The 105,413-nt window shown below is 40.6% G+C and overlaps 3 protein-coding genes and 2 pseudogenes across 9 annotated transcripts; 2 read left to right on the top strand and 3 right to left on the bottom strand.

The window, feature by feature from the left end:
- Nucleotides 1-1,055: 1,055 nt before the first annotated feature.
- LOC147798856 (uncharacterized) lies at nucleotides 1,056-5,149 on the bottom strand (annotated as a pseudogene).
- A 15,830-nt stretch (nucleotides 5,150-20,979) lies between these two features.
- Nucleotides 20,980-56,666, top strand: LOC110990830 (ficolin-2-like). The gene is made up of 5 exons (XM_087137538.1): nucleotides 20,980-21,450; nucleotides 24,029-24,142; nucleotides 27,498-27,649; nucleotides 33,581-33,887; nucleotides 53,990-56,666. Exons 1-5 carry the CDS (start codon nucleotides 21,069-21,071, stop codon nucleotides 54,271-54,273), a joined length of 1,239 nt encoding a protein of 412 aa, XP_086993664.1. The 5' UTR covers nucleotides 20,980-21,068; the 3' UTR covers nucleotides 54,274-56,666.
- On the bottom strand, nucleotides 50,162-51,116 carry LOC147798855 (uncharacterized; annotated as a pseudogene).
- A 17,496-nt stretch (nucleotides 56,667-74,162) lies between the features above and the next one.
- LOC147798854 (uncharacterized) lies at nucleotides 74,163-80,127 on the bottom strand. Of its 4 annotated transcripts, none has more exons than XM_087137534.1 (6): nucleotides 79,493-80,127; nucleotides 78,036-78,536; nucleotides 77,338-77,570; nucleotides 76,584-76,725; nucleotides 75,652-75,784; nucleotides 74,163-75,112 (listed from the first exon to the last, which is right to left on the bottom strand). In XM_087137534.1, exons 1-6 carry the CDS (start codon nucleotides 79,635-79,637, stop codon nucleotides 74,956-74,958), a joined length of 1,311 nt encoding a protein of 436 aa, XP_086993660.1. In that variant the 5' UTR covers nucleotides 79,638-80,127; the 3' UTR covers nucleotides 74,163-74,955. The 4 variants fall into 4 exon arrangements, with proteins under 4 accessions (XP_086993660.1, XP_086993662.1, XP_086993661.1 ...); XM_087137536.1 differs by lacking the exon at nucleotides 79,493-80,127 and adding an exon at nucleotides 79,245-79,385; XM_087137535.1 differs by lacking the exon at nucleotides 79,493-80,127 and adding an exon at nucleotides 79,149-79,326.
- Nucleotides 79,394-101,983, top strand: LOC147798853 (uncharacterized). 4 transcript variants are annotated; one of them, XM_087137527.1, is made up of 21 exons: nucleotides 79,394-79,511; nucleotides 80,137-80,634; nucleotides 81,722-81,960; nucleotides 82,697-82,838; nucleotides 83,859-83,997; nucleotides 84,775-84,893; nucleotides 85,175-85,394; nucleotides 85,902-86,110; nucleotides 87,136-87,322; nucleotides 87,591-87,812; nucleotides 88,371-88,508; nucleotides 89,475-89,533; nucleotides 91,238-91,536; nucleotides 91,651-91,755; nucleotides 92,916-93,137; nucleotides 93,623-93,834; nucleotides 94,340-94,480; nucleotides 95,420-95,652; nucleotides 97,312-97,432; nucleotides 97,996-98,099; nucleotides 99,627-101,983. In XM_087137527.1, the coding sequence occupies exons 2-21, from the start codon at nucleotides 80,139-80,141 to the stop codon at nucleotides 99,893-99,895; spliced, it is 3,876 nt and encodes a 1,291-aa protein (XP_086993653.1). In that variant the 5' UTR covers nucleotides 79,394-79,511; nucleotides 80,137-80,138; the 3' UTR covers nucleotides 99,896-101,983. The 4 variants fall into 4 exon arrangements, 3 of the variants coding, with proteins under 3 accessions (XP_086993653.1, XP_086993652.1, XP_086993651.1); XM_087137526.1 differs by having other exon boundaries at nucleotides 79,491-79,618; XR_015425519.1 differs by having other exon boundaries at nucleotides 79,493-79,548; nucleotides 97,312-97,371; nucleotides 99,627-99,765.
- The last annotated feature ends 3,430 nt before the right edge of the window (nucleotides 101,984-105,413 follow it).

Raw genomic sequence — 105,413 nt, 5'->3', positions numbered from 1 at the left:
CTCTTTCCACCCAAAATAAAAAAAAAATGCAGGACAACTTGTGGAGAACTTTTGCGTTTGTCATCTGTGGTAATTTATGTACACGATTCTGCTTAGAAAATCTATTCTCGCAGTTGTTGCAACGAAACAAAAGAATTTACACATGAACACCTACGGCCCACAGCCTAATACAAGCAACTGCGCAAGCATTAAATTAGACGTTGCTTTCAGGTCATACTAAGCACCATCGATGGCATGAATATTCAACTTCCCATACTGCAGTACACAACATTTAAAGGATACAGATTAGCACCGAAAAACTGTGGCGATGATCATGGTACAAAGGTGGCTAATGGTTGAAATGAAAAAGGTGGTGCGTAGCAAGCATTCGTTGCGCTCTGGCTATAAACATACAAGGCATAACTGAAAGCGGAAATTGGCCAAGTGTTAAAGCCTGGGCAGTTCAAGCTCCTTTTGCATCCTTCTTCCATAGTGTGAAACACCCTTTCAGTCCTAAACCGGTTGGCAAAAGAGCAAAGTCAAAGCCCAAGCGTACAAATAATGACTGACATTCTAAACGATATTTTCTACTGCAGGTGGCTTGGAGGGGAGGACGTGGACTTGCTTGAAAGTGAATTCACTAAGAGCCAAATATGAATCGATCCGTCCAGCTCAACTGCACGGACAAAAGTGAATTCTGAGCCCCTTGACACTGTCCTTTCTTCACTCTTACGTCAGAAAATTCATTTCTTTTCTATTTCTACCTCCTAATAAACAACCAAAAGAGAACGAATACTGCTACAAAATTGCACTTTGGTTCATCCATGTTCCTTTAATCATTCAATCCTTAAACCGTCTCAATCTTTAACCCCCTTAAACAAACTCTGTGTAAGCAACGCTGACAACTAGTAATCAGTTTAATGTCGTGCCATGAAACGCAAATCCAATGTGGAATTGCAGGCAGGATAAATTTGAATAATTTGTACTGATCTGGACGCCAACAAGATGTTAGGAACAGAATGAGCAAGCCGTGCTCTTACTGCAAGATTAAATTGCGCGATTAAGGAGGATTTATGTCAAATTCCTAATGATTTCGACGCTAGTAGGGCCGAAGTGGAATTTAACTTAAGGTAACCATTTCTAGCGCTTTCCGACTTCCACCTGCCATGCTTGGAATGGTGAAATGTGAGCGTTGAAGGCGGCAGAAGCACCGCCTGATCGAAAACTATGAAGGCCATATTTTGATGCATCTGGGACAATAGGACACCAAGCCTCTCATACGATTTCTCTGGTGCGAGTATATCTAATGGGACGAGTAGAGGGTTTGAGACCTTTTTAGAGCTGACAAGTCTCCTTATGATTGGCAAAGGTGAATCAGGAGGATCGCCCATTGCAGGAGAAGTAACGCCCGGCAAGAGCGACCGGGCATGTAGGTAAACCTGTTCTGGCAATGAAAATGTCAGCACCCTGCCGGAACTGGTCCGTCTTAGAGGATGCGAGGTGGAAAGTAAGGCGGTCTGACGTAATTGAACAGTTTTCCCTCATGATGTGGATGAGGTCGTCGAAACGCAAGAATCCTGCGTACAAGATGACACATGTAAACAGTACTCGTGGCTCGGCCAAGGAGGCTTGCGGATGACCAAGCTGGGTGAACAGCTGAAACAATTCGTCCACTGTGATGGGTTCTTTTCGAGTAGTCGGGGAGTAGTTAAGACGCTTGAATCCTTGTAGCGCAGTCTTAACCATGGGATTGTCTGTCGGGGATGTCATACCAGCCAGGCTGTGTATCCATTTGACGGACGCTGCGGCAGATTTCGCGACGGATTTGGCACAGATATAGCGAGCTCCGCTAGGTAGAGCGAGAAATGAAATGGCTGAAGGGGAAACGTACAGTGCCACAGGGTTTGGAAGATGCCCACTGCTCCCACCTCTTCCTGCTGGCTAGGTATTTCTTGGTTGTTGCCGGGGCCTTGGCTGACAGGAGGAGATCTGGTAGGCTAGCGGTGGCCAGAGAGATCAGCCTGGGGTCTTATAGGGAGGCGGATAGTTCATTCCATGCCACTGTTGAGAAAGAAACCAGTAAAATAACCGCAAAGCAGTCGGGTTCGGCATGCCCGATATCAGGTCTTCATTGGCACAAGTCGAAAATTCCAAATTGTGGGCTTAAATAAGGAAATCAAAGTATGCAGTTAAGAAATTTTAATAATTAAATCAGTGCTCGATCAGCGATTCATACGATTTTACACACAGCCCAGACCTGCTGCGTAACCGCAGCCTGTAACGTGATAAAAACAAAAATAAAATGAATTCCGTCAATTTCGGATAGCCAAAAAGGAACAGACAATATAAACGACTTTGGACGAAACAAAGACCGGAGAATAATTCGTTGCTGAACGTCAGTCCAACATCTGGGCGTTGGCACTCTGTGGCCACGAACCCCACCCCCGGGGGGGGGGGACGTGGGCGCATCCAGGGCGATCAGCGGGGTTGCGCTACCCTTGGTATCGAATTGAGTTTGGGAATTTTTTTTATTATGGGAGGGAGGGATGTTTGAATGGTACGGTTGGTGCTGGACCGAGAGTGAATTGCGAGCCTATCGAACAGTTATATATACACGCTCTATTACATACTAGCGTGATCGCGACCCCATGTCCACATGTGCTGCCCAGTAGCAATAAATCATTTGATACCGCATATAGGCTTCAGATTATTTAAACAGTGTGTATAGTATGAGCATGGAGGAACCTCCTTCCTTCATGGTATGAGCAAACCTTCAACCACGACTTCATTTTAAACATTAACCTTTCCTTTCAGAATTCAAATGTTTGTGCCCATATACAATCAAACTCAAACCACTATTCTAGAAACGAATTACGGAATCAAAACGTTTAAATTCAATGGAATATTTCCAAGGTGCCACTCTACAAATCACAGATACACAGTGTAAGGTTAAAGGTGTAGTTTAAGTGTTCAGGTTTTTAAATTTTATTTTCCCTTTTCGAATGATTTTGATATGATCTAATGAATAAGTTTGCTTTTTGCATTTGCATGTCTTCACACAATAGCTCTTAAAACTGGTCTTAAATATTGCAATGATACCACGCTCCAGTTCAGGAAGTTTTGATCGAAATGCTTCAGATATTCATATTAGTGACGTAGTCGCCGATCGTTATATTTACTTAAGGCTAAAAAAAGTCTCTTTTCTCTGGTCAGCGCGCGCATCGATTTGAAACGTGTACGTCAATTTTTTCCCACTGCAGTGCAGTGCAGTAACAGCGCCCTCCTTTGCCGCACTGCCACAACATTTTGCAGCCAGCTCGATCTTTTACTCAGGACGATAGATCTCAAGGAGATAATTGTTAAGCAATGATAGCAGACTATGGACAGTTGTTTGTTGTCAGCTTATTATCATAAAAAAGCTGGTCTAGTCCCATGACTCGACAACGTGTGCCTGCAATTGCCTGTACAATCCCACCCTGAAGGGGTCGCCGAGGAGTCAATTCCGGAACATCAGTCTGACCAGGGACAAACATTTTTGTTTTTGTCTTAAATCGAAGTTTAAGAACAGAATTATGCTCCATTCCATGCTGTGCTCTGCCACACTTCAAAGGATCGATACGCTCCAAAGTTTTTTTTGTGTGTATGAAAATGGAATGCCTCAATACTGAACTTTTCCAAGTGCCACTCGACAGTGTTGGGAACACGTCGGAACTCTGAGACTGTCCTTGAAATTGCAGGATTCACACTAGTTGGTGACGAAGCCATTCTTCCAAGAGATTATTGTCTCCAGAAACAGAAAAGTATATTTTAGGTTAGGTTGGGACCTCCCGTTGCCGCACCATGCTGAGACTTGGGGATCCAGTGGATTCAAAAGAAAGACGAAAAAGACAAAAAGACCTCGTAGACCCTATAGCTGCGGTTTAATCATATGTTATAAAACAAAATTCTACCGTTTACCTAAGGAATTACAAGTGGAAGTCGGGGGGGGGGGGGAAACGATCGCCATTAAAAATGTAACAGGCCTCTGTTGAACTCAAATTGTACACAATTCGTTCAATTAACTTCAGTCATTTTTTTTCTGCTCAAAAATTTGGGGAATCGAGATTCGATTAAAAAAGTGCGCGTGCAGTTTTTTAAATTCCACTCAAACTTCCGTCTTAAAAATGTCAGTTATAGAAGACTGTTTCGGGGGACCAATTATGTCTCCGAATTAATGGATCTCTAATGTGCTCCTCTGTTGTCCGACTTTGCTTTCTGTCTCTGTCTTGGCTGTGTTTTCATCATTTCCTTTCAGACGATCGTAGAACTTATGGTGGGCTAGTTTTTGTGGTCCCTCGATGGCTGCATGAATACAAAAACGATGCAAACTGCTTCCTTGCTACTTTGGCCTGAGATACAAATCGAAAAAAGTAGAGGGCCTGTGTCACCGTTCTAGATAACTTTGCAAGTTTAACCTTTACTTTAAAAAACGGCAACCCCGGATCCGGACCACAACACAGAAAACGATATAAAAACAAAACAGATTCAAGTGCTTCGTAATACTATATTATGTCAATTCAACTTCCAGTTATTCTCTACTTTACTTTATGTACAATTCTTTATCAATACTGACTCTTTCCTTCAAAAAACAGCTGAAATCTGGTTTATTTTATCTCAAAGTCCGATTACTTTCTTAATTCCAATTTGTAAGAACAGTTTTTAAAGCGGCTAAACTCCGCTACATAAAGTCTTTATACCGGTATATTTAAACAAAATAATTGCAACAAACGATGAGGCAGTGTCACAGTCAAATGATGTCTCCAAGGTTTGTCTAGCTGTGAGCACCTCATGGGTCAAGTAACTCAGATGCGGTAGCAGTAAACCCAGTTCTCTGGTTTTGTCAAACTGCTCGATCTCAGGTTCTGCATCTCCAGTCGGTCCAGAGATCCGACTTCATAACTATGGAAGGCCACGGTAATCAAGCTTAGCCGATACTTGTGAGATGGGCTGTTGCTAGCGGGTGTCAAGACGACCAGGGCGACAATTTTATGGTCTGGGTCTGGTCATTCGGCCTGGTTTGCCGAATTCTGGTACTGGGACAAAGTAGCCTACACAGTATTTAGAACTGACCGAAGACCTGATCTTCTGAATCAATATTTCTGTCTTTACAGTTGAAGCCGGTCTCAAACATGCTCAGAGAATTTCTCCCGATCTTCACTCTGCCAAATCCAAAATGTCTCCTCTCTCTCTTTCTCTCTATCTCACCAACCTACCTTCTCATTCTTATAATACACCACAATGAAAAACCGCAGGCGCAAACATACACTAAAGCTTAACAAGCAGGCAACTGCTACCACCCCCACAACCAAAGGCATCACAACTCGTAGCTTTTCTCTTGTAGGGTGTGCAATGTTTAGTATGTTGGAGAGGCCAAGAACACTCTCATGACTCTATTGCCATAGATCCACAGTCAACATCAAGCTACTAGATACCTCTTTCAGCCATTACTTCAACCTTCCTGTGAACATTCCATTTCTGATATGATCATACAGAGCATAGAATCACCAGCACACCGCAAGGATGCCGTTCCCTTCAGTAGGGCAAGGCTTTGGATCAAACGCCTCCAGACCATGCAACCTCACGGGCCTGAACATCGAAGAAGGGAACTGCTAATTAACACTCCTTTCCCTCCTTAGTGTTTTTGCAGATAATGCACCCCTTTTAGGGTCCAGCGCTTTCCAATGTATTCGTTCTTTGATCATTTCCTATCTTGCATCCCTTGTACGCAGTCCTTGCCCCTTTATCCAGCCAACACCTTTCTCACCCTTTCCTTTGTCCTTCTACATAATATTCATGCCTGTTTGATTCCTTGCTCGTTGTCTCTGTCCAAGTGGTCGTTTTAACTTTGAAAAAAGATTCTGCTGGGATAGAAACGTGATGCCATTTAAATTTTTTGTCCTGATTTAAATTCCAAAGGGTAAAAATTAACTCCATTCGAGTGAAAATTCATTCCCTCAGATTGCATACAAGGACAGGATAAATTTGAGAGAAATTTCTTCCCTCAGCTCCAATAGATCGAGATTTCACTCCAGATTCCTCTGGAAAGTGTTCATTTTCAAACCAGTTTTGTTTAAATTCAGAATCATTTTCTTTCTAAAATGTGTGGTCCTCACCTGCCAGTCCCTTAAACACACACGCACAACCAAAGATTCCGAACACTGTTAAAATAATTTTTCATTAACTAGAATCACAAAAACGTATTTGTACACTGCTCGCCGCTAGCCTTCCAATTTGAATTAGGAGCAGGACGCTCTAATTCAAAAATTGAAATTTACCGATGTCTAAATACCTTCATACAGTGTGTGGTTTAGAGATGGGTAGGGATTGTTCGGTTTGCTGGAATAGATGAAAAGGGGTTAGATTAGTTTCAGGCTGAATGGGATCATCACTCAGTGGTACTAGTACACATTTTTGAAGTCAGTGATTGGTAAATGTATTCATCAATGCAATCCAGCGAGAGCAATTACGCGTCGGTTCGTTAACAGTAAAATGAGGAACTGTAAGAATCATTTCCAACTACAAAATGATAACGATGGCTCAATGTCAATTGAGGTTAGTTCGTGGTCACAGCCTCGCTGTTGTTTCGATGCATATACAGATGACGCAAAAACAAGTAGCGAGAACTAATTAACTTCATGGCCTATTGTAGAAGTGTGACTCTCAAAATACATGGGACAGAGACTGTCAGTTTTATACTCCACTCTCTCTTAAATTAATTTATTTCTTAATTATTTACACAGGCATAAAAAACAAACAACTTGTCAAATTATTGCTTGCGTAATTAATTCTCAACTCCTTTTACTTGATGTACCATGTTGTTGCTCCAACGGAACAAAAAACAAAACCAAAGGAAAGAAATCAGTTACTATCCTCACTTGGATGTATAATTACTCACTTCAAAATTTATAAAGAACCAATTAGGCTTCACAAATGAAAATAATCTTCAGGCTTCTTTAAAAAGACTGGTAAATCACAAATTTAAAAAGTCTTATTATATTTCCACTACATCATGGATACATCCCTTCAACGAATCAACGGTGTAACTCCGGCTCCCAAAATACTCTGACTGCAGCCACAACCTCGGATTTCCCAGTTCTGTATTCAGGAATCAGCGGGGTTTCCGTCATCTGGAATCGTGACTTTTAAGCAGGGGTAGCACGGGTAGCAAGGGTAGTACGAGGGAATCAATCCCTGACCAATGACCATGAGTTTCTTCAGTGGAAGATACTTGTAACTCTCAGTTGAGTTCTGCTCCTTTGCTGGCCCTGACAACAACCCTCAACAGACAAGGTATCCTCAGTCCAGTTTTGACCAAGGCTGAATTGCTGAACAGACACCTGATGTTGTGTCTGATAGGCAAAAGCTGCCTCAAGATTCTAGGATCAACTCTAGGATCAACGAAATCTTGTGCTATCACAGCGGAATCATTTGGCAATCTGATTCACACACTGACTCTTACTTTCCACCTCACTTTTACTACATACTTCATTCTAGCATTCTCAGACTAACTTTGAATAATAAAGGTACGGCTTTCTACCAGAGCTACATCAACTCATCTAACTAAAAGAAACAGACCAAGAAACAGGTTATCTTCCATTCTGGTTTATTGTTCCCAGTCCAAGAAAACACAATTAGTTAATAACGAGGGGTGAGAAAAGCTCTCTCCCCAGAGTCTACTACTGACTATACACAATACCTGCCTAATTATGAAAGGAGCCAAGATAACTACACAAAAGAGTCTACACGATGGGACTCCAACTGGAGGGATGAATTCAGTGGGGAAAGTTAAACAAGAAAACTCATGGCCTAGTCAACATAACTTGGGGGGGGGAGGAATAGTAAAGACAGGCTATTTGTCTACAAGGGGGATGTAAAAAGACTTTAAAAAATATAATAAAACACAAATCATCTGACACCTATACATACACGATAAAGTTAGCGGGAATATTCAAGTTAGTTCAAGTTGCAATTAGCTTTAATGCTGATAATTCCCTGTTCTCATTTCTGTTTACGTGATATGAGAAATGGAAAAAGTGTGTTATTCCACCATCTGAGCCTGACATACCAAAGATTGGAGCTTCACAGAACTGCTTATGCCTGAAACCACTCTCTACAGGTATACATATACATTAGCACAAGCAACTGAGACAATTTGTTGTCAAAAACATAAGCTAACGCGCTGAAATTCTTTCTGAATGAAAATGATGTCTTGAAACTCTGTGTGAATTTTTTTTCGTAGAGGAGACACAAATTTCATTCCTAATCAAATCGAGCTTTCAGCAGGACTGCAGGAGTGGGTAAACAGTAGTTGTAGATATTTACAAGGAATATCCCATCCACAAGTTTACAATTACTGCAAGTCATGTTGTTTTCTCCAAATTTGTTTCTCGTATGTTTGCTCTGCTTTTCTACCTGATGTTATTAACAATTCACAACGTCATCTTCTCCTAGTTTCTGTTCCTTACAGAGGCTTATTAAAGGGTCAATGCAATGCTTTGTTCTTGGACAAACTTTAACAGCTTTTCACCCCTTGGGCAATTCGTTATGTATACTTTTTACATGTGTTTGGAAGACGCGACAATAAATATATCCATTAACATAAAAGTACCAAGGCGTCAAACAATAAAAACAAAATCAAAATAATATAACTACTTGCAACTGAGGTACATGCTCAAAGGTTGTAGTAAACATTTTATTGTAAAGATCCTGAAGCAGCCGAATGAAGATATCATTGTGAACGTGTGGTTGTATGTACGCTTATCCAGTTTGTATATGATGTGTTCTTGTTGGTACATCCAGGTGACTCTCTCACGGCCATGCACAATAACCAAGACTTCTCAACCTATGACCGAGACAACGACGACGATGCTGGCAACAACTGCGCTGAGAAGCACCACGGAGGCTGGTGGTTCAATAAGTGTCAACCTACCACTGGTTTTAATTTTAATCCAGACGTGACAAGTAACCTCAATGGCGAATATTCCACAGTTATGGGTGGGTCTGACAATCCTGCTTTTCTCAGATGGGCGGGCGTTGGGCCGGGTGACATAATACACACAAGTGAAATGAAAATGCGAAAAGGGTAAATGCCTGTTCGATTTCATTCATTTTGTGCAAAAGAATACTCTTGATATTGAAGCAATTATTACAGGGACTTGGCTACGCATTGAAATCTTCTTGGAATGGGAGTAGTAAGAGTTACCACATCTTATAAAGCAACGTGCTCCCCAATCAATCACTGAAGAACAAGGCAAATTAACTCGACAGTTTGTGGAGTGCCTAAGATTCCCACTGGTAGTCAGTCACCCTGATCCGTCAGGAAACAATATGGGGATGACAACAATACCTTTTCACTTAATGAACCTATTTGTGTGCACCTAAAAAAGTGGGAGAGGCGGAAATGTAGAGTTTTGAGGAAATTAGAGCGAATGAAAACGAATTCGACGTTCACGCTGTCTGCTATATGCTTTGGCGACCCTATTATTTTATACTTTAATTTATAAAGCTCTGTAACTTTAAATACAAGAAATACAAAATAGGAATTTTGCTCAACGATATCACTTTTCTGTAAATACACACAGATAAATTAGCAGGTGTACAATTACCTGGCAAGCAGTAGCCTATTACGTCACTGGGCGGAACAGGAAGAAATACGGGAGTCTATGATACTCCAAATCAATTCAGATCGAGTTGTGTAAAGTGTAGTGTAAAAAAATCCAGAAATCAAGCTTATAAAAGATGAAACATTAGTGTGAAGATGATAAGAAACACTTTATGGAGTAATGTACATTATTTTTGTAGTAAGATGACCAACGTGCGGTGTGATCCACAATACACTCTGCCACCAAGCGTTGCTTCAGAGTTGTTTTTACTTTTCAACTTGAGTTTCCTCAAAATACTGGTGGAAAAGTAAATGACGTAATAGTGGGTCAACTGGCAGTACTTATAGGGCCTACTTACAATGGTTTCAGGGGATTTAATACCTGAATTGAAGATTTCTTTTTAATTTTACCGGACTTGCTTTTGGCAAATCAGAGTTACCCCTGTAAACGCATTGAAGCACTAAAAGATCACTTCATGCTGCTATTAAGAAAAGGTTACTCCATAAAATATTCCGCTGTCAAAATTTCCTTTGAATTCTTACTGTGAAACTCGTATACCGTCCCTTCAGGTGCAGGTCATTCAAAGCTGAAATTTTAACTTTTAGCCTGTCGGACCAATGGTTTTCATGCTATGGACCAGAATTTTGGCCAGGTTCGCCGAAATGGGGTCGAACACCATTTTCAAATGACCCTTATATTTCCCTAATAAAATAGTCAAATTTGTTAATATTTGTAGTGTAATAATAGTGTAAGGAATCCACATTTGCCATTAATCCATGTCGATCTATCATAACGGCAGCAGAAAAGGCTGTATTTCTTGTTGTCAGTTGCACTGTTGGTTAAGGTTCTGACATTGCATTATTACTGTCTTAAATTGGCACTGTATCCGGAGTGATTACTTGGTCATTCAACTTGTACAAATGTAATGCAGATATTGGAGACAGGAACAAACGTACGATACTGCAGTGTCCCTTTCACAATCTTTGCCCTCACTTACATCTTAAGGTGTCACATTAAAAAGGGTGGATGCTAGAGATATTATTCTTGTAGAAATCAATGATAGCATCCCCCCGTCAGAATGTGGTCATTATAGGCGCTGCAGACTAGCTCTCGTGACCAGTCTCTACATCGGATTCTCCTCCTATCCCATCACGGGTACTTTTTTGTAGGCAACGCAGAATCCTCTTCATGTTGACAGGGGCTGATAAAGTATTCTTCATTCTTGTTTTGTATTGCTATAGCACAGCCAAGCGTTAAGTAGTGAATTTTTTTTACAGATGGAAACTCGCTAATTGTAGTGTGATCTGTTCAGTCAGTGATGGCAGATGCTTTACCATTTACTTGTACATTTAATATAAATTTCATTGCAATATCACATTTGTGCTTCAAGTATGCAAACTCTGAGAGGACCTGGAAAAGAAAAAAATATGACACCTCAATTTTTAAATATTTTGAGGAAACATATGGGTTATATTTTTATCCAAATTAAACTCAAGCTCGTGTGATATACAAAGTTTAATTCCAGGACAATGTTATTGTAAAAAAATCATCCCCAAAATAACAAATTTGGATTCCCTACACAATTTACTTTTCAATAAGACACCAACATTCAGACAATTTGGCTAAGTGATTAGCGTGATATGGTCACAACCAAAAATTGTGGTCTGTAGCTCAGAAAATGTTAGTCCAACAGGGCTAAAACTTGAAATTTTAGTTACACCAAAATGAACCAATTTTGAGAGGGTAAAGTTTTCCATTCTAAGGATTGATTTGACATGGAAATGACCCATTTATCTAGTGATCAGATTAGAAATAAAAGAAAGGTACTGGAAATCAGCAATATCAATGAAAATACCTTAGAATTGACACGGTCTACGTGATGGTTTATCAGTCTGCTGATCACAAATGCTGCGTCACCCTTAGAGCGCAACGCCCTTGCATGCGTCTTCCAGATTTCATTAATGTATGAACTGGTGTACTGATTTCTGTGTTGCATATACAAAGTGCTTAAGAAGAAAATCTTCATCCTAGTGTCACCCCCACAGCAGCCGCTTGAACGGAATTAAACTAAATAAAACATTCCCTATAGGTATACAAAAAATTCAAAATTGCATTTGCAAGATTTGCACCGTTTATTTTCTTGGAAATCTGCATCCAGATGGCACAACGAATGTCAATTCACACTAATAATGGGAGTCCACCGCAGTGTAAAACCCAGTGAAACTGGCAATTATAACTGACTGGGGGAAACCCAACCGATCCGAGTGCGTGTGCTTCGAACTCCAGGTTGATAGCTTTTGCTTGCATAACGGAGTGGTGATGAAAGGGGAAAAGTGTGTCATATTTAAGCAAGAACAGATCATAATTTCTTAATCGGCTCCCTTTGGAGCCAGCACTAATAACAGGCTTTGCCAGGATTTGTAGCAAACTGACAAACCATCGCAGATTCAAGGTCAGTTCTGAGGTATTTTCAACAAAGTAACAATTTTTTTTCCCGTTCCTCCCTTTCTTTCCTTCTTTTTTGATTTTGTTCACCCCTCCATTTTCCATAAAGGATGTCACCCCTAAACGATCCGATTTATAAGAGTGCACACCCACAACTTTGCCCTGCAAATTTGCACCCCACATTGAGGTGTACCTTCAGACGAAAAGTCATTATAAAAGCACTTTGCAGTATATTGTGTTAGTTCTGTATTTGTAATTATCTAATGCTTGATCCAAGAAGTTTAAAAATAAATTAACTCTCCTAAAAGTGTAAAAGAGCTATAAAAAAATAAAATAAAGTAGAAAATGGTATGAGTCGTTAGAGCTAGAGTACGGCAAATGCAATACACGGAATTAAATGTACCATACTCATAGGTCGACCAAAGGGAGGGGAGTGTAGTCAGAACCAGCAAGAGTGCTACGTGTATATTTGCAAATTAGTGGAAATGTGTTGAGCTCAAAATGCAACGTCTAGAATTGGCGATAGTTGCAATGAGGAGACTCCGATGGGAAGCCACAATTTCCCCAACCGTATGACTAAGCTCATCCATACGAATTAGAAATGAAAATTGGCATGCAATAAATATTGTAGTTCACTTGAGTTTTAATGAAGCAATTATGTGGTTTATGTGCTTTGTCATTTTGTCACGGCACTGCAGAGGGAACTCCAGTACGCACGGTAAACGACCAGCACTGGACAAGGCTGTGCTCCTCGACCTTGTGCCATTTTTGGACCTATATGCACCAACCAGAGGGCGCTAAACATGGCTGGCAATCTAATTCATCACGAGGTTTCAGCTCACTTGACATCTGAATATTAGGGGGCCAAAAAACTCCCTTTACTGCTGTGGTGTTTGAAAAAAATAATACAAGTGTCCTTTTGCATCCGTCAGAGCATCCTTATCATTACAATTATGTAAGTTTGATTCAATCAGACATGCAGTTTTATTGTTACGGTCAGTTGAAGTTCATGGCTATATGTGTGCTAGTAGCCTACACGTGCATTGAGCAGCGATGCGTGAAAAAGTATACGTATACATGTTTGGCTGACCCGTCTCGGAGCAATGCGCACTGCCCGAAAATAGTATGTTCGATTTTTGTTTTAAAGAGTTACTTTAAAAACTGCTAAAGGTCCAGCACCTGAAACAAAAAATGCATTGCGGAAATATCGGAGAAAAATGTCGAGGGGAGGGGTTCTTTTAGGGTTAAAATTTTCCTCGCTTATGAACTACTGAGGGCGTTGTTGCTGTGTTGTCCGTCAAGGACAACATATTTCGGTTTTTCTATTTGAACAAGAAAACCAAAACTCTGCGCTTTTATAACGTCCCTGAGCTTTCTTGTTGGCTTATTGCCATGAATTTCTTAGCCAGCAATGAATCAAACAGAAAAGGAAAATTGCGGTTACGATAAAAATCAGGACGTCGAGTTGTTTTTTTGTGTGAAAGTCAACGCGCGATTGAGGTTATCTTCCCGTAGTGATATTACAATATTGCTAATATAAAATTTTAAAAGGCTCCAAATGGAAATCTAGATCTTCTTGAGAACAACTACCGCATGTTGGTCGAAAAGTCGAATTCCCCATAACACGTTCCAAAGTAAAACAACCAATTATTGTTTGGGTTACCGCAATATTATTACATGTACTAGTAGTTACGATGCTCTGAAAGTTGAGATGGCATCAGAATCAGAAAAAAGCAAACTTGCAGCACCGTTTTGTTTTTAAATTTCTGAATTTTTTAATTCCAAAAAACCCTATGCACGTGCAAGTTCATTTGAAGTTGTACAATTCTTTTTTTTTTTCAACAACCATCAATTGCAGGGTACTTGCACTATCACGTCTGGTTGTACCATTACGATCTAAACGAGGGAAAAACATTGTACATGTAATTTAATAGCTGCTTTGTGATTGTACGTCGCTTCATTTGCAGCGCTTTCGCAGATCAGAACTTCAATACATTTCAGGAAACGGACCATATATATATCTCCCGGTCAACGCTGGAGAGGCGTTTTCCTTAAATTTGTGGAAAGCTTGATCAACAATTAATTGGTTTGTGTCACACAGTTGAAATTTACTTCCCAGAGAATTTTCAAACATGACAGCTTGGATGGCAAGCGCACGGCCAACGAGTGCACCAACCGGGCTTGGATGCCAGGAAAATACATAAAACCAACAGAGTGTTTCGCTGACCTTTCACATTTCAAGAAACAACACAATTCCATTGCACATTGCAGCCTGTAATCATGTAGCATCAGCAACAACACAGTCACCTCGGTCACCAACAAGGCAGCACATTATGTGACACATCAGATTTATGTTCATAAAACATTCCATTTAAAAACAGGGGGCGGTACTTATATGCCCACCTTGACAAGGGTCGATTATGACAATTTTCCACAAACTCATTAAATTTTCCAAATCCATTTTGTATGGAGAAAAACATGAGCCGTTTTATAGATATGGTTTCAAGTCACACTAGTGCTTTTGGAGATTAGATGACAGCTCGTAAAAAAAAAAAACAAGGGAATACTCATTATGCCAAGAGGGAAAATAGAATACTACTCATTAATCAAACTCCTATACAGACTGGCGTTAAATGAGAACATTTAAAATGTAGAGCCATAATGTCCTGTAAGAGATGGGGCTGCATATTGTTCCCAACCTCACCAAATTCACCAAACATCAAATAGAACTTAAATGATGCACTGTGCCTACTTCTTGTAGGAGCCATTACAAAATTAATTTATAACCCTCTTTGTTCCGTATGCATTTGTTTTATATGAAAAAGAATCATATGCAACTGCTAGAATCAGTTCTTCTGGTCAAATTAATTTGATGGGGTGGAGACCACAAAACTGTTTCATCAGACATTCGGTTGTTTTTGACAACTGCAAAGAAGATACATCTAACACAACCCTTGGACATACACCACGAAAGACGATTGTTCACACTGTAGATGGCGAGAAACTGTGGATCGTTGTACTAACCCAATGACCAAAATGAGCCCCAACTCAAGCCACTGTTTGACCCCGTTAGCAGTGCCAGGGGAAATGCATCTTCTGACTACGTAAGGAAACATATTGCACCATTATAAATTATTTCTTTTTTATGTGGAGATATCGAGGGAAAATAGAATTTCACTTTTACTGACTTGTGCCACATGAGAAAGTTTTTGATGTGGAGACACGAGGCTGCATTTTTTTTATATTGTCCCCAATTTCTCCAAGTGCACTGAACATTAAGTCGTTGACTTCGTTCATAACCTTTCTGCATACTGTAGGCCTACATATACATGTATAATTCACTAATATACATGTATGTGTTTTCTTTTATATGAAAAAAAATGTACACGTCGCTGCAATCAGGTCTTGGTTAAAATTAACAGTAGATCAATTAGATCTATTAAAATAATGTGTCACCATGGAGACCAAGAACCTGAAAACATCATCAAAAGATTTGGGCGTTCTTAGAAACTGCCCTCGGACACTATGAAAGAATCAGCCACTAAAATAATTATGGACAAGTGGCGTATCCGGCGGGGGGGGTACGGATTTTGTAATCAAATATGAAGAAGGGTATTTCATTTATCACATATTAGCACCAAAACCCTAAGAAAACAACACCACAATAATAAAAGTAAGGATTTCAGGGCCGTAAAGGCTTCAGTTACGTTTTCTTCCCCAACATGCATAATGTTAAATATTAAGCCAGAAGCCGCATTCCCTTTTGAATTTGTCCCCTACACCACGTTATGGGCTGGATACGCCGCTGTTACTTACTTCGTAAGGCAAGAATGCCAGAGAATATAGCACCAAGACAATTACCACAACAAACCCCAAACACAAGCCATTGTTTGGCCCTGTTGGCACTGCTTGGACAATTGCAGCTTGTAACTTCATATAGCGAAACATAATTATACACCAGTAAACATCATGTAGTTTGTAGTGGAATGGATTTGAAGGGCAATTTGATTACTTTTTTCCGGAAGTACCGGGAGATTCCTTTATCTTCCACTATTTTTCCTCTAAAATGGTCTGCCAGAAAAATGCCTATACAAAGATTTAGGCTTTTAATAAAGGGTAGTGTAATCATCGGCAGCTACAAAACCTGATTATCGGCGAAGGTGGAGCAAAGCTGGACTTTCGTGGGAACATGGGAAGACAGCACCCATACAGGTGAAAAGTCTGAAAAAGACGTCGTTCATTCCCATAATCTCACCTCAATGTTCGAAACAATGAATGGTTAGCTCGGGTAAAGTTTATGGTTACTGATACCCACCCCAAAAAAACCAACATTTATTAAGCAGTAGGCCTACCTAGCAAGGAATATGCCACTGGTGCAAAAACCATTTTTTGGCGTTTGGGTTTGGATTACAAGAAGGAGCCCAGCTCCATAGGAGAAGTTTACCTGGTAAACGCTAATCTATTTCCATCTTGTTCCATACTCCACATATGGCATCCTCTCCTGAAAGTGTTGCATTATTGATTTGGGATGAAGATGTTCATAAACTTCAAAGCTGGTAGAAAAGGAAAGTTTTGGAAATCCCTTCCAACCAAACAATGTTTTGTCATGGATTATGCTTCGACATCGAATGTGAATATTAATGCTCCAGTATTGTCCAACCGAAATCATGGCTTGAAGGGCATTCATCCCGCGTTGACCGGTCACATTTAATTTCAGCCTGTACAGTGATTGGTGTCCTAACAAATACAATTAAGGGTTACTTTTTCTTCTTACAAACTTTCAGACAATAGTACCCTCGTTTCTTCGTAGTTATAGACCCGGTCAAAACCTTGCTCCTTACGAGGCCATGATCAAATTCCAGGGGAGACTATCATTCCAGAAGTATATGCCAAGAAAGCAAACACCAAATGAGGCATCAAGTGTTTCGCCATGAACGAATCTGAAACGGAGTACACATGCACCTGAACTGTGTACACAGGGTCACAAGCACAAACATCACGTGACGATTCAGAGACAGACAGTGTAGCTGATCATTCCCCTGCAGTTCCTCCACCCGGTCAAGTTGATTTGAAAGTCAGGGGCACTGCATCTTTGCTGATAATTAGTACACCAGCCCTGCTCTTGTTCATAGGTTAACCCATCTATGCTTTGGCTTTTGTGGAACTGTGCGATATAAACAAGACTCAAGGAATTCCTCAGTTTGCAAAACCCCTAAAAGTTTCCTATGGCTAAAGGAGATAAACCCTGCTTTTATGAAAAGTCAGAACAACTGTTTGTTGTATGATAGGATAAACAGCGTGTGACACTCTTGACAAACTATGATAACTGTAGTGTAACTAATAATCAGGTTCGATGTAAAAACTCTCCTACAGGTTATCATGTCATCAGCAAACCAAATACTGTCATTGAGTACATCAATCATGTGGAAGTGTGTGTACTATGCACATGCTCACATATCGGTGAAGTGGTGGGAACGAGTATTTTGGATCTTCTAGACATATGTGATCTAAATGCAAGAATAGTGTATAATAGTCTTGACACCAATCGTAGCATATAAAATCTTGACTTTCGACTCTATCTGACCCAAGGCCTGCTGTCAATGGGGATACTTTGAGAAATTCCACTCCTGTGATTCGTTAAATCTGTCAACAATTTGCAAGTTTTTTTTTGGTTTTTATCTTATTTGAATAAAAATCCCAATTCAATCCCTCCCGGTTTTAATATTGTGGTAGAATTAAAAGAAACAGTATCAGAAAACGGAGTATTTGACGAGAAATCACAATTCTGCCCCCCTTTTAAAGTTTTGGTAGAAACGAGCAAGCATGGAGCAGAGCTTCTCCCAACATTGAAGGGGGGGGGGTTGGCGTTCTGTCCAATGAAAGCAATAATTATACTTGTACTTTGGAGCTGAACACTTAATTTTTCCGGATAGTGCTAACTAATAAGAATATTCGTTTGGGGAAATTCAGTTCTGAGAACATCAAAGGCAGACTAAGTGATTAGGTTGGTCTCTACAAGTTTGTTGTAACTGTTCCACTGTGTCAATGTTGGTTTATTACTCATCGCATAGAAAGTCAGGTTATGCCCATACAATCTGCAGAGGGCAGTATTGATGCATGTACCATATCAGGTTAGGTATTAAGCCGGTCATTTATCTCTCTGTGGGTTGGCATTCAAGGGGGATGGTACAGAGAGGGGCTGGTGCTGAAAAGGTTAATGACCCCCCCACCTTTTAAATATGGCTGTCTCATTCCTAGTAGGTAAGTTCACGATGGCTCAAGACTTATTTTGTATCATCGGTATAAATGGCTGGACCAATATGCTTTGTCTTGTAACAAAGCACAGGCTTGAGTTTTCTCAAGCATTAAGATTAGGACCAAATGGCAAATTCAAATTGGTCAGCAAAATCTTTTGTCTTGGCAGGCAAAGACCACTTGAATGTTTTCTCTGGACTACTTATTACCAGTCAATCATTCCATGACTGTGTATGTTCGCCATTGTACATGTTTTCGGTAATTGAAAAGGAACTCATATAAACAATTTATGTCAAACTTTTTCCTCTCCCCTCAAAACTTTCGACACCAATATCTAAAAAGAAACGTAGACGGCGTTGAGCTGTTTGACTCCTGACCCCAAAAGTCAATGACACATATTAAAGAGTCAAAATTTAGAGGCAGTATTTGTTGTTGTTGTTGTTGTTGTTTTTTTTACAATGGTCCTTGAAAGTCCTCTGTACATACATGGTATTGATATCAAGGCAAGTGAAGTTTTGGTTCCCAGTGTGAAATAATTTTAATGACGGTTTTAAAATTTAGGGGATTTCAGCAGAGTGAAAAAAAAATCACAGCACAGAGTCGGCACGACTGACATAGCCTGCAGAAACGGTTGATAAATCCTTCCAGGGGCATTTTAGAAGATTTCTAGTGCCACTACCAGGTCAAATGGTATCATTTGTCTCAATATTCCGGACGATCCACTCCACTACCTCAACATTTTTCACAATCTTGATGGAACTATTATTTTATTCTAAGTCCGACTGCTTCAACTAAAACCTTGTCGTGAACATGACCCCTTCAGGTTTGCACATTCGAACGTAGGAGATCTTGGACTTTGTAGAGTCAAATTTCTGTTAATTTAAATGAACTTTATTTTTGTCAGACATAAAATGAATCATAAATGGATGCAGTGAAACGCAGCGAATATGAAGCGCGAAACACTGCCGTTAACTTGTGTGTTTCATCCTCTTCACCAAATGTTAAGGGAGTTTTTAGGAGAGGTAAATTGCACTCTGCTCTTTGTACCACTATTTAATTGTGTTGGCACCATGGTAACCGAGCGAGTGCAGAGCCAGCATAAACTATTTAAACGATTATTAATTAGTTTGGACACCATGTATGACAGCGCATTACTTGGAACATTTTGAGTGGGCGTAATTTCAGCCGCTGTCTGCTACAGCTGCCAAGGGTTTCGTCAAGGTTTCATTTCTTACGGCTTAAAGTTAGACACAACCAGAGATAATGCAAAGTTGTTTGTGCGAAGTAAAACTCTCTAAATTATTTGGTTAAAAAGGCCATTTCTATATATGCATTTCTTGTTCCGCCCGTTGCAAGTTTGAATCTCATTCAAGTCAGTTTCGTAATGATAATCTTAAATTTTTTAAAACTCTCAGTAATTCAGCCTCTAGCTGCTTTTGAGTTTTAAATAATAAACCAAACCAAACCAAACCAAACCAAAGAACACATTGAACAGAAGGGCGTAAATGTAGGAAACTGTATCGATTATCGTTTTCACCAATGGAAGCGAATTGTTCCCAATAATGTTTGCTAATCAACAACTCGGTCCCCTCTAATTCGAGGTTTCAGGTATATAATTATATCAAGCTTTCTGTTCTCCAAAGAGTTGTTGAAAAATACTAGTTTATGCAATTTAGGTAAAAGGAGAAATTTCTCTTGCAATTACGCCAGAGCTATATTTTTTCGAAATTCACGTGTAGGTTTCTTCGTAAAAACGGACCAGAAAATTTATATCAGAGGTAGAATCGTACCAAAACGAAGAATGGAATAATCCGTGTTGTAGTGATCTTGACCTGCTGAAACCTTCATGGCCTTTTCTACATGGTGGGGCTCAATATGGAGGACCTTTTAAGGGCTTTGTAATTTTGCTATTTTGCTACAGTACAAAATTCTGTTTTATTTTGTTAAAACCCTCTTGCGGGGAAGGGGGGGCAGAATCCTCAAGTATTAATGTATAAGAGTACAATAGATACACTTTTTAAGCCAGCACAGCCAAGCAGTGTAATGCATTATTAATGGCTTCGAAGGCAATTCGACAGCGGCCATTATTTGCCAGGCAGCGTTCAATTTTTCACCACCTCCACCGCGCCTTCTGCTCACAATAGCATTAAAAGGCTACAGAGTCCTTGTGTGCCCAACTGCTCATTTTTAACACGCACTGCAGAGACAGGACACATTAAAGGAAAAAAGAATATCAATGTGAACAAAATGTTTTAAACCAATTGAAATGAAATAAATCTCAAAACAGGATGTAAACACATTTACGAAGAATTTGAAATACAAGTATGTTGAGAGGGCAAACAAAATACAAGTATAAATGATTTGAAACATAAACTTAAAAGATGCTACAGATGCAGTGGTTTTTGAAGTAGCCACACACTGTCAATCTAACAGGAAAATATCTTTTAATGGTCCTATTAACACACCGCGTTTTAGTTGTCAAAGGTCATGAAGTACATGGCTTTACTTAACCAGAATTTTAACTGTTGCGAGGAGCTGTAAAAATTCGTGACCACTCCCTAGTCGTGCTTGAGGCTGACGTCATCATGGGCGGAGCTAGACATTGGCATTTCACCATAATCTTCCACATGGCAGTTTGGCAATTGTCTGGAATCGTCAATACCTTGTGTTCTATCAGAAATAACCTCTCTTCTGTTGCTTCAGCCTACATTTTAGAATTGGGAACCGAACATTTGGGGAAATTTCAAAATGGCGAAACAAGAAGCTGGTTTCGTAGTTTTGAGGCTGACACTGTGTCTGGGGACGGTTATTTTAATAGCCTTTGGGTACCAGTGTAATCCACTCCGAAAAACCTTTTACGTCGCGGAAAATCGCTCTCTGCGTGGGTTTACCTATGCACACAGATCTGTTCGCTCTATTGTCATCTGCGGACGAGATTGCAGCTTGGATGAACGATGCAAGTCATTTAACTTCAATGGCTGTGACAAAATGTGCGAGTTGAACCTTGCTACCAGACGAGAGCATCCTGGAAACTTTAGCACAGTCCAAGGAAGTGTGTACTTGGATGACGATGCAGACACGCCTCGATACTCACTGAATGGCACTAGTGACTGCATGGTCTTAGATGACGGTAAGTACTGAACCATTCCATCTACCCCTGTATTCTTCTGCCAAGGAACTCCATATTAAGTGGCGTAAATCCGGAAATGGGGGGGGGGGGGTGAGGAAGCGTGAGGGGGATAACTTGCCCGGCCATGAAAATTTGAAAAGCGGGGAGGGGGATTGACATCATACGACTCTATACGTGTATAAAGGTCAATGTTAATGATATATTGATGTTCATCTATAACATGTTTTTCAATTTGTTTTCCTTTATCAATGACATTGAATGCATTTTTTCCTTGGAAGTCTAAAAATTCTTCCGTTCGGGATGATTCAATAGCCCACCCCCACCTCAAACCGTGGGGGAATATATACCCATCCCTTGGATTTACGCCCATGTCCAGATTCAACATTGAATCTACCACGTTTCCCTTCCTAGCTCAGATTTTAAACCTTTACTCTAATGCAGAAGAAAGCATAGTCCTTGAAAAGGCAACATACAAGCACTGTTATCAAGTAAATACTGATTCAGACTGAGTCGGAGTCCCATGTCATATTGTGAGAGCTTTCACAATTTTTATCAAAAGAGGCCCGTGACAGAGTTGTACAGTATATTTATGATCACCCGGAAAAACCAAAATTCTGAAAATGTATTGAATGTATTGCCCGAGTATATAGCCCCTGTTAACCAGCAGTCATCAGTCAACAGTAATGAATAAAGCCTTTTTGAAGGTGGTGTAAGGAAGCGTATAAGGGCCACTTGCAAAAAACAACTTGAAGTTACTATCTCGCCGCGGCGAGTTATACGATCTTGCTGCAACGTGAAATTTTCATTTATACTTATACAAATAATCCCATTTATACAAACAAAAAGGGGAAAAGAGGAAAAAAGAAAACAGCTAAAGAATAAAAACTAGAAATTAAATAGAACATAATTAGTTGCTTGAAAAAAAAACAAAAGGAAAGAAATCGACCCCCTTCCTGCAGATAAATGTTGTTTTTTTTAACTCGATGGTTTGCGGCATCCGCCCTGCAAAAAAAAAAAATAATAAAAAAATTCTTGCGACGCCAATGCATATTTTTTTCCAATATTTGTTCCTATTTCGGAGCAAACGTCGATGTTGACATCATTAACGTTAAAATCTGCTATGATTTAGGAGATTTCAACAAGCAAAACGAAATGTGAAGTGAAGGTGAATGGAAACTAACACACACTTTTACGTCCACTGGATTGAAATCCCTAGGCTCTCTGACCTCACATCCATGCGTTCACTTGTCACGAACCACTCACACAGCACACAGCGCAGGGCGGCGGGAAGGGCAAAACATTGTTTGTCGAGAACTTATTGGATGTAGTTTATTTTTACATCTGAACACGGGTCGAGACTTCCGATCCCGTGCGCATGACACATGTGCACTTATACTATATTTGGAGATTAGGGCACTATTAAAAGTAACCCTAAATCCTTTGAGCATCCAGAGCTGTTCAGTGTTTCATGCGTTTCGTTTGTAAAAGTGGTTTTGCTCTCCATTTTAAGCACTGTAATTGAATAAATTTTGACCAATGAAGTTCAAATGTAACTTTCAAGTCTGCTTGCGTTGGTTTGGCAAAATGTAGGAAGGAATTAAAGACAGTCTACCCCTCATCTGAATATGGAAATTCACACCACAAAATGAAATTTCTTTTGTTTTCTTTTGTGTTGGAAATCAATCTTTGCGGTTGAAATGTAACATCTCCTTTTGTTCTAATTAGCAATCTAAAACCACATAGCATTGCATTTCACCTTAAAGATACATTTGAAAACGGCGCGCTGAATAGGACTTATGCAACTAATGAACTATTCGCTGCGGCAGGATATCAATTTAACGCTGTGGCAAGATCTTATAATTCGCCGCGGCGAGATACACATTCAACAATTTAACCCGCCGCGGCGAGATAGTAACTCGAAAATAAATTTTGCAAGTGGCCCTTATACGCTTCCGTAGTTATAATGGGTATCGAATAGTAAATACATGTAGGTTGATTTACAGGGGTAGCGGTCGCGCCAGCTTGAAGCCAAAGACCGTTTTCATAGGCGTTATGATGAGTATTAACGCTGGAAGATTCGAATAAAATTGGTAGAATTGTATTGAGTCTAGAAGGACTGCTCCAAACACTGATGAATCGCATTCCTGTTCAATTCAAGTTACTTATTTCGAGCCACATTTACTAAATCTGGGAAAACGGCAGGCGTTTTTAAGTAATTCCGGTATAAAACTACAAGTCCGTAAAAACATAAATAATGCTGCTAAGACCCACTTGATTTGATGGCTTTGGGTCAACTGCAACCCGTGAACAGTGGAAATGCACCGTGAATAGTTTAATGGAAAGAAATGAAAATGCAGCAGCTGTCCATCTAGACCTGATATGGGTTCGTATTAAAAATGTGATTCGATGAAACGCGCGTGCGAGGAAATATCATTGAGCGTATAACACTACAGGAAAAGAAGGGATCGCTTCTTAACGTTGTTGTCATGTTGTATTTAACAGAATCTCACCCTTTCCCGGATTCAAATTGAATAGCTTAATTTTATTGATGTCTACATCGATATGCTTTCTCATCTAGTTACATCATCTGATAAAACTAGAACGACAAGTGAGCAACCGAGTGCGACAAGCAACCAGTCCAGTAATGGAACCGACACACCGGATTCAGCAACCGACATGCTAAGATCGACAGGTGAGTTGAAATTTAAAAGAAAAGAATGTTCTCTGGTATCTAAAACCAGACATTTTGAGGGTTCCACTGTTGGAATAATATTCTTGGAAAACACTGTACAGATTTCAATGGTTTGATTTTGACATCGTGAAACCTTAGATCGCTTATTAGTTTTTTGACAAAGGGTGACTTCTTGTTGTCTTACACATTAATCAATAATTAAATGAAAAAAGGAGGTCAAGCACAACAAAATTTCAAAACTCTCTGTGCTAAATGAACACTGGTATTTAGTGACAATTTTGCTCATAAATATTGAAGTTTCTATTTAAAGAAAATAAGAACGGGGACAAAATAATCTTTGATTTAGCCAAAGGAGAATTGAAAATATGACACGAAAGTTCATTTTAAGGGTTGTTTTTAAAGATCAATGCTCAGGTATAGTTCCAGTTGATCTCGAGAAAGCACCTGCACCAAGATCGGAATAAGCAAACCTGCATGATTTGCAAGACATGTGATAAGCCAATGTGTGTCTTTGGATGCTTTGGGAAGTTTCACTCCTCAGATCTCTGTAATCCGTCAACTATTTGCCAATTTTTGCTAATGTTTCTTCCAGTTGACAAGAAATCCCATCCCCTCCCTTCAATGTTAAGGTAGAAGCAGGCCAGCATGATGCTGATTGTTTCCCAAAATTGAAAGGGGGGGGGGGGGGTGGAGCGCCTCGAAGGGTTTGCAACGCGTTGGCCAACCACAACAGATTTTGCGCATTGTGATTGGCCAAAGCGTTCCAAACTCTAGGAGGTGCACTATTGTGAAACGACCGTATTGCGTCTGTTGTTTTAATATAGACCTCTGATGTGAACATTACTCACGCAGAATAAATGAAGCGCATATTAACTCACATCGACGTTTTAGGAGTGTTTTCACTGGGAATGGTCCATGTGCCCTCTATAAACAAAGAGCCTGGAGAGGGAATATCCGAATGACATATCTACACATCCATTTAGCGCTTTAACAATTTCATGCATCAATATCTGGAAGAAAAAGAGTCTTTACATGGGCATGTGAAACTGTATTACGTTCCATTTTTAGTTTTACATGTATAGGTTTTCCCGGCTTATTTCAGACAAAACAAAAAACACACTAACACACAAAACAAAACAAAACAAAAACAAAAACACGCTAAATTTGTGAACACATGCGAAAGCTACGCTTCGGTTTGGTCTGTTTTTTCCCCCCTTTTCCAATTCAGTTTCCTGGCGGTAATGTTTCTAGCTTTGTCATTCAATTTCGCTGAACCATTTTCGCTATCTGCTGAACTTCGTAATTCCTTGATACTGATGCCCCTCAAAAGACTTTTAAGGTCACTTAAAGAGCACACTTTGTTTCCTAACATGTTGCTTTCCTACTCTCTATTTGGTTGTTTTCAGGCAGGTCGGTCTGGTCATTTCTGCTCATGTCATTGTTTCGCTTCATCCCATTTTGGGTGTTTTTGTAGTCTTCCCTCCTCTCCAATTCTGGTCTTATCTGTCTGTCTGTACGCACGGCTTGGCCCTGGTGTCTGCTTGCGTCGTTTTTCATTGTAATGGATGGGTTTTGGTTTGAGGTCTTGGCCTTCGGTGGTCTGACATCCAATCTTCCCTCATCTTCTCTGTTTCTTTTATTCTTCATCCAGTCATTTTTAACCTTGTATTTTCCCGCTTATTGTTCATTTGTTCGTCTAAGTATGTATAACCTTTTGATATTTGTACCAAACTAAGTTAATTCAATTGTTGTACTCAAGCTCCCTACTCTTGGTGAGACATGTTTTGCGCCAAGTGTCTACAAAGGTTATTGCAGGCGGGTGCAGCTATGCACAGAGGTGGGACACATGAACATAGTTCTCACAGTGTTCATTGAGAACCACTCAGGCAGACTGCATGAGGGTATAAATATCGGTGGCCTTAATTCGGGGTGTGGTCATTCTGCCTCTTATCAACTGGCAGCGGTTGGTGGAGTTCAACTCTTAGCAGTCTTTGGTTGTCTTCGTTGAGCAGATAAGTCTCTGTAATTTTGCTTCTCCCAAAACTAAAGTTGGTTTGTATTTTGTTCTTGTTCAAGCACATTTGTGTTTTTAGCTCCAACCCCTCACACCACTTCGTTAAATCTGTCTGTCCTCCATTAATCTTGTTAATTTTCATCCATAGTCATGTAATTTGTGTAGGGCCACGCCCTAATGCTTCGTGCATAATTATTGTACAATTTCACAACCATCCCCGCCTTTCTTTCTTTGCAAGTCTTAAGTGTTGATTAATTAAACTGTTAGTTGGCTTGAGGGTCCTCTGGAATTCCTGTGTGAATGTATGCTCTTTTTGTTCATGAACACCTAGTTTTTTGCTCTTTGGTAAATTATATTTTTTAATTAAGTTGCTGCCTTTCTGGGGGCACCCCACTTCCATGTGTCCTAACTGCTCAGTCCGTTACAATATTTTAACATATGCTGTTATATGTTTTATCCATATGCAATATTGTCAATTATTTCAATTAATTTCATATTTTATACTTATTCGTTGTTTAGATGACGACAAAAGCTATTTCAAGATCCACTTTTATTTTGCTTGGAAAATCAGATTGTATATAGGATTCAGAAAAGTTTATCACTTGAACGAATTTGAATTCTCAAATGTCAAAGAAATTGCATATTGACTAAATCAAATGCCTGATCAATGTCTTTCTAAGCCCTTTGACGAACATGAGCAAACGAACCTACGTTTGGAATTTGGAGTAACGTATTTTCCGAACAAATACTCAATGACAAATGATTCGATGATTACTGAATGTTCATATCAAGGATCATTCTTTTAACCACAAATTTAAATGGGCCTTGTGCTAAATTGAACGGCTTTTTGCTGAAATTGGTCAGGAAAACTTCTATTCTGTTTCTGCATTTTTCACAAACAGTTGGCTAAGTTCATCTTGTCCTTTGATTTGGTTTATCAACACACCATTTCAACTATCCCAATAAATTGGACCGAAAGATGAAATACACGGGTGTTGCAAAAGCTGACATTAAATTCTGTTTGTTTGGTGTTTTTTTTTCTAAAGCAAGAGTTCCGTTTTCGGCTTTCTGGGTCAAATCTGGTTTTCAGATTACGTAAAAGTACAAAATGGAAAGTCCAAATCGTATAGATTATAAAACAAAACATTTGCCCTCACTCCAATGGCTACCTGGATTGGATTGTCCTTAAAAAATAAAATTGATGAATCTTGGTTTAGGTGCCACACAAGTGGAGCTGTATTGCAAATCGCACATCCTATAAGACTACCCCCCAAAAAACAAAGGTCCCGATTTATTAAACAGTTTAACTAGTACGTTTCTTACCATCTTGTTTCTCTATAGATATTACTAACTGCCAGGAGTGGTTAGATGCAGGGTACAATACCAGCGACGTGTACACCATCTACCCAATGCAGTATCAAAATGGCTTGCAGGTCTACTGTGATATGAAGAAGAGTGCGTCACGTTGGATGGACCTACAGGGAGGTTGGATTGTAAGTATCTTTTTTTAGATTAACTATTTATCCATCGATCACGTCTCAATCTATTCACATTTGCCAGGTCAAATTCGAAAAAAACGCCTTAACTAATGCAGGCAAACTGTCTCCCTGCTTTAGATCATCATGTGCTTAATATGTTAGATTAGAGAAATTCAATTCCCTTCTCAGACGGCACACTTGTATAATTAATCATCATCAGTTGAAGTATAGTGTCCTTTGTTTCTAATGATCTTTCAAATCGACGGTCCGACTGTGAAGTCTAATTTCCATCCGGTTTTGTAGTTACGGTTTTACTTCAGGAAAAATTACATTTTGTTTTGTATTCAATAATGAAAATTATGGCAAGAAATTATGATTTGATTGATTTCTCTGTATTCTGTTCGGGATTTATTCATTTATTTCAAGTTTTACCAATTTTTAAAGTACTTGTAGTTTGACATTTTAATTAAAAGAAAATCCGAAAATAATAATTTGTCAGTCATTTCAAGGGCTAAAGTGTGTTTGCAATATTCTCTGACAACTGAGTAGCGTGCTGTGTTGAGTATGTGTCCAAATTCTGGAAAGATCCCTGTGTCTATCACGCCCTCTTGTTGCTATTTGATCTGCCACTTTGTTTCTACCCAAATCATCTGTAAAGTTGGAGATTGAGAGAAACATTGTTTAAAGGCTGTGATCGATCAAAATAATTTGCACTTTCATATATATGTTCACGGCTTCTAACGTGCCATGCTCTTGAGCTTCAGTCTCAATACAGGCGACTCATAATACAGTGCGCTAGCAAGATTTTGCCGCAAAGGTCACTTTTCAAGTTTGTGGTCGACACGCTACCGCGATTTAGCGCAATTTGTTAACTTGGTGTTATGTGATTGAGTAGTTCCCGACACCACACGAAAACCATCAGTTTGACTACCAGATACCCATTCGCCATAATTTTGAACCAAAAGAAACAGACATTCCGAAAAAATGTAACTCTCCTGCTCACAGCGCAGTTGGCGAATGAGACTTTGTCGATTAAGGCTTATCCATGACAACAGTGGCGCACTGCATTGTGGACCATCCTTATTGGCACAGTACTTTTCATTGTGTTTATAACAGGACTCGGTAAAAATGCAATATTTTCGCAAACGAATTTGTTCAGGGAAAAGCAAAAACTTGTCAAGGAAACAAAATTTTGTAGAGGAAACAGCACTTTTTGGAGGAGGGCGGATAGTTCTGACGAGGGAAAAACACTTCATTTGAGGAAAAAGCGATGGATAGTAAGCGAGTGATTACGCGCTTTATTACAGATGCAGCTGGGTACATCGAGCACGCCCACTTGGTGAAGTCTTCCCTTTCCTTCCATTTTGACTACTGACTAGTCTCTCAGTATTTCCTGCAACTGTGTTATTTCCATGTCTGTTTCATAGAATAAAGTGTCTTTTTCACTCAACAAAATGTTGCTATTCTTGCAACAAAATTTGTATGGCGACAATACTTTCCCCACCTTATTCCTTGAAAACAATTGTATCAGAGAAACGGCAAAATCTCGAAAGACACAGTTGTAAAAAGGTAAGATTAATCACAGAAATATGATGTTCTATAGCCACCCAAACTGCGTCACGTCCTCCCGTCGCCCCGACACGACGCTACGACAGCTCCGTTTCCCGAAGATACCCCCATAGGCCTAATAGTAATAACGAGCTCATTTCTGAATATAGCCGCCCGCCTCTATCCAATATTGGCCCGCAATTTGGGGCTTTTTGTGGATGAAATAACCTGGAACTGGAAACCACAGGTCCCAAATTCGGGATTTATAGAAATATCTCTATGATCCTTCCTGATTATGGCATTTCTTATTGTAAAAGCACCGTGGGATCACAAAATATTAATGATCTAACGATTTGGTGGAGTGCACCCGTAGGGCCTTCAAGATTGGATCATGAAAAATGGTATCTATTGGTATCATCCATCTCTAAGAACGCCCCCTATTCTCACTAGTAATGAGGCGACAGCGAGAGCACGATGCGACGACACGTTGCGACGGCTAAAGGCCACAACGCAACAGGTCAACGGCAAGATGCGACAGGTCGACGGCAGGATACAACGCAACGACACGACGGCAGGACGCAACGTCACGACGCGACGCCATGAGGTAATGCATGATACGCAGCATAAAAGTAATGAGAATGAAGGCGACGGCACGACGCGACAAAGCCGTCATAGCGTCGCGTCGGGGCGAAAGGGCAACGTGACGCAATTTTGGCAGCTTTAAGAACACCATACAAAAGACTACGGCTTACTGAAACTATATTCCTGCGTTCTATAAATGCAGGTGAAAGATGCAGCAAATTTGAAAGTCCTTATGTGTAATGTTAGGTTATTAATAAATTGCACAACCTAATAGTGCAATCACACAATTTTGCGTATAAACTTAAGCATCACATTTATTGATGGAAATCAATCTCAAAGTATAAATTTGAACAAAACCGAGTGAATCGTCACTAGCTAGCAAACACGTTAGATTGTCTGGGCAAACCTACTTGAGAAAAAAATAGAGAACAGCTATAGTAACGTTTTCTAATGCAGGGTAAATGTGAATAACCACAAAATGGAATAAGAGTTTCGAAGAGCAGATTACGCAAAAACATAATCGAAAAAAATCGATAGGTGAGTTAAACAGCTTAGTGAAGAAAGCTCAGCTGGCGTACATTAACTAGTTCCTTCTGGACAAGTCTCGTTAAAATACGACAGATGCTACTTAGTATCACTTAATATGAGCTACATGCATACTCAAAGTGTCCATGTACCCAGCCTAAATCGTTTTTCTTGGTTCTATACATTCTATTGAACTGATCAAACAGTCATGTTTTCAATTTGTTGAAGTAAATGCAGTCGAAACAAAAGCTTTAATTAAAGGTTACACACCGTGACTTTATTCAACAACAAATGATTGAGAAGGTTGCGATAGAATTGCAAGTGAACTGGTATATAGTTTGAGACATTGCTACATTTCTAGACAAAGGAATTTTCTCGATCTGTCCAGAAAACTGTCTTGGTCTGAGAAAACTAACCCAAGGACAGTGGACCTGTTCTTGAAGAGGAGGGTTTTTATTCACAGTAAGAAACAGAATGTGGTTGCGAAAACTTAAGAATAGAAAAATCGTACTAGGTACATTTTTAGTTTGATTGTCAGAAATAATGAGTTTTACTGTTAATGTCATCTAAGAGCAATGGTCCCTTGAATGTTTTCACAAAGAATTCTTCAATGCCAATTGACATTGCAGCTAATTATAATGCAGGTAACCTCCCCATATCGAGTTGCAACCTGGTTGAACATTTCCGAAAGTTTGCAAACTTTCCTGAAAATTGTCCGGGAGTTTTTGGTGGCCTGGAAATGATTTCTGTCGTTTGTGATGTTTCACAACATTTTGTTTTAGGTTTTATCACTCCAAAATGATTGAAACCAATGTTGAACCTTTCTCAGTTACAAATCTGCAGTTCCAATTACGAACGGGACTTGTAACTATTGGCCTATATATTTTAAGTTCTGCATATTGCTGCTCGCTTTGTACGTATTGTGGGGATTTTCATGATGTCACTAATAAAGACAATTAGTAGGATTTCTCCTTGTAACCTCTCATTACTTTTAAGCAACAGTCACAAATTTTATCGTTTTAATATCAAGACATCATAATAAGTTTGAGAGGAATACGAGAGTTGAAAGTGAAATTCAGCATTAATTAATTCGGGAAATTCACAATAGTGCGCCTCCGAGAGTTTGCAACGCATTGACCAATCACAATGCCCAAAATTAGTCAACCCAATGCGCGTTTGAAAAGGGTCAACAAATTTTGCGCATTATGATTGGTCAACGCGTTGCAAACTCTTGGAGGCGCACTCTTGGGAAATGCCCGTACTAGTAAGCCAACCGACTAGAAGTAGAGGAGTCTTTATGAAACAGTGAAGTTTGTTATCAAATTCGCTGAGTCTGTATTGGTCAGCAAATCACTGAAGTCAAAATTGGTAATTTAATGCTTAATCAATGACAGAAAATATACCGCCTTTTTTACTAATGTATATTTTTCTTCTTTTTAAATTCTCAATGTTCCCAAACGTCTCTAAAGGTATAATTAACAATCAACTTTCCCGTATAGCACGTTACCACTCTGATAATTCTCAGGTATTTTGGAATAGTCCCGGTCGTAGAAACACACAAACCACGCAGAGCACATTGCATTGGCTTGTTACAAGTGTACAATGGAGTAGTAATACATCACTAACTGTATGGAAATCAAGGGCTCAGTCTCGGAATAACAGTTTTTGTTCCAGTGATAGCCGTGGAGTGATAATTATTTCAGATATATTATGATGATCAACTTAGAATAAGACACTTGAAGAATTGGACGACGGAGTGCTCGGAGCGCATGCAGAGACTAGTCACCCATCTCATCGAAATCAGGAATAAGTCTCAAATTAACATTTTGAGATATGTACATGGTCAGACAGAGACTTTTATAAGCTTTCAACTGGCACATAACAAGTGTGTTGCTTTGGCTCTGGAGTTATGATCTGGTGAACATGAAAAGTCATAGGAAAGCTTATGAAATTTCTATTTCTGATCATGTACATATCTCAAAAGTCAATTTAAGATTTACTCCTGACTTCGATCCCTGATTTCGATGTGCTGGGTCACATTTTTAAACAACTTGTGCAGTTCACCTATGCGTTGGGTAATGTAATAGAACCAAGTGACTAGTGTCTAATTAGTGATCTTCAGAAATAAATGTACCTGTCTTTGCATTTTAACACTGGCCAATTATTTTCCTTTCACGAGAGTAGAGTGTAAGATGCTAATAAGATTGCCTTTGAAAAAATGCCAATTCATGAACCGTTTGCATGCAGCGTGGCCCAAATTTCCTTCAGCGTGAGTGGATTGATTGACAACAGTATGAAATTGTCGTCGAAAATTGATGATTCGTGTACTGTAAACGTCCGATGTTCCTTCAAGGAGAGTGCCGATACAAATTAAGCTGTCCTCAGAAAGAAGGAATTGTCTATTTACGGTAAATGGTTTTGTGTTAAAAATACGCGTTGGTGTCGGTCCAATTCCTGGCTCTCTCTTTGGGGGAATAAACTGACCGATACCGATTTGGTTGTGCGTGGAAATCGTTTTTCTCTCTGCTTCCGCCCTCTGTAACACGTTTCTCTGGTAGTTTAAACACTAATAATAAACGGAAGTTGCAGCTTTGGGTTTTTTTCTGAGACGATTCCGTCTGCTGTAGGTCGACAATGTTATCCTCATTTACTAAAGCTAGACAAATGTCCTTAGTGACGGTCATTAGCCAGCAAATAGAAGACGGGCATCGTTTGTGCCTGTTAAAACAATTCGGTCCACCAATCAGAGTGCTACAAGCGTTGCAAGATTTACTTCACCTGGAGTTCTCCACATACTCTCGACCAAACGGACGCGTCCAGGTTCATCCTTTTGATGTCATTGGACTTGATCGAGATTCGTGACGTCACACAGATGACGCTTCTTTTTGTCAACAATTGCATACTAATTCTACACAACATGCCTTTCCTTATCCACCGTCGCCACATGACAGACGCGGATCCCGTTGAGAGACAAAAACAAAACAAAAAGTTTAACAAATGGGGATATAATTTTTCAACGTACCGCGTGTAAACTATGTATGTCATGTAATGTTTCATCATCGTTTCCGTTTTCCGCAAAAATGAGATATTCAATATATATTTCTGGACTAGAGAATTTCCTGGATCCGCCCTGAATACGTTTGCACACTCAATGCTCCCCTCCCATCAAAAGAGTCACGCCCACTGCCACTATTTCCCACAACCACCACCATCACTACAATCAGGCGCCACATTCGCCTTGGATACTCTGCACTCATATCAATATAGAACTTCGGTTTTCGTTCCCTGCAGGTGTTTCAGAGGCGCCAGGACGGTTCGGTGAATTTCACCCGTAGCTGGGCAGAATACCGCGACGGATTCGGTAATCTGACAGGGGAGTTCTGGCTGGGTAACGAGTATCTTCGTCAGCTCACCGTGGAGGGCAGATGGGAGCTGCTGGTGGAGCTGCTTGTACGTAAGGCGGACGAGCTATTGGTGAGACGACTGGCGTGGTACCAGACATTCAACATCACTGGTGAACAATACACCCTGCACGTTGGGGATTACACTAACAGCCCATACCTGCCTATATGTGATGTCGCGGCCTGCCGATCAATTGGTACGTAAAATTACAAGCGAATTATCGTCAGTTGTGAATGAAGGTTAACATACTTTTTGACGGGAAGTTTTGATAGATGTTCTAAGTCTGTGCGGATTAATGAAAACTATTCTCTCTCTATACCTACTCGGCCAACACATCCATTGTATTTACATTAACCTTTAACGATTCTTTTTATAAAGTTGGATCCATTTTTTATGTACCGTTACATATCACCCATGATTTTGTAAGTTCCTAACACATTTATGACGTTCCAAAATTTGCAATAATGCCAATCAAACAAATAAAATCACCAGCAGTTTGAAATTAATGGCAATATCCCTAGTTAAAATTAAACAGCTCAGGTTTACAGGGACAGGCAAATGTGTCACGCCTATGACTGAAATTGAATTCAATAACTCTTCTTGATTAGATACAGTTGGGAAGGGTTACCAGGAATAGACCAAGTCTTACAACGTGTAATTCTTGCCACAAACACGGAGCCAGCATGGACGATGCGGACAATGACCCCGATGTTCAGTACGGTTACGTGTGGCCAGTGCAGTTTTATTGCCAGGTCGGAAAACAATCTGCAGTTATTTCTTGTCGTTGAATCCAAAGGTTCGTGCCCCACTAAAAATTTATATGCAACGAAACTGAAACCACCAATCTAGAAACGAATTACAGAATGGGTCTTCGGAAGTGCAGCTCGGACTCAAAAAAAGCGTAGCATATCGCTTATGGCTTTTTTGTCGTGTTAATTCAATATGAAAAGTACCGAAATATCAAAAATAACTAATTATTGTTCAGTGCTTACAAAATAACTATAAATTTCCAAACAGGGTTTGAAGGCAGCAAATTACATTTGCATGTTGCAAAATCGTAACTGACGTACATACTGTCCCGGAGAAATGTTGCGTTAATGGCTTCCAGATTGATCCTGCTTCGATACTTTCAAGTGCTACCCGAGAGTAATGGGAAGCATATCGCAAATCCAAGACTGTCCCTGAAATTGCAAGATAATTGGAGATAAAAATCATTATTCCAAATGATAAATTGTTGTCCAAAACAGGAAGGTATATTATTAGGTTAGGTTGGGACCTCAGTTCGTTGCTGCGCCCTGAGACTTAATGGAGATACCGTGGATTTAAAACAAAAAGACACTCAATAGACTGTACTGCGGTTTAAACATGTTATAAAAGGAAATTCTACGGTTTACTTGTGGAATTACAGGGTTTGTAATTAAGGGTTTGTAAGGAGTTGAAGGCCAAAACGACCAACATCAAGAAACCTTTTTGTAGTACAACTCCGTTGAACCTTAAAATAGAACACAATTTGATAAATTAACTTGGGCCACGTTTTCTATTCAAAACTATTGGGGACCAATCGATAATAATTGTGCCCGTGTAGCATTTTTGGATTCTACTCAAACTTCCCTTTTAAAAATGCGAGTTTGGGGAAACTCGAGGGGAATGATTAAATCTCCGAATTAAATGAATTTGTATGTGCTCCTCTGCTGTCTGACTTTGTTTTCTGTATATATCTGGGCTCTGTTTTCGTCATTTTCTTTCAGACAATCTCCAAACTTATGGTGGGCAAGCTTTTGTGGTCCTCCATGCTTGCATGAATACAAACACTGATACAAACTGCTTGCTTGCTACATTGACCTAAGATATAAATCGAAACAGGTGAAGGCCCAGACGTGTTGAACCATGCAGATAATTCCTCAAAGGCAACTGGACAGAGACAAGAAGCAAGCTACCGATACGACCCACAGAACCAAAGACATCACAATTCGTAGCTCTTCTAATGTCATATATTTTATCTCTTGTAGTGTTTGCAATGTTTAGTATGTTGGAGAGGCCAAGAACACTCTCATGTCTCTATGGCTATAGATCCACAGTCCGCATCAAGCTAATAGATACGTCTTTCAGCCATTACTTCAACCTTTCTATGAACATTCCATTTCTGATATGATCATACAGAGCATAGAATCACCAGCAATTCGCATGGATGCCGTTCTCTTTAACAGGGCAAGGCAGTGGATCAAACGCCTCCAGACCATGCAACCTCACGGGCCTGAACATCGAAGAAGGGAACTTAGTGTTTTTGCAGATAATGCACCCCTTTAGGGCCCAGCGCCTTCCATTGTATTCGTTCTATGATCATTTTCTGTCTTGGATGCCTTTTACGCAGTCAGCTACCAACTTTCTCACCCTTTCCTTTGTCCTACATAGTATTCATGCCTGTTTGATTCCTTGCTCGTTGTCTCTGTCCAAGTGGTCGTTTTAACTTTGAAAAAAAATTCTGCTGGGATAGAAACGTGATGCCATTTAATTTTTTTGTCCTGATTTATATTCCAAAGGGTAAGAATTCTCTTCATTCGAGTGAAAATTCATTCCCTCAGATTGAATACAAGGACAGGATAAATTTGAGTGAAATTTCTTCCCTCCAATAGATTGAGATTTCACTCCAGATTCCTCTGGAAAGACTTCATTTTCAAACCAGTTCAGAATTATTTTCTTTCTAACATGGGTAGTCCCCACCTGCCAGTCCCTTAAACACACAGGCACAACCAAAGATTCCGAACACTGTTGAAATAATTGTTTATTAACTAGAATCGTACAAACGTATTCGTACACTGCCCTCCGCCAGCCTTCTAATTTGAATTAGGAGCAGGGCGCTCTAATTAAAAAATTGAAACTTACGAATGTCTAAATACCTTCATACAGTGTGGGGTTTAGAGATGGGGTAGAGATTGGTCGGTTTGCTGGAATAGATGAAAAGGGTTTAGATTAGTTTCAGGCCGAATGGGATCATCACTCAGTGGTACAAGTACACATTTTTGAAGTCAGTGAGTGGTAAATGTACTCATTAGTGGCAATCCAGCGAGAGCAATTACGCATCGGTTCGTTAACAGTAAACTGAGGAACTGTAAGAATCATTTCCAACTACAAATTGATAACAATGGCTCAATGTCAATTGAGATTAGTTCGTTGTCACAGCCTCGCTGTTGTTTCGATGCATATACAGATGAAGCAAAAACAAGTAGCGAGAACTAATTAACTTCATGACCTTTACATACACGATAAAGTTAGCGGGAATATTCAAGTTAATTCAAGTTGCAATTAGCTTTAATGTTGATAATTACCCGTCCTCATTTCTGTTTTTGTGATATGAGAAATGGAAAAAAGTGTGTCATTCCATCATCTGAGCCTGACATACCAAAGATTGGCGCTTCACAGAACTGCTTATGCCTGAAACAACGCTGCACTGTTATGCATGTATATTGGCAAGAATGGTGCGGAAGTACATGCAAAGACAAACTGGTGGCACGAAAGCTATCGCACTGAAATTTGTTCCAACCGAAAATGATGTCTTGAGCCTCTACGTGATTTTGTTTTTCGTCAAGGAGACACAAATTTCATTGTTATTCAAATGGAACTTTCAGCAGTTGTGGGTAAACAGTAGTTGTAGATATACTCGAGTTTAATCCTCGCAGAGGAATATTCCACCCAAAATTTTACAATTACTGCAATTCATGGTGTTTCCTGCAAATTTGTTTTTCGTGAGTTTGCTCTTCTTTTCTACCTGATGCTATTGACATTTCACAATGTCATCTGCTCCTAGTTTCTGTTCCTTAAGCTTATTAAAGGGTCAATGCAATGCTTTGTTCATTGACAATCTTTTCAACAGCTTTACAACCCTTGGGGAATTTCGTTATGTGTACTTTAATGTCTATTTTGGCCTCGGCGAGTAACGGGGACTCCCTGTCCAGTTAGACAACCAGCACACGGGACATCGAACTCGAAATTATATATTTGATGATACTCTCGCATATGGTAAACTGTAAGTTAGCAGGATAAAACCATGTGCATATAATTAACATCCACAAAACCAATGTGGCACAAAGGACAAATGTGACACTGATAAGCAATGCAAGAAACAAATTGGCTTTGGCAAAATAACATACGAAAGGATCCAGGAAAAGAACAATTCGACTACCGGCGTGTAAAGCAGTGACAGAAATGGACCAGGAATGAATCAATTGAAAAACTGGGAACATGAGCGAGTATACATACAACCAGTGTACATGTAGCGAAGGAGAATACAAAATATGTTAACTCAACATTATCTATATAGAATAAGCAAACAAGATCTCGAAAAGTGGTTAACAGTATGTGAGCTAATCAATTTGAGGCAAAATAAATTGCAGCTTCAAATAATTAATCACCGAGGGACATTGGAGGCCCTTGTCAATTCAGTGGGTCAGTAGTTTTCACTCGCGGTTGCTTTCACGATGATTTAATGCCTCGAACTAGTTACTGGCGTGACCTTAAAATGTTAGTAGCTCTGGAGAGAGTTACTCCCGGTCACTTTTGCTTGAACAGCCGTGGCGTTTGGTTGGAGAATAGAAAAATCTGTTTTGCTCTAAATGAACTAAAATACATGTGTAATATCGTTGGACGGTAAAACTTACAGAATCGTAGCCTCCGAGAGTGCAGTTCGAGCTAAGCTGCCAACAATTGACTTATTAAGTGAAGATCAAAATGTGGTGTAACCTTGGAGGCAATTAAACGATAAACAGACCCAGGTGATTTATATCAGAAGAATCAAGATTTGGAACGAATGCTGTCAAGCAGAAAAACAGAAGATTATTCAGAGAAATTCTGACGTGTTTCGTTTGTAGGATCTTCGTGCTGAAAAACAGCACTCCTGCAGGGCGCTGTAGCGATTTAACAGTCACAAAATGACTCGAGAGTGCAATCTGCGGTCAGCACAATGTCCTTTGTGAGAGACAGAGCAGTTTTATCGCCAGGTTGAACAAAAATCTGAGTTTGTTCTCTGCCGTCGCGTTTCCCGCCCGAACACTATCACAAATTACACATTTAAATCACAACATCAGAGCATGTAATCGTTATGACCCCTCCAATAGTGTAACTACGGGGATGCGTGCCCTCCAGTAGATGCCTGTGCCCCCCGGGTGCCCCCAATTTGAAATCTCCGTTGAGTTTATAATGCTATGCAGCTTCAGCTTATTTTCTTGTTGTGCCCCCTTAAAATGTGTGCAACCTCCGGTGCCGATCCAGAATTTACTCCTAGTAATTCATTGTGCCCCCCCCCCCTGCGGAACCACCGAACAGTACCACAGACTTACAAACCGTAACCACAGCATAGCTTAATTGTTCTAGGTTGTTGTGTCCTCGTGGAAACATGAACAAAAGGCGAAAAAGCGGAACTTCCCTTGATTATATGATGTCACATTGGATAAACCTGCAGATTCCTATTACATTTTGCCACCTCCTAAAAATCCAAGGCCATAAATATCAGAGCAATGATTAAAAGTAGCGGCCATCAAACGTGATACTTCGTTCCCACTGGTATTGGATGCGAAATTAACGAAGAGTAAACAAAAAAGAGATAAAACAGAAGAAACCTTTTAGGATTAATATTTAACTTTTAAGTCTTGGGTCAAAAGAAACCTCGCCTGAGGTCTATAATGCTGGTGTCCAGAGTAAACTTGTTTTAGAATGTTTCGCTCGGACTACATGTTTAAAAAATGCCATTTCAGTCCGAAACCGGTCAGCGAACGGGCGAAGTCAAAGCCCAAGCGTGCAAATAATGAATGGCGTTCTACAAGTAAACGCTATTTCCTGTAGTCTTTCGCTGTAGGTGGCTGGGAGGTCAGGAGGTGGGTCTTTACTGCTGGTGTCCCGAGTAAACTTCCTTTAGAATGTTTCGCTCGGACTGTAGGTGTAAACATGGAGGAAAGACGCAGAAGGGATTACAACTGTGGCACATGAAAGTACTCGATGATCATTACCGCCCGGTCAGACGAACAATAGCAAACATTCCTAAAATGCCTGATTACTGCCTGCAGCATAGCCGGACAAGTGGAGCCAGTAATATCCTAGCAATATTTTTGGAATTTTCTTTGCAATTAACTGCAACCTGTCGCAGTGACCGGAAAAATAGGCCGTCAGCTGAGACTAAGAAACAGGCTGTAAAAATGAGTTCCGTTCCAGCAATGCTGGGAATACTTTTTGAATGCATAAATGTGAGGTTCTGTACATCCCAAAAATTACGTCAAAACGTCTCCAAAACATCCTGCAGTGTTTTAGTAATTCCATCTCAAAGTTTGCTATAGTCTTGTAAGCTATAATGCGTAATACATGTACATGTATACACCTCTAAGGCTTTGTTTGGGCATTTCCAACTTTAAAATTAGAGGACTGCGATCATGTCAAACCTTCAATATTATAAATTTTGATTTATATTATGAGTATATATGACAAATGAAGAAAAGACGGCACATGTTTTTTGTCAGGTCACACCACTGAAAGGTTTTATTATTTTTTTCTTAAAAGATTTTTGATCTGGCAGACACCACCATTGTTATTCTGGTCTCAAATATTTCACAATCTGGCTTATTAGAATAAAATGAATAAAATGCAAAAGGAGAGTTAATTAGTTTTGTACGGCACAGATACCAGGAGGCTGTGATGTCCAAAATGGAGATGAAAATGTATTAACTTGCTGACAGCAGGGGAAATGCAATGTACATGTAAGGAACTTCACTCAACGTACTCCTAATGTAATGATGTTTCCAACCGAGGCCCCCCCTTGTTAGAGCCAATCATTTTGTGCTAAAAATGGCATCCAATCCCAAATCAAATGACTAATTCATATTTTGGTGTTATTATCTGGAACAGGTCATGCGATTATGAAACAAGGCATTTAGAAAAATGTCCCAAAAATGTCAATCTCACCGGTTACATTGATTATCAAAAGAGCACATTTAATTCATATCTAATGCTATTTTTAGGAATAAAATTGCATAATGCAAAGGTAAAGGAAGCAACTCTAATGAACAGGGCAGCTACGAAATCAAGATGCTTTGTGCTTCCTTGAAAAGGCAATACTGAAAGGGCTGCAAATTGGAATCCTGGAGCATTTTTTTCATTACTATCCATCAAAAATCATCACGCACAGAGTTATCCTGTCATGTAACAGCGTACGAAGAGGTGGGAGAATCTTTACCAGTTTCCAAGTCAGACATGTCGGATAATGAATCATGCTCTGAAGTGTCCAAAGATTCTTGATTACAACGTTGAGGAGTTGGCAATCCCACACTTGTTTCCCCAGAAAGGCTTGTTGGAGCAGAGCTCAGGATAATCTCTTTTTAGCCAGCACTTCAAATTGTCACTTTTGTATTAGAAGAAATAGTTAACATTAGATGGGTGAATATTTAGCGGGCATAATATGAAAATCATGACACCTGCTTACATTATTTATTTGTTTACTAGTTTACGCCATTTTATTGTCAGCCAATCAGTGGAGATTAGTGCGTCACTCTTGTATTAGAAGAAATAGTTAACATTAGATGGGTGAATATGTAGCGGGCATAATATGAAAATCATGACACCTGCTTACATTGTTTATTTGTTTACTAGTTTACGCCATTTTATTGTCAGCCAATTAGTGGAGATTAGTGCGTCACTCTTGTATTAGAAGAAATAGTTAACATTAGATGGGTGAATATGTAGCGGGCATAATATGAAAATCATGACACCTGCTTACATTGTTTATTTGTTTACTAGTTTACGCCATTTTATTGTCAGCCAATTAGTGGAGATTAGTGCGTTTCCGGCTACGATAGCGAAAGGTTTTCACACGCTGTACGAAAATACAAATATCGCATCCTCTAGGATTAATTAACTGTGCATACACTGAAGCTGTTACAAATTATTCAAACCCTCCTTTGTCTTGAGTGTCTTACTTCAAATCTAAAGGATACATATATTCAAAAATAACAAGAAAAACCCGGCCAGGGATTCTGTTCACAGAAGATAATTATTAATTAACAACAATAATAAATAAAGGGCCCAGCTTGAAGATGTGTTGAAGTTGGGGATGACTTGTCTTGGCTTCACTTGGCAATAAGCTGGGAGCTTGCAGTTAAAGGATTTGCAGTTCAAGGGGGCTTGAATGAATTCGGAGGATCGTTGGCTACGTGCAGATGGTGTGTAGGGCTCGATTGCACCTTGCCTGGCTTGAGTACATCAGGTGTGGGGAACAGAATTCACCTGACTCCGCTCCAAGTCACTCACTGTCCAGCAGTGTATGCAGCTCAATAGGCTCACTGATTTTACTCTAGTGCTTCGGTACTGCTAGTGGTGTCTTTGCCTAGAGCAGAACAGGGACGAATATGTAATTGTGGCAGGTTCAATGCAAGGAGAGATCACAGAGACAACAGAACAGTCTCTGTTGAGTGGAGTGGAGGGTCACTGGCCACTGAATCTATCTGCTGCTCCTCAAGGACTCTTGTGGTTGGTTGCAAGGTCTGCTACCAACCTGCCCACACGTGCTGCCAAGCAACCCACACATTTCTAAGAAACTGCATGGCCTAACTCTGGGGGAGTTAGCATTTCAAAAAAATGGGTGGCACAAAATTCATCCTATTACACATATTTGTCGAAAACAAGAGCTAATGTGGCATGCCTGGAGCAGACGAAAGAGTGCTATTGGTTGCTAGACATTTTTGGAATGATTGTTTGTACTGTCTCTGTTATCAGTCCAAATAAAGGCTACTGCTTAATGTGGACCCTTAATCAGGGCTCTTCGTGTAATCTGTCAATGCCAGGATCCAGGATGGATGTATAAAAACAGCTTTGATATTTTCAAACGTTTCACCCACTGACATCCGCTACATGTTATGAGCTGAAATTCCATCAGGACGTTCATTACTAATATGCGACCAGCCATTCGCAGGTTGTCATTTCAAGAGAATATGCGGGTGTCGGTGAGTTAAACATTAAAAAGTGTACATGTATCCATTTCCAGGACTCAAGAGAAGGGCCGTGTTTAAAGGTCTACTGCTTCATGATGCCAGCTCTGGTCAGATTGAATCACACTACAGCATGAGGATTTGTATTGTTACGTCTGTAGATTGATGGCAACTTTGCAAACCTGTGATAGTAATGTGTATGCTCCTGCCTTATTTGTAAATTTCATTGGAAAGGTCCACTCGTTGAGTCCAAACAGTGGTGGGCAACCTACATTGTAAATTATTTTGTATTTAATTTTGAAAGCTACTTCAATCAACAAGCCCTTGCCTGACTGCAATGTAATAGTTAGGCAGCTTACCTCGATCATACATTTCTGCCTGTAACAGCTTATCCTTGACATGGACACATTTCCCATGACGAGTGACGAACAACTCAACTTTCCTCCATCATGTCCATGATGCATGCAAGTTAACACACAGCCTTACACTGCAGGCAACACACCAGACTTTGCCAGACTCAGCGTCGTGAGAGTCTTGAGGATCTTCCAGAAGAAAATCTTTATCTAGGCCAGAGCTTTTCAGGGGAAGAAGATGAAGCTTCAGAGGGAAAATCTTCGTGTAACTTTCGTTAGTAGTGCCAACTCCAGTGGCACTACTAGCATGTCTCGTGAAAACGGTTGTAGGTCACTTCGCCCCATTTCCACTTCGCCCGATTACCATTTGCGCCATTTCCACTTCGCCCCATTGATTATCATTCATTCTGTTCTTCAGTAGCAGAGGCATAGGCCTAGGTGCAACAAGTAAAAACATCGACATCAACGTTTGAGTACGCAAATAACGATCGGATAATCCAACTTTCAAAGGCCTAAACAATGGTTCCGATTTCCCGACCGCCGGACCCAAATTTTTTGTGTTTCCTTGTCGCTGTGGTAAAAACAAAAAAAACGTGTAAGAGAATGCGTGATGGAGTGTGGCGACCAGTCTACTCATGCCGCGGCGACCATTCATGTACGTGATCTGTCACCCATCGAAAAAAATTGATGTTTGCAAGATTTCTTCACGTTAACTCTTAGTATCTTGTCTATGTTTGTATTTATTTATTTCATCTGTTTCATTTAGGCTGTTTTGCTCGTACTTGAAGCGAGCATTTTTCCACAAAATTTCCTGCGTGCCGAGCTTCATCCGATCGTCCGGTTACTGTCCAGATGCATCGACGATAACGAGAATGATGTGAATAGAATTGTGTGTGTCGCTTTGAACTAAACTTGAAGAGGATGGGAAATAAACCGGATGCTAGTCCAACCATATGCATTAATTCACCATACCGGACAACTCAGGTGACATTAATTTAATGCCGTAGAGTTTTCTATAATAACTAAATGTCGTTTCATGTCGTCACGGTGGAAAACCTGGGCCTGTTTGAAGAGGCTTGTAACACACTCAAAACGGACGGCAAATTTGAAATGTGGAGAAGTGGGGATGGGGCGAAGTGGGGATGGGACGATGTGGGGATGGGGCGACGTAGGGTGGGGTGACATGGAAATGGGGCGAAGTGACGGTAAACCGTGAAAACTAATGTACATGATGATGTACATGTACATGCTTCGCCACGGAAATGGGTTTAGCGTCTTCGAGTCCAAAGGTCGTATAGCGCCGCGCAGCGGCGCCTTCGGCGCTATAGACGATCTTTGCTCAAGTCAAGTTGTCCCCCAAAATTGAAACCCTGGTCAAGTCGTTACCGGGTCAAGTCGTCCCCAAGTCAAATCGTCCTGGGCCAAGTTGTCCCCCATTAGTTTTTACAAATTTTGTCTGTGTATGTAATTTTCTTTTTAGATGCATCAACCATACGTAGAAGACAAAGAAAAACAAGACAGAGACTCGTATATGTACTCACAATTTTCATTTGTTTTACGCAGCTAGCTGGTTGCTTTTGAAAGCTACGTTGACCAAGACATGCCTCATATATTTATTAAAAGGGCAATTCCTGGTGTGCGTCAAGGTAACAGCACTTTGGCCTACTCTTTGAATTTATAGAGTAATTTGAACATCTTCAAATTTAAAATCTTCCAGTAGTCATAATAAATCGCCCCCACAGTAAATTACCACAGTAAAAACTTGATAAGTAAAAAATAAAACAAATTACCCCCGCAGAAAATACATTGCCGCAGTAAAAACGTGATAAGTAAAAACGGAAATAAAAAATAATGAAGAAAAAAATTATCCGCCCTAAATAAATTTCCGCAGTAAAATCATAATTATATTTTAATTATTTATTTGGGGAACGACTTCACTAGGGGACGAGTTGGCATACACAGCTGGCATAGTCTGCGCTGCGTGCAGGTAGTCCCTCGCACTCGGTTTGTTCGGTGATTTCGCGATCTCTGCCACATTAATCAAGCCACTCTTTGGCACATGAAGTGACCTTTCTCCATCAGGCATTCGTAAGGGCTTTTACCTTTTCAACTTGTCTGATTCTGCACGCATTGAACACTTGAAATTCGTTGATGTTGACGTTGAGGCGCACGCCATCCGGTCCGCATCGTCGGACGTCGCCATGTTTACTGCTTCGTGCCATGACCCACGACCCACGACCTTCGTTCTGGGCTTGGATTGGACAATATGCATCACATGGTCAGATTACATCATTTGCAAATGATTTTTAAACGTGGCGAATTTCGCACATAGAGCTTCCCTGACGGCAAAATAGTTCGCTCTTTCCACCCAAATTATTGAAATAACTGCAGGATAACTCGTGGAGAACTTTTGCGTTTGTTATCTGTGGTAATTTATAATGTACTCGATTCTGTTCAGAAAATCTATTCCCGCAGTTGCTGGAACGAACTTGTAGCGGCAGCGCTTGCGCACCCGCTGGGGGCGGACCCTGACGATCCGGAGGGGGGAGACTGGTCTCCCGGTAAGGGATGGATTGGATCAGCTTGTAACACAGGTCATCAAATAATCACCTCCAATTTATTCGTCAATGGAAAGGAAACCCTATAAATTAATACAAAAGCATGAACCCTAATTAATTACATAAGTGCTTTAGTTGATTCATGGACAATAATTAAACAAAAATGACATCAATTGCAATGGTGTACGCGAAATAGACGTTCTGCAATGGCATGAGTGCGTACTGCTTATATATATCACACATATTATTTAAAAGCGAATATGCTATTTAAGCTAACAGCACAACCCAAATTTCTATTCACGGTGGCTTTGGGGCTTTATGCAAATGCACTGACCACGTGACGGTACAGCGCGAAGACGATGTACATGTCGAACGTTTATAAGTGACCATAAATGGCAACGTATAATGGATGAAATTACAAAATACCGGCGCTAGGATATGCCAAATACCCCCCAAACCCGACTCACCCAGACACCACGGGTTGCGAGACCTACAGTGGTCTGCAGGGCCCAGCAACTCCAAGGGAACAGGCTGAAAACTGTCCGAAATGGTCCCGAAATGTTGCACTGTCTCCACCGAGATGGCCACGGAAAGAAAAAGGACTAGACGTGGTCGAAGGGTCGGTAACGCACACTGGGCAGACCGGCATATCCAAGCGCGGTATAAATAGTAAAAATGTTAACAATGCCCGTATTACAATAAAAATGAATCCAAGCGTTTTTAAACAGATAATGAAGTCGGCGGAAGGTATTCCGGCTAAATCTTATGTTATCACGATAGAAATTAAATGGAGCTAATTCCAATAGAGGCGCAAGGCCACGTCAACGTGAAGGGTGAGGGGACCCTCTCAGTTGCTATGCTACAACGTAAACATTGAAAGGATCTTAAAGGCGTATACCATGTGCATGTAGATTATACATGATAAATATACGGGCAACTCCCCACAGAAACAAAAGAATTTAGGGGTTCCGCTGACGGCCCAAAAAGAAAGAAAATATCCAGCATTAGATTTGGTTTTGCCGTCGTGAATAATTTATTAAAGATTGTGATGCACTTTTCCATTATCCATGCAATGTTTGTAATTTTATTTTGTCACTCCGAAACATCAGTTTTCAAAGCCTTTGTACGAATTTGGCGAAGACTGGCTAACGACATGTTGACCACTACAGGACAGTTAAGTTTACGAAACACAAAATGCGCTGTTTCATCACAAAGAGTGATCATGAAATCCCATTAAATACCCTTTGTGTAAATTCAGTAATAAATATGATTCAAACAAAACACAAGATCTTACAAAAAACTTGGCTATTTATTCCCAAAATAAGTCCAAAAGAAAGCTTTCGATAAGGGCAATAACTGCACATGAACACTTACGGCCCACAGCCTAATACAATCAACTGCGCAAGCATTAAATTAGATGTCAGATTTTACCAAGCACCAACGATTGCATGAATATTCAACTTCCTATACTGCAGTACACAACACTTAAGGATGCAGATTAGCACTGAAAAACTGCGGCAATGATCACTGCGCTCCTGCTATGGACATACCGGGCATAACAGAAAGCGGTAATTGGCCAGATGTTGAAGCCCGTGCAGTTCAAACTCCTTTTGCGTCCTTCTTCCGTGGTGTAAAACACCCTTTCAGTCCTAAACCAGTCGGCAAACGAGCAAAGTCAAAGCCCAAGCGTACAATAATGATTGACATTCTAAACGATATTTCCTACTGCAGGTGGCTGGGAGGGGAGGAGGTGGGCTTGCTTGAAAGTGAATTCACTAAGAGCCAAATATGAATCGACCCGACCAGCTAAGCTGCACGGACAAAAGTGATTTCTCAGCCCCTTGACACTGTCCTTTCTTCACTCTTACGTCAGAAAACTCATATCTTTTCTATTTCTACCTCCTAATAAACAACCAAAAGAGAACGAATACTGCTACAAAATTGCACTTTGGTGAACAAAGGAATGGTTGAGCGAGCTCCTTGTACCATCCATGTTCCTTTAATCATTCAATCCTTAAACCATTTTAATCTTTATCTCGTTGAAACCAACTCTCTATAAGCAAGGCCGACAACTAGGAATCAGTTTAATGTCGTGCCATGAAACGCAAATCCAATGTGGAATCTCTGGTGCGAGTATAACTAATAGGACGAGTAGAGGGTTTGAGACCTTTTTAGAGCTGACAAGTTTCCTTGTGATTGGCAAAGGTGAATCAGGAGGATCGCCCATTGCGGCAAAGTAACGCTCGGCAAGAGCGACCGGGCATGTAGGTAAACCTGTTCTGGCAATGAAAATGTCAGCGCCTTGCCGGAACTGGTCCGTCTTAGAGGATGCGAGGTGGAAAGTAAGGCGGTCTGACGTAATTGCACAGTTTTCCCTCATGATGTGGATGAGGTCGTCGAAACGCAAGAATCCTGCGTACGAGATGACACATATAAACAGTACTCGTAGGTCGGCCAAGGAGGCTTGCGGATGACCAAGCTGGGTGAACAGCTGAAAAAAAATCGTCGGCTGTGATGGGTTCTTTTCGAGTAGTCTGCTACAAAATTGCGCTCTGGTGAACAAAGGAATGGTCAAGCGAGCTGGTTGTTAATAGAGGGCGCCAAATAAGGGTTAATAAACTGCTGGGTGTAATGCCAGAATTATTGGCATCCGAAATAGCAATATCGACTACCAAACGGTCAAATACCTCCATGTGAGGAAAAGAAAATATTAAACGACACAAACCGGTATCAAATAACCACTCGAGGTAAAGAACCTCTGCACTCGTATAAAGTTGCATACAAAATTACAAACATTACTGGCAATATCCAAGATCCGAACAACAAAACCCTGTCTTAAATTCCGGGGTGGGATTATATGATTGATTCTAAGGTCCAGGGACAAAGATTTCGGAGACCGACTGAAAATGGAATTTTGGTCCAAATGTGGGGGAGTAAATGAAATGTGTAACAAGCGCCAATCATGAATTGAGTTACAGAGATGAATGCCATCGAGGCACAAAGAGGGCCAGAAGTTGGCCGTTTTCCACTCTGGAACAATTACAGTGCCGCAACCTACACAGTCGGTAAGGTGTTTCAGAGTGTGTACTATTAGACGTGTTTGGGGGCACAAATAATTAATATCACTGGACAATCGAAACAAAAAGCGTCTACACCTGCGCTGCTACGGCACCAAAGTCGCGAATTAAACCTTGGAATTTTGAAATTATCCGGGGAAGCGAATCGGTCGATCGAATGTAGGCCCCAAAGCGCATCAATCATGGCAAAAGTCGAGTAATCAATTGACCAATCGTCATAATCCAATATCCTGCTGATACTCTCAGCGATGTGATTGATATTACGAGGCACCCATTCTGGCACGATGAAAATACTGTGTTTGATTGTCACTTGAAAATGGATAACGCTAAGTTCTGCAAATTAGGCTTGGGGCTGCCGTGCTCGAGTATACCAGGTACATTGCTATTGCCAGAATACCAGCGTACCTTTTGATGAGACAATTCGTCACAAAGTTCGATGAGAGTTTTATACACGGCCGCCAATGCTCGCCAAGTGGAATTATGCTGCTTTTCTGTGTCAGACCATAAACCATGAATTTTAATAGGAGGGTTATCATCGACATATCCACCATACCCCAAGTCGCTTCAACGGAGTAAATTGAACGAGAGGGGTTATTGATGTTTAATTGAAAAACAATTCAAATCCCGCAAGTTTGAGAGCCAGAAATTGAGTTCGAAAAGCACGGGTTCTGATATAGAGAAAGGAGTGGACCAGGAAAGCCTTGTTTCTATAGGTTGATACATAGCTCTAGTCATATGACGAGTGACTGGGCCGATAGCAAGGGACATGGAAATTGTTTGCCCAGTGACTCGGGCGAGAGATATAGGACAAGAGTATGCTCACCACGAGAATGAACGGAAACGAGGTCGTAGAAGTCTTGGAAAAGCTTGTGCATTTTCGAATCTTGAACTGAAAAGGTTAAGGATGTGGAATCAATAATAAAGCCCAAGAATTTGATCGAAGTTCGAGGTTGCCAGACGCACTTGGAACAAAACCACTTAGTATGAAGGTTTGTTTCACTATGGCCGAGTTACGTACGTTGAGCGGATTGCAGGTTTGGAGATAGGCCTATGATTAAACCGTCATCAATGTACATAAAGGAAGAGACTCCTTGGGAACGCCAATGGTGTATAGGGATCTGGTAAGTTATTGAATAAATAACAAGCGCCAGAGAGCCAAAAAGGCAACACCTGGAGAGCAAAGTATCTGGTTTTGGAATTTTTGAATTGCCAAGCGAAACCAACTTAAAGGTATTTTTGGTAGGGAGGAAAATATCTACGTGGTGGTATCCGGACTCTTGATCGAAAGAAAAATAATACTGATCTTTATCAAGGACCTGAGACACGAATCTAAGATCTTCGTATTTAACTTTAGAATGGATAATTGGTTTGGGTGACGAAGATTGAAAACCAACCAGAGTTTCTTCCCTGTTGCGACTGTAGGAGGATTGCGACAGTAGGATGGTTGATTAAGCTCGTAAATGCATCGATTAATAAGCTAAAAAAATCGCAGTTTCAACGAACTCGGGGTTATCGAGACTGCACTAATTATTCTTAGCCGTAAATAGCGGCGGAGCAAAGACCAATGGAATCTTATAGCCTGAATCAATTACATCTGTAACAAAGTCACCCGGTAACATCCAACACATTTCGCCAATAAGGCAAGCAACAGGTTAGCCTACCTTGAACACCCTCCGGAACTTTTTGGTCGCTCTGGCTGACCTCCCTCTGTCTAAGTCCTGTCGGCTGATCCAGCTGCTTGCCGTCCTGGTTGTCGCTGAAGAGACCGATAGGAGGGGCATGTTGCACGGATGTGACCTTGCAATCCGCAGTGGAAACAGATGCAGTTGTCGATGGACAGTCTGAATGGACGAAAAACAGGTTGGTGCTGAGCAGCAGCAAAGTAAGGAGTCGTAGGTCTGGTAGTATACGTCGACGAGGTGGCTCTGCTGCTGCTGGCGGAAGTCCGCTTGTTGGAGGTAGATTTCTTGGAAGCTGCTGCTTTTTCGGCCTTTTTAATTCTTTTCTCATCTTTGGAGTCTTCTGCCAGTGCGTCTGCGACGTATTCTTTGACTACTCCCCGGCCTGACTCAGATCTGTCGGCGATACGGATGAGCTTCTGCCTTTCTGTTAGCGCCTTCTTTGCCTCGATAAGATTTCACTTGGTGTTGTCAATATCCAACGATTCGATGTTTCGCGCGGCTGATTCGACTAGATTCATAATTTTCTCGCAGTGTTGGAACTGTTGCTAATTTCCCTCGCGCTTGAATGAAGGTACTTCGGACAGGTGCTGTTTCTTGCACGCGGATTCAACGCGTGAATCAAGAGGGTATGAGTGCTTGAATCGCCTGCGAGATCTGGCTGTTGCTGTCGTTTGTTTGCCGGCCAGAGAGCTTGCTGTCCTGCTCGGACATTGTGAAGCGAGGGATAAGTAGATTGAATGGTCCGGTCGGCTGCTGGACCGAGAGTGAATTGCGAGCTTATCTAACAGTTATATATAATAGCGTGATCGCGAGCTGAAAAGTTCGTGTCGTTCAAAAACGAAAAGAAATTCCATTTCCAACGACCTGGCCAAAATTGCCCAGATCGCTAAGCTTAGTCCGGAGAGGCCGGGGGTGGAATTCTCGCTTACGGCCACTTCAGACCCCATGTCCAGACATAGGGGAAGTCGGGGCTACTGGACCACTTAAGCTCTTTCTTGATTCTTACCATATTCAATAATCCAGCAAAAGGATAACACTACTCTTAATCTCCTCCTACCTTGCATCCCTTTGTTGCTCAACCAGGCCTTTGACGCAGTCCCCTTTTCGCCTCACACTTTTATCCTGCCATCAGCTTTCCAACCTGCTTTGCCCTTCTGCATAAAATCCGTGCTTAGTTGGCCTTGCTTGCTTGTTTGTCTCTGTCCGTTTGTTATTTGCCTTTGAGAAAGATTCTGCAATTATTTAAACGTCAGGCCCGCAAATTTTTTTTGTCATGATTTATATTCCGAAATGCTAAAATTCACTCTAGTCGAGTGAAAATTCACCCAATCGGATTGAATATCAGGACCAGATAAATTCGAGTAAACTTTCTCGGCTCCATATCTAAATTTCAATCCAGTTTCCTGTAGAAAGGGTGCTTTTTCAAAGTAAATCATCTACATTTAGAGTGACTTGAATTCTAAAATGTGTAGTCCTAGTTTCAATCTCGATTTAGAGGTTAGAGGCCCTATACACGCACGCGTATAACCCAAGGATTTCGTATTATGTACGTTGCGTGCAGTGTTGAAATTGTTTTTAAACTACAATTTCAAAAACATATTCGTATACTGCCTGCCGCCAGCCTTTATTTTGAACGAGGATCTAATTCAAAAGTCAAAATTGATTATTGCTGCTGTCCCAATGATTTGAGTGGTGGTCTCATAGAATGGCTCATGCAAATGCAATCCATGGAAATTATTAGTTTAATTTGGGAATGTATTTTCAAGGTGCCACATACCGAAACATGTCAATACGTAAGAGAAGCAGCCCCCTTTCTATTTACTGATGTAAAAACACCTTCCTACGAGTTGGGTTACACAGGGTGAGTTTGCATTGGGTAGGGATGGGGTAAGACTGGGTTGGGTTTGGTGGAATGGGTAACAAAATAAAGATTAATCGTGAAACATTCATCGAATTTATGAGACACGAGTCATCATTACCAGTGAAGGCAAAAGCGTTCATTCTCTGCTTTCACCTTGCACCTGTTGAAGAAGATTACGCTACAGCTTTTGCTCAACATGCACAAGCAAAGTGGTTTACAGTCCACTGCTTTTAACCAGTGTTGTAGTTGAGTACTTTCCGAGTACCAACGTTCTCCGCAAAATACTGAACTGGGTAAGAGGGAATAAAGCCAGAGTGCACAGGTATTTGATGGTAAATGTGCAAAGGTAAGATTACAAAATAAATGCTAGACTTCAGACACTCCCAGTTGTGTAAAATTTAAGTTTTAAGGAGAAAAGTACTAGGAAAGTACTCGGCCGAGTACTTTCCGAGTACTTTTGTCCTAAAAAGTTAATTTTAATCAAACAGTGATAGTCTGAAGTCATTATGTTGCTTTGTAATCTTACCTTTATGCATGTATCATCAAATGCCGATGTACTTCAGCTTTGTTCCCTCTTAACTAATTAAATATTTGGTAGAGAACTTGGTTCTCAAAAAGTACTCGACTACATCACTGCTTTTAACTACTTTTAAGCCTGGTGAAATCTTAGGGTGTGGCACTTGCGTTTAGACTGTCCAACAAGAAAGCTGGCCACACTGCGATACGAGGCTTTCGTTTTTCTTCCACCTGCCCCACCCACAAACACTAAGTTTACGCCATTTTGAGAAATGAACCAATAATCAAAAACAATCGCAAACGATAATTGAGATGAGCAAAGCTCTACTACATGTAACCGTTAAATGATGTTTTGTAATTATTCAAACGAAAGAAGAAATGTGTAATGTTTAATTTGACAATTAGGCCCTATGTATTCCAGAAAACATAGTTTAAATTTAATTTATTTAATTACAATTTTTGATTTACAAATAAAATAAAAACTGTGGACTCCTAACTTCAGACTATCAACATTAAAAGAGCAGTTTGGGCTTTTTATCTGTGACTCGGAAACCCATAAGAATGCTTACATTACTTTAAAGATGAATGTAACGTTAGTTGGTACACACTTTTAAAAAATGATAATTAGCAAATTAATTCGTAACTAACAGTCTACCAACAGCAATTACGCATTGGTTAATTAAAACTAAATCTGTGGAACTGTAATGAGAACGAATTCCAACTGCCAAATGACAACAATGGCTAATTGGGGAAGTGATGCAAATTAACATTTTTTAGATTAGTTGGTGATCACAGCTTGGCTATGGTACGATGCATGCATGAATTGACATAAAAAGGTGGCAACAATGATAAAGTCCGAGGCCTTTAGATGTGCCCAGAAATAGGGGATGCGGGATCGTGGAGGAGAACGACTTGACCCACCTTGGAAATTTGAAAAGTGGGGAGAGGTTGCCGACGTACCACATGATACTAGGACTTTGTTTATGATTCAGATGTACGTCTGTAATGAAGATAACGTTTTGTGTCCTTTCTAAGAGTGAGGTTAAAAGTGGGGGCTTTTGGCACGCTTTGGGGAAGGAAGTTCAATGAATGAAGACATTGACATTAAAAACTGTCTTGAAATAACGAACCGAAAATTTAACATAAATTACTTTAATTGACACAGAGGTGAATTATCAATGGCTGTGATATACATTCACTGCCAGACCCTGCATTAGCTGAATGAAGATTGTTAACAAGTAATTTTTATGCGTGCTAATCCAGTCAGTGTTCTTGTTGGTACATTCAGGTGACTCCCTCACGACCAAGCACAACAACCAAGACTTCTCAACCTATGACCGAGACAACGACAACGATGCTGGCAACAACTGCGCTGAGAAGTACAGCGGAGGCTGGTGGTTCAATAAGTGTCAACCTACCACTGGTTTTAATTATAATCCAGACGTGACAAGTAACCTCAATCGCGAATACTCAGGCATGACTGGGCCTGGTGCTACTACTCATCCTGGATGGAGTTGCTTATACAAGGCCATAATAATATGCAAGAGTGAATTGAAAATGCGAAAAGTTTAAAAAACTCTTCGGTTTCATTTATTTAGTGAAAAAGGTTGCACTTGATATTTCACTGACTTTTGGTGGGGCTGCTTAACATTTGAAGATTTTTGCAGTGGAAATAAAATCACACATTAGGAGGTGACTAAGACGTACACCCGTTGTAAAGCTAAGCCTTTAACCCTGACTCACTAAGAACATGATTAAGAGATGACAAAATCAACACTACAAATAATACTCCGTAACTGTGAGATGTTTAATGTTCAAAGAAGAAAATGTTGTTCGACGATATCACTTTTCTATAAATACATGTACACAAAAACAGATTAGCAGGCTTACAATTACGCGGCAATCTGGAGCCTATTTGCGTCAAAATTTATAGTGTGATTTTTTTCAACCTATATTTCCTTTTGGGGAAACCAGAGATTTGCCACTGTAAACACATCGAAGGACTAAAAGATCACTTTATTCTAGAAAGGTTACTCCTTATGATGTTTAGTGCTGTCTGCATCAAACTGTGAAATATTTGTTCTGTCGTTTCAGACACTGGTCATTCCATGTCAAATCACACTATGGGTCAAACCTGACCCAATTTAAACTTATTTCATAGTTCATGAGGAAATTTTTCCTGAAAAAGTTCAACTTTGTTTTTATTTAGCCCTGTTCGACCAACGAATTCCATGCTACAGACTGGCATGTTTCTGTTGTTTTTATCTTTGGAAATGCAATTAACTGTGTTTTTTTATAAGAATCCGAATTTGCTATTATCCTCATAAAGGCGGGAGACGAAGCAGTCTTTCTTGAAATCAAAAATTAACCATTTTTTTTCTGAAATTGCAAATTGACATGATATCTAGCGTGGTTATTCAAGTGAGATTTTCTGGTCAGCTCAAAAGTGGCTCCGAGCATCTTTTTGAAAATTGTTTGGCTCCTAAAATGGTGAGCTTGTGTAAATCGTTGCCAGGAGGAAAAAATGCAACACAGAAAGGACTTAAGACAGCACGACGCAATGGGTCACGACACGACGCACGACGCGACGCGTCGTGTTTGTACAAACGTATTGGCAAGAAGGCTACGGTGCGACCCGATGCCAGCACGACGCAAGGGAGCCATCGTGCCGTCGCGTTGCACCGTCGCCTGGACGGAGGCTAAAGAGAGAGAGGGAAATGTTTGTCGTAAATAGTACACCATAGTTTTGTCATGCACATGAGTGAAGTCTTGCCTTTATCAGAGAAGATGCAATAGAAACGATTGCTTCTTCAAAAATAAAGTCCCTTCCCTTTTTGGGGTACACAGGTTAGGATTTGCAAATTAAAACATCCCTACAAGCATAAAAGATTTTGAATTAAATCTAAAAGACTGCGTTGTTTATTTCCCTGGAAACCTGCATCTAGATGGACTATACGAACGTCAATTCGAGCTATTAATGAGGGCCGGGGAAAAAGGTGTCCTATTAAGCAAGAGCGAATCATACTTTTTAATCAGCTCCCTTTGTACATGTAGCACTATGCCTGCACTACGAGCCTCGCCAGGGTTGTTTTCCGGGGGACAAAGCCCCTGATAGCAAAAACAAACTATTAAAGATGGAAAGTCAGTTCCTAGGAGGCTGTCACTCCTGAACAATCCCGTTTTATGTGAGTTACAGCCGCAACTTTGCGCTGGAAATCGCACCTCAAATTTGTCTGTTGCAGTTGCTTCTAAACGGAGAGAATATACATGTACCGTGCAGTATACTGTATAAGTTTTAATTATTAGATGTTTGATTGAAGGTGTTTCAGAGTAAAGTCACTCCCTGCAGTGTGTGTAAGAACTAGTAGCAAGTGATAAGTCGTTAGAGTGTGCCAGATGCAATACACGAAATGACATGTACAATACTCAGACAGTCGACCAATAAAGTCATAAGAGTCAGAATCGGTAACAATGCTACATGTTTATTTTTCGAAACTGTGGAATGTGTTGAGCTCAAAATGTAACGTCTGGGTTTGGCAATAGTTGCAATGAGGGGACTTTTCTAGGGGAAGTGAAAATTCCTCGAACCGTGGAAATTGGCACATACATCCTAACTACAAGAAATGAAAAAAGCGTATCTAGTAAATTTTTCATTTTACTAAATGTTAAAGCAACGATGTAATTGATTGTTTTGTGACGTTTGTGCAAATTCGCAACTCACATTTATCTTCTATCTCTAAACGGAGACTAAATGTAAATGGACCTTGCAGTATGGTCTAGTTGTTTTGTACTTTTAATTATTAAATGTTTGATTGAAGATATTTAAGTGTAAAGTAACTCTTCAAAATGTGTTCAAGAACTAGTAGCAAGTGATAAGTCATTAGAGTGTGGCAAATGCAATATACGAAATGACATGTATAATACTCAGAAAGTCGACCAATAAAGACAGAAGAGTCCAAATCAGTGATAGTGCTACATGTTTATCTGCCAAATTTGGGAATGTGTTGAGCTCAAAATGTAACGTCTTGAATTGGCAATAGTTGCAATGGGGGGACTTGTAGGGGAGTTCAAATTCCCCGAAGCCTGGGAGTTGGCTCATACATCGCAACTAGACGAAATAAAAATAGGCATGCCTATACGTTTTCAGTTCATGAACTTTTAAAGCAATGATGTGGTTGATTGGTTTGTGCTGTTTTTTCCTGTTACCTTTATCTTACTTTCAGTAAAAGTGTAAGCAGTTTGCAAACGCTAATAATGATTCAACGTTATAATGATATCTGCCAACACTGCGTTCCTTGTTAGGGAACTGATGACGCAATGGATAAAGGGGGCGTGTGTAAAATGGTTTATTTTATCCCATTTCCAACTCGTCCCCTTTCACTTTTGGCAGTATTTTTACCTCCTGAAACATTCTGAATACACTCCTACACGAGCAAGGTCATTATAAAGTTCAAATTTTCTTTTCGTTAATTTCATGACGCAAGTCTGACAAGGTATTTGCAACATTAGGAAAAAGCTGGTGAATTCGAGCGAGTTTATGCCTCGTTTGCAGCGCATGCTTTTATCTATTAAGGATCATATTGTTTGCAACATATTTCACTGGCAACATTGGGGTAATGTTTTCCCTCCATCTTTGGCAGCTTGCCAAACAGTTAATCGATGGTTGCTACGATGTTAACATGCATTTCAAAGGTTGCTGGAGTCGTAAAAGTGCGAGACGCCTGCTTACAGTCCCGGGATGGATGCAGATATCGCCAGGTTCAGACGCCAAACAAACGCCGATCATTGACATTCATACACAGTTTCACATTGTATGCAAGCACCGCTCGCAACAACAAAGTCACCTTGCCAAGATAGCCCACGGCTACTCGAGTGGTAGCTGCGGTCTTGATATTGGTTGGAACCTCTCGCCTCTTTGTTATATTTTGATTCTAATAAATAACGCCTTTCTTTTTCGATGTATCGTATTGTCCCATTATTAGCAACTAATTGAATGATTTATCTTTCCAATAGAAAAGGCAATAAGGAAGTTAAGTTTTCAAGGTGCGATAGCGAATGCGACGGCAATTTTGATTTCACTTAAGCCTTGCAGCAAAAAAAGTAAATTTTTAAAACCAAAGGGTTCAAAGCAGTGTTTTCATATTTCTGTTGAACTTGCAGCGCAACTTCTTTGCTAAGCCAACGCAAGCTCCCATCTAAGTTCACACTCCAGCTAACTGAATCGAGCTTTCAGTTGGGGGACTTATGGGCTTTATTACCGGAATTAGAGTTGCTAATTTACTAGAGCTTAATGGCGGAAACACGCCGAACTATTACTGCTAAAGGGAGACATATACTCTCGTGTTCATGTACCCTAGGGTGTATTCTGCTGATTTTTTTCTTTTGCGTGAAGTTATCAATGTCTGAATCTGTTCCTTTTAAATTCTGTTCATTGCAAAAACCGATAAAAGAACAATTCAATGATTTTTTTCTAAAGCCAATTTTCAAACTCACTACAATGTATAAAAACTACTTGACATCCTTTCAATGACGGGCTCAGAACCAATTTTTTTGCGGGCCGCGTTTTTTTTTTTTTCGTGGGTTGTTTAAACTCTAGCCTTCTAAGGGTTGAGGTTGAATTTCGGGGTTTAATGAATAGCGCCTTAGAGGAAGGAATCACCTTTTCTCCAATTATGGAGCCGAAGAGGGCAGCAAACCAGGCAGCAAAGCTAACTGCGTACACCAAAGAGACACTTCTTGGCGGTTGGTGGGGGGGGGGGCTAGAATCAGGGAAATCTTTGGCACTGGCAAAAGAACCACAGCCTTTCAGATTGGTTTCTCATTTTAACAATTATTACCTTTACCCAAATAGATGATTCCAAAGCAAAACTTTATAGTTGCTAATTGATAACCAAAATGGCAATTAACTCAGTGTGAATTGTGTGCTGCGAGCAACAGTTCTTAGGGTGCTCCACCGAGGCTGAAAAGTCTGAATTCAACCGTGATACAACTGAGCTAATTGGTGACTCCCCTAATGATCATTAACCTGGAGCACTGCAGAAGACACCAGTCTGGTATATGCACGGCAAATAAAACGGCCAGCAATCGAGGCTAAGCTGATCGTTCATGAGTCAGGCGTTGGGCCACCTGACAACTGGACATTAGTCTTTGGGATATACTGAGGAAACTAAAGAGGGCGCCCAAATCACCTCCTTTATCTTTGGAGTGTTTAAAAAAATACCCATGGGTTTATGGTACTCCCGCATCAGCCACACCATTCCTGAGAAGTCGTCTTGAAACTAACACATAAAAAAAATTAAAATCATCCAAGCTTTTCATACAACTAAGGGAGTCTTGTAGTGTCCGTCAGGATTACACCTTTCGGTTTAAGTCATAGGTTTTCTGTTCAAACTAGAGAACCAAACTGTAGATAATATTCCTGAGCTTGCTCGTTGGCTTCTTGCAATTGACACGAACTAACCGAGCAATGAATCAAACAGAAAAGGAAAAGGGGGTATTGTAAATATCAGAAATTCAGGCAGGGTTTTTGTGCACAAATTAGCGCAAGATGATATAACCATTTTCTCATTAAAATAATAAACTAACATAAAAATAAAAAAGGCTGCAAATATCTATTATAATTGCTAAACAGGATCATCTTAAGAACGACTGGGGTATTTTCGTCATATTGTCAAGTTCCCTAATGTCTCTGTAAATAAGTTCAAAAGTAAAACAACCAATTATCGTTCGAGATGTTTCAGTGTGGTATGCACAATACTCAGAACGTTGAATTTGCTTCATTTGCAAATTAGCGGAATTGCTTAGGTTTTATATTTCTTTCATTTTAATTAATAATCTTTCTTTCAAAACATCTATGTGTCCCTGAACATACAATTTCATTCTAATTTTGTAAAATTCTCCTGGCTTCTGTCAAGACCCAGCAATGACAAGGTTCTTGCACTATCTATAGGAAGCAACCGGTTGTACCACTATGATCTAAAACGAGTGAAAACAAGTATAATAGTCAAGCTTTTTCGCGAAGGTTCGCCTCATTGTAGTGCATTCAGGACTTATCAAGAATGACATACATTTTATAAAATGGACCATGTATTTCAAATTTAATACTTGAGCGGCGTTTTCCTAGCATTTTTGGGAATTCAGATCAACAGTTAATTGATTTCTGCATACACAATTGACACTTACTTCGCAAAGGGGTTACAAATATGAAAGTTCGAACGCCAGGTGCACGGCCCAAGAGTGGACCCAAACACTACCGGACGTTGATGCTAAGGAAACAGCTATAGTGAACTGAGTGTTTCGCTGACCTTTCAGGCCTCAGGGCTGACAGGTAGTTTAAAAAAATCAGGAGATATCGAATGAAAATAGAATTACACTTTTACTGACTTGTGCCGCATGAGAGAGTTTGATGTGGAGACACAAGGCTGCATTTTTTATATTGTCCCCAATTTCACCAAGTCCACTGAACATTAAGTCGTTGAGTTCGTTCATAACCTTTCTGCATTCTGTAGGTCTACATATACATGTATAATTCACTAATATACATGTATGTATTTTCTTTTATATGAAAAAAGTACACGTTGCTGCAATCAGGTCTTGGTTAAAATTAACAATAGATCTATTAGATATATTAAAATAATGTGTCACCACAAGAACCTGAAAATTTCATCATGAGATTTGGTCGTTCCTAGAAACTGCCCTCGGACACCATGAAAGAATCTGCTACTAAAATAATTATCGACAAGTGGCGTATCTGGCGGGGGGGGTACGGATTTTGTAATCAAATATGAAGAAGGTTATTTCATTTATCACATATTAGCACCAAAACCCTAAGGAAACAACAACACAATAATAAAAGTAAGGAATTCAGGGCCGTAAAGGCTTCAGTTACGTTTTCTTCCCCAACATGCATAATATTGAATATTAAGCCAGAAGCCGCATTCCCTTTTGAATTTGTCCTCCTCACGACGTTATGGGCTGGATACGCCGCTGTTATCCAAACTTCATAAGGCGAGAATGCCAGAGAATACAGCACCAAGACAATTACCACAACAAACCCCAAACACAAGCCATTGTTTGGCCCTGTTGGCACTGCTTGGACAATTGCAGCTTCTAACTTCATTTTGCGAAACATAATTATACACCAGTAAACATCATGTAGTTTGTAGTGGAATGGATTTGAAGGGCAATTTGATTACTTTTTCCGGAAGTGCCGGGAGATTCCTTTATCTTCCACTATTTTTCCTCCAAAATGGTCTGCTGGAAAAATGCCTATAAAGAGATTTAGGCTTTTAATAAAGGGTAGTGTAATCATCGGCAGCTAAAAAACCTGATTATCGGCGAGGGTGGAGCAAAGCTGGACTTTCGTGGCAGAAACATGGGAAGACAGCACCCATACAGGTGAAAAGTCTGATAAATATGTCGTTCATTCCCATAATCTCACCTCAATGTTCGAAACAATGAATGGTTAGCTTCGGGTAAAGTTTATGGTTACTGATACCCCCCCTCCAAAAAAAACCCCAACATTTATTAAGCAGTAGACCTACCTAGCAAGGAATATGCCACTGGTGCAAAAACCATTTTTTGGCGTTTGGGTTTGGATGACAAGAAGGAGCCCAGCCCCATAGGAGAAGTTTACCTGGTAAACGTTAATCTATTTCTATCTTGTTCCATACTTCACATATGGCATCCTCTCCTGAAACTGTTGCATTATTGATTTGGGATGAAGATGTTCATAAACTTCAAAGCTGGTAGAAAAGGAAAGTTTTGGAAATCCCTTCCAACCAAACAATGTTTTGTCATGGCTTATGCTTTGACATCGTATGTGAATATTAATGCTCCAGTATTGTCCAACCGAAATCATGGCTTGAAGGGAATTCATCCCGCGTTGACCGGTCACTTTTAATTTCAGCCTGTACGGTGATTGGTGTCCTAACAAATACAATTAAGGGTTACTTTTTCTTCTTACAAACATCGCATCTTTCAGACAATAGTACCCTCGTTTCTTCGAAGTTATAGACCCGGTCAAAACCTTGCTCCTTACGAGGCCATGATCAAATTCCAGGGGAGACTATCATTCCAGAAGTATATGCCAAGAAAGCAAACACCAAATGAGGCACCAAGTGTTTCGCCATGAACGAATCTGAAACGGAGTACACATGCACCTGGACTGTGTACACAGGGTCACAAGCACAAACATCACGTGACGATTCGGAGACAGACAGTGTAGCTGATCATTCCTCTGCAGTTCCTCCACCCGGTCAAGTTGATTTGAAAATCAGGGGCACTGCATCTTTGCTGATAATTGGTACACCAGCCCTGCTCTTGTTCATAGGTTAACCCATCTATGCTTTGGCTTTTGTGGAACTGTGCGATATAAACAAGACTCAAGGAATTCCTCAGTTTGCAAAACCCCCAAAAGTTTCCTATGGCTAAAGGAGATAAACCCTGCTTTTATGAAAAGTCAGGACAACTGTGTGTTGTATGGTAGGATAAACAGCGTGTGGCACTCTTGACAAACTATGATAACTGTAGTGTAACTAATAAGCAGGTTCGATGTACAAACCCTCCTACAGATTATCATGACACCAGCAAACCAAATACTGTCATTGGGTACATCAATCATGTGGAAGTGTGTGTACTATGCACATGCTGGCATATCGGTGAAGTGGTGGTATTTTGGATCTTCTAGACATATGTGATCTAAATGCAAAAATAGTGTATAATAATCGTAGCATATAAAATCTTGACTTTCGACTCTATCTGACCCAAGGCCTGCTGTCAATGGGGATACTTTGAGAAATTCAATCAATTCAATCCCTCCCGGTTTTAATATTGTGGTAGAGTTAAAAGAACCATTATGGTGCAGAAAACAGAGAATTTGACTAGAAATCACAATTCTGCCCCCCTTTTAAAGTTTTGGTAGAAACGAGCAAGCATGGAGCAGAGCTTCTCCCAACATTGAAAGGGGGGGGGGTGGCGTTCTGTCCAATGAAAGCAATAATTATACTTGTACTTTGGAGCGGAACACTTAATTTTTCCTGATAGTGCCAACTAATAAGAATATTCGTTTGGGAAAATTCGGTTCTGAGAACATCAAAGGCAGACTAAGTGATTAGGTTGGTCTCTACAAGTTCGTTGTAACTACTCCACTGTGTCAATGTTGGTTTATTACTCATTGCATAGTATAGTCATGTTTTGCCCATACAATCTGCAGAGGGCAGTATGGATGCATGTACCATATCAGGTTAGGTATTAAGCCGGTCATTTATCTCTCTGTGGGTTGGCATTCAAGGGGGACGGTACAGAGAGGGGCTGGTGCTGAAAAGGTTAATGACCCCTCCCCTTTTAAATATGGCTGTCTCATTCCTAGTAGGTAAGTTCACGATGGCTCAAGACTTATTTTGTATCATCGGTATAAATGGCTGGACCAGTATGTTTTGTCTTGTAACAAGGCACAGGCACAGTTTTCTCAAGCATCGTCAACATTAAGATTAGGACCAAATGGCAAATTCAAATTGGTCAGCAAAATCTTTTGTCTTGGCAGGCAGAGACCCCTTGAATGTTTTCTCTGGACTACTTATTACCAGTCAATCATTCCATGACTGTGTATGGTCTCCATTGTACATGTTTTCGGTAATTTAACTCATATTAATCATTTACGTCAAACTTTTTCCTCTCCCCTCAAAGATTTCTACACCAATATCTAAAAAGAAACGTAGACGGCGTTGAGCTGTTTGACTCCTGACCCCAAAAGTCAATGACACATATTAAAGAGTCAAAATTTGGAGGCAGTATTTGTTTTTTGTTTTTTTACAATGGTCCTTGAAAGTCCTCAGTACATACATGGTATTGATATCAAGGCAACTGAAGTTTTGGTTCCCAGTCTGAAATAATTTTAATGATGGTTTTAAAATTTAGGGGATTTCAGCAGAGTGGAAAAAAATCACAGAACCGGGTCGGCATGACTGACATAGCCTGCAGAAACGGTTGATAAATCCTTCCAGGGGTATTTTAGAAGATTTCTAGTGCCACTACCAGGTCAAATGGTATCATTTGTCTCAATATTCTGTTAATTTAAAAGAGCTTTATTTTTGTCACACATAAAATGAATTACAAATGGGTGTAGTGAAACGCAGCGAATATACAGCGCGAAACACTGACGTTAACCGGTTTGTTTCATACTCTTCACCAAATGTTAATTGAGTTTTTAGGAGAGGTAAATTGCACTCTACTCTTTGTACCACTATTTAATTGTGTTGGCACTATGGTAACCGAGCGAGTGCAGAGCCAGCATAAACTATTTAAACGATTATTAATTAGTTTGGACACTATGTATGACAGCACATTACTTGGAACATTTTGAGTGGGCGTAATTTCAGCCGCTGTCTGCTACAGCTACCAAGGGTTTTGTCAAGGTTTCATTTCTTACTGCTTAAGGTTAGACACAACCAGAGATAATGGAAAGTTGTTTGTGCGAAGTAAAACTCTCTAAATTATTTGGTTAAAAAGGCCATTTCTATATCTGCATTTCCTGTTCCGCCCGTTGCAAGTTTGAATCTCATTCAAGTCAGTTTCGTAATCGTAAATTAAAAATTTGTAAAACTCTCAGTAATTCAGCCTGTGGCTGCTATTGAGTTTTAATAATAAACCAAACCAAACCAAACCAAACCAAACCAAACCAAACCCAAGAACACATTGAACAGAAGGGCGTAAATGTAACCATTGATCAATCATTGTTTGCTAATCAACAACTCGGTCCCCTCTAATTTGAGGTTTCAGGTATATAATTATATCAAGCTTTCTGTTCCCCAAAGAGTTGTTGAAAAATACTAGTTTATGCAGTTTAGGTAAAAGGAGAAATTTCTCTTGCGATTACGCCAGAACTATATTTTTTCGAAATTCACGTGTAGGTTTCTTCGTAAAAACGGACCAGAAAGTTTATATCAGAGGTAGAATCGTACCAAAACGAAGAATGAAATAATCCGTGCTGTAGTGATCTCGAGCTGCTGAAACCTTCATGGCCTTTTCGACAGGGTGGGGCTCAATATGGAGGACCTTTTAAGGGCTTTGTAATTTTGTTACAGTACAAAATTCTGTTTTATTTTGTTGAAACCTTCTTGCAGGGAAGGGGTGGGGGCAGGTCCGTCAAGTATTATTGTATAAGAGTACAATAGATACATTTTTAAAGCCAGCACAGCCAAGCAGTGTAATGCATTATTAATGGCTTCGAAGGCAATTCGACAGTGGCCATTATTTGCCAGGCAGCGTTCAATTTTTCACTGCCTCCACCGCGCCTTCTGCTCACAATAGCATTAAAAGGCTACAGAGTCCTTGTGTGCCCAACTGCTCATTTTTAACACTCACTGCAGAGACAGGACAAATTAAAGGAAATTAGAATATCAATGTAAACAAAATGCTTTGAACCAATAGAAAGGATATAAATCTCAAAACAGGATGTAAACACATTCACGAAGAATTTGAAATACAAGTATACTGAGAGGGCAAACAAAATACAAGTATAAATGAAAAAACATCTTTTAATGGTCCTATTAACAAACTGCGTTTTAGTTGTCAATGGTCATGAAGTAGATGCCTTTAGTTTTCCAGAATTTTAATTGTTACGAGGAGCTGAAAAAAGTCCTGACCAGTCCCTTGTCGCGCTTGAGGCTGACGTCATGATGGGCGGAGCTAGACATTGGCATTTCACCATGATCTTCCACATAGCAGTTTGGCAACTGCATGGAATCGTCAACACCTTGTTTTCTATCAGAATAATCCTCTCTTCTGTTGCCCGAACCTACATCTTAGAATACGGAACAGAACATTTCGGGAAATTTAAAAATGGCGAAACCAGACGCTGGTTTCGTAGTTTTGAGGCTGACACTGTGTCTGGGGACGGTTATTTTAATAGCCTTTGGGTACCAGTGTAATCCACTCCGAAAAACCTTTTACGTCGCGGAAAACCACGCACTGCGTGGTTTTACCTATGCACGTAGACCTGTTCGTTCTAGTGTCATTTGCAGACAGATCTGCAGCTTAGATGAACGATGCAAATCAATTAACTTCAATGACTGCAACAAGACGTGCGAGACGAACCTTGCTACCAGACGAGAGCATCCTGGAAACTTTAGCGCAATCTAAGGAAGTGTGTACTTGGATGACGATGCAGACACGCCCCGATACTCACTGAATGGCACTAGTGACTGCATGGTCTTAGATGACGGTAAGTACTGAATCATTCCATCTACCCCTATATTCTTCTGCCAAGGAACTCCACATTAAGTGGCGTAAATCCGGAAATGGGGAGGGGGGTTGAGGAAGGGTGAGAGGGATAACTTGCCCAGCCAAAAAAAAAAAAAAATACATCTTGAAAATAGTTCGAGGTACCCGCTGCTTCATTTGACTCGGACCGGCCTGCCGACCCCGGCAAGCTCGGTGGTCGAGTGGTTAAGACATTTGCACTAGTAGGCAGGAGGTCGTGGGTTCGAGTCCCACCCGAGTAAAGCTTGTGAGGTTTTTTTCGCAAGCTCTTGGACAAGCACTGAGCATACAGTGCTTATTAATATACGTTGGGTAAGGGCAAAAACCTGTTATATATAATTGCCCAGCCATGAAAATTTGAAAAGCGGGGAGGGGGATTGACATCGTACGACTCTATACGTGTATAAAGGTCAATGTTAATGATATATTGATATTCATCTATAACGTGTATTTCAAAATTGTTTTTCCTTTATCAATGACATTGAATGCATTTTTTCCTTGGAAGTCTAAAAAATCTTCAGTTGGGGATGATTTAATAGCCCACCCCCACCTCAAACCGTGGGGGAATATATACCCATCCCTTGGATTTACGCCCATGTCCAGATTCAAGATTGAATCTACCACGTTTCCCTTCCTAGCTCAGATTTCAAAACTATACTCTAATACAGAAGAAAGCAAAGTCCTTGAAAAGGCAACATACAAGCCTTGTTATTAAGTTAATACTGATTCAGACTGAGTCGGAGTCCCATATCATATTGTGAGAGCTTTCACAATTTTTATCAAAAGGGGCCCGTGACAGAGTTGTGCAGTATTTTTATGATCACTCAGAAAAACCAAAATTCTGAAAATGTATTGAATGTATTGCCCGAGCATATAACCCCTGTTTTACCAGCAGTCATCAGCCAATAGTAATGAATTAACCTTTTTGAAGGTGGTGTAAGGAAGCGTATAAGGGCCACTTGCAAAAACAAATTGAAGTTACTATCTCGCCGCGGCGAGTTATACGATCTTGCTGCAACGTGAAATTTTCATTTATACTTATACAAATAATCCCATTTATACAAACAAAAAGGGAAAAAAGGAAAAAAGAAAACAGCTAAAGAACAAAAACTAGAAATGAAATAGAAGAGAATTAGTTGCTTTAAAAAAAAGGGAAAAAAATGACCCCCTTCCTGAAGCTAAATGTTATTGTTTTAACTAGCTGGTTTGCGGCCTCCGCCATGCCAAAAAAAAATTCTCGCGACGCCAATGCATATTTTTGTCCAATATTTGTTACCATTTTGGAGCAAACCTCGAAGTTGATATCATTAACGTTAAAATCTGCTATGATTTAAGAGATTTCAACAAGCAAAACGAAAAGTGAAGTGAAGGTCAATGGAAACTAACACATACTTTTTTGTCCACTGGATTGAAATCCCTTGGCTCTTTGACCTTACATTCATGCGTTCACTTGTCACGAACCACCCACACAGCGCAGGGCGCCGAGAAGGGCAAATACATAACTTATTGTTTGTAGTTTATTTTTACATCTGAACACGGGTCGACATTTCCGACCCCGTGCGCATGACACATGTGCACTTATACTATATTTGGAGATAAGGGCACTAAGTAACCCTAAATCCTTTGAGCATCCAGAGCTGTTCAGTATTTCATGCGTTTAGTTTGTAAAAGTGGTTTTGCTCTCCATTTTAAGCACTATAATTGAATAAATTTTGACCAATGAAGTTCAAATGTAACTCTCAAGTCTGCTTGCGTTGGTTTGGCAAAATGTAGGAAGGAATTAAAAACAGTCTATGCCTCATCTGAATATGGGAATTCACACCACAAAAGGAAATTTCTTTTGTTTTTCTTTGTGTTGGAAATCAATCTTTGCGGTTGAAATGTAACATCTCCTTTTGTTCCAATTAGCAATCTAAAACCACATAGCATTGCATTTCACCCTAAAGATACATTTGAAAACGGCCGCGCTGAATAGGACTTATGCAACTAATGAAATATTCGCTGCGGCGGGAAATCAATTTAATGCCGTGGCAAGATCTTATAATTCGCCGCGGCGAGATACACATTCAACATTTTAACCCGCCGCGGCGAGATAGTAACTCGAAAATAAAATTTTGCAAGTGGCTCTTATACACTTCCGTAGTTATAATAGGTATCGAATAGTAAATACATGTAGGTTGATTTACAGTTGTAGCGGTCGCGCCAGCTTGAAGCCAAAGACCGTTTTCATAGGCGTTATGATGAGTATTACCTCTGGAAAATTCGAATAAAATTATTAGAATTGTAATGAGTCTAGAAAGACTGCTCCAAACACTGATGAATCGCATTCCTGTTCAATTCAAGTTACTTATTTCGAGCCACATTTAATTAAGTTGGGAAAACGGCAGGCGTTTTATAATTTTTAATTAATTCGGGTATAAAACTACAAGTCCCGTAAAAACATAAATACCGCGGCTAAAACCCACTTGATTTGATGGCTTTCGGTCAACTGCAACCCGTGAACAGTGAAAATGCACCGTGAATAGTTTAATGAAAAGAAATGAAAATGCAGCAGCTGTCCATCTAGACCTGAAATGGGTTCATATTAAAAATGTGATTCAATGAAACACGAGTGCGAGGAAATATCATTGAGCGGATAACACTACAGGAAAAGAAGGGATCGTTTCTTAACGTTGTTGTCATGTTGTATTTAACAGAATCTCACCCTTTTCCTGGATTCAAATTGAATAGCTCACTTTTATTGATGTCTACATCGATATGCTTTCTCATCTAGTTACATCATCTGATGAAACTAGAACGGCAAGTGAGCAACCGAGTGCGACAAGCAACCAGTCGAGTCATGGAACCGACACACTGGATTCAGCAACCGACATGCTAAGATCGACAGGTGAGTTGAAATTTAAAAGAAAAGAATGTTTTCTGGTATCTAAAACCAGACATTTTGAAGGTCCCGCTGTTGGAATAATATTCTTGGAAAACACTGTACAGATTTCAATGGTTTGATTTTGACATCGTGAAACCTTAGATCGCTTATTATTTTTTTGACAAAGGGTTACTTCTTGTTGTCTTACACATTAATCAATAACTAAATGAAAAAAGGAGGTCAAGGATAGTAAAATTTCAAAACTCTCTGTGCTCAATGAACACTGGTATTTAGTGACAATTTTGCTCATAAATATTGAAGTATCTATGAAAAATGAAAACGGGGACAAAATAATCTTTGATTTAGCCAAAGAAGAATACAACATATGACACGCAAGTTCATTTTTAGGGTTGTTTTTAAAGATCAATGCTCAGATATAGTTCCAGTTGATCTTGAGAAAGCACCTGCACCAAGATCGGAATAAGCAAACCTGCTTGATTTGCAAGACATGTGATAAGCCAATGTGTGTCCTTGGATGCTTTAGGAAGTTTCACTCCTCAGATCTCTTTAATCCGTCAACTATTTGCCAATTTTTGCTAATGTTTCTTCCAGTTGACAAGAAATCCCATCCCCTCCCTTCAATGTTAAGGTAGAAGCAGGCCAGCATGATGCTGATTGTTTCCCAACATTGAAACGGGGGGGGGGTGCAGTGCCTCGAAGGGTTTGCAACGCCTTGGCCAACCACAACAGATTTTGCGCATTGTGATTGGCCGAAGCGTTCCAAACTCTAGGAGGCGCACTATTGTGAAACGACCGTATTGCGTCTGTTGTGTTGATGTAGACCTCCGATATCATCCTGGAGTTTACTATTTACCTTCTTTTTTCTGCTCGTGATAACCACTAAGAATATTCAAATTTTGAAACTAAGTGATTAGGTTGGTCTCAACAAGTAGTCTGCTTTGTCAATATTGGTTTATCACTCATTGCATTTCAAAGCCACGTTATGCCCATAGAATCTATTGAGGGCAGTATGCAAGCATATAGACCATTATTAGGTTGTGGTATTGATCTGGTAGTTTGCCTTTTTGTGCGTTGGTATTGAAAGGGGATAGCACAGAGAGTGACTGGCGCTGAAAGGGTTAACACTACTCACGCGAAATAAAGGAATCGCATGTGAACATTACTCACGCAGAATAAATGAAGCACATATTAACTCACGTCGACGTTTTAGGAGTGTTTTCACTGGGAATGGTCCATGTGCCCCTTATAAACAAAGAGCCTGGAGAGGGAATATCCGAATGACATATCTACACATCCATTTTGCGGTTTAACAATTTCATGCATCAATATCTGGAAGAAAAAGAGTCTTTACATGGGCATGGGAAACTGTATTATTTTCCATTTTTAATTTTATATGTATAGGTTTTCCAGGCTTATTTCAGGCAAAAAACACACACACACCCACAGAAGTGTGTATTTGCCTGCAACTGGGGACCCCCTATTGTTCCTCTTTTGTTTTACAGGACCACCCATATGTTTTGTACAGTTGTCAATCGGGGACCCTCTGTCAATCGGGGACCTTATTGTCCTCCATTGTTCAAGGTCCCCAATTGAATGCAGAAACAAACTCACATACACAAACCACAAAAATAAACCACAAAAACGGGCTAAATTTCATGAACACGTATTCATATTCGTGGGAAGGCTACGGTTCGGTTTGGTCTGTTTTTTTTACCCCTTTTCCAATTCGGTTTCCTGGCAGTAATGTTTCTAGCTTTATCATTTAATTTCGCTGAACCATTTTCGCTATCTGCTGAACTTCGTAATTCCTTGATACTGATGCCCCTCAAAAGACTTTTAAGGTCACTTAAAGAGCACACTTTGTTTCCTAACATGTTGCTTTCCTACTCTCTATTTGGTTGTTTTCAGGCAGGTCGGTCTGGTCATTTCTGCTCATGTCATTGTTTCGCTTCATCCCATTTTGGGTGTTTTTGTAGTCTTCCCTCCTCTCCAATTCTGGTCTTATCTGTCTGTCTGTACGCACGGCTTGGCCCTGGTGTCTGCTTGCGTCGTTTTCATTGTAATGGATGGGTTTTGGTTTGAGGTCTTGGCCTTCGCTGGTCTGACATCCAATCTTCCCTCATCTTCTCTGTTTCTTTTATTCTTCATCCAGTCATTTTTAACCTTGTATTTTCCCGCTTATTGTTCATTTGTTCGTCTAAGTATGTATAACCTTTTGATATTTGTACCAAACTAAGTTAATTCAATTGTTGTACTCAAGCTCCCTACTCTTGGTGAGACATGTTTTGCGCCAAGTGTCTACAAAGGTTATTGCGGGCGGGTGCAGCTATGCACAGAGGTGGGACACATGAACATAGTTCTCACGTAGTGTTCATTGAGAACCACTCAGGCAGACTGTATGAGGGTATAAATATCGGTGGCCTTAATTCAGGGTGTGGTCATTCTGCCTCTTATCAACTGGCAGCGGTTGGTGGAGTTCAACTTTTAGCAGTCTTTGGTTTTCTTTGTTGAGCAGATAAGTCTCTGTAATTTTGCTTCTCCCCCCAACTTAAGTTGGTTTGTATTTTGTTCTTGTTCAAGCAAATTTGTGCTTTTAGCTCCAGCCCCTCGCACCACTTCGTTGAATCTGTCTGTCCTCCATTAATCTTGTTAATTTTCATCAGTAGTCATGTAATTTGTGTAAGGCCACGCCCTAATGCTTTGTGCATAATTATTGTACAATTTAACAAGCATCCCCGCCTTTTCTTTCTTTGCAAGTCTTAAGTGTTGATTAATCAAATTGTTACTTTGCTTGAGGGCCCTCTGGAACTCCTGTGACTGTATGCACTTTTTGTTCGTGAACACCTGGTTTTTTTTGTCCTTTGGTAAATTATATTTTTTGATTAAGTTGCTGCCTATTTGGGGGCACCCCATTTCCACGTGTCCTTACTGCTCAGTCCGTTACAAAATTTTAACATATGCTGTTATATTTTTATCTATGTGCAATATTGTCGATTACTTCAATTAATTTCATATTTTATATTTATTTGTTGCTTAGATGACGACAAAAGCTATTTCAATATCCTTATTATTTTTTTTTTGCTTGGAAAATCAGATTTTATATAGGATTCAGAAAACGTGAACGAAATTGAATTCTCAAATGTCAAAGAAATTGCATATTGACTAAGTCAAATGCCTGATCAATGTCTTTCTAAGCCCTTTGACGAACATGAGCAAACGAACCTACGTTTGGAATTTGGAGTAACGTATTTCCCGAAAGAATATTCAATGACGAATGATTCGATGATTATTGAATGTTCATATCAAGGATCATTCTTTTAACCACAAATTTGAATGGGCCTTGTGTTGAATTGAACGGCTTTTTGCTGAAATTGGTCAGGAAAACTTATATTCTGTTTCCGCAGTTGACAAAGTTCATCTTGTCCTTTGATTTGGTTTATCAACACACCATGTCAACTATCCCAATGAATTGGACCGAAAGATGAAATACACGGGTGTTGCAAGAGCTGACATTAATTTCTGTTTGTTTTTTTTTCTAAAGCAAGAGTTCCGTTTTCGGCTTTCTGAGTCAAATCTGGTTTTCAGATTACAGAAAAGTACAAAATGGAAAGTCCAAAAGGTATAGACTATAAAACAAAACATTTGCCCTCACTCCAATGGCTAGCTGGAGGGGACTGCCCTAAAAAAAATATGAATCTTGGTTTAGGTGCCAGACAAGTGGAGCTGTGTTGCAAATCGCATATCCTATAAGACTACCCAAAAAACAAAGGTCACGATGTGTTAAACGGTTTAATTAGTACGTTTCTTACCAACTTGTTTCTCTATAGATATTACTAACTGCCAGGAGTGGTTAGATGCAGGGTACAATACCAGCAACGTATACACCATCTACCCAATGCAGTATCAAAATGGCTTGCAGGTCTACTGTGATATGAAGAAGAGTGAATCACGTTGGAAGGGCCTACAGGGAGGTTGGATTGTAAGTATCTTTTTTAGATTAACTATTTATCCATCGATCACGTCCCAATCTATTCACATTTGCCAGGTCAAATTCGTAAAAAAAAGCCCTAACTAATGCAGGCAAACTTTCTCCCTGCTTTAGATCATCATGTGCTTAATATGTTAGATTAGAAAAATTCAATTCCGTTCTCAGACGGCACACTTGCATAATTACTCATCATCACTTGAAGTAATGTCCTTTGTTTCTAATGATCTTTCAAATCAACGGTCCGTTAGAGAAGTCTAATTTCCATCCGGTTTTGTAGTTACGGTTTTACTTCAAGAAAAATTATATTTTGTTTTGTATTCAAATAATGAAAATTACGGCAAGAAATTATGATTTGATTGATTTCTCTGTATTCTGTTCGGTATTTATTCATATATTTCAAGTTTTACCAATTATTAGAGCACTTGTTGTTTGACATTTTAATTACAAGAAAATCTTCGTCCAGTCATTTCAAGGGCTAAAGTGTGTTTGCAATATTCTCTGTCAACTGAGTAGCGTGCTGTGTTGAGTATGTGTCTAAATTCTGGAAAGATCCCTGTGTCTATCACGCCCTCTTGTTGCTATTTGATCTGCCACTTTGTTTCTGCCCAAATCATCTGTAAGTTGGACATTGAGAGAAACATTGCCTTTGATGGCTGTGATCGATCCAAATAATTTGCACTTTCATATATATGTTCACGGCTTCTGACGTGCCATGCTGTTGAGCTTCAGTCTCAATACAGGCGACTCATAATACAGTGCGCTAACAAGATTTTGCCGCAAAGGTCACTTTTCAAGTTTGTGGTCGACACGCTACCGCGATTTAGCGCACTTTGGTAACTTGGTGTTATGTGATTGAGTAGTTCCCTACACCACACAAAAACCATCAGTTTGACTACCAGATACCCATTCGCCATAAGCAATTTCGAATTTTGAACCAAAAGAAACAAACATTCCGAAAAGTTTTAACTCTCCTGCTCACAGCTCAGTTGGCGAATGAGACTTTGTCGACTAAGGCTTATCCATGACAACAGTGGCGCACTGCATTGTGGACCATCCTTATTGGCACAGTACATTCATTGTGTTTATAACAGGACTCGGTAAAAATGCAATATTTTCACAAACCAATTTGTTCAGGGAAAAGCAAAAGCTTGTCAAGGAAACAAAATTTTGTAGAGGAAACAGCACATTTTTGGAGGGGGGCGGATAGTTCTGACGAGGGAGAAACACTTCATTTGAGGAAAAAGCAATGGATAGTGTAACGGAATCCATGAAGGACCCTGATAACAAACGTGGGATCAAAGAAAATAACTGAAATGTATGATACTTGGCCAACTTGCCAATCCGCAGAAATCTTTCAGCGGCTTATTTATTTTCTAAAAAATAATAAACAAAATCAAGTAATTAATCACACAGGAATATGGCTATAGAGATAACAAATTAACTTAACTACAAGCAGTTGCTCCCTGGACCATGCAGGGTGCAATGACATTAAATATGCTCCTGTACATGTTGGCCATTTTAAATCACACACATGTGAACACAAACTACCTCGAACCCAAAGCGGGCGACGCCCTCCCCCCAGAAATGGACCTGTAACAGGAGAAAAATACCCTGGCCACATGCACAAGAGCATAGCAGTCCAGATATAAGGAATGGCTGGAGCGGAGTATCCCAAATTTTTGTTAAAGAAATAAACACAAAAACTTACATACAGAAAAGATACAGGAACATCCCAGTTGTGGATGTTCCTCTAAGCGTCCCAGTCAAAGAAGTCCCTAGTGAGAATTTTTACACTCCAGTTTTATAGATAGCCCAATGAATGCAAACAATAAGAGTGTGGCATACCAAGTCCCAGGAATCTTTGTACAATAGAAGATCATGGAACCAAGGTAGAAGTCCCCAGTAGGCTAATTAAGTTAACAATGAAAGGTGTGGCATGTTGGACTGTTCCATTTAGTGGGACTAAACATAGTGGTATAGTCCTACATTTAAATCCAGATCAACTGATATGGAAAGCAAACTACACATATACATGAACATCAAAAATATAACAATTTAAAATAAAATCTGTAACACACAACAAAAATTAAAATAAAACTAATTTTGTTACAGTATTTATAATTCAGCCTTTAAACTGTTCAATAAGGATGGAGTCATTACCGGGTGGATATCGTTTGGCAATCTTTATGAAAGATTCCTGGGCTTTCGTGCATCTGCCCCTGGTCCACCATACATAGGCCATGGCGTGATCAAAACAATACTTCACCAGCTTGGGATATCTGCGACAGAAAACGGGGGAAAAAATTGATGAATGGAAAGTTTGCAAGGATCTTTGCCTCAATTCTGTTCTTCACCTAATCTTAAACTCTTCCCACACACTCCTCTTGTGCAGTTAGCCTGGATCCCCACAAGTTGAGTACACTTCTGCACTGGTATGAGATTAATCCAGGTGAGTGCTAATTGGTGGACTTAAGATATGCCTATTGAAGTGCACGACGGGTAAAGGATAGAAAAGCTATCAGATGCAGGCACATTCTAAATACAAAAATTGAGATTTTTGCAAGTACACGTAAGTAATATTTGTTGAGAAATCACAAATATCTCAGACAATTATTCATTCCTTTTGGTTGAGAGCCCGTTACAAAGGTACTTTATGATAAAAGTACTAACTGGTTTCAAACTCTTTTCTAGTTTCATAGGAAATCTTGACTCCTATCTTACAGATGCTAGGCCTCACACACGACAATCATTACGGTTACGTGGGCACACAAAACAACCAATGAATATGCATTTCATTGGCCACGCCCAAGCTACAGACCTCTTTCTCAGGCATCGCTTGACCTGCTGGACGTCCCCATCCTTGCAGCCCTGCTGTTCTGACGAGGAAGCTCCACCCTTTTTGGGGTCACCGCTCCGAAGTGGAAGTGCCAAGTTGATGTAATGTGCCAGGGCTAGGGAAAACAACCACACTCATGTTAGCGTCGAGTACCAGAAAGACGCAAAATATAAATGACAAAATACCTTCTCTTATAAAAAAGTACAAGTTCCTCCACATGCACAAAATCAAGCTTCTTATGTAAATAATTAACTTTCCCTGTTTTTCATTGCAATTCAGTGATTAGTAGGCCTACAGCCCTGTAATATTAAACTTAACAAAAACAACCACCACTCAAACCCCCCCTCCAAAAAAGCAAAGAATCCCCCAAATATAGACACATGTACAACGTATCAATAAATAAATCAAATAAATGAACAAAAGAAAAATTTATTCAAATTTAGCATTTATGCCATTCTTCTTCATCGACACACTGACATGACTGAGAGACATTATGTGTTTGAACCATTCTCATATAGCAACATTAGTTTATGCTAACTTCATTCCTTCCCCCAGGTACTGTACATGTAACATGGCTTTAGCTCTGTGATTGAAAACTGCTTCATTCAACTGATGCTACGGGTATGCATCCAAATGCATGCACTAGTTTAGCCAAGCCAGGCACATACAAGCATGCAGGCAAAAGAATTTTCATCGGAATGAGTACAAATCTGTGACACCTTCATATGAGATCCTATCAATGGCATTCAAGTGCCTGTTACATAGTTCCCTCCCAGTCATCTTGGAAGGGGTTTGGGGACAGAGTCTCAGTGTGAGCACATTTCAAGTACCAGTACCACTCGATACAATTTAGTTACGAGTGTAGGAGGAAGGGGTTGGCCTATCACAGTGATCCAGGACCCCTGGACACATACCTGCTATCTTCCACTCCACTGTGTCGTACACCTGGCAGCTGGCAGGCAGAATCCACAGCTTCCTCTCAGGGTGTGGGCTCCAATCATATTGCCAATGCTTCCGTCTCCAAAGAGATTTGGTGTCACGCCTCAAATGAGTGGACTTTAAATAGAAAGATAAGGATGGGCATCGTGTCACAATTTATACACGTACATGTATTTGCCAGTGACATGCCTTCTGACAGATGAAGTTTGAAGTGCTCTGGGAGTTGTAATTTTTCAATCACTTTTTTTTTTTGGAGGGGCGGATAAAAAGATGTTTATCTTTTACGTGATTTGTTTCAAGTCTGTGTCACCTAATGAGCTTGTTCGATATTTCAAAAAGGCAAGACTGGCTGCACTGATCTCGAGTAGATCTCGAGTGTGCATGCTCTTCCCGAAATACCCTCGGATGCTGTTCATTTTGGGCATGTACTGTTGAAATACCGTAAGGGAGATCCTTATCCAATAACCTACTAAGACGTATGGTGAAAAATAAAGGTCACTGTCGCAGCAAGTTTGGAAATTCTCCATGGAGCATATTTCCACAGGTTTGGGGGGACAGGATGAGGGAAATGTACATGCATTTGTTTGCAAAGAGCTTTGGTCCTCGTTAAAAGCACTACATAAGGACCTGTTATTATTATTATTATTGTGCCTATGGCACGCTCAAAGATATCCAAAGAGGACTACGTTATTTTTAGTAAAGAGCAACAGCAAGTGTCTATGATCTCACCCTCATTCCATGAGGTCCCACTGCCTCAACGAGGTTCCACTTGATCTGCTTCTCAAGGATTGCCAGGTTTCTGCCAAGCCAGCGCAACTGTAAAGCAGCGAGCTTGGCCTTGCCACGATGCTGGGATAGGGCCGGCTTCAGTCCCGGGGGCAACGGACTGGTCGTGGAGAAACCCTTTTCCATGCACAGCTCCATCAAAGTAGGGACCCTCTGCGGCCTGTTTTCAACCTCCACTACAACCAAAAAATTAAAAAAACAACCCTAACACTCAACAATTGCTGTCCGTAAGGTGATTCACATCAGGTCAAGATCATCTTCCCTTGAGAGCGACTAGGGCTGGCTCCATGTCCTTTAGTCTACAATACCATCATCAGATGACATGAAAGGTTCTACAATCCCAGCTGCATGATCAGTTGATGCATCACTGAGGAAGTCGTGAAGGATGCTAGACAAAAACTCCAATTGATGCCTTCACAGTTTTTGCTGTAACTGTTTTAATTCTTTGTAATATGAGAAATATTGTTAAGAATACACTGTATAATATCATACAAATTTGGCAAATCCTAGGCCAAATAACATAGGTCATTAAAGCGTAAGCATTATAATTCAGATGATTGAGTTGGAGTCCCATTTTAATTAAATGAATCAAGACCTTGCAAGTCTGCTGAAATAAACTACATGTGTACACCGGACTTTACCTTGGCAGGACAAATCCTCGAAGTCATCATCTTCCATAAACGGAGCAAAAAAATCCCGCCGGAACTGTCGCAATCTTTGCCTCTGTAACCTGGTCTTGCCTCTACGGTTTGAAGTGGTTGACCGGGGGAGAGAGCCAATTTGCACTGCATCACTGTCGTCATCACTGCTGACACTCTCTTCAGTTGTTGCATCGTCGCTGACAGCTTCGTCTTCCCCATCCTCCTCCAGGACTCTCCTCTCAACTCTGTCTTCCAAATCGTGATCTTCTTCCTTGATTGTTGACCCGATGTCCAAGCCCTCTGCAGAACGTGCCACATCGTCTGCCGAGATGCCCAATGGGTGACCCCTGTCATCTTGCTCTGCAGAGCAAGAGGGCAGGGAATCACCACCAGTCTCAGCCGATAGGGCCAAGGAGATGGACCGTTGGAACTGTCCCTTGCTGTGTATGGCAGCCAGCTGGCTTGCTGGGATGTCACTGGATTCTACATCCTCATCCATAGCTGCACGAGACAAGCAAGATCACATGAAAGTACAGATGTGGTGCATACCTGTATGTAAATGCCTATATCGACAGCATCTCCCAGAACTCGGTACAATGTTTGTCACTCCATTAAGAGGCCATTATATGTTACTTTTTATGATACATCCAGACATCAGACACAGTAGGCCTACTACTAGTGTCCAGGAACCATGGGTACTGTATGCAACACTGCGTTTTGTTAACATTCACAAAAACCTATACATGTAAGTTCCAGTAGTGCAGCAACAACTATAGGCCTACATGTACATTGGCCACAATCAATCCATCCAACCTACTGTACTTCCAGAACATGGTTTCCAGGTAGCCGTGTACAAACTCCCATAACACATTTTGGCTGTTGGATTGTCAGATTGTACCAACTTACAATGTACCCTCCTATCACAGCTACATTTGTGCAATCAATTTTCATACATGCCTTCTTGGTAAAGTAGGCCTAGATGTCAAATTCTACAATTAGGCTATACTCGGCAAGGTCCATCTGTCTGGGTTAAATGCCGAGGAAACTTGATGTGATGTGCATGTGTAGCGTAGGTAGCCATAAATGTGCATGTACATGTAGGCCTAGACCTACCTCAAGGTCGGGAACCTTCGGTTCGGAAGTTCGGGGAGAGGGGTGTGGTGTTATCGAAAAGCGTTAGCAAAGTAGGCCTAGCTTTAGTAATAGTACCTAGGCTAGCGATCCATGGTTTCGCGATGCCTGTGCAACAACTCCTTTGGTTGGGGGCGTGCTACATTTACTACAGCGATCACCGACGAACGCGACGGGTGCGCGGTATGGTACGGTCACCGGTACCGGCAGGTGCTAGGCATGGCCCGCCAGGGATCTTTATCACGAGTACCGTAGTATAAAAAATGCAGCACCATCTACACGTAATTAAGCCAAGGCCTAATCTTCATTTCTGTCACAGCCCATACCACAAGTCAGCCTGACAAGGTAGGCTATAAGATGGGTGCCGGATACTTCCTGAAAAGCACGGCGGTGCCAGATATGCAAGTCTTTCCAAATTTGCTTGTTGAATATGTTACTGTCAGGCCATGGAGGTAGGAAGAGATGACACATGTAGGCGTATTTGCTCGATCTTATGGCATGATTTTTTTGACATCAGCCAAGCACCTCTTCTTTCAAATTTAAGGTTGTAAAAGATTGTTTCAAAGAAGGAATGTAAAGTTTGTCGTTTTGGAAAATTTTTCATACACGGACATCACGCATGAGACAGGTAGTCTGAATTTGATATTTCCCCTGCTAAATCTGGTTCCTTAAATTAGGAAATGTTATAACTTTTCTAACTTTCTGTCTAATGGCTGATATACCAGCACTTGCCACTCTACAAAAAAAAAAAAAAATAGTGATGTCCGTTTGTGGGACTCATCCCAATTGAGATTTCATACGGGATCACACAGAGTAAATGGGTGATGTCATGCCGATTGGCTGATTGCCGCCAACATTCATTTAGCAAAACTTCAAGAATGTACTGATTCCTTTTTTCTTGTAACTGTGTTCTTAAATGTTTATAGGCCTATATCTGTCAATAATTTCACATTTTGAATGTCTTGTGAAGTGATGAATGAGGATGTAGAATCCAGTGACATCCCAGCAAGCCAGCTGGCTGCCATACAGAGCAAGGGACAGTTCCAACGGTCCATCTCCTTGGCCCTATCGGCTGAGACTGGTGGTGACTTCCTGCCCTCTTGCTCTGTGGAGCAAGATGACAGGGGTCACTCGTTGGGCATCTCGGCAGACAATGTGGCACGTTCTGCAGAGGGCTTGGACATCGCGTCAACAATCAAGGAAGAAGATCATGATTTGGAAGACAGAGTTGAGAGGAGAGTCCTGGAGGAGGATGGGGAAGACGAGGCTGTCAGTGACGATGCAACAACTGAAGAGAGTGTCAGCAGTGATGACGACAGTGATGCAGTGCAAATGGCACCTCTCCCCCAGTCAACTGTTTCAAACCATAGAAGGAGGACGCAGTTACAGCGGCAAAGATTACGACAGCAGAAGAGGGACTTTTTTGCACCCTTCATTGAAGATGATGACTTGCATCTGTCCTGTGAAGGTGATAGGCATATCTCAGTGATGTTCAGATTTTGTTCTCTTTACAAGTTTGCATTCAGGTTTGTTCCTCAAGTGGTGTGCACAGTTACATGTATGCTCACTCACAATCCTTCACGTCCAATTATTCATTTACAGTATATTACATTGGTTGAGTCGCAGTAGTTGTTTTAGAACTGTTCCCCTTAGAAGTCCTTTGAATTTCTATTGACTTGTGTTTATAAATTGTCTGAATATTAGTACACATGTGCGCGCTAACCTTACATACCTAGTGTGGACTTGTGAACAAAAGATGTCCACACGATGCAGGAATGGAAGATGTTCTGTGGACTTACACATGTCCACAGGATGTTTCCCCTTCTTTGAAAAAGAAGTTAAGAGGCATTTTGCGGTAGGAGTCCTCTGTTGTTAAAGGAAGAGGAATAGTCAAGGAAATCTGGTACAAAAAGCCAGCTGAAAATCGTGTTCCTAGTTCAAGAAAAACAAGTATTTTCACTGAGTTTTCTTAACTGCAGAAAAGAAAAGAATGACCACACTAGGTATGCAAGGTAAGTGTGGGTGTGTATGTATTTGTGTTGTAATGGTAGATGTAATCAGTCAATCTGTGCTATCGTTCAGTCTTTGTACAAAAGGTTGATCATACATTGTACAATTTTTTGAGACCGTAGTTCCACCATCGGCCAATCTCATTTTCTATCTATTCACGGTTGTCAAAAATTGTTTTCAAACAAGGGAAGTAAAGTTGGAGATATATGATATCACCAATCATGCAGAGCAATGGAGCGATTATGAAGATCAACAGATCACACCCACAAGGCCTTTTTCTGCCAAAAGCAGCACAGGCCTTGACCATCCTGTAGTTACACAGGTGTGCATTTCTACTGGAATGCACTTCTCTTGTGCTCTTTGCCATTAGGTTCCATGCTGCTTTCTTACTAACAGTTAGTCTTAATTAGTAATTGAAGGTTAAATACAGCCAAGCTACTCTGCACATTTTGCCTTGGTTGTTGGAGCCATTTGCATTTAGCTTAGCAATGGGGTTATTTGTAATTTTGTTTTATTTATTACTGTTGTTACTTCACTCTTGGTAGGCACAGTGGAAATTGAAAACAGGCCACAGTGGGTCCCTACTTTGATGGAGCTGTGCATGGAAAAGGGTTTCTCCACGACCAGTCCGTTGCCCCCAGGACTGAAGCCGGCCCTATCCCAGCATCGTGGCAAGGCCAAGCTCGCTGCTTTACAGTTGCGCTGGCTTGGCAGAAACCTGGCAATCCTTGAGAAGCAGATCAAGTGGAACCTTGTTGAGGCATTGGGACCTCACGGTGTGAAGGTGAGATCGTAAGCACTTGCAACAAGGGCAGATCCTGGACTGACTTTTTTTGGCGGGGGGGGGTCAGGGGGGCCAAACATTTTTTTTGGGGGGGGGAAAACCCAAAAAATTTGGAATTTTATCCTGTAAGTTTTTGCGACCTTTCTGAGGGGTGGGGCTTCTCATATGCTTCTGGAAGAAAGGTAAATCAAATAGGCCAAATAATTCACTTCTTTCATTACTTTTCAAGCAGGATTTTTTGGGAGGGCACTTTGTTCTGGTTGGGAGGGCCATGGTCTTCCTCATTACCGCCCAACGAGGGTGTGCTCTTGATTCAGCCCTCTCTTCCGATGTGCACTAAAACAAAAAATCCATTTTCTACATCTTCCCCCTCCCCCCCATAAAACAAAAAAAAAAGTGGAAAGAGGCCGTCTGGAAAATTTCCAAAGTTACTGCAACCATAACCTTAAAATGAAAAAAATAACTTTCACCATCGATTCTGAGTAGATTATTGAATGAAGGACCCCTTGTTAAGGAGGTCGCACTTGCCAGTTAGATGACACAGACTTGAAACACATCACAAACTGAAAATGCATTTTTGGTTATGATAAAAACTAATGAAATTATCATAATTCCCTTGACAGTTCACAACTTCATCTCTCACAAGGCTTAATAAGATTTTGTACATATTTTCAAAAATAGCGTCAGGCAAAGGTAAAACATGACACAGTGTCCTTCCTTTCCTTTTTATGTGAAGTCCACTCATTTGAGGCGTGACGCCAAATCTCTTTGGAGAAGGAAGCATTGGCATTACGAGTGGAGCCCACACCCTGAGAGGAAGCTGTGGATTCTGCCTGCCAGCTGCCAGGTGTATGACACAACAGACTGGAAGATAGCAGGTATGTGTCCAGGCATCCAGGATCATACTCTTCACCTCCTGAGCTCACAACTAAATAGCTCAAAATAACCAAGGAACATAAGGTGCCTCCTATAATCACTGGGTCACAAACATTCCTAAAACCATCCCTGGGGAGTGTATATGCATGTACACTAGCGGTGGAAGCGTTATACTGGGGTGGGGATTAAATTAGCTTATTCATGCCTGGTAGTCTCACAACTGGTCTCCCCCACTTTAAAAATGGTTACACTGCCTTTGGGAGTGTATATTTTCAATGCCATTGTTTCTGGTGTAAATAGCGAATCAACACAAACCATCCCTGGCCCCGTCCCCTTCCATACCCATCCATATTCCTGGGTGGAGAGGGGCAAATGGGCGTAAAGTGACTTACCCAAGGTAATGACAGGTAACCAGCAGCTGGGTTCGAACCCCCAAACTGCACGTTTGTGAGTCACAACCCTTACCAGGTCGTATGTCTCCATAGTTGGCCCATTTGTGCACATCGAGATGAACATTTTGGCTTTCTACATGCACATGCATGTGTCTGGCTTGCCCATACCGGTGCAAGCAGTTGACTGCGTGGCATAAGTCAAATGAAGCAGTTTCACATCACAGAACTGTTCAGCCGGGAGAAAGGGGCACAGACTGATGTCACCGTTAAAAAATTCTGACTTATCATGGCTCTCGGTCATGCCAGTATTTGATGAAAATGAATGACATTAATACTGAATTCAAATAAATTTTCTGTTTTCTATTCATATGGATTGATTTTTTTTTAGAGGATGTTTCTTTTCTTTTTTGTTTTGTGACTGATTGTTGTTTTTGCGTGTTCTGTTTTACATCCACAGTGTCAACAACCTCCACTAACACTGCACTGAGTGATCGCAGCAAATATTAAGGAAAATCCAATTTTTCAATCAAGAAGCTTGACTCGTTTGGGAGTACACATGTATTTTTGTCACCGGCGTTTTACCTCGTTCATGTACTCAGTGCTAACTTTTTTGTGATTGTTTATCCAAAGCCCTGGCTCACTACATCAGCTTGGCACTGCCACACTGGAGCGTCGACAGCAAAAGGGATGGGGCCTCCCAGTCAGAACATAAGGGCTGCTGGGATACAGATATACATGTACAACAGGTCAAGCGATGTCTGAGAAAGAGGTCTGTAGAATGGGCATCAACGGGATTTTTTGGGGGAGGGGGGCAAAAACGTTTTTAGAAGGGGGGTCTTTCCAGATGAGGGGTCCGAGAACTCAACAGCAACGAACTCGTAAATGACACGTGGTGTAATGTAATCAGTTCTATTTTTGTTTTGGCTATGTGACTTTGATGATTGTCATGAGAGGCTTAGAGTCCATACAATAGGAGTCAAGATTTCTTTCCCAAGTGAGGATAAGTGTTAACCAATTTGTCCTTTTCGAGATGTATTCTCAAGATACATATTGTGGATCCAATTGATATATTTTGGGATAACCCAAAAACCTGCCAATAACGGGGGCCCTTAAAAACACAAAAGGAAACATATGCAGTACAAAAAGATAAATGAAATTGCTTGGAAATTAGTGAATACAGATGCTTAAAATTATGCTATTTGAAAAATTAGACTTGCGAATGGTCATGTCGGACATTTCTCTGTTTTTATTTTAGGACTGAATGTTTGCCTGTACTGTAGTGTACAAGAACATGAGTTTGTCGACACTTGGAACAATTTTTTGTCTTTCAATCAGCACCAGGAAGAGCATATATTATGCATTATCCAAACACACACCTTTGTTGACCCCAAAGCAGCTCAGATGTGCACTAAACTTGTCAGGATCTGAGTCAACTGTGCAGAAGAAGTGCCTTGGAAGAGATCAACATATGAGGAGCAACAGAATTGAGGCAAAGATCCTTGAAAACTTTCCATTCATCAATTTTTTCCCCCGTTTTCCGTCGCAGATATCCCAAGCTGGTGAAGTATTGTTTTGATCACGCCATGGCCTATGTATGGTGGACCAGGGGCAGATGCACGAAAGCTCAGGAATCCTTCATAAAGATTGCCAAACGATATCCACCCGGTAATGACTCCGTCCTTATTGAACAGTTTAAAGGCTGAATTATACATACCATTACATCAAACACGACCTTGGTGTCTCATACAGCAAGGTTTTGCCCACCAGTTTTGCTGGGGCAAGGCACCATATGTTTTTCGATTTTATTGATTTGCCGAATAAATAGATATAGGTGCCGTGTGATCTCTAGGTTTGGTTGGGTAACCGGAAACACAACTATTTTTTTGTTTGGCCTTAAGATACTGCAATGGGCTGCACTCAACTGAGTATGTTCTCTCTCTTTTTAGACCTGATTTCTGAGACAGAGCAGAGCACTTTATGGGCCCGTCACCGAGCCATGGTGCTGGTTGAGATTGGCCGCCTGTTGGTGAGCTTTGACCAGCCGGACTCAGCTGGGCAGTTCTTTCGGGAGGCTGCCGAGGTGGCCTCTAGGAAGGTTCACCCCAAGATCGCAGACAAGCTGACCCTGCAGTCCCTGGCTCTGACTGCTTCGGCTTACGACCAAGGGTGGGCGTAAAATTTTTACAAGCTGCTCATAGGAGCTTGGCTGAATTTTTTTTTATTATAATCAAGGCAGGCTGAGTGTGAAATGCCTAACATGGAATATCCAGAGAGTAATTCCATGCTTTCTCTTTCTGTGTATCACTGCTGATGCAAACTAAATGCTTTTTTGAGGAAGTTTATATCCCAACTGTCCTTTGCACTTGATCTAAACTGCAGAAAATGGATGGAAACATGTGGGTTACTCATATTACATAACATCATATTTGCCAGTAACCTCTGGCAATTCCCTTTAGCATCCTATACAAAGCCTTCAGACGAGCAATCAGGACAAGTCCTTGAATAGACAGCTTAATTACCATATACATGGTTTGTCACAGTATTCTTTTCAGATGATCATTTTTCACATGGTGGATGTATTCTTATAAAAGCCAGGGTTTATTGGCACTTATCCGTACATGTACCTTTATTGTGTTTGAGTATTAAAGTCTGTGCATGTGGTATCATTTTCAGCATGATGGCCGGCCATTCAGCAATCCAGGCTGCCAGACTTTGGTCAGTCACTGCTCAGCAAGTTCAGGCCGTGGAGCAGACGCCTGAGAGGACTTTGCTCTATTATGAGTGGGCGGATCGGGGGGAGCCTGTACCGGAGTACGGCTGCCGTGAGGCAGTGCTAGCCGCCGTGGAATCATTGCTGCACTGCCACGCCGGCCATGTCGTAGGTAGTGAACAGCGAAGATGGTCTTGGAGTCCATCTTGCATTGACTAGCAATAGGGAAGCCGTGTTGAACCATTTTGAAAACTTGACTTGTCTTCCCACACAGCTGCAAAACTGTGTTTCGAAAAGATTGCGAAGGGTGAACAGTTCAAGGGCATTTTCATTCGCTTTTCCTCAAAGGTTTCAAAAGTTTTAGCTGATGCAATAGCCCATTACATGAAAAGCTCCACAAAATTTCTATTTTCACAATCAAGTTTAATTACGAGATATCAATTAGTAAATATGGATGTCACTTTGTCAAAACAGAAAGTCTAGAACATGGCATATGTTTGTACAGAGCATGTGCACATTCATGAAATGTAATACAGTACAGAAAACCAATTTGTCACTTTGTCATTATGCCAATCCAGCAGCTTCTGTATTACGCATTTTTAAAGTTAGCAAGATTTATTAGGTGCATTACTTTGTTATAACGGAAAACTGAGCTGGCACACATGCATCACTTTTTGCTCTTTTTGACTTGGTAATCAGTTGGGAGACATCAGAAAATTGCCGAATACCCCAAAACCTTTACTTGCCCCAAATCCCATTTGTTGGGCAGATTTGTCACTTTGCCATACGGTGTTGACAAGCGGCTTTGGAAGCAAGCGGCTTCATGGTTGCAGTTACACACTTAACATTTATGTTTCTGGTACTCCAAGCTACACCCAGTAATTTATACAGCCCTTAACCCCAACTCTTCCACATGCTTTGGAAAATCTGATAGAATCTTAAATTGCATTTTGCATGGTTAGAATAACACACAACAAGGTCTGTTGCCTAGCTTTGCAGATAATTGGCTTTGAAATCCCTTACATAATAGCAGCTCTATTACATTTCCATTGCTGAAGGAGAAAGTTGTTTTGGCAGCCATTTGATCTGGAGTGGCTTTTCACTCATTTATGTCATAGAAATAGAACGATACTTACCGGAAAAATAAGACTACCAAACACAATTTTTATAGGCTTGCTTGTATTTGCCTTAAAACAGATCCAGCCAGCCAGGATTGTCAAGATTCATTGCACAGGAATCGAGTCTGGCTAACTGGGGCCAAAGCTTATCTGGAGAAGCTTCAAGGCCCGGAGAGTGCCTTTGTTGGATTGTATCTGTCCTTTGTCCATGCCATGCTTAATGAGGCAAGGGATGCTGAGATTGCGTACCACCATTCTTTGACAAGGTAAATTTGATCCTCTCATGCAGAACACTGTACGTTTTGAGCTTGGGCAAGTCACTTGGCCTACACTTGCATCTTTCCCTGTCTTGGCCAAGGTTACAGCAAATGCCTCATGCCAGGATTTGAACCTTAACCCTGTGACAGGAAGTTCCAACCTAACCATTAAAGCCCCTTTTCATTCTTTGTTTGAATTAAAGAGTATCCCCCCCCAAAAAAATAAATGTTGAAGAACACAGAAATCATAGAATACATTATCACCAACTTTGTGCAGCAATATCTGGAGAGGAGAGCCAGGTGACGTCTGGAGGGGGGAGGTGGGGAATGTTGCCACTGTGCTGAGGGAAACTGAAGTCAGACCCCACCCATGGTGGCTCTTCGGGGAATGGATCGCAGCTCGGAAGGCGGCCCTGGGGAAGTCGTTCTCAGAGCCCCTGCGAGTTCTACCATTGGTGTGGCGAAGAGGGCTGCAGCAGCCTGCTTACAGATTTGATGGGTGAGTTAGCAAGAGTCAACCATGCCCAGAAAGCTATGAAGAAGATGGATGCCAGACCATTTTGATCATCTGGTGAAGAGAGTTGGGTCATAGACACATGAACGAAATCACAATTTGTTAGTTATCAAACGTGTCAAAGATTGAAATACGAAATACTCTCTTTTTCTACACCAAAAAGGAACCTGTTTTGGTATTCAAGCATACAATATCATTTGAGAATCAGAGCACATGTGTGAACTGGCATGGGGCTGCACTGATTGGGCATATAGCCTGCACCCAAATGACCGGTAACTCTGGACACACTTTGTTTAATGTGCACTGTTTGAATGCCAAACTGGCTGATTCCCTTTTTCTCTTTTGAATAAGTGGGACTTCCACTGTGTGCATACTTTATCCACATTTTCTCGTTATCAGAATTCAATGTCTCCAAATCAGGAGTTGAACTTTGAAAAATCCCTGCCTTTATACACCACCCCCGTTTTGTTTTAATTCAAGACAAGTTTGTGGTATTCATTCAAATAGGGTCTTCTTTTAATTTTTCAACTACTGATATGATAGGAGGACTTTGCGCAAGCAAATTGCTGACATCGAGGGATTTACCCTTGACCTTCATGTGACCCCTAAAGGTCATCTGACCGGTGCCATGATGCAGAATCTCCCACCAATGACAAAGGTCTGCATGGATGCGTACACTGGGTAAGGAAACTGGGCGCTTGAGGTCACTTGAGGGAAATAAGGTGACAAGTGGAAATCTATGTGCCTTGCCGGACTGTGAGTGACCAGAAGAGGGTCTTGTCGGAGACCGAAATAGGACCATTTTCTGATTACTCACAGCCATTAGGGAGCAGAAACATCCACCAGTGACCAAATTCAGCCAGTCCATATATGTTTTACAACACCTCTGTCCAATAAATCAAATAAAGAAGAAGCTTTAATGTTTTTAGGGCATTGTAACTAATAAACAGTTTATGAGTTTCAAAGACCCACCGTCGGTCGACAAGGGATTTTGATACTGAGATATACGTGTATACTGGATTAGACAATTGTTTTAAAGATAAGAGAAATTATGTGACATGAAGTGAGTTAGCTTTTCTATGAGCTTTGATTTTTCATTCATAGGGGAGTTCAGCTCTGTGGAATGAATGATTTTCATGGATAAGGGAAGAAATGTGTGCTTAGCTAGTCTTAAATGTGGAGTTAAGACCAGCTCAGGAGAATGGGTGCACGCAGGCTGGAGTATCATCAGCGTTCGTTCTCCTGAGTGTAAACGTTAGTTTAAGACTGGCCAAGCACATTTATTCCCATTCATAAATACATGTACCTTCTTTTAGTCTGAGCGTCAAAAGAAGTCAATATATAATAGCTTTCCAATGATTTTGTTGTAGAATTTTACTTCCATTTTCCCACACACCCCTATCCATTTTGTGGTATATTCCTTGTGCAAGTTGTTCAGAAGAATCTCCATATGTGGACTTGGTACCCAGGTGGCATGTTCTGCGCGCCGCGTCACACACAGACTCTTGACCAGTAGGGATGGATTAAACTGTCTGGTATCCAGGTGCCAGAGCGTGTTAACGTAGTGGGCATTATCAAATGCTAATACATGATCATGTTGTGTGTTATTGAATAGGGAAACTATTTATGAATCTTTCTTTTCACCAGGCAAGTTCATCTGGGAGGCACGTGCTGCAATGATGAGCTCCATCGATGGGACAACTATGGTGAGATCAATGGGGCTGGCCAAAGATGTGATAAACATTTCCTCAGAAACAGATATTGATAACTTTGCTAAAAGGCCAAGTGGGACTAATCTTTACATTGGATCAATGTGTTTTCCTCCTTTGACCATCAAATCAGTTTTATGCATTGGCAGCAAACTTGGCACTCTCTCTTGGTCTAATGATCCCAGCCAGTCAGATACCAAAGATGAAACCGTCCTGTTTGTCTAAAGGAAAGCCGTCCCGGATATGTTACCGGTAAATGAAAGCTGCATAGATGCTCAATAAGCCCAGTGGCACTTATCAGGGTAATTTTACCTTCCCACTAGCACATTCAGGAAACGTTCTCAAAACGTTCTTAAAAAAAGAAAAAAAATCCTCAAAGCTATATATGTTGGTGTACACCATAAGAGCAAAACCCATTGTTAGAAAATCGTAACCACTTGCTGCTGGGTGCTTTTAAAAAGGCACATACACATACGGGCCATTTTCAGTTTTCAAAATTATTCAAAAATTCATCATTTCATTTAATGGACGTTTACACCCATATGAATGACTCTTTGGTGGCTACTCTAAGCTGAAAGGTAACCTTCATTGACTCCTGAGTATTTCAGCCAGGCCTGCCGCCCTGTAAAGAGAGCCCAGAATTGTGAGGTGTTGCAAAATTTCCTTTGTTCCCAGTGAATGGGAGTGGTGTTTTTCAAATGTGGCTGGATTAGTGTGCAGCGGTGCTGTGTCGCTCATCGATGGGGCCCTGGAGCACTTTTGTCTGTGGTGCTAATCCGCTGGCGGGCTTTGCCCAAAACAGTGGTATTGAAACCAGTGACGGATTAGCTTCGAAAAATGCAAGCTGAAAAATGATGGCAATTCCCAGCAGCATGTCTTTTGTTCCTGAGTTCAGTCTTTTGTTACACAGACCAGCTCTTCTGTCTGATTTTGGGCCGCCCGGCTCTATGTATAAACCCATGATGCTCGAAATGGGTTTCCCTGGCAGCAAGTGGTTAACCAACTACTGGAATTGAGTCAACAAAGCTGTTTTCAATGATCATGTAAACTGAATAGTAAGGCTCCCCCCCCAAAAAAAAGGCTCAGGTTTCTGGTCACGAGTAGGCTCCAAAGGGTTGTGGCGATGCAACATGTTTTTTTTTACCCTTATTTTTTTCTAGAAATGATGTACTTATAACGCACGATGTCCTTTACGACTGCATGCGCACATATCACTGGCCGCTACCAACTCTAAAATAGACTGGCCCCTGCACTTTTCACTGTTTAAAAGTATTTTCAGTTTGTAGATGTAAATGTACCGGTATAGTACAAAAATGATGTCATCTTAAAAAGAGTGCCAGACAAGATGTATATACTAGTCAAACGTACCCCATCAATAACACGTTAAAATTAGCAGTAGCAGGATTCAAGTCGATTTTAAAAGCTATATCTCTGTTAAAGCCCCAATCACCACTTAGCCAGGGATCATCCCCCAATTCCACAGCAGAACTTGGGAAGTGGTCTATGGGGAAGGCTTTTTAAACAACAAATCATCAAACGAAATCATTAGGAAAGTGACCAGCAGCTGATGTCCAGTTCTGACAAAGAAAAGACGCAAACTTTTCAAAATGGGGGGCAGGGGTGAACATTTTACCATTTGGCTGCGTTTCAAAATTTTGTCGGTAAAAATAAACTCCTTTGATTTTTTTTAACCCGCTACAGATAACAGCTTTACTTGCAAGGTTAGCTTCGACTGTAATAGTAATGTCCCACAATCAAACATCATTTACTCTGACCCCAAGACATCAACAGTCACAACCCTGGTAATTAACAGCATGAGTAGATACTACGAATTGGAGGCTGACAGTCATGCCCAAATGGTCGCGGGCAAGAAATGTCCGGAGAACTTGAGGTGGATCCAGAGGGAGTCACAAGTTGCCATCTCCATTGTCTACCAGCGCACTGGATTGGCCAGGGTCAAAGTCAACATTGTAGATCTTGTCTTGAAGGAACGAAAGAAGGTAATTTTCACAGGCAAACAACTTTTTTTCACAAATCAGCAGTTTTGTTGATTAGATATGCTGACCTGTTACTCTATCCTTGGAGGTAGTTTTTATACCTTTTGTCTATTTCAGAGCATACTCGATGCAATTAACTCAAGTTATGATGCCAGACTCATGAAGGAAGCTGACAACTTCCTTGACTTCTGCATTAGGAGGCAGTATGATTTCCATGAGAAGGTCAGTAGATGCTGGAGCAGTGTAAGCTTGAAATATTCAGGTGTACATGTAAATAGGAACTGTTACGAATTATTCTCTCTTTGCGGCTTCTGCGGTTTTAGAGACATCATAATTTTATAAGACATGCAGTGATTTAACAGTATCTGTCACTCAAAGGCACTGATGTATTATGTCCCCACAAATTGGGGCTCACCACATCTGAACATTCCTGAGACCATCTCAGCTCCCTGGGGAATTTACTCGCCTATTGCTGCCCTTCCAGGTGCAAACATGTTGAACACAGCTTCATATCTCCAGGCCTTAAAAGTACCCATTTGCCGCTGGCAGGAGAGAGGCGCATGCGGGCAAAATGACCTCCCCAAGGTCACAACATGTAACCACCTGTCAGGATTTTAACCCCTGTTGACCCTTTGATTGGAAATGACAAATGTGTACCCTCAAAGGTACAGCTCTGAGAGGTGCCTGAATTTTTGGGGGGCATTTCCAAATACATGGATTCTATTTCATAGAAATCGTTTACATGCCAGGGGATCAGTCTAACCAGGGGATGGCATGGCAACAGAGGATGTGTAAACACAATCTCTGCAATCCTGAACAAATCTCGTTGGGCCTTCAACCCTCAGACCCCCTTTCAATGTTGGGTCTGCGCTGGTGGGGGATGGAGAGCGTATAGCTATTGCCAATTGTCCCGACAATTTTGTCCAGGATTTGTGGCTGGCTGTGATGTGCACAGGCAGGACTGTTGGTTTATTGAAAGGGTGCCCCAACTTAACTCCAGTTGATGATGCCCTAACATGCCCATCCCCTGTTTACTTATACACGCTCGCACAGAGTCTGTGAAATCTGTAGGGGCAGACCGTGTGTTGAACTTGGCCGCTGTGCATGACCCGTTGTGGAAATAAACATCAATCAGGGGGCACACCTGGGAGAGTTGACAAATGCCATTGGCTTTGCAATAAGAAACGTACAAAATTGTTCAAACGACTCTTGCAAATTAGTGTTGATGGCATTCGGATGCATGTGTTAAAAGTTACCCTTTCAGCTAGAAATAATACCATTCCCAGGTGGTTCCACAAACAAGTCATCTTCTTACCTTTTTGATCGCTAACTTTGTGGTCATTCTATCTAATGAAGTTACTGATTGTGTCTTTGATGCACAGAATGTAACAAGGTTTCTGAAACTCAGACGGACTGATGGAAACATGAGGCAGTCTGAGTCACAACATCGCTTGGCCACCAAGAGGGAAATGGCCAAGTTTGTTGAAGGGGAGATGGAGCGGCACAACATCCTAATGATGCGAATGATCTTGAAAAAGATTCTGTACGTGGGCAAGGCGACAGTTGTTCTTTTGCTGACAATGTGGAGTCACGATGTATTTGTGGTAGGTATACACTACAGCAATCTCCACTCCACCCTAGCTTTGATCAAGTTAGATATGGTGGGGAAAAGTGGGTTGCAGTTTCCTGGACTGAATTGAAACAGCAGATTGAAATGAGAACGTGAGAACAAGTTGCTACACAAAATGTCTTGTTACGTACTGACGCTTTCCAAGCCCAGTCAGAGGAATTGACCCTATGAAGCATATAAAATCACTGATTGTCTGAATGGTGGAAGTGTGTTCAGGCTATCAATATTGCAGTTAAATAAGTTGCATTTTTCCTCTAAATTGTATACCCACAAACTGCTTGTGTGTTAGTTTGGGAAAACTGAAATCTTTAAAATGCACTTCAGTGTGTAAGTAGGCAAGCATATTTTTGTATCAGTTAACAAAGTCAGAATCAGTATGCGCACCATTTTTCTGAAGTGTGCCCAAGCAGCAGACTTGTTTGTTAGCTGCTGAAATTGGTACCAAACTATCTGTTACAGTTTATTGACTGCACTTCGGCAGAGAGTTTCAGCCAGCCCGTCCTCAGAAGGACTAATGAAATGGGTATGATTTGGTATGGAAGCCTGCACAATCGCTGGACCCTGCCGAGTGACTGCTCCTGCTGGAGTGCTCCAAACCCTACAGCCAGTCTGCTTTTTGCCTTTGACAATGATCTTGAGGAACGACCAGGACCTTATCTTAGTCACTTTATGTAAGATAAAGTACAATCAGGAGCTCAAAACAGCTATAAATGTTCCACAGTGATTCGCTACGGAATCTGTTTTTGTTGAGTAACAGTAACAAAACCCCGTATTCCAACAGAATAGTTCACATTCATTTTCCTTAGCCTTGACACACAACAAAACTGTGCATGGCAAGCTTCCTGCAGGTTGATTTTGTAAGGTTCACAGTGACATGAGATCAACCTCATTCCAGACTAAGTTACATGCAAGACACCCTGAGAAAAACCACTCTTGGGTGAGTTAGATTAGCAGCCAATTTGTCAACCACAATAAATTTCTGCTTTGTAAAGGACCTCCACATAAGATGTATGCTGGATACCAGGCAAAATCAACCCATTGGTATTAACAAACAAAACGTGGCCTCAGGTGTGGAATGCTTCACTTTGACAGTGTGTTCTGCCAAGCTAAGCATTGCTCACTGACAGCATCTGGCATCCCAAACTTTGTGTATTTTATCTCCTGTGACTTTGTAAGGATGAAGATGTTTGATGAAAAGGGCAACACTCTCAGCTTTGAGACTTTTGCTAACAGAGGAGAGCAAGATTCCAGCAAGGCAAGATATTTTTTGTCTTGTGAAGGGCATAAAATCATCGGCACCAACAAGGAAAAGACAAAGTAAGTGTACTATCTTAAAGTCATTCCATACTGTCATAGTAGAGTATTGATTTCAATTTATGAATTCAATGTGTGGATTCCCATAGGCTGATCAATATTAGGCATGATTATGCGAGTACAAGTATTGGCCTTTATTCTCAAGGTGGCCATCTTGAAGTAAAAGTGAATTTCTTTATTACAGTCAATTACTGTAGACATTATACACTTATTAACTAGAACTAGAAATTAAAAAGTGTGAGAATGAAGTTGCTGCCTTAGTGACAGATTATAGATTACCATCCTTGTTATTTTATTATTATTTATTGTTTGTCTAAAAAGTCTCACAGCCAAACACTGAATTACAGTCAATTTCCAGTTTATAAGAAGATAGTAAAACCATGTGAAATTAAAATATTTAGAATTACAAATATAAAAACAGTAATTATTTGTTAGGAACTGCATCAAGTAGAAAATAAACATATCAGAAAGACATATAAATGAATAAAATAATAGATTAGTGGGTTACTTCAAAATTGTGAATACAAACTCATGTCACCTTGATTTTCAAAATGAAAAAATCGAAGCAACGTACCCGTGATTGTAGCAAACCTGTCAGTCTCCTTCCCATTTCAGAGTGTTCTGTATGGGCCTTTTTGTTTCATGCAGATCTGGGTTTGTGATCAGTGATCTAGCCATTGGTTTATGTGACACAAGAACCTACCTAGTGGATGGATTGAACCAGTGTTGGGATCACTTATCCAGATCCAGATCCAGATCCATGTGAAACAAACAGGACCTAAGTGAGGTGGATTTGGGGAGCATGATCCAACAGGGGCATCTTGTGAATAAAGCCCATTGTGACGTACCTGGCATTGCCATAAATGTGTCAACACTCCACTTGGAGAGCATTTGCGTCCATCAGGGTTGTAGTGATCATCAATGTCACACGTTGACTTCCAGGGTCACAGTTTGCGACCTGGAGAAACAGACAGAGCTTTGGTCCAGCGAATTGACCAGCATACTGAAGCTGGACATGGCCAAGGGCACCGTCTACGTCTCAACGCGAGAGGGCCTGTTTGCCCTGGACATCAACACACTGAAGCCACTTGTGATCATTCATCTCAGGTCCAGCAGATTTATGGCACCACCCAATGACAACGGACTTCTGTTGAATCTCCCCACTGTGAGTGCTGGTAAGTCCATTTACAATGCCATCCAATCATCATCCCTGGCTTCCGATCCAGGTTTAAATGCACTGGTTTAAAACCACTGTGTTGCACTTTTGATTGAATTCATATTAGTGCCACTTTCTTGAGGTTTAGAGTCCAGAAAGGTCAAATTTCATTTGATGCCAGCCAAGAAAATTTTAAAGAACCAGTTGGTAACTTAATGACTTCTTAAAAGCCATATCCATACAAAGTTCTCTTGACCAACAGCAATGGTGAGATTTTGAAACTTTTCATGGTGAAGGTGGCAAATTTAGTAATAGGTTTGTGGTAACACTCTGCCAAAATATCTCTTTTGTATGTCTGGTGCTGAAAAGAACCAGAAGGTATGCTGCAGATAGTTTGCTCTGTCTCTTGTCAAGAGACTCCATCCTTGCAACATTAGACAAGCAGATTTCCTCTACCCAGGAGCAGCTCCAATCCAGCATTTCCTCAGCTGATAATGAAAAGATGCAGCAGCTCACCTCATCCTCCAGTGACCATACCTTCAAGGAATCCAGTGGGCGTTTCCGCAGCTGATTATGAAAAGATGCAGCAGCTCACCTCATCCTCCAGTGACCATACCTTCAAGGAATCCAGTGGGCGTTTCCGCAGCTGATTATGAAAAGATGCAGCAGCTCACCTCATCCTCCAGTGACCATACCTTCAAGGAATCCAGTGGGCGTTTCCGCAGCTGATTATGAAAAGATGCAGCAGCTCACCTCATCCTCCAGTGACCATACCTTCAAGGAATCCAGTGGGCGTTTCCGCAGCTGATTATGAAAAGATGCAGCAGCTCACCTCATCCTCCAGTGACCATACCTTCAAGGAATCCAGTGGGTTCACCCATATCACTACGCCTACCGCCCCCGACCCAGCACATGGGATCTTTTATATCCCAAAGCTCCTAACCCAGCTGAAATCACATCAAACCCCATCTTCCCCCAAGGATATCTTTCGCCAAGTACACCGTACATGTACCCATTCTGGGCCAATGAACCCTCTCTGTAGATGAAAGTTCTATCGTTGGGCATGAACTTTGCCTTGGTCCCCCATTTTCAAGAGATCATTCAATGCACCGAGCCTACCCTCTGCCATCTCGACAATACTAGAGCCAATGCGATCTGCCTGCAAATCAGTCAGACCTCCAGAAACGCAAGCCAGCCAAGCCCAACCTCTCAAGACAAGATCGGTCAGCCATCACACCACCCCACCAAGATAAGTCCATCCATATCCTCCGAGCAGACAAGGAAAACACCATGATTGTCATGAACAAGGCTGAGTATGATCACAAAGGTGGCAGACATCTTCAACTCCAACTACTGTCGCGTATTCCAGAAAGACCCCACACCTCTCCTTAAGAGGATGCTGCAGCACAAATTTCTCACCCTCCAGTGTTTTGGCAATATATCTCAGTCCTTGTACAGACAGTTCCAGCAATCCAACTGCAAATGAGGGAGTCACCTGACAGACAAAACATACCGTCTCAAACGTTGGATATCCTCCGTTTCTTTTCAGAACCACACATACTCACAGAAGATATATGTTTGTATGGTGCTGCCACAAACCTATTAATAGGAATTAGCAAACTGTCTGAGGCACTCATACTTATAAATATGCAATTTATCATTATATTTGTTTCCATAGACTACCTCAAGGTGTTGAGCACGAATGAAGTGATGACAAGGATTGACGGGACTGAACAGGGTAATGGAACCTTCCTTGGCATGGACAATCATGTACTTCTACTCAGAAGACACAAAATGGAGTAAGGAAAATGGTCACATTTTACCTGAAATGGGCTTGGGAGAGACTTCGGCATTCACTTCCAGCCTTATTCATGCAAACTTAGTCAGCATTTTGTCAAATTAAAATTTTATCATGCACTTCACTGCTTTCACTCTCGAAATTTGAGTCAAATTGGGTGAAATGATGGTCAGTTGCATGAAAGAAGAATATTAATCACATCACAAGAATCGATTACAATGCAATAAATGCTTCTGCTAGAGAGTACAACCACAGAGATGCAGAACTCGGTACACAACATAAAACCTGTAGATTCGGCAGGTGGCAGTAGCATAGCCATGGGGGGCCAGGGGTTCCCGGTGCCCCCCAGCTGCCCCCCTACTGAAAAAAAATGGAGGAATGGATATTGAACAAGGCTTACAATTACATGCCCCCCAAAACACACCACTGAAAGCTGCTGCCTCCCCCCAGATGCTGGTGCCCCTTTGTGCCCCCACCAGTAACATCCTAGCTATGCCACTGGCAGGTGGTCGACTAGAATGCCAGTTGCCTGTTGTTAAACTTGTTTTCCTTAACCTTCCACAGTGAGGGTGACCTTCTCAAAGGGGAGCAGAAGCCAGATGTCTTGGAAGTGAAGGATGTGATGGTACCAGGGAGGCCTAAGGAGCTATGCTATCTCAGCAAACAAGGTCAATGTTCAAACCTCGTTTTGTCAGAAATCACAAACGTACAACTCCAGTTCTGTTTGTTTACAAGTGCCTACATTTTATACACATTGACTGACAAAACATTTCAATTTAAAATCTAGCTTCATTGGATCTTCTTTCATCTTTCATGTAGTTTCAGGAAGGTCAAACCTTTAGCTCTATAGCTGTCTTGGCTCTTGCAACTCTCAGCAACACCTGGATTGTTCTGGTGTGTTTCTGGATTTTTTGACTAACTTTTGCCCCAACACTAATGAGTAGACTCACTCAGTATTTTCAGTTTGGTCCTAGCATTGCCAGAAAAAAACACAAAATCAAGACAAAAAAACCCCAAGCTTGCTGGGGTTGGACCTGAACCCATGACTTCCTGCTTACTAGTGCAGGTTGGACTATCAAGTTTGCCAGAATTGGGTGGCTGACTCAAGTTCAGTACACTGTGCAGCATCGGGAATGGCAAGTACATGTAATCACTTGAAAGAAAGAAGTTGTGGGTTCAAATCCCACCTGAAAAGCTTGTGCTTTTTCCCACAACTCTTGGACCACACCACAGCGTGGTCTTGGACCACACCACAGCTTGGTCGTGGACCACACCACAGCGTGGTGTTGGACCACACCACAGCGTGGTCTTGGACCACACCACAGCGTGGTCTTGGACCACACCACAGCGCGGTCTTGGACCACACTTGAGAACACAGTGTGAATATATATGCCATGCCCGAGAAATAAAGCATAGGGCACCCTCCTTCCAAGTCCCATATGTAGCAGGGATACTTCATTGCTACTTCATCCTTGTGAATTTTTTTTATGGGGAACAAATACACATGCCCACTTGTACCACTGAAAAGGTCAGAAACAAAGCCTTTATAGTATAGGTTTCCAAAGACTGGGCTCAGTTAGTCACAGCCAGTTTAATTTGTGTACACCAGCCTGGGTATCAAGGTAGTGATTATCTTGGTAAAGCAAATAGCATACAACTCAAGCGTGATTTGAGGGTAGATGGACTGTTTTTTTAGGTTGTGGAAGTTCCCTAGTTGAAGTCAAGAGAACCAGCGTGTCAACTTCGTATACTGGGGGAGCTGAAGTTAACTATCCATGCACCCAAATAAATCATGTGATATTTGCATAACCATACCTCAGACATACTTGGCTGCCACTAAACTGCCAGGAGCAAGTCAAAGGTAGCCTGTATGTGTGTCGGCATCTGTTCATTTGTAAATGTGCATGTAGCACAGTGTGCTAGCATATTTGAGTTGTGCACAGATCCTCCCATGATGAATGGAGTATTGAGAGTTTGGCTCTCGATTAGGACTACTGTATGTATGAGGTCTGTTAATACACTACACTGTATGCTGCTGGTTTGAATCCTATAGTAGTATTGTTTTTGCACTGTTATTACTTTGAAAGATGTCCATTCATTGAACATTTTCCAGTTCTCATGTATATGATGCATTAATGCTGATGAACAACGTCCAATGACGTTTGATCCGTATTGTACACCTTTAACATCAACAGCGGGCTTTGTAGTCTCGGCTACAATCTCCAGCCGTCACGAGTCGAGTCCGTATTACCGAGAGAGCCTCTACTGGTTTGACATGGCCGGTGACATCATTGCTATCCATCCGTTCATAGGCGGGGGCCATCACAGTTTCCTACCGGTCTACCTGAGAGACCCAGGAGGAGACGGGGAGGGGAAGGCAGACGACAGGGACTTGTATCTGTACTTTGCTGACGGCCTAGGTGCACTGTGTTGCATCAAGCTGGATATTTATCAGTATCGCTAGAAACAACTGACCTACAGAATCATTTTTCATTTCTATGTTTCTTTTTTTGGGGGGGGAGGGGGAATATTTGGATCTTGGTTTGTGTTGGTGCATTAAATGAAAAATGTGCAGGACTTGATGAAGGGCTGTCTGGTGACCCTATAGCTATGTGTCAGACAGCATTCTCAGCGGCAACATATGAGATATCCACTCAAGGGGTGAGAGGTGTTTTTGTAAAGAACCTTAGCACTCTAAATCTTTGGGACAGCATGCTATATATCCATCTTTCTTAAAAAGAATACCTGATGCTATGGATATAGACTCCGTCAGGGCTGTTTTTTGAGGACTGGTGATTTCGAAGCCAGGCAACAACAGCATAGCCAGGGTTCTCACTGTGGGGGGGGGCAAATGTGGGAGCTGGATGTTACATGGAGAGTCAGTGAATTAGTCCCAGTGTTTTCGTAGTTATAATGCTATTATCCAAATGTCCCCTGGGGTGACTGGGGATCCGGAAGGGGTGACAGTGTTCTTTGGAGGGATGCACCCCTAGCCCCTGATGGCCACGCCGTTGCTTTATCAATCAAAGAAGAATTTGATGTTGGTTTCTTGCTAGATTAAGAAAGGTTTTTTTTGCAGAAATTTGGCACGGAAAAGGGGCAATTAAAAGTTGAGTATTCTGCCTCCGTAACTGTTCATATCTGAAGATGCATGAACTCCTCACTCCCCTGTGTCAAAGATGTTGGTTATTTTTAAATGGGCCCAGTGTTGGCCTGATGTACATCTCGTAACAAATGACACAAGGCAATATTGTTGAAATCAAATGAGAAAAGCTGAAGGCCTGGTTTGGATAAAATAATTGCAGATTGTAAAATTAGCAGGGTAAGACACTCTAGTTCATCGGGGCTTACAGTCGGTGAATAATTGTCAAATTTGAGTATGAACTGTTAATACTTTTGATCAGGTTAAATGTAAAACTTTCCAAAATTATTTATAAATATCTGCTGTGTATTATATATTGGAGTAAAGTGATAAATTAGCAATGTGTATTTCTGTTTAAAGGAACCAGGAAATAGAAATGTTTTTATAAATTTTAGTAAAAGCCCTTGAAATTGCATTTTTGAGTGTCAATTAACCTTAGATTTGATTTTAACATATATTTTGATGCTTCATTGGTTTTTATGTTAATGAAATTTGCATTTTTATGAGCAGAACTATGAATGTCATCCAAATTTCTAGATTTTATTTAACCACTGCTGTGGTAAATTTCATTTTCTTTGGCAAAAGTATATGGCAATAATCAAGCAAACATCCTTTTCAGCTAAATGTTCCCAGATAGCAAATTCACATTTTAAACATAAAAACATGCAACCTGAACTGTGTCTTCCTGGATTTACAACAAAGCAAAAGCGCCCTCACTTGTCCAGAAATGCTTGGGCGATATTTTTGTTTGGAAAAAGTGCACCGTTCAGTTCACGTAACTAAAAAAGTCTAACCGTCTTCATACTTAGAAGAACAGAACAGACAGATACAAAAAGTAATTCTAAGAAGAATTCATTTCCTGAGTCCTTTAAGGAATTTATGAAGTGATGAAATTGTAAATGTATCTATTTTAGCTTCAGTGTGTGCATTTTTATCCTTGTGCCAAATATACATTTTTCATTGTAATTACGGTTACGTAGTTTTTGAAACAATGTTAACAGTTTTGTAATATTGTAAAAAATCAAAGCACTTTTCTGAAACTGAAATGTAGTATCTTCAGTTTTTATATATTCAAACAGCTTCTCGTATACTTTGTAAGAAGTTTGATTTTGGGATTGTCGTTGCTGTTAGTTGGCTAAATCATGCAATGTTGTGAAATATGCCTCAATAAAATTTAATTATTTCAAGAAACGAGGTTGAATGTTCAGTTTTTATCAAGAGCTTCACTGTCACTTTTCAATATTTTCTTTAAAATTAGTGAGTGGATTTTACACTCGTTAAAATTGATACAAGATAGCTTCAATCATTAAGATTTTGTAACTTGTAATTAAATTTTGATTGATTTATTTTTTTTGGCAAAGAGGGCAGGAGATAAATGGCAAACAATTAAACTCAACGTGGAACACACTCTCTTGGTGAAATTGCATCAAATTTATTTTGTGATAAATTTTGCCCACGCTCCTTGAGATGGACTTTATTGTAAAACTAAATGAACGCTACATTTATTGTTCATGTACTACAAATATTCCTGTGGTTCCTATAAGCTGAGCTAAATTATCGAATTTAATTATTTCTATCAGTGGCGTAATGGTGCTAAATTTCCAGGGGACACAGGGGGGGGGGACGAGCATCCACTGGAGGGACGTGTCCCCACCCCTGTATTAATTCCACTGTTTCTTATTCAGTCGGGCACTCTGATCAGATGAAATTGGATTAATGGCCACTAATTCAATGTAACCAAGTACATGTAGGGGCCTACTGTGATGCAGTCGCATGTTCTATCAGTAACTGCCGGTTGTTTACCGGTTACCCTGGTAACAGTTTGACTCCTTAATCTTTTTTTAATGAAGAGAGCGCGTGACTCTTGTTTGTGATGTGTGGGCCAATTATGTTGACCTTTGTCGCAATACATGGTAAATGGCATGGTAAGTAATGTGGTGCTAAACTTATAAGGATTTTTTTATGCCAGGCGGAGATGTGTTTGAAATACATACCGCTTAAATAAAATTGCACCTCATAGTCTCGAGAGCCTGATTCATATTTTACTGCCATGCCTTTTAATGGCATGTTGTCAAAATAAGACGTTTCTTACTATAACTTTGGGGGAAAGTGTATTTTAGGGGGCTTTTCCTTAAAACCATCTCTATTCTTTCTCGCTGACCAATGGGAACATCGCTTAAGAAAGGTATTTTTAAGGTGACATAACAATGTACATAATGTGAGATAAATTTTGTCGAACCCTGCCTGATGAAAAACATCACCTGACCCGAGGAATAACTTTTTGTTTGTCAAACCTAAACACAAAACTCTTAATCATATCTGACTCGGTGCATTCTTTCACAACTGGTCGTAATGTGCCTGCTGAGTGGATTTATTTAATAGGCCTTCGCATGTATGTTCGCCTGTCATCAATTACCTGTCTGCCAACAGGTAACAGAACATATTATGTTGCTTTTAAGCTCCAACCTCTTCATGTCTCATGAGTTCCTTTCTTCTTTTCAGTCAGGTCACTCAGTGGTTGCTGTTTGCTTTCTTTTCGTTTTTACCTCTTTGGAAAGAGGTTGCTAGATCAACCTAAAATTACCTTATATTCTTCATACAACTTTTTATGGCTCAGGTACGTGAAACAAATTGTTATTATTTGCTCTTCTTAATTAAAAGTAACAATACACTTCCCCAGATTCCGCCCGGCGATATAAAAATTAATGCTTTGTAAACGTTTGGCCAACGATCACTGTACACCAGAAGACTTCTTCCCTGGTGAGGAAAGTGAAACATTACAAACGTTTAGAGAGATAAAGATTATTTCATTTTCTAATTAGACCAACAAAACGGACTCCTTAACCTTCAAGTCGTAGAGTAACTCAGACGTGCATAATATTTGGAATCAATTACTAGGAAAAACTATGAAATGCACTTAATCAATACGAATTGTCTTTTGGAGGAATGACATAACAGTAAACGATATTCAAAGCACAAAATTCAAAAACAAAGAAATTGTAATAGCCCCCAAATTGTTTAATAGTTCAGCCAGAATACTGGTAATAGCGACTCATCCGCTTACTTTGGCTTTCGTCTGAAAAGCATTGTGTCTGTTTTTTGTTAGTTCGTTTGGGGTTTTGATTGTAATTTAATCAAAAGTCAACTGCTACCGTCTCAGCGCATAATCAGATTACGTGTCTGTGTTCTTGTTATTAAATTGAAAGTCAAATGTTATTATTTAAATGTGTAGTTTGCTAGATAAAGATTTTCCCTAAGGGAGTCAATTTTGTTTTGTTCAAGCGTTCTCTTCAACTGGTAATTGAGAAAAGCGTGTACTCCGACACGTGCATGCGTATTGAAGGGTAAACCAGCGGATCTTGAACTATAATGCACAGAAGGTATACACCACGCGTTGCTTCAATCATCATCGGATGTTCCATTAGTGTTTATTACCGTGGCAACAGCGTGATTGTTCATGTTTTTATGAAGAGAACGCCGAGCAGCGGCGTATCCAGCAATGGTGTCAGGGTGGAGGGTGCAATGGCGTATGATGTTGGGAGAGAAAAATATCAAAAGCCTTAGGTTACTCACTGTCCAACGTCCAACACTTTTATTTCTTAGGTGTTATTTTCTCAGGGTTTTGATGCTAATATCTAATAAATACCTACTGTAGGCCTACTATAAAAGGGGGAAAGAGCCGGGGACAAAAACCGTCTGTCCCCTGCCACATACGCCCTGCGCGCGACGTGTCTGGGGAAGACATATTAGCTAAACATTTCGCCCTTTTTTCAATGAAATGTTTACGCCAATTACTTCTTGTCTTTCAAGAGTGAAAGCTTTACATGGTGAAAACAGGAAAAAAGATGGGCTGGCTGGATAAAACCTGAATAGGTTTGTTTTATGGCAAATGGAGGTCTATACCACGTATCTTCCATCCATCGCTTGTGAGAGTCAGATTGCATTTTCACATTTTACTGCTAAATCTCAGTTGTTGAAGGCAAATATAATATCATGTTCTTTCAGGTAAGCCTTGCTGGACAATACAAGATTAAAAGATCCAGGAGACAGTTTTTGTACACTCTGTAAAACAAGTATTCGTGTTTTAACGCCTTTTCATTCTTGGTAACTCTCAATGAATGCGTTGTGGTGCTAATAATCGATGGCAAAATACGCTGTGGTGTTTATTTCATAAACAAAGATGTCTCGATGTGTTAATAAATTTAGCACAAAGACACATTTGGGTGTTTAAATAAGACACAAAAAAGTTACTCATATGAAAACACTTTCTTAAGAACAAAACACGTTTATTTCCGAAAGATTATACTTAGTTCCATACGCTCCCTTTTTTACAATTAACGCAAAGACGCCTTCATAATGCGCGTTGGTTTTTACAGTACACTATTACTTTAACCCGCATACAAACACATAAAAGACAGAAATTGATTCACTTATGCACAATAGCGAGCTTATAAAATAACTCCTTTATTTATTTAAGAAAACTCTTAGTAAACTCTCGTACCACATAATGAATAAACGAGCGCTTAATATTAAAAAACAAAAAATGTATAGGCCTACACCTGTACCCGCCTCCTGGATCTTTGTCCAGTTTTAGGCCTAAAACTAATAGCCAGAGTCAAAGGTTCCTCAAAAAGGACAAACTGCTCCTGATCCTCCAGTTTTGGTCCAGGAGTCAGAATCCAATCGAAACGGTAGGGGAATCCACAACTGGTCCAGGTGACGGCTTGAATCCGATGACAGATTAACTTCGCTGCAAATCCGCAGGTTGATGACCAATACACGGGCTTGGAATCTGCCGGACAGCTCTTGTAGCTGAGGTCCAGTTCACGGATTTTAATCC

This window comes from Acanthaster planci, linkage group LG06, assembly GCF_054643075.1.
Source record: "Acanthaster planci isolate LZ-2023a linkage group LG06, COTS_SCS, whole genome shotgun sequence".
Classification (NCBI taxonomy): domain Eukaryota; kingdom Metazoa; phylum Echinodermata; class Asteroidea; order Valvatida; family Acanthasteridae; genus Acanthaster; species Acanthaster planci.
Note: the sequence above shows the minus strand (reverse complement) of the source record. Positions and strands in the feature narration are given on the sequence as shown.

Excerpts from the sequence above, each read along its gene's own strand:
- LOC147798854 (XM_087137534.1), bottom strand. The coding sequence starts at position 79,637 with ATGTGTCATCTCTTCCTACCTCCATGGCCTGACAGTAACATATTCAAC. Across the intron at positions 78,537-79,492 it reads CCTTGTCAGGCTGACTTGTG|CTATGGATGAGGATGTAGAA; the intron begins GTATGGGCTGTG and ends TGTCTCGTGCAG. Across the intron at positions 76,726-77,337 it reads TGGGACCTCATGGAATGAGG|TCCACTCATTTGAGGCGTGA; the intron begins GTGAGATCATAG and ends TTCTATTTAAAG.
- LOC147798853 (XM_087137525.1), top strand. The coding sequence starts at position 79,524 with ATGGGTGCCGGATACTTCCTGAAAA. Across the intron at positions 80,635-81,721 it reads CTTGCATCTGTCCTGTGAAG|GCACAGTGGAAATTGAAAAC; the intron begins GTGATAGGCATA and ends CACTCTTGGTAG. Across the intron at positions 87,323-87,590 it reads TACCACCATTCTTTGACAAG|CAATATCTGGAGAGGAGAGC; the intron begins GTAAATTTGATC and ends AACTTTGTGCAG.
- LOC110990830 (XM_087137538.1), top strand. The coding sequence starts at position 21,069 with ATGGCGAAACAAGAAGCTGGTTTCGTAGTTTTGAGGCTGACACTGTGT. Across the intron at positions 21,451-24,028 it reads CTGCATGGTCTTAGATGACG|TTACATCATCTGATAAAACT; the intron begins GTAAGTACTGAA and ends TTTCTCATCTAG. Across the intron at positions 24,143-27,497 it reads CGACATGCTAAGATCGACAG|ATATTACTAACTGCCAGGAG; the intron begins GTGAGTTGAAAT and ends GTTTCTCTATAG.